Source organism: Myotis daubentonii, chromosome 2 (genome assembly GCF_963259705.1).
Source record: "Myotis daubentonii chromosome 2, mMyoDau2.1, whole genome shotgun sequence".
Classification (NCBI taxonomy): domain Eukaryota; kingdom Metazoa; phylum Chordata; class Mammalia; order Chiroptera; family Vespertilionidae; genus Myotis; species Myotis daubentonii.
Genome location: NC_081841.1, coordinates 43,966,163 through 44,110,341, shown reverse-complemented (window position 1 = coordinate 44,110,341; position 144,179 = coordinate 43,966,163).

Below are 144,179 nucleotides of genomic sequence, written 5' to 3'. Positions count from 1 at the left end.
AATCAGCTTGTTCTGTAGATTCTGTTATTTATTTATTTATTTATTTATTTATTTATTTATTTATTTATTTATGCTAATCTTCACCCGAAGATATTTTTCCATTGATTTTTAAAGAGAGTGGAAGGGAGTGGAAGAGAAAGAGAGACACACAGATCGGCTGCCTCCTGCACGTGCCTGGACCAGGACCAGAGAACCTGCAACGGAGGTACGTGCCTTTGACCGGAACCAAATTGGGACCCTTCAGTCTTTGGGCTGATGCTCTATCCATTGAGCCAAACCAGCTAGGGCTATTTATTTTTTTATAATTTGCTGTTTTCTGTATATATATTGTTGAGAAAACACAAGCCTTTACATCTTAGAATCACGTCAGGGAGTGAGATGCCCTCCTTGTGAAAGCATCTGAGAAGGGAGTCCAACCGAGTGAATCACATGGCCCTGTTTCCAGTCATTTCTCTTTCCATGGCTCACGATGCGTGAAGAGGATGGGGCAGAGATGTTGCCTGCACTACTTAAATGGTTCCTCCTGGACTTTTCCTTCTCTGTGTTTTTCCTTTGTTTCCTGTACAACTGACTTCAAGTTTAGTCTGACTGTGATGTGACTGGCTGGATTGGCGAGAACCACAAGCCCGGGCTCCCAGCTCCAGCGCTGCCACTCTGTGCTCCGTGATCTTGGCAAGTCAGTCAGCTTTTCTCAGGGTCCTCCCCCTCACTTGTAAACCTTGGGGTAACAATGTTGATCTCATGGAGCTGGGAAAGGCGGCAGTGAGGCTCTGTGTCTGGAAGCACACTGTGAATGTAAATTGCTTGTCAGGAATCGGTTATTATGGCTGGTTGTGATCTTCTTGGATTTGTGTCTTTAACACCCTGTGCTGGCTAACAGACCACTTGTTAGACAGTCTTTTGTCCCTGACCCAAGAATGTTATGACCGTCATACACATGCTGGCTTTTAAGTCCACGTAAAGGTTTCTTTCTAAAGTAAAAGTTCACCTTTTGAGCTTCTTGTACTGGTTGGGGACCCTGTTAGGAGCAGGGTTTAAAGGCCTCTTTTTTTAAAAAAATATATATTTTATTGATTTCTTTACAGAGAGGAAGGGAGAGGGAGAGAGAGTTAGAAACATCGATGAGGGAGAAACATTGATTAGCTGCCTCCAGCACACCTCCCACTGGGGATGTGCCCACAACCAAGGTACACGCCCTTGACTGGAATTGAACCTGGGGCCCTTCAGTCCGCAGGCTAACACCCTATACACTGAGCCAAACTGGTTAGGGCTTAAAGACCTCTTTAAAAATTTCCTGGAGTAGAGACCTCCCCTGGGTTCCCCCACCTGAGGAAGAGGGGCTTTGAGGGAGGTCCAAGCAAAGGGATTCCCAGGGACACAGCTGGGCTGCCAGGCTCCAGAGTTGGGCTTTGGGAAGGGAGGTGGGGCCCACAGTTTCTGCTTCCAACACCTGCAAGTGACTTGGAGGGACCCTGGCTCTGCATTGCCTAAGGCCTAGGGCAGTGGTCGGCAAACCGCGGCTCGGGAGCCACATGCGGCTCTTTGGCCCCTTGTGTGTGGCTCTTCCACAAAATACCACGTGCGGGTGCGCACGTACAGCGCAAAGTTGACTTAAAACTTTAAGTAAAGTTTATTAAATTAATTTTAGGGAACGTTGTGGAGTGAAAGAAGATGTAGTGTCGAGGATTGAGAAAGGTATGTTGAGATGGTTTGGACATACAGAGAGGATGAACGAAAGGAGATAGACGAAATAAGAATACAAGACGAGTGTGGATGGGAGAGTTGGAAGGGGTCGACCTCAGCGAACGTACCTCAATCAGACTGAGGACGTTTTTAGCAAAGGCCAGCTTAGGAGTACCCTAATTAAGTTAATAACAATGTACCCACCTATATAGTTTAAGTTTAAAAAATTTGGCTCTCAAAAGAAATTTCAATTGTTGTACTGTTGATAGTTGGCTCTGTTGACTAATGAGTTTGCCGACCACTGGGCTAGGGGCATGGGAGGGGGTGTCTTGCTAATGAGCACACCAGGATTGCCCCAGGCAAGCCAAGGCAGGGGGTCACTCTCCCTGGGGGTGTGGGTTGGGGAAGGCCTTGGTCTTGGTGCTTTCTTCATTGACATCCTTTTTCTGTATATTTTTCCAAGCAGTGGGAACCTTTAGGATCTAAGATCAAAGGGTAGACCCAGTGGATGGGGCCATGGAAGTCTCTGGAATTTTTGATCCATATGCACGAGGGTTAGCATTTCACATAAAGCTTATGGCAAGTACTTAGAGTAATCAGCAATGAGCATTTGTCTGGCCTTGACTTTGTCTCCCTCAGGGGCCCAGCTGGAGAGAGAGGCTGGCTGTGGTAGGCTGGGTATCAGAGGGATTTCCATTCCATTTATCACAAGCTATACTGGGGACCCAAAATGAATCAAAATTTATATAAACTAACATTTATTGGGGATGCTTACAGTGCAAGTTTGCTAAGCGTTTTCATGGGTTATCTCACACCCATTCCTCCGGGGAGGTTATTATTGTACCCATTTTTCAGATGCGGAAGCTGAGGCTTCGAGGATCAGTTGCCCAGCTCACACAGTCAGTAAGTGGTAGATGTGGATTTGACTTTGGGGTCTAGCTCTAAAACAAGCTCTTTACCGTGACACTGGCAATCACAGGCCCCACGCCAGGGAGCTTACTGCCCCTGTGGACAGTGAGCCCGTAAGCTCACGCTGCTGTGAAAAGCACAGTCATGGAGACTTACCACTTGAGAATAGGAGCACAGAACAGGGCGCACGTCCCCTGGCAAGGAGCAGCTGAGAAACCTTCAGAGATGTGAGAGTTTAACCTCCTCACCCTCCCTGTATTGTTCAGCTTCTGCGCAGCTTCCCAAGAAGCTGGCTTTCCCGCACTTTCTTCTTTAGCCTGACAGCATCATTAGGCTTCTCTGTGACTCCTCTCACCTCTCCTTAAAGGTGGGAACTAATGCTCAGAACCTGGTGTGTGTATTTTTTTTTTTTTCCCTGTGGCTGGGTTCCTGGAAATTCACTGAGGCTAAGGTAACTCAAAAAAACCCCAAAAAACAAAAAACAAAAAAACAAAACAAACAAACAAAAAAAACCACGCAAGGGGAAACATTGCTTAAGATTTTCAGGCATTCCCTGTGAAAATATTTTCATACATTTTACTAGGTATGTTTTCCCAACTAATTTCCTCTGAAACTGAGAGTTGGAATTATGACTTAAATGCTTGACCATTCTCCCAGGCTTACATAAATGATGCATCAAAACAACTCGCTGCAGAAATGGGCCAACTTACAACATTTTTCTTACAGCAAACATTTACATAGTTTCGTGATTTTTTTCTTTTTTCTTTTGTTAATCCTCACCCAAGGATATTTTCCCATTGATTTTTAGAGAGAGTGGAAGGGATGGGGAGAGTCAGAGAGAGAAACACCGATGTGAGAGAGATACATCCCCCGGGAATCAAGTGTGCAAGCAAGACTTATAAGCCCTTTTTTTTAAAAAATATATTTTATCGATTTTTTACAGAGAGGAAGGGAGAGAGATAGAGAGAGTTAGAAACATCGATGAGAGAGAAACATCGATCAGCGGCCTCCTGCACATCTCCCATTGGGGATGTGCCTGCAACCCAGGTACATGCCCTTGACCGGAATCGAACCTGGGACCCTTCAGTCCGCAGGCCAACGCTCTATCCACTGAGCCAAACCGGTTTCGGCAAGACTTATAAGCCCTTGACTGGAATCGAACCCGTGACTCTTTGTCCATGGGCCGATACTCAATCCACTGAGCCAAACCGGGGATGAGTCAGATCTGTGGAAGACAACTGGTACTTTGAATTGAAGCATGTTACTTAAGGTACTTGTTAAAATTGAGATGCCTGCACTCTACCCAGAACCTATTAAGTAAGAATGTTTTTTTGGTGGGAGAGTGGAGCGCAAGAATCCATATTTTAAACAAGATTTCAGGTGATTTTAAAAAATGCTAATTAAAGTTTGAGAGCCATTGCTTTTAATGAATTAATCCAGTCGTTCGATATTTAATAAACCCTATGATCTGCCATTCATTGCACAGGTCATAAAGACCTGAATTTTCCATTTCAAGGACTTAGGTTTCAGCTGGTGCCTTGTAGGGCAGGTTCAAGAAGTCAAGCTACTTAACCACTGTAGGAATTCTGGAATCTCAGGACTGGCCCTGGAGGTCCGTGGCTCCACCACGAGGACCTGGTAAATAGGCTCTTGGAAGACAGGCTGGAGAGACGCTGCTCTGACGGCCAGTCTGTGAAATGGTGTGAGAGCACTCGGATAGCAGGGTCCACGTCAAGCCTTGAATTCTAAAAGGAATGAGCAGGGTCGCCACAGAGCTCATTGAGTAGCCCGGTCTGCTCCACCGGGCCCTGGGCTGGCGTTGGCCAGGAGACGTACTTGGTGCTGCCCAGCAAGTGTCTCATAGTTCGGTGCCAGATGCCATGGGAACTTAAAAACACCTGAAAGAGCCAGGCTCCCCGGTGTGGCCCTTTTGGCTAGGTGAGAGCCTTACCCACATGGCCAGAGAGAAGCAGCTGCCGCCCCGGTGATGGGAGGCCATGGAGGGCCTTGGATTTGCACATGTCCACAGGCATCGGTTCAGTTCAATGAACTGATAAAATTGATTTTCTCGCTGCATTGACTGGTTGTCAAGCTGAATCGCTGAGGTGATTGACTGGTTCAGCATCTCAAAGTTAGAGCCAGAAACTCCAACGACTCGATCACATTCTAAAACATGAAGTTTAGAAATGTGTTTTTTCCCCCCCTTTATCAGGTTTCAACCCAGCGAAGAAAACTGTGAGTTTGCCGAGAAATAGGTAAAAATTTCTTATTCAGTGGCATTGGCAAAAAGTTGATATAGAACATTTGTGGTTTGGGATAATAGTGCACTTGGCTGAACTTTACCCTGATGTGACTTTGAGAATAGGATGAGTGATAATTAAAGAAATTAGATATATCCGACTTTGCATTCCACGTAGGTTAGCAGATTTTTTTCCTTTTGCTGAAACCACCTTCACATTTTGGGTCATCATGCTATTAATTGAAGGCTGGATCCAAACTGTGAAGGGTCCACAATGCTAAGCAAGAGGAGAGCTTTTCCATAAAGCACCATTTTTGCTTGAATTGCTAGACACCACTTGCAATTTTGAAGTCTGTGTAGAAAACAAATACACTCTGCTTTCAAGCAGGACATGCATGATGAGAACTCGCAAATGATATTAGCATCACTCATATAGCATTAGTGAAATCCCTGTCATTAGGAAATGTTATTTTATATAAAAAGAGTTGATAATAGGATACAAAGATGCTAATATAATTAGGTGATGAGCTGATAATGGGAATTTTTTTCATATCAGTGGTTTTCATTCGTCACCAGCAAAACTGATCTCCCTAATATGATATGATATTATAATAAAGCCCAGGCAGAGAGTCAGCAGTGGAATTTATGATGCAAAAGAAAAGTCAATAGCATTATAAATCTTAGAAACTGATTATATTTCAGCTGTCAATGCTCTCGGCTAGAATATCTCCTTTAATTCCCGTGTCTTAGTCCTATTTACTTTACTGATCCTGAGCAAGGAAATGAAATAGATTTAAATCTTTATCTTAAGGATAACTTTAATGAGTGACAGTCAATTCCACATGGCCTGGTGGCTGCAGATCTGTCACCTTCGCCTGGCTAAACTCCCATCCAATTAAATGTACATTTAAATGCAAGTAGTCGGCAGGGTGTAGTCAGAAGAATTTAATTCTGTGAGATATAAACTGAATTTTCTCTGATATAACGGTCTTAAGTAATAAATGGCTGCCTGAAGGTGTGCAGCAACATTTGAGTATCATCCATGAATTGCTGACAGGCTTCTATGACGGATTAGAGAAGGTAGGCCCTTCTTTTCAATGAAAGTAGAGTCTGGCCAATGGGGAGTTTGGCCAAAGCATCCCTCTGGATGGGAAAAGGGGCAAAAAGCAATGAGATTCATTGGAACCACTTGGTCATCCGATGACAATCTCTTGAGTTTAAATAAAAATAAACAATTCTTGTCAAAGTAGTGACTCGATGGATGCTGTGACTGTCAGTGTATGAGAGACATTCTCACAGGGACGGGGCAGTCCTGGCCAGCTGTTTCTTTGGTGGCACTCACACCCTGTGAGATGCACCACCAGGAATGTTAAGTGATGGCTCTCCCTTCTAGCTTGTAAGTTAAGAAAGGGTTAGCATCTAAGAGTTTTTTCTCAATAGTATTCCAAAAGCTGTGATAAGATGTGAAAGTCTTAGGGCAAGTCTGTTTTCAATGGCTAATGTATTGCCTGGAAATCCATTGTTCAGCATTGCTAACATGGATCAGCAGCATGATGATGATGGATATGGGTAGCTGGGCGAATTTGTAGGTATAATCCAAGAACTGGGAGAAAAATCATTACTGAGAAGGCCTTATCCAATGGGGTCCTAATATATCACAAGATCAACTACAGTGCAGAGAAGTAGGCAGACCCTTCTAGCAGCCTTAAAAAAAAGTTTTATCTGGGGACATGAGGAGAGCTTGTTTCACTCATTTCACACAGAGCAATGCCACCCAGAGAGAGACCCGGTCCATTGAACTTCCACAAACATGTTCACCCTCAGAGTTTCCAACGTGCACAGCTCTTGTTGGCTTCAGAACATGGGAGAGAAACCTCAGGCTTTATGTGTGCTGGGCCATTCACTTCTTCATAAGATAGTCACTTGAACCGTTCAGGGCCAGAGAGCTCCCTTCCTTCCTTCCAATAAAATATTTGAATTGAACAAAGTTTCCACTTTAAAATTTGCATTGAGTCCTTTGCTGGACTAACCTTGGACTTGGTTGGGCTAAGCGTGGCTGGAAGCCGCACTGTGCAGCTTTGCACTCCAGGTTGGGAAGAGTTGCTTGGAATGGGCAGGAGGAGGAACAGCCACAAGGAGGCCGCCAGAATTCTTTCTGTGGACTTCCTGCCTCTCATTTAGTTCATCGGCCCTGTTGCCCTAACCACAGTGTCTGGGTTCAGTTCCTTTGGTTCCCAGTTATAAGCTTTGCTTCAGCCTGCAGCCCCTCCTGCTTTCCTGGACTTGGGACCCAGTGTGCCCACTGTGCACTCAGAGGCCACCTTTAGCTCAGTACGGGAGCCCACTCCTGGCTCTTGGTTAGTTTGTCCCAAGAAATGTGGCAAGTGGGCCAGCACTAACAACGTGATTAATATGTAGGAGTCAGTTTCTGACTTGTAAGATTTTTTTTTTAAAAAAGGGTATTTGATTATAACAAGGCTACTTTTTCAGTTTTCCTTCTCTTCTATCAACAGGTCGCCCCTTAAATTGTCATTAATAAATTTTGTGCGTAAACAAATGTTAAAATCCATCTTTCCAGTGAGTTTCTAATTATGGACACTTCCCAGCCAGAGCACATGTCAGGCATTGCAGCAATGCATCCATTCAAATACAATATACTAGTAAGATGAGGTGAGGAAAAGGATGAGGGTGGAGCAGGGAGCCGGAGAAGAACAGAGATGCAGCTACAGCACTGCCTCCTGGCATTACAGTAACTACAGTAACTACAGCTAACTAACTTTTTCTGAGTCCTAAGCATCTGTCACACATTTTTAAATGCAATTTTTGAAGCTACTCTGTGAAGTTTCTGTAGCCAAGTTAGAGGTAGAGAAGTTGAGGCTTAGTGATTTTCTCAAGGTTATACAACCAATAAGTATAGGGATTTAAATTCAGACCTGTGTGACTACAAAGCTTTTTTTTTTTTTTAATATTTAAAAGTTTATCTAAGCCAAGGTGACGACATATGCCAGGAGCAAGATCTCCAGAGAGTTTTGTAGCTTCTTTTATGAATTTGAAATTAAAGAGAAAAAGTAAGGAAGTTCACATGAAGGTGAACAAAAGCAAGGCAGGGATTAGATTACAGGATGTGTTAACAAGCTTACTAGTATAGTGCTCTCTTGAAGGTGGTGATAGCTTATTTCAAAGGTGTTTTAATGTAGATTCGCAGAAACAATGGACAGGGCTTGCTTGAGGAAAAGATAGGCCTTTACTAAAGGGTGTGACTCTCCACCATGACCTGCCCAGTTAGGAATTTATGATCAGATCACCGTGATGTTACTTTTCACAGAACCTCCCGCCCCTTTTTTGTCCACAGTTACCCCTTTTGGTCATACATCAATCCAAAGAATGCTTTGATGACCAACATTTGATCATACAGTGTGGTCTCAGTGCTTGGAAAGTGATGACAAAGCTTAAATTCTTTTCTTAAAAATATGTTTTAATTGATTTTTTAAGAGAGAGAAGAAGGGAGAGGGATAGACAGATAGAAACAGTAATGAGAGAGAAAGATCATCAGTTGGCTGCCTCCTGCACGTCTCCTACTGGGGATCGTGCCCACAACCCAGGCATGTGCCTTGACCGTGAATTGAACCAGTGACCTTTTGGTTCATGGGTGAATGCTCAACCATTGAGTTGGCTTGGGCCAAAGCTTAAATTCTTAATCATTTTGTAAGATTGCTTATACGGTTTATAAGTTGATTAAAAAAATACCTGATGACTAAAAGTTATCCTTCAATAAATTTGTACTTTAGCAATTACATATTGAAAAACACTTGAAAAATAACAGCACTCCCATTGAGAAGTGAAGGCTAGCCCTGTGAGTTGCTTGACCAACAGGATGTCAAAATGACACTGGTGGCTTCCAAGGCAAGGTCATTAGAAGCCTTGCTGCTTCCATCTGGCTCTTTGAATTCTCCTTTTGTGAGTCTACCTTTTGCAGCCTAACCACCAAACTGTAAGATGCCCCGACGATGTGGAGATTCACGTGTGGGTTTTTTTTTGATTGACAGCCTCAGCTGAGCTCCCAGCCAACGACAGGCAGTGGGCCTATAAATGAGCTATCTTGGATGTTTCAGCCCAATTAAATCCCCTGATGACAGCAGCCATCCTGGCACCCCAGCGGACACCATGTGGAGTGGAACCACCCAGTCAACCCAGAAAATGATGTGAGAGAATCATTTTTGTTTTAAGCCTCTATGTTTTGGGGTGGTTTGTTCCACAGTAGGTAACTGGAACACAGATCCTTTATGATAACATGCTCTATATATTGTGCACAGGTGAATGCTTGTGCTCACACTGATTCAAGGATCCCTGGCAATAACTGTAGCTCCATGAGGTCTGAGGCCAACTATTTGAGGCCGGAGAAGAGGTTCATGGAAGTTTCCTATAGTGACACATCCCACACATAGTGGTTATCTCCAAATCCATCCTGGTCCCAGACAGTATTCTCCACTGTCTCATAGGAGAAGAAAAATTCCCATGAGGCACTCTGGAAAGCTGAGTTAAAATGCACACACATATGCTATTTAGATGATCTCAAATGAACACTCTGTATCTGGGTGACATTTGAAAGAAGCAGCCATTTGGATTTCTCTCTTCCAAAGACAAGATTCAGGCTAAATGATGCATCAGTAAGTGCCTTCTGCAGGCATTCCTAATAGCCCCAGTTTATAGGCCTATAATTTTAACACGGGGTTTTAGAATGCAATAAACAAAGAACAAAGTGCAACCATTTTATGATATTATTAAAATAGTGCATATAATTGTTGTCTAGTAATCAGAATATTTTAAAAGATACTTGATTACACTGAGAGCTATGTTTTAAATGTTTCTCTTCTCTCAACATTGGCTGAAAGTTTTATACTTATCCTTTTAAAAACATGATCTAAACCTTTAAGATTTCATTATGTTCTTTTGGTTATAATGATAGTGCCTATATTTTGTAGGTCACCTCTGTGCCATACATCATGGTGAATCCTTACGCACCTTGGCAAGGTAATTATTACCATCCCCTTTATAAAAGGGGAAACTGAGGCTTAGAGAGCTTAATAAATTACTTGGACAAGGTTACTCAGTTAATAAATGCAGAGTCGGGATTTGAACCACAGCCTCTCTGATTCCAAAGGCATATACCCATGCTGATGACTGCATCTCCTATTGCCCTTCTAAAAAGCTTATGATTCAAAAGGCAATTTGTAATAAAAAGCCAGACTTGAATTGAGGTTTTAAAAGCACTGTCTGCCCTTTCAGGTATAAAGCATTTTGTTAGAAGCAATAACAGCATAATTATAGCAAATGTCTCCACCTTCACTGTCATCACTGCACACGGGTCTAGGTTACAAGTTCGAAAATTCACTGATTATTGGTGCATAATTGGCTTTATGTAGATGATAAATGTATTACGGATTGATTATAATGACTTGGTCATATTTGAAATGTCAAAGTAGAAAATTGAATTGTCATATTATCGCATGTTCTCATTCAAGCACCAGATAAATATTACAAATGATGATTTTTCCACTGAGTACTATATAAAGAATTTATGGAATATTAATAATTCTGTTCTCCACAGCCTTCATGCTTGGTGGATGACCCCAAATTGAAATCATGTTTGACTTCTCAGGGGAGCTATGGGGGAAAAAAAAGAGGAACAAATGTAATAATCTGAACAATAAAGATTTACTAAAAAAAAAAAAAAAAAGAAAAGAAATCATGTTTGACTTCTGAGGAATAAACCTTACGAATGATCTGCTTTAGCCCACTTCCCTGCTGCCTACAGTTTTATAGTGTAACTGTTCCTAAGGATAATGCTTGTCTCCATTGGAGAGAATTGGGCATTTAGGAGCTGCTTGACAATGCTTTTTTTTACCTCATCTTTTTCTACCCACCACGCTCTGTGCCAGCCAGGGGATCCTCTGCGTGTGAAATCAGGTCTTCACAGAGAGTGAAGTAGTTGCTCTGAGACAGTCTAGGGCGCTAAGTCCCCAAGGCTAAACACGGTGGAGACCCTGACGGCCTTTGAAAATGCTGCTGTAAGGAAACTGCAGAAGCCCAGCGTTGGCTGCGAGCCTCCCCATGACCTAACAGGTCTGACCTTCTTGCTTTCAATGGGCACCGGGCTCTCTCTCCACAGACCAGTCAAGGAGAAGAGTCTGGGAGGAAATCCCTTGAGATCAGAGGCTGAGGTAACAAAGATCAGTTGGTGGGACTCCAACCTCTGTCCCGGACCCTAGAGATGATTGAAGGGATCTTCCCATTCCCCAGTGCACCAAGCATTGTCTATAGACTGAATAAATGAGATGGTTTAATTACTTTCTAGGTTTGTATAGAAATTGCTGTGCTTAATAAAATGCATGTTATTTTAAGATAATACTGCATTTATGGTACCTTTTAACAATATGCATTTTCTCAACAGATACTGAAAATATAGCAATAGGGCAAAGGATCTAAATAGACACCTTTCAAAAGAGGACATTCAGAAAGCCAAGAGACATATGAAAACATGCTCAAAGTCACTAATCATCCGAGAGATGCAAATCAAAACAACAATGAAGTACCATCTCACACCTGTCAGAATGGCTGTCATCAACAAATCAATAAACAACAAGTGTTGGAGAGGATGTGGAGAAAAAGGAACCCTCCTGCACCGCTGGTGGGAATGCAGACTGGTGTAGCCACTATGGAAGACAGTATGGAGCTTCCTCAAAAAACTAAAAATGGAACTCCCATTTGACCCTGTGATCCCACTTCTAGGAATATATCCCAAGAAACCAGAAACACCAATCAGAAAGGATATATGCACCCATATGTTCATAGCAGCACAATTCACCATAGCTAAGATCTGGAAACAGCCTAAGTGCCCATCAGTAGATGAATGGATTAGAAAACTGTGGTACATCTACACGATGGAATGCTTTGCTGCTGTAAAAAAGAAGGAACTCTTACCATTTGCAACAGCATGGATGGAACTGGAGAGCATTATGCTAAGTGAAATAAGCCAGTCAATGAAGGAAAAATACCACATGATCTCACTCATTCATGGATAATAAAGACCATTATAAACTTATGAACAAAAATAGATACAGAGGCAGAGCAGCCTCAAACAGACTGTCAAACTGCAGGGGGAAGGCCGGGGAGGGTAGGGGGGCAGAAGCGGGGCGGGGGGAGGGTAAGAGATCAACTGAAGGACTTATATGCATGCATATAAGCATAACCAATGGACATAAGACACTGGGGGGTAGGGGAGGCCAGGGGATTGTCAAGGATGGGGGAAAAAAGGAGACATATGTAATACCCTTTGTAATACTTTAAGCAATAAAACTAAAAAAAAAAAAGAAAATATAACAATAGAAGATGCATTGATTCCCTCCCGCCCCCCCAAATTATCTGGAGTCATTGACAGGGCCAAGGGACCATTCAATCATAGTTGTTCTGGAAAAATAGAAGAACAGCCAGGAGAAGGCAGTTCCTGCTCACCAAACCCTGCTAGCTGAGGAGGCAGCTGAGGAAAACTTACAATCTAGTGTTTTTATGATTCTTTTGGTCAGACTGGATATAGATGCTCCCTAAATGTTCCAGATCTGATCCAGGACTCAGCATAATCATTCTCTCAGATACTGTCATCTTTAGGTCACCATGGTGTAAACCTAAATGTTTTTCAAATCTCTACTTCAATGTATGCTCTATAGATAGTAGGTGTAAATGTTCATTAGTGCCGATGAAGGAATTGCTTTTCTCTAACTACCTGTCATCAAATCATTGTTGTTAATCATGTTCCTATTTAGGGTGGGCTTCCTGCAGTGACTGGAGTATCCGTGGGTTAGAAAGACAGGGAAATCAATGCTTCATAAATGTTATTGAAAATGTGTCTTTTCTGCTCCTCCTTGTTATTCAGAAAAGGATCAAAATGTATTCTAATTTAAATTAGCCACCTGGCTGTTAGAAGTGGCTTCTTACAGGGCTTGATTTAAATCTGTTATCTATTTTTCTTTCTTGAACATTTGAAGTGGAAATGCCATAAGGGGATACTCTTTAACTTGTAAATATGGAGTAAACATGAACTCCAGAAAATGTGTTTTGTGAGCTGCCATATTCTCTCTTTCTTTGTGTTTCTTCAGTAATTACTACCAAGGCTTAACTAGCGCCGTAGTTAAGCCGCATTATGGATAGCCCAGCTTTGGTTGGTTAACCTAAGAGACCAAAAAAAATGATAGTCCTGCTCTTGTGAGAAAGGTCAAACAGCTGTCTTTGTGACCACACTTGCTCGGAGCTGGTGGCAACCCCTGCCAGGTTCCAAGTGCCCCCTCGGTCAACCTGTCTCGTACACAGTTTCATGCAGGGTGCGCAGACCTGCACCCCCAGACATTAGTGAGCTTCAGAGTATCCCAGTGAGCCTGTTAAAATGCATTTGAGCCCCACTCGCCTCGACTGTAATTCATTGGATCAGGGGTGTCACACAGGAACCTACGTTTCAGCCAGCCACCCTGGCTGCTTTTAAAAAAATCTCATCTGAGAATATGTTTTATTGATTTTTTTTTTTAGAGAGAGGAAGGGAGAGCAACAGAGGGAGAGGGAGGGGAGAGAGGAGAGAAAGAGAAAGAGAGAGAGAGAGGAAGAGAGAGAGAGAGAGAGAGAGAGAGAGAGAGAGAGAGAGAGAGAAAAGAAAAGAAACATCAATTGGTTTCCTCCCATATGCGCCCCAACTTGGGATTGAACTCATAACCTAGTTATATGAATTGAACTAGCAACCTTTCCGTGCCCGGAATGACACTCCAACCAACTGAGCCACCCAGCCAGGGCCACCCTGAGTGATTTTGATGCCTGCGTTCTGGTATAAATAGCTGAAGGTGCTTTGGAACATAATTAGGATTTGGAGAGAGGGAAGGCATTCAGGAGTCGGGGGCTGGCTTGAGTGGAAGTACAGAGAAGAGCATGAGCTGGAGGTAACAGCATGGAGTTAGAAGTTGGGTGCCGAGGCCTGATAGGCCTGGCTCGGAATTCCCTGCTCCACCACTGACCGCCTGTCAGACTTGGACGGGTTATTTCACATCTGATACCCAGTCTCCTCCTCTCTAAAACGGGTCATAACGGCATCTACCTGCAAGGCTCGGTGTGAGGACTGCAGGAGGAAGTGCAGCTAATGTGCCCACCATGTCTTAGGGTCTTATAAACATTAGCATTTATCATGCATACATAAGAGAGGTTGTCTTTAAATGTTCCTTTTCTTCCATTGTCACAGAATTTACATTTTGAGATTTTCTTCTTATTCTTTTTGTTCCGGTAGTTGCTGAGTCACATGGAGAAGTAGGAAGTATCCAGAGTCTGATGAGAAGCATCAGAATTCCTTTTTGTGTGTGTGTTTTAAAAGTTTATAATCATTTAAGTTCTGATTGTATCCATCACACCAATAAGTTCAATAAAACATTTTTTAAAATGCCTCCCCTTCTTTTCCAGAGATTGCAAATTCCTTGAAGAAAGAGTCCAAGTCTCCTAAAAATCCAGACAATCCCTGCTATACAATTTGAGAAATGTAGGGCCTCCCCGTGTGTCTCAATTTCCTCATTAATAAGCCGAGAGGATTCTGAGAGCTTTTCGGTGTGGAGCACTGTGGTGCTTCAGAGCAGCGTGTGGGTGCAGTGGGTGCAATGTGTGTAGTGTGGCAGCTCTCAGACAGAATTGCCTGTGCGTGAGCCCCTCCTCTGCTACTAATTGTGTAACAGTGGCTTGTCTATGTCATCTTTTCTTTCATTCATTTTTTATTTTTAAATTTATCTTTAGTGTTGAAAGTATTATAGATGTTTCCCTCCCCCCCCCCCCCCTCGCCGTTGGCCCTCTCCAACCCCCCACCTCCCAGGCCCTACCAGGCCTTCACTGCACTATTGTCTGTGTCCATGGGTTATGCCGTTTTGGTCACCTTTTCTACCTCAGTGTCTTCATCTTTAAAATGGGCACAACTGTGATTATCAGCCTGAATGCAATGGATTGTTATGAGCATATAAGCAATTGACACATGTGAAGTGTTTGAAATAGAGCCTGGTGCACCTGTGTGCTCAGCAAATGTCAGCTGTGATTATATTGATGTACCATCAATGTGGAAGCAAAATATTCCTTTTAGAGAAAATCTTGTTTACTGGGAGAATTTAGGTTAGCCTCTAGTCCTCGCCAAATTTGTCCCTTATCTTTCAATATTTCTCAGGCTAAATCTTATTTTTCTGAGTGAGGTTCTTATTGCTGCCCTCCCATACATCCATTGTACTTATTGAGAACTCAACACATACCAGCAGAGAGCTCTCAGAGCCCATCTTCACCGCCACCCCACAGGCGTGCACTCTCTCCGCTTGCAGGCCGCACATCTGGTAAGTGGTGGTGGCTGCTCCAAAGCACATACTCTTGACCTCTATGTTTTACTCTCTCATAACCCTGCATACTCTGTTTGTTACTCTGTATTATTGTTCATTTCACCCCAACCCTACCCAACCTCAATGCCTTCCCTTTGTGTGTGTGTTTTGAAAGTTTATAATCATTTAAGTTCTGACTGTATCCATCATACCAATAAGTTCAATAAAAAATTTTAAAAAATGTTTCTCCTTCTTTTCCAGCTCTATTCTTTCTGTGATCCTTGCTCATCTATCTTGGCTTTGATCCCCTCAAGGTAGCACTTATTTCCTTGACTGGACCTCCTAATATTTTCTAATTGTCTCACCCATGTGTGTGTATTTCTAAGAGATTGCAAATTCCTTGAAGAAAGAGTCCATGACATCCCCTAACAGTATAGCTTAGTCAGACACAGAAAGGTAATTATTTGTTAAACTGAATGCAATAGGCATGTGTATTAATTTGCTAGGGTTGCCACAACCAAATGTTACAGACTGATGGCTTAGACAGCAGAAATTTATTTTCTCATGTTCTCAAGTCCAAGATCAAGGTGTCGGCAGGTTTAGTTTCTTCTGAGGCCTCTCTTCTTGGCTTGCAGATGGCTGCCTTCTCGCTTTAATCTCACATGATTGTTTCCTCTGTGTGCACGCATCCCTGGTGTCTCTCTGTGTGTTCAAATTTCCTCTTCTTATAGGGGGACCAGTCATAGTAGATTAGGGCACATCCTAATGGCCTCATTTAAACTCCAAATACAGTCACATCCTGAGGTACCAGGGTTAGAGCTTGAACATAAGAATTTTAGGGGGGGACACAATTCAGTCCACAACAACATATGTCTTTAAAATAACACATAGTTGTAGTGAATGTGAAAATAATAATTAAAAATTTAGAATTTCTATAAATATATGTTCTCATATCATGTATGATATATATCAGATGAGATACACATCTCAACATATGAGACATACATTGAGAATATATCATATACTACTGACCCAGTGCACGGATTCGTGCACATTGAAAGGAAATTAATTAGAAGGTGACCAGCAGGCAGGACTGGGCGAGAGGGGCTGGACACACCCTGGAGCCAACCTCTCATGGTCCCTCCTTGGCTGGCTTGAAGGGCATTTGCAGAGTGAGCAGGGTCCCTCAGGCAGGTGAGGTCCCTTGGCCTGCCCTGAGGGGATTGGACTAAAACCAGCTCTGCGACATCCCCTGAGAGGTCATGGAGTGCGAGAGGGCACTCTGCAAATTTGCTGTCATACAGGGTGTGGAATGCAAATGCAAGTGTGCAGTAAACCAGATTCAGGACCGACAGTGCCCCAGCAACAACATAACCCACGGCTGAAGGTGGAACCGTGTGGCCCTGGGAAGAATTGGGCTCTCTCCTCTCTTGTTTCAGGGTGCGTCACCCGAGAACTGCTGCTGCCAAGTCACTGCTACTCCACAGCTCCTGCGTTGAGCGTCTGCCCCCTGGTGGTCAATGCGCATCATAGGTACCGGCTGGATGGACTGTCGGTCACTTAGCCTTTTATATATACAGATAATATATTGAGATATCCTCAGTGTACCTCTCATAAAGGGAGATTTAATGAAAATTAATATCAGAATTTACCAGGCTTAATTATAATAATTTTCAGGTGCCCAACAGGTAAGCTAATGATAGCTATGTGGCCTGCCTAATCACAGCCCGTCTGGGAATTTAAAATTACATTTATTTTACACGATTAGCACATATATCGTAGATCATTAAGGCCTAACCACCCACCCCCAGCTACTCCCTCCCTCAGGTGTCACATTGGCAGGTGTGAATCAAATTAGTAATTTGTGATGGAGACTGAATGTAATCAATTACACAATTTTGAGCTGTTCAAATTTAATTCCATTAAATTCTATCATGAGTATTGAATATAAGATGGAGAGAAGCATGAATGAAGGCCTTCCACTGAGAAATGCTGTTACGAGAGAGATTGTAGGAATATGGACTTTTTGATTCCTCAGACCTGAGTCCCAGCTCTGTCACTTCATAGTTGTATGACTTTGGGTGAGTTTCTTACCTTGATGAAGGCTCAGTTTCCTCCCCTGGGTAGTGAGAATAAGAATGATCACTGCATGTGTGTGTTGTGAGAATGAATTGAGACGATGGGAGGAAAAAGCAATCCTCTGTCATGCGAACAGCATGCGAGCAAGGACCTTGTCTCATTTCTTCGTTGCCAGATGCCTGGTAGTTTGAACAAGGCTGGAGAATGGAGGTGCTACATTTTACTAAGTAAATATTTATTGATTTATTATTTAACTTATTGAATGAATCAACAGCTAAACACATTAATAAGACAAAAGCAAGAATTCCCACAGAGCGATAATGATAATTTCCATGGACAGAGGCAGTGGTTCTCACATCTGGCTGCACATTAGAATCGCCTGGGGAGCTTTTGAAAAACGCTGATGCCAGGACCCCACACCCACAGAACCGAATGCATTGGTTTGCATTAGGCCCCCAACAGTGGAATTCTTTTTCCATAACACGTATCATCTAAAATACTATTTAATTAGTGAGTATGCTACATAATCTTCTCATATGATAGATATAATATACTAAATGTGATAATATAATGTTTTGTATTTATTGGTTATAGTCTACCTTCTCCCTCTAGTATGTAAGCTTCAGAGTGCAGATATTTTTATGATTTTTGTTTCTTTTTTTTTTTTATTGCTTAAAGTATTACAAAGGGTATTACATATGTATCCATTTTATCCCCCCGCCCTAGACAGTCCCCTAGCCTCCCCTATCACCCAGTGTCTTATGTCCATTGGTTATGCTTATATGCATGCATACAAGTCCTTTAGTTGATCTCTTACCCCCCTACCTCCTGCCCCCCAACCCTCCCCGGCCTTCCCGCTGCAGCTCGACAATCTGTTTGAGGCAGCTCTGCCTCTGTATCTATTATTGTTCAAAAGTTTATAATGGTCTCTATTGTCCACGAATGAGTGAGATCATGTGGTATTTTTCCTTTATTGACTGGCTTATTTCACTTAGCATAATGATTTTTGTTTCTTGATGTATCCTCAGTGCCTAGAACATAATTGATATATTAGATATTCAGTAATAAGCAAATAAATAAATGACAAACAAATAAATGAAAAAAGAATGACCAAGGTACACTATTCAAATAATTTGGAGGTAGATGAGGCTAAATTGTTTTTTTTTTAATTAGGTAACATTTTATTGCTCAAAAAGAGATGTACTTTGAAGCAAATAATATAATAATAATGGTGGAAAAAATTTTAATAAAAAAAGATGTACGGTCAATCGTTGGTGGTAGGAGGTGGGTTGGAGGAGGTATAACTGGAGCTGGTGGGCGCTGGAGAAGGGAGGCCACACCTCCTGGGACCTTGGCGGGGTTGGACAATGGAAGCCTGGAGAAGTCAGGGGAAGTTCCAGAGCAGGGAACATGTGCTTTCTGGGTGAAGCCTGAGCAAACAGAAAGCCTCTTAGACTGAGGATCCCCTGAACCAAGTGGGTCCCCAGTAGATTAAAAATGACAGAGTGGTTTACTTAAGCAGAGAAGAGTTGACAGCCCACAGTCATCAAGTTTCCTTGTCCCTGAAGTGGGAGAATAAAGAAATTCTTCTGTATCCTGAAGAGGGGTGAAGAAGTGGTTGAGAGTGGCCAGGAGATTGGAGAGGCCTAGACATCTAGACAAGACGGGTGCAGGTGACCAGCATGGCCCTCGTGCCCAGGGAGCAGGGTGCAGCCTGTATGGTCCAGAGCAGTGAGGTTAGTGCCCAGAGAACATACACATCCGGCAAGATATCTAGTAGTAGACACAGCATATGACCAAGGAAGATGGAGATGGGGAAAAGATGCTGTCTACCAAGACACAGGAAACTCTACTGAAGACCCCATGACTGAAATAATCTCTGGGCAAAAAAGAGTTAATAAAGGGCGAGAACTCTGAATTGATTGTTTTCCTGGAAGTGACTAGACAAAGTTTTCTGCTTCAGGTGAAATGGAGGTTTGAGAGCTAAGGTAGTTTGAGTTATAGAGAAACATGTTTTTAGAAGTTCTATCTTTGCACATCTAAGTTTGTGACTGCAAAATGTATACCCATACGTAACTATCTTAATATTTTTATCATTATGTATTGGACCAGTGATTCCCAAAGTGGGCGCTACCGCCCCCTGGTGGGCGCTGCAGCGATCCAGGGGGGCGGTGATGGCCACAGGTGCATTTGTTTTAACTTTTTTTGTATTACCTTTCTATTCTGAGTTCAATAAATAGTTTCATAATTTCAAACTTCAATGTTTCTAATTTACACCTTTCTTTACTATATTTTACGAAAAAGGTAGAAACATTAATACATATATCTTTCTGTTTAATTGCTATTAAAATTAAAAAAATTAATTTCCAGGGGGCGCTGAGTAATATTTTTTCTGGAAAGGGGGCGGTAGGCCAAATAAGTTTGGGAACCACTGCATTGGACTCATGTTTGTGTTTATATACAAAGGAAATGAAATTACTCTCTCAAGGGGATAGCTGGTCCCCGTGTTCACTGCAGCTTTATTCACAACAGTCAAGACATAGAAACAACCTAAGTATCTGTAGATGGATGATGGTCTGAAAAGACTGTGATACACACACACACACACACACACACACAGGAATATTATTCAGCCATAAAAAGAAGGAAATAACAGCCATTTGGGACAATATGGATGGATCGAGGGCATTATTGCAAATGAAATAAGTCAGAGAAAGACAAATACTTTATGATCTTTCTTATATGTGGAATCTAAAATCATAGAGACAGAGCATAGACTAGTGTAGTGATGGCGAACCTAGGACATGCGTGTCAGAGGTGACACGGAACTCATTTTTTTGGTTGATTTTTTGTTAAGTGGCATTTAAATATATAAAATAAATACCAAAAATATAAGTCTTTGTTTTACTATGGTTGCAAATATCAAAAAATTTCTATATGTGACACAGCACCAGAGTTAAGTTAGGGTTTTTCAAAATGCTGACACGCCAAGCTCAAAAGGTTCGCCATCACTGAACTAGTGGTTGTCAGGGGTGGCAGGGAATCCAGTGAGGTTACGGGAAATGGGTGAAGATGACCAAAAGGTACAAACTTCCAGTTATAAGATCAATAAGTTCTGGGGATCTAATGTACAGCATGGTGACTGTAGTTAACAATACTGTATTGTATACTTGAAAGTTGATGAGAGAGTAGATCTGAAAAGTTCTTATCACACACACAAATGGCAGCTATATAGGTGACAGATGTGTTAACTAACCGTATTGTGGTCATCAATTTGCAATATATACATATATCAGATCATCACGTTGTACACCTTAAACTTACAGAATGTTATATGTCAATTATATCTCAATAACGTTGGAACAAAGAAATGCTCATCCGAAGACCTACTGTGTCAGGAGCTCAGAAGCAGGCCCCAGCTACCTGCATTTTCACAGGACTTTCTGGGGATGATTCTGTGTGTGTGAACCACTGCCTAAGACCCCAGGTATCTTCATGGACACCAAGGCAGGGGCCTGGGCACTGGCAGGGAAAGGGTCATGGAGGTGTGGAGGGGTGAACCTAACTCCACAGGGCCCCTCCTAAGATTGGGGAAGCATAGAAGGCGAGCCACTCCTTTGTCCCTCACCTGTTGCCGCCCTGACAGATTCTTACATCATCAGAGCATTTTCGCTGAAAGTAGAGCCCATCTGAGGAGTAAATGTAGAGCTATACTATCCCGCCATGGAGAAAACCACCCTGACGCTTTGATGTATAAAGCGAGACCGACATTCTCTGAGGACCAGCGGGTCGCTGGGTGTTCTTGTTAAGGCAGCGCCCGTGGAAGAGTCTGCAGGGAAAGTCCCACCACCCGAGGATGGATACGCCGCGGTGCTCTTGACAGGCAGGCAGACAGGGGAGTGAATGTTTTAGTATATTATAAATCATTTGGAGGAAATTATGTTTTATTTATGTGCACTTCTGAATGCATTTGAATTTTTATTACAGATATTTTTCAAAGATGCAAGCAATTGGAGGCAATCCGAGGGGAACATGCACCTCAAAAGAATGTCGCGGGCGCGACCTGATTGGCCCAGGGAGTGAAAAGTATTCACGTTTTAAAGAGCAGCCAGAAGTTGGCTTTCAAAGGGACCGAATCTGAATGAAACTTTTAAGTCATGACTGTGAAGCACCTGGTTTTAAAAGGAAGATGTAGTATAAAGGAATCACAGGGCCACCTAAGTGATGTGGAGAGATGCAGTTTGAGAAAACAGAAGGAAGGATTAGGCATGAATCTCACGTAAATGGGCTGATGAATTGTGTGAACGGGCTACTTTTCCAGAATTCCCCTTCTCTGGTGTAACTGAGTTCACAGTGGTAGCCATCTATCCACCCTGGAACTCAGCGCAGCGGCAGTACCTCTTCCAGATGCCCTCCTCCCCAGTGCTGGCCATTAGGGCTACTGTTTCCCCAGATGATCAACTGTGTGGCTCTTGGCACCAGTCAATGACATGGGCCAAAGTGAACGTATTGTGTATGTGAAGAGGAGGTGCATTTCATTTAGAGAGATGACTGGTGTTCCACTCCTACTTGAACGGCAAAGGACTTTAATGCTGTTGGCACTAAAATGAAAATGGACATTGTAATTGAGAATTTTTTATTCTGTGATTTTGCTTTCATAAACAAAGGTATTGGCTCAGTTTTTGCAAGCATATTGAATTTAGGGACATCATTTTCTTTTTTCATGTTAGTATGACGTTAATCTCGGGGGAAAATATGTTCTCAATAAATGAGAAATGCATTTCTTCTCCAATATACCATGGAAACAGGACATAGGAAAATACTTCAGGATAAAAAGAAGCATGAAGATACTGAATGATGGTACCTTTCTTGTATCTGATCTCATAGCTCTCCCTGTTATGGGATAATGACACTAAAACACTGGTCCTGGAAGGAGACCATGCCTCTGGAATGGGAAAGCAAGAGTCAGATATGAACAGTTTCGTGGATGAAGCTGTAAATCTAAAGGTTTACGAAAGCATTTGGAGCAGTGGTTCTCAACCTTCCTAATGCTGCGACCCTTTAATACAGTTCCTCATGTTGTGGTGACCCCCAACCATAAAATTATTTTCATTGCTACTTCATAACTGTAATTTTGCTACTGTTATGCATGGTAATGTAAATATCTGATATGCTATATGTGTTTTCCGATGGTCGCGACCCACAGGTTGAGAACCGCTGATTTGGAGTAACACTGTTGGCTCTCATTTATTGAGGATTACCATGTAGCGCCTTGCCTCTCACTTGGTGTTTGTTTACTCACTGGTTCATTACCGAGTTACTAATGCATGGCAGGCGCTAGTGTGAGCTACGATGGCTAACAATTCACACAACTAGTTAAAGAAGTGCCTACTTACTATAGTTCACAGCTGAGCAAACTAAAGCTCAGAGACTTGAAGTTAGAGGTTCTCAACTCTGCTACATTGGAATCATCCGGGGGGCTCTGCGTTTGAAAATACTAATGTCTGGTCTCAGTTTTAGATTAATTAAACCAGAATTGCTAAATATGGGACTGGGGACTGGTATTTTCTTTTAAAAATATATTTTAAATATATTGATTTCAGAGAGGAAGGGAGAAGGAGAGATAAAAACATCAGTGATGAGAGAGAATCATTGATTGGTTGCCTCTTGCACACCCCACACTGGGGATCACACTGAGGATCTGAGCCTGCAATTCAGGCATGTGCCCTGACCGGGAATCGAACCGTGACCTCCTGGTTCATAGGTCAATGCTCAACCACTAAGCCACGCCAACCGGGCAAGACCTGTATTTTCTTTAAAAGTTTCTTTGGTTCTGATATGCAGTTGGGGTTTGGGAACACTGCTGCACGCTCACACGGGACTGGCTGGGGACAGGAGTCTAAGCCACGAAGCCAGGGACCTACAGGACATTATGGATGGCCAGACTCCGCATCTGTGCCGTGGTGTCAGATGTTAGAAAGCCAGTTGTTATCAGCAGGAGTGTGCTCCGAGGGGCACATCGTTTCTCAGCACAATCTCTGCTTTAGGCCTGTCAGTTTCTTGAAAAGTCCTGTCAAGGTTCCCAGTCTGAAGACAAATATGTGATCCTCTGAAGGCTTTCCACTTAATAGACTCCTACCCACCATGTCGCATGTGTGCTTTGTAATTTCACTTAGGAGGTTTGTTCTATATATTCCAGCGGTGGGAGCAGCAGAGATAGCGGAGAGAGAGATAGAGCGCGCCGCCGAAGGCTCCGCCGGTCCTCTCAGAGGAGAGCAAGTTATCGCTTTGTTTTCAAATAATGCAGTTGGTAATAAGTTTTTGGATGTGTGTGAGCTGTAAATCGTTCTGAAAATTGAACTGAAGATACAATATCGTAAATCTCTTCCTTGGTGGTGGAATATTTATGGGGAGAGCAATATAATCAGTTATGTGGGTATGCTATGTCTGACATCTGACTGAACGGGACCCTGTCCTGAGGATCTATCGCCTATTAGAAAATTCCTCTAGGTGAGCGTGTGTGAGTGTGTGAGTGTGTGTGTGTGTGTGTGTGTGAGTGTGTGTGAGTGTGTGAGTGTGTGTGTGTGTGTGTGTGTGTGTGTGTGTGTGCTGGAGGACTATTTTAAATGGGAATAATCAGATGATCCCGTAATGAAATCCAATCTGGAATGTGAGAGAGAGCAGGTAGGGATGTTTGGGCAGCAGGTGCAGGGAAGGGCAAGGAGATGCAGGCTGCACTTCAGCCTTCTCCTGGGCAGCCTTCTCTCCTGGTAGCTATAGAATTTGGTTCCCCACATCAGTGCTTGTGTATTCTAGGAACTCACAATCCTACCGAAACTGCATATTTTATTAGATTTGTTTTGAAACTCATTATCATCAGTATAAACACCTCTGTGTGGAAAGTAATAAAATAAAACCACACGCAGTAGTGAAATCTTGGCAAGCTGTGAGAAGTGAAGAATCAAGGCCCAGTATACAACATTATTGGATTTTTCTTTTGAATAATATGACAATTACTTAAAAGAAAAAAATGCTATAATCACTATTTAATGATTTTCAGACCTTCTTGGGGATGTGTAGTGAGACTTTTCTCAAACAAAATCTGATTTGCAGCCCTGTTGTATAAAACAGACCAAATGTTGAGGTGGGGAAGTAATTTAAATCTTCAGCTACTTGACCTCTAGTATCATCTCCCTCCAGGGCTCCCAATGTACCTCTGTCATGCTAGGGTTGTGCCAATCACAGTTTTGTAACCATTGACCCAATCCAACTCTCTCTGTTCATAGCTGAGGAAACCAAGTCCAGGAACCTTAATTCTTAGTTCCACTAGTCAAGACTGACAGATGCGGACCACCACTCCTGCACTCATGGCAGACATAACTAATCAATTATGACCACTACTCCTGCACTCATGGCAGACATAATTAATCAATTATGACTACTACTCCTGCACTCATGGCAGACATAACTAATCAGTTACAACCCTCTCTCTCTCTCTCTCTCTCTCTCTCTCTCTGCTGGGCTCAGGGCTGGTTTCACAGGCAACTACTATTTTTTTGGAGTTGCACACAGGTTTCACCTTTTAGTCTATTCCTGAACGAAATCTTACTTCTTATACCCTCCAGCTACTGTCTGGGATCCTAGAATCTTCACTTGAACTGAGCCAAAAGGCCGAGGAGTGTTTGAGATCCTAGCATCTTGATGCCTTTACGTACCACTTGTCACAGTCCCTGTCTCCCTCACCTGGCCAATCCATTCATTCTGCAGACTCTGCTGTAGGTAATTGGGTACATTAGCGAACTATACAGACGAAATTTCCTGCACTTGTGCTGCTCATATTCTTGTGTGGGGAGAGGAGTATTAAATCGTCAACATAACGTAATTAAATTACATAGTCTTTTAGAACATGAAGAATGCTATGGAAAAAACCTAGAGCAGGATCTAGAGTGAGAGTTAGGCTTTTTCTCCTGAAGGGGCTCAGCTGGACAGTTTGGCTTGATTGGCTTTCGCCCCCTTGGTCCTGCCTCCTCTCCTTGTTTAGCTCGTCTAATGCTCCTCCCCGCCTGGTGGAGACAGTTGTGGGGGCAAGGACACCCACCACAGAGGCCCCAAGGAGAGGCAGGGCAAAGCAGGTCAGGGTTGAGGGCTGCTGCAGGAGCTCAGAGAGTAGCTTCCGACATGATATATGGGTTTGGGGAAGGAAGGAGAAGTAAAGCTGAAAACATACTACAGACATACTTTATTCTTGTCACACTTTCTCTGAGGGTGAGTTCCAGCAAAATCTGTTTAAAAATTCAAAATCTAACAAATCTTCATTCTTTTCCATCTCCCACACTAAAATGAGCTTCCTACCCGAGGCGATGCAAATTAGAATTAATTAAAATTAAATAAAATTAAAAGTTCATGTCCTCAGTCTCTCTAGCCTCCTTTCCAGTGCTCCTGTGGTAGCAGGTACCTGATTGGGCAGCGCCCATACAGAACCTGTCCGTCCTCACAGAAAGTCCTGCTGGACAGCTCTGCTCTGGACTGTGAGCCCGGATGCACCCAGCACTGAGTGGGCAACTGAACACAAGTACCTCGAAGGCCAGAGGTTAACTAGAGGTGGGCTTAGAACCAGGACTGAGATGCAGGATGATAAGGAGGTAGGGACCTGGAAATGAGTGAGTTATCAGAGATTAAAGAGCCAAGAAAGGAAATCAGGTCGACAGGGTGGGCTGACGAGGGTGAGCACAGTAGAAATGAGCTGGGGTAGTGCCCAGCTGGCTGGAATCCAGGGGTGCCCTACAAGATCTGTGGGGAATATTCAAGAGAACGAACACCGATGTCCTTGTTACTCTTCTGCTTCCAACAGCTTAGTTAGTGCCCTTTGCAATAATTAGCGCATAGAGGACACTCAGCGCATGTTTGTTGGGCTGATTTGAGTAGACAGTCCCTCTAGGAAAAGAAGACACCCATGGGATTATGCTTTCTGTAGTTTCAACCAAATTTTGATTTTCATAGCTTTCAAGAATAATTTGATTTTCTTTTTTATTAGTTTCAAGTGTTTCTCTGCTGTAGCAGGTGGTAAAAAATAGATTCTCTTCCCATTTAACCGAGCTAAATAGCTGGTCGCATGGCTGGGTCTTCATCAGACACAGAATTGTTTGCTGTAACCTCAGGCAGGAGACAGCCTCTCCGTGACACAGCAATGCTCAGTGGGTAGTATTTGCAGCAAAGGCTTAGTCACAGCAGAGCAGCACTCACCTTGTAGTCATTAATAGGAAACCATGGAAGAGTCCACTGCAGCTGTGACTTCTACTGGCGAATCATTGGGTTTGAAACATAATGGACTCAAAAAGCACCAAAAAGTGTAGTGAGAAATCACTGTAATGGCTTTCATGAAAGTGACCGCTAATTTAGGGCCCAATTAAAACTAGAAACCCAATTATTGCTGAATAACATAATTGCAAGAAAGTAACTTGAATTGCACACATGTCAGTAATTAAGGAGGAAGCTGTAATAATGGAATCCGTCAGAACCATTACAAGGAGCGGCCGAAGAGCCTGAGGGTCTGCCTTGTTTCTCCTCCAGGATGGGTCAGAGCTAGACGGCTAGGCGTTGGGAGCTGGCAGTCAACTCTGAACCTGGTAAGCATGGCGTATTTTATAGCCTGGCTCACGAGGTCCTGGTAAGGTAAATGCAGAATTTATGAGCAGGGTAAGGTTAATATCTGAGTCCACATCCTGGGAACGTCAAATACATTGTTAACCCTGAAAAATGAAATATCAGGAAGTGCTACTCATTAAATATTTGAGATGCTACAGAAAGTAGTTGGCAGTATAAATGTCAAATGCTGCACCTTTATAGTTCAGACTCAGATTTTGACCTTGTGGCTAATCTCACTGCATTGATTCTACTGGAGCGGCCTGGCTGCTGGGGGGGATGGGTTGGGGGAGGGGCACAGACTGGGCACACTGTGTGTCAGCTATGAAGAGCTCTGTGCTGGATGAGGCAGGACAGGACGTAGGTCCCTGTTCTGCAAAGGTCGGCCGCGTTTCTCTCTATCTGCATGGCCTGCAGCGGGCGCTAGCAGCATCTCTGACAGGAGCCCTGGAAGGTTTTTCATTTTACTGCAGAGACCAGGAGGTGCGGTGAACTTTCAAGGACATACGCTAGGGCCGCAAGTCTCAAACTGTGTCCATCAGAACGACCTGGAGGGTTTGTTAAAACACAGATGCTGGGCCCCACCTCAGAGTTTCTGAAACTCGAGCTTTATGCATTATTGTTATTGTTACTACTATTATTAACCTTGACTATGAGAGCACACACATTGCTCCTGTAGTTCTCTATAGAAAGAATGGCCCACTCCTGCCTCTTTTCTGTCTCCCTTTGACTTTGATAGACATTTAATCTTACTTTTTGGTAAGACTGGGTTTGAACTAGAATTCACTTCTAGCAAATGAAGAGAAGCATTTGGTAAAGACCCAGTTTAAGAAGTTTCATTAGTCTGGTCATATGTAGAACTCCCCAACAGAGAACAATCAAATTAATCAGAGCTATCCTTGCTCAAACCTTCAAATGGGAGCAGGGTTCCCCATGCGGATTTCTCTGGACTTTCATGCCAGGCAAGAGCCCCTCCAGTGAGCAGAGAGAAAACAGTTGATGTTAATATCCCAAATGAACTCTAAGCTGAGGTTGTCAAGAAAATGTATCAACAATGCAAATTATTTTGATTGTTCAACCCACAAAGAGTACCTGCTTGGGAGTCCCACCCCCAAATGTGGTCACTTCTAGGTGGGAGAGCTGGGAGGGGGGGAGAAAGGCCTGTGAGCAGGGATGAGAAGGCGGGAACATGACTTCCTAAATAGCTTTGTGTTCAAAAGCAATACCTGCTAAAGGAATAGAATTTTCTGATGTTTTATAGTTTATTCCCAGTTTTCCCCACACTTCTTAATACCAATTGCTCTTTAGTGATTGACACATCCCCCAGGTACCATGGCCGGGTCTTCATCAGACACACCTGCTACGGCAGAGAAACACTTGAAACTAATACAAACTAACGCCTCTTTATTGATTGACACTTCCTCCAGTTTAAAAAATATCTACAAAATGCTTTTAAGTGATGACTAATACGTTTTTTGTTAATCAAACAACAACACATGATTGTCGATCAGAAGGCCTGATGAATGTGAGTTGATACAATTCCAGCCACATACAAAAAGCTTTTTACTGATGTTGTTGGTGTGTGCAGATGTATTGTTTAATTTTTGCTAGAACTTCAGAAATAGAAAAATGCGTAAGGGCCCCATTTGTACCTTCCCAAATTGCCAGGAGTCTAGGAAACCCTAGAACTATAGTAGGTTATTTTATTACCTTTCTAGATAGGAAGTAACCATCCCCACATACTAGAAACGGTCAAGTGTGCCATTTTGGGTGCTACCAAGTTATGTGATGAACTTCTGCTGAATGCTGGTCAAGACAAGCCAAAGATAACTGAATTACGAGCACTTAAAACTAATCTGTGCTAACCTGTCAGGAGAAATTTATGATTTCATTTCTAGAAATAGGGTAAAGAAATGAAATAAAGTCCAATTCCAGGGTGTAAATTAGGGAAATCAACCTCTTCCAGTTTAGTCCTGAATAAACTGCTTTCTATCTGACATGCTCACGAGCATGGTCTCCCTTTTAATTCACATTGTGAAATAATTTTCCCTGGTGGAAGTCAGAAACATGCAATGTAATATATTAGTTTTACTCAATGATTCTTGAGAGGTGATACCTCAATTAACAAATCCTCAGGGAAAGAGGCAGTGTTGAAAAAAATATGCTCTGATCTCATCTTCATAAATCAAGCCCGGCAGAGCTGCCTGCCACTAGGCATCGGCAAGACAGAAGCTCCTCTGAGCAGGGTGGCTCTCAGCCCTGCCCAGATGTGGGCAAGAAGGGCCATCCTTGGGCAGGTTTATAAAATATTTCAATGTTCTTTGTTTCTCCACCTTCCATTTTCTGTTACCTCTTAATGGCGGCCCCAATTTAAGGGATCCCACATCCTGTTTGTTCCTTTCTCCTTCATCAGAAACTGATTTTGTAAAAATCATGTCTGTCAATGAATACATGGAACGTTAATTTAATGTGAGTGAATTTTAATGGGTGTGGCAAATCAACCAGGCCTTTGATTCACGCTTGGGAACCCAGGGACTCGGAACTGCTTGCCATGGTACCTGCGGCCCTAGCTCAGTACCTGGCAGGCACGTAGCAGACTCTTGTTGGATAGACAGTGAAAAAGCTGGTTCCATCTCCCTTGAAGAAATTCAAGTTGAAGGAGTAGAAGCGGGGAAGGGGTGGGTGGGTGGGTGGGTGAATTGAAATCCCAGTAGGTCCCCTCAGAGGGTAAACCAGGCAGTTCTTCTGAGTGTCTGATGGATTTCTTCTCCTTCTTCCCACACCCCAGCCTTTTTTTTTTGTCTCTGGGGAAAGGAAGGAGGGAAAGGAGGGGCTATGGCTTCTGGGTGCTGGTGCTCCCTTCATAGTTACTTTGCTCTGGTGAGGACCAGCTCCATCATTTGCTGGATCCAAGGTAAAATGAAAACGAGGCACTTCTTGTTCAGATTTCTGAAGAATTTCATGAAAATCAAAACAACAACGAAGTATGTCACCCTCACTAGGAGGGCTATAGTAAAAAAGATGGACAATAACAAGTGTTGGTAAGGATGTGGAGTGATTGGAGCCCTCGTACAATAAGGTCTCAGTTAGTATTGTTGATAGGTTCCTGGAAACTGCGACTTTAAGCAAAACGATGTACAGTGGGGCCTTGACTTACGAGTTAAATTCATTCCCCGACAAGGCTCGTAACTCAAATTACTTGTATGTCAAATCAATTTTGAACGAGTGAGACACGTGATGCTGGGCTGATGTTGTGGTGTTCTCTGTGCCAACTAGCGGTGGGGTATCTGAAGCTGGCTCGTAACCCGAATTTTAGAACGCAACTCAAAGCAAAAAATCGTCCAAGAGACGGCTCATATCTTGAAAAACTCATTAGTCGGGACACTCGTAAGTCAAGGCCCCACTGTATAGCAAAACCAATTTTACTCTAGGCTAATTAATTTAAACAGGCGTTAAGTTCCTCTGATATATTTCTGGTCACAAAAACATCACCAAACTTCTAAAGACCAAACCACTTTTAATGTTAAACATTGAAATGAATGTGAGCTATACAAACATTAAGACTAATAAAAACAAGTAAGATAATGATTTCCAATCTGCTTATTCCGGTTCAGGGATGCTGGTGGCCATAGCCTATTCTGACAGCTCAGGGCACCAAGTGGGACCCAATCCTGGACATCAGAAGATAGCTGAGCGGACAGGAGATCTCGGCTCTGGTCCTGAATTTGCCAATAATTGGCTGTGTCAACTTGAGCAAGTTGCTTAACCTCTCTGAGCCTCAATGTGTTCACCTGTGAAATGTGGTAATTAGAGTCTTAAAGCTAGTGGTCAATAAACATATAAATATTTGTTAAATTTGTAGCACCTGGATTAGAACAACCCTGATCTACCTGACTCTTAAATCAGACCACTCTGCTTCGGTCATTTACTAGGATGGTGTCTTTGGTTAAACATCTTTCAGTTTTCTCATGTGGGGTTGTTGTGGAAAGTGAGATAAATAGCATTTACAAAGGGCCTGTCTCAGGGTAGACCCCCATTAAATACTAACTATATATTAGTTTTTGTATTATCAGAATCTAAAGTTCTGATGAGAATGTGTCATTAGAATACATCCTACTTAGACCTGGATGTTTTTGAATAATTGCAAGAATCCTTTTGTCTGGTATTGAAGATCATGTAGAATGTCAGTGTTGGGTGGAAGAATATATTTTACTCCAGCTTTCTTATTTAGATTGCTTCAGCAAGGAGGCTTTTGAAAAACCAGTCTGCATCTACCCAACACATAGCTCTTGTGTCCTTAGGATAGAGCCATCAGCTTCAAAGATAAAAACTAAAACACAGGGAAAACACCTGCCAACAGCATGCATCAATATGGTTCTCACGGTTGAGCAAACTAAGCTTTGCTCTCTGAGAAAGAGCAGGGACAGAAGTTCAGAGGCTGAGGTCTGCTGCACAGGCTGCATTGGACCAGTCCGTGGGGGCACATCACAGCTCTGAGTCCCCAAGGTCTGTGTGGGGTATTTTCTGTTGTTCTTTGGTCCCAGCACTTCATCAGATTTGCATGTTGGAGATATAATTAGCTATAGACTGATTGCAAAGAATCAGCCATCATTTAAAAATACAAATTAACATAAAATGGCAAGCATTAAAAGTTAATGTTAACTTGATGCTCATTGATTTTTGCATCTAGATGAGCCTTATTAAGTTACTTAGTCCATCTAAACATCAGGATTCTTCCATAATCTTAAATTGTGATAACAGTTTCTCATATGCTAAACTCTGATGAAGATTTTGAAAAATGCAGGCCCAGGCTGCTATAGATGTTCAATTTCCAGTTTCTTTTCTTTCAAATTTTATTTATTTATTTATTTATTTATTTATTTATTTATTTATTTATTTATTTTCTTAATCCTGACCCGAAGGTATTTTTCCATTGTATTTTTAAAAATTTAAATTCTTTATTGTTTAAAGTATTACATATGTTTCCTTTTCCCCCCATTGACTTCTCCCAGCCGTTCCCACCCTCCAGCACATGCCCTCACCCCTCTAGTGTCTGTGTCCATGGGTTATGCTTATATGCATACATACCAGTCTTACCTCCCTGCTGCTCCCACCTTCCCTATGAAGTTTGATGATCTGTCCAATGCTTTTTCTGTCTCTATTTTGTTCATCAGTTTATGTTGTTCATTATATTCCACAAATGAGTGAGATCATGTGCTATTTATCTTTCTCCTACTGGCTTATTTCGCTTAGCATAATACTCTCCATGTCCATCCATTGTGTTGTGAATGGTAAGAGTTCTTTCTTGTTTACAGCAGCGTAGTATTCCATTGCGTAGATGTACCACAATTTTTTAATCCACTCATCTGCTGATAGGCACTTAGGCTGTTTCTAAATTTTAGCTATTGTAAATGGTGCTGCTATGAACATAGGGGTACATATGTCCTTTCTGATTGGTGTTTCTGATATCTTGGGATATATTTCTAGAAGTGGGATTACTGGGTCAAATGGGAGTTCTATTTTTATTTTTTTGAGGAAACTCCATACTATTTTCCACAGTGGCTGCACCAGTCTTCATTCCCACCAGCAGTGCACGAGGGTTCCTTTTTCTTCATATCCTCTCCAGTACTTGTTATTTGTTCATTTGTTGATGATAGCCATTCTGACAGGTGTGAGATGGTACCTTATTGTTGTTTTGATTTGCTTCTCTTGGATGATTAGTGACTTTGAGCATGTTTTTATATGTTTTTTGGCCTTCTGTATGTCCACTTTTTTTTAAAGATTTTTTCCCTTTATTGACTAAGGTATTACAAATGTGTCCTTATCCTCTGATTGTCCCCCCCATCCCTCCACTCATGCCATCACCCCCCAGTGTCTGTATCCATTGGTTATGCTTATATGCATGCATACAAGTCCTTTGGTTGATCTCTCCCCCTTAGCCCCACCCTCCCCTGCCTTCCCTCTGTGGTTTGAGCATCTGATCGATGCTTCTCTGTCTCTAGATCTATTTTTGTTCATTGGTTTATGTTGTTCATTATAATCCACAAATGAGTGAGATCATGTGATATTTATCTTTCTCCGACTGATTTACTTTACTTAGCATAATGCTATGTACATATCATGTCATCTGTAAATAATGACAGTTTTACTTCTTCTTTTCCAATTTGGATGCCTTTTATTTCTTTTTCTTGTCTTATCGCTATGGCTAGCATTTTCAGTACTATGTTGAACAGGAGTGGTGAAAGTGGGCATCCCTGTCTTATTCCTGTTCTTAGGGGAAATGGTTTTAGTTTTTGCCCATTGAGTATGATGTTGGCTGTAGGTTTGTTGTATAAGGCTTTTATTATGTTGAAGTATGATCCCTCTAATCCCACTTTGCTGAGAGTTTTTATAAAGAAAGGGTGTTGGATTTTGTCAAATGCTTTTTCTGCATCAATTGATATGATTACGTGAGTTTTGTCTCTCAAGTTGTTTATGTGATGTATCACGTTTATTGATTTGAGGATATTGTACCATTCTTGCATCCCTGGAATAAATCCCACTTGGTCATGATGCATGATTTTTCTAATGTAATGTTGGATCCGAATTACTAGAATTTTTTTTGAGGATTTTAACATCTATATTCATCAGGGATATTGGCCTGTAATTCTCTTTCTTTGTGGTGTCTTTATCTGGTTTTTGGATTAGGGTAATACTGGCTTCATAGAAAGAGCTTGGAAGTATGCCTTCCTCTTGAATTTTTTGGAATAGTCTGAGGAGGATAGGTTTTAGTTCTTCTTTGAATGTTTGCTAAAACTCCCCTGTGAAGCCATCGGACCTGGGCTTTTGTTTGCTGGAAGTTTTTTGATTACTGCTTCAATTTAATTTGTAGTTATTGGTCTATTCAGTTTTTTATTCTTTCTGATTGAATTTTTGGTGCTTGTATTTTTCTAAGAATATGTCCATTTCATCTAGGTTGTCCATTTTGTTGAAATAGAGTTGTTCATAGCATTTTTTCATAATCCTTTGTATTTCTGTGGGATCGGTTGTTACTTCACCTCTTCCATTTCTGATTTTGTTTGTTTATTAAATTTTGTTTATTAAATCTACCTTGCTTCTTGGTGAGCCTGGCTAGAGGTTCATCAATCTTGTTTATCCTTTCAAAGAACCAGCTCTTGGTTTTGTTGGTCTTTTGTATTGTTTTTTCTTCCTCTATGTCATTTATTTCCACTCTGATCTTTATTATTTCCTTCCTTCTGCTTACACTGGGCTTTTGTTGTTGCTCTCTTTCTAACTCTTTGAGTTGTACAGTTAGATAATTTATTAACATATTTTCTTGTGTTTTTTTGAGGTAGACCTGTAGAGCTATGAATTTCCCTCTCAGGACTGCTTTCACTGTGTTCCATAGATTTTGGATTGTTGTGTTTTCATTGTTGTTTGTTGCCAGGATGATTTTTATTTCTTCTTTGATCTCTTTGGTAACCCAATCATTGTTTAATAGCATACTATTTAGCCTCCAAGTGTTTGATATTTTTGTTTTTATTGTAGTTGATTTCTAATTTTATGCTATTGTGATCTGAGAAGATGCTTGATATAATTTCTATCTTCTTAAATTTCAAGAGACTTTGCCTGTGTTCCAATATATGGTCTATCTTTGAAAATGTCCTGTGTACACTTGAGAAGAATGTATATTCTGTAGCTTTACGGAGAAATGTTCTGAAGAAGTCAATGAATTCCATCTGACCCTAGTGAGTCATTTAGGATTGCTGTTTCTTTGCTGATTTTTTGTTTAGAGGATTTATCTAGTGGTGTCAATGGGGTATTCAAGTTCCCTACTATGATTGTATTGCTGTCGATCTCTCCCTTGATATCTTCCAGGAGTTTTTTTTTTTTTATATATTTGGGTCCTTCTGTATTGGTTGCATTTATGTTTATCAGAGTTATATCCTCTTGTTGAGTTGCTCCCTTTAGTATTCCATTGATTTTTAAAGAGAGTGGAAGGGAGGTGGGATAGAGAGAGAGACATCAATGTCAGAGAGACACATTCATTGGTTGCTTCCCGCATGTGCCCTGGCTAGGGCTGGGGATCGAGCCTGCAACTGAGGTACGTGCCCTTGACCAGAATCGAACCTAGGACCCTTCAGTCTGCAGGCTGATGCTCTATCCACTGGGCCCAACCAGCCAGAAAAATTTTTGGCTTCTTACATGACCTGGCACCACTATACACTTTTGCATATTCAAGTTAAGAATCTAAAGAGCTTTCTAATGTAGATTGTGTTGTGATGGTCAATGTCCTGTGTTTTTTTTCACTGTCAGCACAACCAAGAACTTGGGCAGGTGGCTGGAGTGCAGATGGGAAAGGAATGTATGGAAATGTAGCATGTCTTTATGATCTGGGCTTAAGTAAGCAAATCAAGCCAATTGGCTTAGAATTATGATGGTTGGCTTTCTAATGCATATTCAGAGAGGGCTGAAAAAAATGTAGGAAATGTAATTGTACCATAAAACTGTCACAAGAAAATATATACTGAATATCAAGTAGGGTAAACTTCTAGAGAGTTAATCTATGAAAGTTTAAAAAATTGTTTTTTAAAGAATGTTATAGTTGAATAAATAACAGGAAGAAATAGGTGGTACTAGGGAACAGTTTTTGGAATGAGAAAAAATTGCACAAACATATTTAATAGGTGAAGCATATTTGATATATCATTGGTTAGCAATTTCCCCATGGAATATGTAGGAATATTTGGGCAAAATAATTTTAAAAGTGAGATTATTTTAACATTTTATAATCCAGAGGTTTAAGAAAAATGTATCAACAATATTTAGATAACTACCAATATTGTGCTGCTATATGCACTAACATCAATGGATGTTTTGTTCCTTTGTATAGAAAACCCAATATTTCTATAAACCAGATAGAAAATGACTGAAAATATCTAATGGTCTTCTATTAGAGCTTGCTCCTCAAACTTTAATGCGTATATGAGCCACCTCTTGGGGTCTTCTTAAAATGTGGATTTTTCCATTTTAAAATTTGATTTGTTTTTTTACCTACCTATCATTAATTCATATCCAAACTCTCCCCCAGTACTATGTACTAGTATCTCTGCTCAAACATTCAAACACATTGAGTAGTCTATCAATTTCAACTTTTCTTGGAAACCTTTCTTTTTGAGTCTTTGTTTTTCATTTTTTATTGAAGCAAAATTCACATAACATAAAATTAATCCTGAATCATTTTAAAGTGTACAATTCAGTGGCATATTTAGCACATTCACAATGTTGTGCAACCATCATCTCCATTTAGTTTTAAGGCTTTTATGTCATCAAGGAAATCCCATGTCCATCAAACTGTCCCCATTCCTCCCTCTCCCCAAGACCCTAGCAATCAACAGTCTGCTCCCTGTCTTTGTGGATTTACCTATTCTCCATTTTCAAATACATGGAGCCATGCAACATGTGACTTTCATGTCTGGCCTCTCTCACTAAACTACAGATTTTGATTCAGAAGATTTGGGGGGCAGAACCCGAGGTTCTGCATTTACAACCTGCTCCCAGCTGATGCCAATGCGGCTGGCATAAGGATGACGCTTGGATGGGTCTGGCTCCCAGGTGGAGAGGCTGCTGTGTGAGTGAGGAGCAGGGCGGGCCAGAGCACCGACTGCCTGACATCAGCAGCATAGCCAGCGTATGGAAGCACTGATGGAACTGAATGGTAGTGAGCATCTGCAGCAGATCTTTCCCACAGAGTGCATAAGACTTCAGAACATGTGTGCTGCAATCTATGCTTTATTTTGTTAAACTATTTTTACCATCTATATCAGGGAGTTCAAATCTAGCCCACTACCTGTTTTTGTACAAACTGCAAGCAAAACATAGTTTTTATTTTTTTAAATGGTGGAAGAATAATATTTTGAGGCAAGTGAATGTTATAAAAAATCCAAATTTCAGTGTCCATTAAATTAAGTTTTACTGGTATACAGCCATTTTTATTTGCATACGAATTGTCAATGGCTGTTTTCATGTTACAACAGCAGAGATGACAGAGACTATATGGCCCCCAAGCCAAACATATTTACTGTCTGGCCTTTTATACAGAAAGTTTGCCAACTCCTGATCTACGTGATCACTTCTCGTTGTAAGTACAGAATATAGACCACCTATTAAGGCCTTGTGAAGAGAAAGGCATGTGAGACTAGGCATACAAACCAGCAGTGAAACCTTATCAGGAAAAATTAGCTCGCACAGATGAGTGGTACAAAGCACAGCTTTTAAAGAAGTTCTAATTTCCTGGTCAAAACAAAAAGCTAAGTATCAGACTTTTCTGCTTCTGATCAAGCATTAGAACCCCCCTTTCTTTATTTGAAAAAAAAAAAGCCATTCTTGGCCATCTCTTTTTGAGCCTCTTCACATTTCCATGGCTGTAAAGCTGTATGTGAAAATGTCAAGTGCTTTTTAAGAATGGATTTTACACTTGCCATTTTCAAGTGCAGTGGATTTACACTTCAAAAGTCAGATACAGCTTCATAATTGAATTGCACCTGATCTTTTCAAGTGCTGGGCAAGGACAAATTCAGAACTGGAATGTGTTTTCAGAGTTGCATCTATCCTGAATTCAAGTCCTCAAAATGAATAGCACAGGGCTTATGCAGCTGAAATGCAGGCAAGGAGGAAATACTTTTCAGTTTCAGACCAAGTTGTGGATGGAGGCTCACCATGTTAATTCTCTTGGATTATTTTTTCATATTTGAAAACAATGGGCTGGATGACCTAGGATTTGTGACATACCCACATTTGACTGGGAGAGCCACTAGGGCAAGCTCTAAGAAATGACAGAATAAGCTTTAGGGATTTTCTCAAGTTTTTATACCTTAAAGATAAATAGACTAGAGGCTGCCATTACTAAAAGCCCACAGCTTCCCCTAAGAAAGAGTCAGTAGAAGTTGTTGATTACTCAGGATCTCAGCGCTCAAAGACAGGCATACACACACATCTAAACTTTCACAAACCTGTAGTCTTTGTAGCTCTTTTGAACACATGGGATGTATCTAAACCCTGGTGTTCTAGGAAATAATTTTTTTAATGGAATAAATTAGGAAACCAAGTAAATGTTTTTCTTTGACTCACTAAAAAGCAGCCAGGCAAATATTTTGACAAAATATATGCTCTTTGCTTCAAGGAAATGAATTGATTTGAGTCTTTGGGTTTTAATTTGCTTCTTATATATTAAAGGAGAAAAAATTATACAGATAAAGTTACAGGTACAGTGTGAAAATAATATATGTAAATGTGCCCAGATGACATGCGTTTTATCAGGACAGTTGTGCATCTTTATAAAATCTGAATGTGCGGGGAGAAACTAAGATGGCGGCATAGGGAAACACCGAAATTGCTGCCTCCTACAACAACTTCAAAACACAATAAAAGGACAGAACGGACATCATCCAGAACTTACAGGAGGGCTGGCGGAGTGGAAATTCTATAGCTAGAAGGAAAGAGAAAAGCACATTGAGGGTCAGGAGCTGCGGAAGTAAAGTGCAAAGGTACGGAGGCTCAAGAGTGCGCGGAAAGGGGCTGGTACCTGAGGACGCGGCTGTCTTTTTGAATTGGGAGGGAGTCACAAGCTCCCGACTGCTCTGAACTCTGGTTCCGGGAAGTCTCTGGGGACCCAGGACTCATACAGGGAGAAACTGGACTGGCTGGCAGCGGGCAGAACTCGGAACTCGAGGGCGGCTTTCCCTCAGAGGTGCTTGCAGCAATTAAATTATCAGGACACTGAGACTCACATGGCCCCTTAGGGCAGGGCTGAGAATCTGCCATAGTTCCTTGTTCTGCCCTTTGATTCCCTGAGACCCCGCCCCACCCAGGCAGTGGCAGAGGCTTTTGCATATGAATGCCCTGGCCCTTTGCAACCTGAAAATTACCTAACAAACTGCAGCTGGGTCACAGACCCAGAACTTCTAAGAGAAGGCCCAAGGCCCCACAGCAGCTTGCATTGCTTCACAGCTGGGCCTCATCAGGGCACCTCCAAACTCCATAAAAGGAAGGGTAATCTGCAGTTCTCTTCATAGCTCCTGCTGGGTAACCTCCAAGAGCCAGTGTACCCAGTGGTCAGAGGGGGACCATCTGGATTACAACTCCTCAGATCCATAAGGGACACACCCAGGGGGCAGACTCAGTGAGCACCAAAGCCCCACTGAAGCAAGTCTTGCCCCAGAAGGGTGTCTTCAGCACAGAAGTTCTCCCACTGCAGACACAGCTGATTCTCACTGCCAATTGGCCTGGAGGTCAATTCCTCCCAGTGATCCTACAATAATCAAGGCATAACTATAACAAGACTGTGCACAAAGCCCACAAGGGGGTGCACCAAGAGTGTCCACCTCAGGTAATGGGGGAGGCTGAGCCACTGGGCCCTACAGGACACCTAGCACACAAAACCACTCTACCAACACAGGGAAGCATAAAAAATGCGGAGACAAAGAAACAGGTCACAAATGACAGAAATGGAGGAAAGCAAACGACTGGATATAGAGTTCAAAACCACGTTTATAAGGTTATTCAAGAATTTTATGGAAACCGCTGATAAATTTAGTGAGACCCTCAAGAAATCTAGTGAGACCCTCGAGGATATGAAAAAGGACCAACTAGAAATTAAGGATACACTGACTGAAATAAAGAATAATATACAGAGATCCAACAGCAGACAAGAGGATCCCAAGAATCAAGTCAAAGATTTGAAATACGAAGAAACAAAAAATACCCAACTGAAAAAGAAAAAAGAAAAAAGATTCCAAAAATATGAAGATAGTGTAAGGAGCCTCTGGGACAACTTCAAACGTACCAACATCAGAATTATAGGGATACCAGAAGAAGAGAGAGGGCAAGATATTGAAAACCTATTTGAAGAAATAATGACAGAAAACTTCCCCTACCTGGTGAAAGAAATAGACTTACGAGTCCAGGAAACGCAGAGAACCCCAAACAAAAGGAACCCAAAGAGGACCACACCAAGACACATCATAATTAAAATGCCAAGAGCAAAAGACAAAGAGAATCTTAAAAGCAGCAAGAGAAAACCAATCAGTTACCTACAAGGGAGTACCCATACGACTGTCAGCTGATTTCTCAACAGAAACCATGCAGGCCAGAAGAGAGTGGCAAGAAATATTCAAAGTGATGAATAGCAAGAACCTACAACCAAGATTACTTTATCCAGCAAAGCTATCATTCATAATAGAAGGTCAGATAAAGAGCTTCACAGATAAGAAAAAGCTAAAGGAGTTCATCACCACCAAGCCAGCATTATATGAAATGTTGAAAGGTATTCTTTAAGAAGAGGAAGAAGAAAAAGGAACTCTTACCATTTGCCACAGCATGGATGGAACTGGAGAGCGGATAAATACCACATGATCTCACTCATTTGTGGAATACAATGAACAACATAAACTGATGAACAAGGACTGATCCAGAGACGGAGAGTCATTGATTGGACTGTCGGACCTTGGAGGGAAGGTAGGGGAGGGTGAGGGTAAGGGGGAAAGATCAACCAAGGGACTTATATGCAAGCATATAGGCCTAACCAATGGACACGGACAACAGGGTGGGGGGGTGAGGGCATCAGCGGGGGGGGGGGGGGTAGGGGGTAACGTGGGGATAAGGACACATATGTAATATCTTAATCAATAAAAAATATATTTAAAAAAAAATCTGAATGTGCTATGCAGTGACTCCTTCTGTGAAACCTGATGAATGGTGTTGGAAATTCAGAAGTAGAGGGAGAAAGAAGCCCCAAGAACACAATCTCACCAAAAATGGAGAGTTGAAGTTCCACTAACACATGGTCTTCTCTTCTTTTCCTCTGAACACTCCCTACACAATGTTGACCAAACGGCATGGTCTGAGGGCACAGTTCTCTGCAGGACCACGCTTATGTCTGACCCCAACGGCAAGTTTGGGGCTTCTCCAAACCACCCTCTAATTCCATAATTCCCCAGAAGGGCTCACAGGATTTCACTGAGGCCAGCTGTGCTTGTGGTTATGGTTCTTACAAGGAAAGAGTACATGTTAAAATCAGCCAGAGGAGGAGCTGCATCAAGGAAATGCACTGATTTGCAGAGTCTGGGAGAGATCCAGACATGAAGGTCTGTTGTCTCAGGACACACTGCTCTCCTGGTGTCAATACTTGACAACACACATGAGTACTGTCCACCAGGGAAGCTCTCCTGAGCTTTGTTTTCAAAGTTGTCATTGGGACATTATTCATAGGCATGTTTGATTAGTTGCCTATGCAGTTGAACTCAGTCACCAGGTTGACTGAGACCAGAGATCCAATGTTCCCACTCTAAATCACATGGGTGATCTTTTTGGCATGGCCAACCCGCAACCTTAGACTATCGGGTGTGGCCAGCCCTAGTCCTGAACAAAAATATGCCTATCCAATATGTCAGAGATGACCTCCCTGAGGCCCAGGGCAAAGCCAGACCTCTCTTTGAGTCAAGCATATATTCTACTATATACTTTCCTTTCAAAATAAAAAATATATATTTTTGGAGCCAGTCATCTCAAAGGATCATCAGTCTGTGGGTTATTTCTTTCCTATACTTCCGTAAGCACTTGGCTTTACACTTGAGGTTAGTGAATCAATGGAGAAGAATTAAGGTTCTTGTGTCTCTCACTAAGTCTCATTTATATCTCAAATACAAGGATTTTTGTTTTGTTTATTTATTTAAGAATAGTAAGACCTTTTATTCTAGATAGACAACTTCAAAGACAAATCGCTATAAAAAATGTAGAGATCATCCACTGTTCTAAATCCATCAGGATTAGGTGTTCACAAATTGAACTTTTATCCTTTTCATTACTTACATCTTCCGGAGACTAGCTTTATTGTTTTTGAAATGATAAAACATACTTATTGTAAAAACTTCAAATGATAAAGTAAAAAAGAAAAAAGGAAAACTCATTAGATAGTTTACTACCAAGAAATAAACAATGCATTAATCAATTTATATGCTTCTTATCAGTTTTCACAAACTATAACTGTTCTTTTTACTGTCTTTAGCCTGTCTTCTCTATTGGACCATGAACTTTGTGGTGTCTGGCACAGTCTCCAAAAATTGCTTAATGAATGGTGAACATTCATCTAATCAGAGTATTCATATATTTCTATATATAAAAGGCTAAGTGACTGACTGTATGTCCGTCTGACCATCCGACTGACCGATTGGCAGGTACATATGGCGTGCACTGGCAATTTAAAAATCAACATTGACTTGTGCATGCGTGATACATATAAAGCTCTCGCTGGTGCCAATTGCACGTATGTGTTTCCATCTGTCATTGTCGACGATGAATTTGGTTGACACTTCTATTATAGAGTAAGGGTGAGTGGCGATATTAAAATATTTCTTATAATTAATTTCCTTTCAATGTGCACAAATCCGTGCACTGGGCCACTAATATATATATATATATATATATATATATATATATATATATACACACACACACACACACAGATAGCTATAGAATGTAAGATTTTTGGAGTCAATTTTTTTGTATGTTTTGCTTCACTTATATATTCCAATTGTCCAGAACAGGGTTCAGCAAACTAATAGCCAGCAGCCAAATTTGTCTAGTAGCCTAGTTGTAAATAACATTTTATTGGAACAGAGCCACACCCATTTGTTTACATGTTGCCCATGGTCCAATGACACAGTTGAGCAGTTGTGGCAGGAACTATACACCGCAAAGTAAAAAATATTTACTATGTAGATCTTTTAGGACAAGTTTGACAACTCTGCTATAGAATAATGGCTGTTACTTAGAGTTTGACAAATATTTGTTGCATGAAAACATTTAATGTGAATTTTATAGATGATATAAGATGTTTCTTATTAAATAATATTTAAATATCATATTTGTTTAAATAGTTGTGATAATTTTTATTTGCATATCATAATATATAGTTGCCTTTTATTGGACATTTAGGATGTTTCCTTTTTTATTTTTATTCTGTTGTAAATAGCAAAACAGCAAACATGAATCTTCTTCTAGGTGTGCAACTATATCAGGGTAAATTTATAGAAGGGGATTTCTGGGGTAAAGGATAATCACATTTTTACATTTTTGATATATTTTGGCAGATTGTTCTCCAGTAAGGTAGTACCAACTTACACTCTTCACCACAGTGCATTTCCCTTGATAGTAAGACCAGCATTTTAGTCAGGAAAGACATACACATGGAAAAAAAGTCAGATGGCAATCAGATGACTTCAAGCTTCTTCTGGTTATAAAACTGCCTTGTCCTGCACAGTGATGGGAGATATAAATGGTTTTCACTTGCCAAATTAAGAGCACAGTGGTGTCCCTGATTACATTTACATTTATCACTAATTCCCTGAGCTCCAGAACACAGGGGAAAAAAATCATTATGATAATGAAGGCAGCTATTTTTAAACAAATGTATGCACGTACATTTTGGAAATAGAAATGTTAATTAGAGAGTAAAACATGCTTCATATCACTCATTTGTTCAAGGTCCAAGTTCATATTCACAACAACACAACACATTTCTTTTTTTAAACAGGGGCCATTTCACTTTTAGAAAAGAATGAGGTGGCAGCCCAATTTCTGGGCAGGCGAAGGGTGCGTACTGACAGTGATGTATTTGGAAATTACTCTGATTCAAGAGTTCACAAAGGTGGGAGCCTGGGCGCCTGCTGCAGGCCTGCCTTCCTCCGGGAAGAGCTTGCACATCCCTCGTTTGCTGGTGTCTGAAGGCCTAGCTAGCCACAGGGTGGGAGGGGAGGGTGGTGCAGCCATGCTGTCCTCACCAGCAGGTTTGAAAAGCCCACTGCAGTTCCATGAGCTGTGCCCCAGGAGGGCAGGAGGGTTAAGTTCCTAGACTCCAATGCTAAGCTTCTTTGGTTTGAAATCTGCTGTCAGGAAGATTACAAACCTTCGCTCTGATGCCATGCACAAGTGAGCAGTTCCGGGAGTCAGATTTCAGACCTCTTAGTCACAGCTGAAGCTAGTTACGCAGAAAGAAGAAAAGCAGGCCTGGGTGCTGAACGGAGGAAATGGATAAGTTCATCGTGCAGCAAAGGGTGCCCTTTCCCCGCTGTCTAATGACTGAGGCTACCGCTGCATTTAGCAAAAGGGCGTGTAAGGGAACTCAGGTAGCTGGGAAGCAGGCGGGCTGACGGCCGAGAAGGCAAAGGGAAGGAAGCATGAGGCCTCACTGCGTGGCCTCAGTGCACGGCGCTTGGGCACCCAGCTCTTGGATCCTTCACTCGCTGGGTCGACTTGGCACACAATGAAACGGAGGCTGGGAATTAGCTGGTGAATAAGGCGATGAAGTAATACAAGCCAGGCTCTCCAGGGGCGGACATCTGTTTTGGGCTGTTGCCAGAGCTCAGAAGCCCCAGTAGATGCCAGTGCTCCGCTTTTGTGAAGTGAATGCCTGAGATAGGTTGTAAGAGAGCCGATGCCTCCCTGGGAAACTGCAAATAATGCACAGGCAACACTGTCTGCCCTTGTTGGGCTTTCCTACGGACGTTTCCTTGTCTCACTAGCAAATATTTCCACCAACTCCTGTATCAAGGGAGGGGGAAAAGAATGGCCAAAAAAATAAAACTGACTATGCCTCTGTCGATAATCTCAGGGGACAGTGCTCACTACCTGTAAACACTGTGCTTTGAGGATCGGGCACCACAGAATATCTTCATTTCGGTTTCACTGGTGGTTGTGCAGCGGGACACACGGAATAATGTTAGGCATCATCCGGAAGTTTTGTCAATGGAAATAGAAACTGTCCTCAAACATATCTGAGATGTGTGCAGCCGTACACAGACCCCAAGTTAGTGGGAAAATTGCCATCTTTGTTTCCAACCTCCTCCCAGTTTCTTTTACAAATTACAATCGACAACTAGAACTGAACAGAAAAGAAAATCCATAAGATTGCTGATTAGACCACTCAGGAATAGGGAATATTTATTTGTTAAATGACTTCCAAAGGTTACTTGCTGAAAGACAGCGGCTAAACTGGACCCCCTAAATCAGGATTATTGACTGTAACTCTTGGGTTCAGTCCATTAGAAACAAGTCAGGTTTACAAATGAGCGGATTATCATTTTGGTTACAGAGTAGATGGGGGTAGATGCGAATATCAGGTCCTGGGCCATCATTCAGTTGCTTTGTTGTTAATTCCTCAGATAGTTGACCATGGTGGTTATATGTGAAAGTGGGGGAGAATCAAGTTAATTACCTTGGGTGCTTTATTGTGATTGATTCCTTGGTAACATCTGCCTTTTTCAGTTTCTGTTTTTTCCAGACTGGAATTGTGGTGGCTCAATTCTTTGAGTAGAATATTTTTACCTCAATGAATGCAATTATTCAGTAGAGAAGGTTCAAAATGACTTTCAAAGGAGAATTTTGTTTCTGGCCTCAAGTGCTCCTTTAGCCCACCACCAAATGGAGGTGAAATCGCCTTTCTGTGCTTGTCTGGTTTTTCAATTTTCACCTACGGATGTTACCTCTATCCCCAGCTCTACTGTCTGCTCGAGTACAAGGATCCGGCCGCACCGACAGCATCAAATAGCTGCATTTAGTTATTTTTGAGGAATGCAGCCTGAACGTACTGCTGTAAACAGTAGTGTGCCTCCCTCCCATCCACGGAGAGCATGTTCCAAGACCCCCAGTGGATGCCTGAAACTGCAGATAGTACTGGATCCTATGTACTAGTATACTATGTTTTTTCTCTACATACAACCTATGATAAAGTTTAATGTATAAATTAGGCACAATAAGAGGTTAACAATAATAATAAAATAGAACACTTATAACAATATATTGTGATGTTATGGTGGTATCTCGCTCTCTCTCTGAAAATATCTTATTGTACTGTTCTCACTCTTCTTGTGATGATGTGAGATGACGCAGTGCCTTCTCATGGAGATGAAGTGAGGTGAATTGGCGTAGACATTGGGATGTAGCGTTAGTCTACTACACGAATTACTTGAACACAAGCACTGCGATACTGTGAGTTGCTCTGATAACCCCGAGGACTCCTAAGTGATTTATGGGTGGGTAGCATATGCAGTGTGAATACACCGGCAAAGGGATGATTCATCCATTCCTGGGTGGGACAGAGAGGGACAGCATGAATGTCATCATGCTACTCAGAACAGGGCACAATTTAAAACGCATGAATTCTTTACTTCTGGACCATGGGTTATTGAAACCATGGAAAGTGAAACTGTGAATAAGGGGGAACTACTGTACATTATCTCTCAAAAGCTCAGTCGGGATCAACAGTCTTTACAGAGGGCTGTGTGAAGGCTTTGCAGTTTAAACAGTCTTCTGGGTAACCCCCAAATATCCTCGGATGAAACCAGGCCTGCATAAACCTGTGCACCTGAACTGATTTGTATTGGTTTTTTGCAGGTTTGGTTTTTACTTATTTGATCTTGGATTTGTATTATCACCAGGGTGACCAACTATCCTAATTTGTCCCAGACAGTCCTGGTTTTAGGACTGAGTGAGCCATGTCCCAGGAATTTTACCCGATTCTAGACAAACCTGAACAACTGGTCACCCTACCAGCCAGTCACACATCCCCATGCAGCTCACCTGTGCCTCTAATGTAAGACTGTGAAGGTCTTTATATGAATGCTCAGGAAGTATTTCTCTTTGGTCTCAGTTTATCCTGAGCAACTTTGTCTTTAACCAAATCTTAAGGTCACTGTGAATTGTAGGGTTTACTTTCTTCTGTATTGGCAAAAACAGAGCCAAATTTATGACCCTACTAAAGGGATTTATTTTTATATTAGCTACATGCCTGGCTCCATTTTATGTCCTTTCCCGGGGTTTCTTTATTTTTTATTTCTTTAGCCTTTCTCTGCCACTTCTCATATGTTAACTTGTATTTACATATTCATGAAAACTGCCTTTGATGCTTTTTGCTAAAGAGGATTCATAAATAAACATTGCTAAGTTTCACCACAAAACTAACATTGTAGGTCAGATTTTCCAAGGAGCAGGCTCTGATAAGGAAATTCAGATGCAGGAAGTGTAGTAGGAAGTGCTCTCGGGATCCATACAGTGGACAGAGAAGCTGGGCTTCATCATGGTTATAATAAGCCTTCAGCTGGCCCCAGGGGGATCTGGAGCTGAGATGGCCCTTCGTGTTTCTTGAGTTTGGGCTGGTCCTTACGTTCCCTCCACCATCCATGAGCTGTGGAATGTGGGCTGCCCCAGGAAAAGGTATGACCTTGGGTGAGGGGCTCTCCGGCTGAGGGTCAATCGCAGGGAGGTCGGACAGGGAGGGCTGTCAGGCAGCAGCAGGCCCGTGGCTCAGACCGAGAGTCTGCCAGGCATCACCATATCCTCTACAAGTAGCGTTTCTACCTCTCCACAGCTACCCCCTTGACGGCATGGCTGTGGAGTAGCAGAAGGAGCAGGAAAGTCTCAACTCTTTATCTGTAAAATAAAGATAATACCTTCATTGCAGAATTTTTATGAAGATTAATCATATATATGAATATAGAGAGTCTCCCCCCAAAATATATACACACTTTAACCAGCTGCAAGCTCAATTTTGAAAATGGGATGTATTTTAATAAGGACTTCCTTTATAATTATTCAAGGTGAGTATGTATACATTTTTGGGGGACACCTTATATATAAAGGACTTAACACAGAGGGTGATATGCGGTAGATAATAAATGGTAACCAGTGCCATTTATGTCTCTCTTTCTAACAGGGCCTAATGAATCAATGTATGCTGAATAGATCATTTTACTCAATGATTTGACTGTGCACCAAGGTAGTTATAGCAAAAGTTTAGGTTAGGAAAAGAAAACAAAAACAATTTGGAGCATGTACATCCTAACACTAATAGTTATAAAGTAACAGGCTTCGCTAATATATAGCAAGAGAAAAATGACATAAAATTTTCTAGGTAGATTATGTCAAAGTGCCTATTATAGGATGATTTGTGAGTCTCCTGAGTCTTCAGATGAGGAATTAGAGGAAGCCAGAGAAGCAGGTACCAACGTGGCCAGGCAGCTATGATACTTTCCAGTTGTAATTGGATTCCTTCCATTTTGAGTATTCCTATGACCCACTTTCTTTTGGTCAGGCATTGTGCAAGCAAGAGACAAAAACCAGAAAAGCAGAAGATGAGAACAGGGATGGTTACACAAAATAAACAATTTAAAGCAGGTGAGGCAGTCTTAAAGCTAAAAAATTTGAAAACAAGGTAAGTGATGAATCTTTAAGTAAAATTCTTTTTAAGCCAAGTATAAAAAGCTTAAAGGGAAATGAAACCTATGAGGTTAAAAACCAATAGAATAATGCTGAGTTAAAAATAACGAGAAAGGAAATTTAAAACAAGAGAAATTAAAACCAGAGCACAGAAACATTTAAAATTCTTTTAAATAAATACAGCTATAATATTGCATAAATGTATGACCAGAAGAGTTATTTTATAAATCTCACATCAGAGACATAGAAATTAAGACCAAAAATAATCTATTTAAATTTATGACCATAAAGAAGCCATTTAAATATGTTCACCTTATTATTTTCAAATTGAATGTCCAGTCCTTTAAGGAGTCATTTGGTATGCTGAATGTGAATTTACCTAGAAAATGTGAATGAACAGTAACTGAATGACAGGAGAATTCCATTATGTTCAATTCCCTGAAAAGACATTTGGGAATTGACAGGGCAGTTAGAAAATCTAATTCATCTCTATCACTGTTACTCCCCCCTTCCCCAGTTTCTCTCCCCTGCACCCAATTCAAAAAAGATATTATATGCTTATTATCATTATTATTGGGGTACTTATTAAAGGCACTTATTCTTAGATTTCTCTCTAGTCTACTAAATCAGAATTGCTGAAGTCTGGGCCTGGGAAATGCATTTTTACAGATGTGACAGGTAATGCTGATGTTTACTGTTTGAGGACCACCATTCCAAATAACAGGACTAATAATGCCAGACTGGGGAGGTGAGAACTCCTGGTGACACACTGGGTCACACAGAGCAGCAAAAAATAAAGAGGCAGTGAAAAGTCTTTAACACTTATATTTGAAAAAGCAGCTGTCTCCAAGCTGAAATTAGCACAGTAAAGAGAAAATCATATAAGGGAGGCTTATCAAATATATAGACAACTCAATAGAAAGAAGGGTTAACATGATAGATGATAGCACTACAACTCAAAAGGGTCTTGACAGGCTGTGAAATAGGATTGAAATCAAGACGTTGAAACCTAATAGGGATAAATGTAAAATCCTATATTTTGGTTGACAACAAAAATTCACCACACAAAGCCAAGATAGACGAGAGCAACTTGTTAAGAATTCATGAATAAGGACCCAGGAGATTTTGTTGACTGTCACCATGATAGAAGCGCCTGGAGTGAAGAGCCTGCTAACAAAGCTAAGACAATGTGAGGATGCAATAGTGGAGAGAAGCGGAGTGGGGAGAAGCAGTCCTGAGCTTCTCCAGGCTGGTTAGGGTGTGCTCCTTCCTGGATGAGACATTTTGAAGTGAATATTGATGAACCTGAGCTCAGCCAGAGGAATCAGCCAGGATGAAAGCATCTCATAATTATGCCAAATGAAGGATGACTGAGGTTTAACTCAGAAAAGTCAGGTTTTCCACATATTTGAAGGCACCTACCATTTATAATAGGGAACAAGCAAAGAACAGATGAGACAGCGAGACCTTTGGGAAGCTAAAGTTAGAAGGATCAAGTAGAACCAAGTTGAGCAGGGAGTTCTAAGAGAATGAGGACTAAAAAAATGAGATGTGATTTAGTAGAAAGTCCATTCAGTTGAATGGTAGATGAAGAAGACAAATGATTGGAGATTAGAGAATAGGTGAGTGGTGAATACATGGCGGCCACGTTTGCAGACAAGAAGTTCTGGAATGTTTGCAGAGAAGAAAGGGGAAGAATGGATGAGTTTCTAGAAAAGGCACCAGACTGAATTTTAATTTTGTTTTAAGGACAGAGAAGTCCTGTGGGTATTCGATGGAGTGATCAGATCTAGGTTTACAGGTTTAAATCTATTACCCAGTGTAGTATTAACATACTGTTCCTTTTGACGCTCAGAAGTAGTCTGATGTGGATCATAAATCTCATGGCATTGCAGTGTTAGAAGGCTGAGGGAGGTGAGTCAGTGGCGAGAGCATGAGATGGTAGACTTGGTAGTGAACATGCACAATGAAGGAGAAAGCCTGTCCAGGGAGCTGGGCTGGGAATGTGGGCAGATAGGGGAGCTGTGGCAGGTGCTGTGGATCCAAGGACTAGAGGCCAAGTCCAGAACTCCGCTGGAACCAGCAGGCCTCTGGCAGATCTCTGGCTGTGATGAAGACTTCGGCATTTTAATAGAGGATTCTCTGAAAGAGAAGCTTCAGGGCTCCAGTGGATGTGGGAGGGGAATGTAGTCTGGGGCTTCTCTAACGGGACCACTTGAAGGCCAGCTTCAAAGTCCCCTGGTTTTCAAAGGCGTGCTGCCACAGCTCTCCTCTCTGCTGCACTTGCTCTCTCCCAAGTGGAAAGGGAAAGATCCTGCTTCCTTAGCAAAAGGCAGAAACCTATTAAACCAGAGTGAGATGTGTAAGTCTGAACCTTGAACCCATGATAAATATACCATCAGCGAGGGCTGCAGACATTGGACTTTCCTGTGAGTGCACATTTACCAGGACCCATGGATTTGCATGTCCTGCGGAATCCCCACTGACAACAGGCAGACTTGATACCCTGGGTTTTCAAAGTGCAAGGCAACCCTGGCCTGCTCTTTTATTAGCCTCGTTGGGGTTATATTTCTTTCTCCAACATGAAGGATAGATGCGGATATTACAGCCTCATTTGTGGTTAAGACATAGGCATTGCAGTCAGAGAAACCCATGGAAGCCTATTTCCATTACTTACCAGGTGTTGTTCTCTTTGGGCAAATGACTCCATGTATCTGACCTCAGTTTTCTCATATGTGGAATGGGAATAATGGCAGTACCTATTTTCTAAATTTGTTGTGGGGATTAAATGAGCTGATGAATATAAAGTGATAGCATGTTCAGCCTGTTACATGGTTAGTATCAATAAATAGTGCCTGTTGGTATTTTTATTCCTGTCATATTACCTTGGGGTGAGATGTTTGAGGAAAGCTCCAGTATAGTCAGGGAGTGCTTCAGCTTGGGTCTATTCATTACACATTTACTGAGCACTTCCTATGTACGCAAAGGACGCTGCTGTTTGAGAAAGTCACTTGTCAATGAGAAGCTGTGCCCTGTCCTTGTCTAGGGGCACTGTCTGTGCGCTTTGAGTGGCCCACAGTCGGCTCCCTGGTGACACGGCTATGGATATTTAGGATAATATTTAATAATAATAATAATAATAATAATGGCAAACAACAACAACAAGAACAACAATAATACATACCACCTTAAAGTTGCATAGTGCAGAGCACCAGGCAAGGCCACTGGAGACCCCCCTGAGTGTTATAACTCACATGGACAGTGTTTTACCTTTAACCGATGTCTTCAAACAAAGTGTGTGTGTGGTTATTTTCCTCATCACAGTAGCCACAAGGCTATGGATGCAGCAGATGTTATTTTCTCCATTCTTTTTTTTTGGTCGAACTCACCAGGTTTATGTAACTGCTTTTGAAAAAGAATGTGCATTGAGAAGCTTTTCGAAGAATCGGCAAAATTACACTATGTGATATAATATTCTGTGATTTTTTTTTAGAGAGTTATGAGTTCAAATTTGGTATACATTTTAATTTATGCTGCATGTCAGTATTGCAGGTTAGTTAAAAGTCATTAAGCCCCTTCTTCTTTGAATTAGTAATATTTACCATTTCCCCCCTTTTCTTAGGTTTAGAAGTGATGCATTGGGCCACCAATCAGCACTGACTGCTTTAGAAATGACTGCCTTTTCTTTCTTTCCTCCTTTCCACATTTATTTGGATTTTATTGTGTGCCGCTCAGCATTGACATATACAGGCTAATGTGCTTTTAAAATACACTTTAATTAAAAATATTTCTGCGTATAGCCATGCGCCTTTCCAGCTAGCCTGATTTCTTTTTCTCCATGGGTTTAGTTTGTGGGTCTGGAGCCAATTTACATAACTGATTAAAGCAAGCCTAGATGGTTTGTGACCCATTTTTGTTAGTAGTTTTTCTCGACCTTATCTGCTAACATGGCAATTAAGATAGTTTGCACTAGCCTGGCTAATGATTTTCAGATCTAATCTCAGGGAACTGTAGGCATGAGGTTTTCAGAAATGCTTAGAATCACTGAATCTGAGTTCTTTCATCTGGGAAAACATTTTACTGAAACGTGATGAAAGATGTATCTTGTAATTCTTGGACTATGGCCTTTTAAGGCCAAAACTTTAGCCTATGTAATTCTTAACAGCAAAATATGACTAACTTGATAATAGAGGTTTCTAGGCCATCATTGACATTCTCTTATTAATGGAAATGCTGGTAGTGATGCCAGTAGAAAATAGATGAAAAAGGACTCATAACTATAACAGCATAGTAATTAACATGTCACTTGCAGTCCTTTGGCATTATAGTTTGAGGTAATAATGAAAATGTCATTTCAAGTTATTCTATCATTTATTAAGAAGAAGTAAATGAAGTTCTCAAAACACAGGTCAAGATTAATAGGTGTCCTTTGAGCCATTAGCTGCAGGGTCATATTAACTTCAGTTTGGTACAGAAGCCACCTTATCACTGTCTTCCTGTTGCTGCCACACACTGTTACCCATGTCGGTTGTGCATTTTGCATGGTAGTGTGGCCCAGTAAACTGAGCATGGGCTTTGGGGGTCAGTCACACTAGGGGTGAAATCTAGGGTGGTTTACTTATAATTTGTGTGATACACCTAACTGTTATGCGTCTGCTTTCTAAAATGCAGAAATAAAGTAACAACATCTTTCTCAGTGTGGTTGTGAAGATTAGGTATGATAATACCTGACATCAAACATTGGTAACATTTATTGGGTGCTTCCTCCTTGCTTTATAAAAATAAATCTAGTAACCTAATCCCCAGACCTTATTCAAGTATTGTCACTCTCCAATACCAGCACCCTCAGATAGTCAGACACCTTTCCAAGTGTTGAAGACATAGCAACGAACCAAATAGGTGATGTTCCTATTCTATCAAAGCTTCATATATTCCATTTCCAGTGCTATTCGTGTGTGTGTGTGTGTGTGTGTGCGCGTGCATGTGTGTGTGTGTAGATCCAAGTTTTACTCTGATATTGTTATGGACTGAATGTTTGTGGTGCCCCCCCACACCCATCCTAATTCATGCATTAAAGTCCTAATTCCCTCTCCCCCAATGTGATAGTATTTGGAGATGATATTTTTGAGAGGGGATTAGGTCATGAGGGAAGGGCAATGGTCTTATGGGATTAGTATCTTTATAAGAAGATACATCAGAAAGCTTGCTTTTCCTCCCTGTCTCTGCCATGTGAAGACACAGCAAGAAGGTGGCCATTTACAAGCCAGAAAAGAGTGCTGTCTCCACAACCCTGTTATGCTAGCACTTAGAACATGAGCTGTGAGAAAACAAATCTCTGTTTTTTAAGCCACTCAATCTATGGTATTTTTTTATAACAGTCCAAGCAGACTAAGATGGATATCATATCCCATCTGCTTGAAAAACTTCTTCAATATTGCTTACAGAATAGGTATGCAGGCAATGGCTTCTCTGTTTTTATTTATCTGAGAAAGTCTTTATTGCTCCTTCATTTTTTGAAAGATACTTTTGCTTGGTATAGAATTCTGGTTGGCAGTGTTTGTCTTCCAGTACTTTAAACAAGTCCCTTTCTTGCCTTCTGGTTTGTATAGGTTCTGATGAGAAGTCTGCTGTAAGTTCCTCTTTGTTCCTTTATATGTAATGTCTTTTTTCTCAGGCTACCTTCAATACTTTTGTGTTTTCTTTTCTTTTCAACAATTTGAATATGATATATTTAGGAGTAGTACATAAGGAAAATTGAAACCTTATCTTCCTTTTAAGTGGCAGGAGTGTCCCACCAAGAAGTTCTCCTGCTGTTTGACAAGTGTTGGTCCTTTGCCTACTGTGCTCTTCCAACCTCTGGTCCTCAATCAAATCCTATTAAGATACTAAGAACTAGCTCAAGTCCTATCCCCATGAGGCCTTCATAGGAGACAAATACCATGCTGTACTTTCTGAACTTCCAAAGTCTCTATTCTTTGACCTTGACACATTTTAGACAAAATCCATTTTCTCTATGAAATGATTTCAAAATGCTTCACCACTTACAACCTTCCTTTAAACATCCTCTCTTTGCTTCTAAAAATCAACCCATCAATTAAGCAGGCTTTTTTGTTGTTGTTGGTTTTTTTGTGCATTGTCAAGTAAATACCTTCAAGTCTTTCCTCTATTAGTGTGATCAATTTCTTCAACTCACATGATTAACCTAATTAGATTGCTTTCCTTTTTTTAATGAGTGACTCTAAAGGTGAGGGAATGAAGGCAGGTACTCAGAAGGATCCCATGCTTGATTTTATGCTCTGCTGTTGCTATGTTGACATTCTTAATAACATTTGAACAAAGGGATCCACCCTTTCATTTCACACTGGGTGGCCCTGGAAATTATGTAGCTGGGTCCTGGGTTTGGGATTAACATCTCAGTTGGGAATTTGGATAGCCAGAACATAGTGTAAGAGTATTAGGTATCTTGGGCATATAGGAAAGAGAATACAAGGAGGCAAAGCCTATCTTGAGGCAGCCATTTCAAAATATTGTTCTTCAGGCCATTTCATTTATATGTTATATATGAAAAGGCATTATCAGTCAAATTTCAGAAAAGTGTCAAGAAAAGTTAAATAGGTTTCCTTTGGATAGAATGTCTTAATCTTTAATTTGGGGAGCAATATGGTGACTAACCCAAATGGGATATCATCTGCAGCATTTCTGAAACTCATTTAACTGTGGCTACTGGTTTGCAGGAATAAGGGTTCTTTCTTTGGATCACAGTTTTGGAACACAATTTGACAAATGGAGACAATTGTTCTAGGCTCCAGGGCAAGGAGACATGCTCTTACCAGTAGCTTTGGGAACTAGACTTGTGGATTGTTTAGATCAGCGGTTCTCAACCTGTGGGTCGTGACCCCTTTGGGGGGCGAACGACCCTTTCACAGGGGTTGCCTAAGACCATTGGAAAACACATATGTAATTACATATTGTTTTTGTGATTAATCACTATGCTTTAATTATGTTCAATTTGTAACAATGAAATTGGGGGTCACCACAACATGAGGAACTGTATTAAAGGGTCGCAGCATTAGGAAGGTTGAGAACCACTGGTTTAGATGAAGGAATAGAAAGGGTCATTGTTCTCTACTTATAGATCAAGGGCATTTGAGTCTGGGATTGGCTTTATCACCATTTCTACCCCCAGAAACCTCCTGGGTTCATGTCTTTCCTTACTTCCCCCTTTACTATTGCCCTTCAACTTACATCTTAGTCAATTTTTATCCTGATGAAAGTTGACTGTTAAATCATATGTATATATCTGCAATGTGCATGTTTCCATTGGAAACTCTGGAGGGATATTCTTTAAGGAACAACAAAAACAACAACAACAACAACAACAACAAAGGAGATCTTTTGGTCCCTGTGCTGGAGATGCACAAAACCATCTATAGCTAAATGAATGAAAGCAGTGATAAGAGACTGGGTCCTTTTCTCTTTGGGGATCCCTGTGCACAGCATGCTCTGCATATTCCATTAAACCAGCCCTGGCTGGGAGCTGTAGAAATAGCACCGCAAGTGATCCCATATTATCCTCTAATGTAGCCATCAGCCTTACTCTATAAATCAGCTGGAAAATGAGCTTGCGTTTAAAAAGCTTGTGTCTAACACACAGGAGACCACCAGAAAGTGTGTTAGTGAAGAGAGGGAGGAGTAACTGGGAAACACACACTAGGAGCTGTTTGGAAGTTGGCACAAGCTAGTGGGTAGATTGCCAGTGAGTTTTTATTATGTGCCTGTTGCTAGCAGAGCATATTTAATATCTGATAATGGCATGGTTTTGAGCTATGGTTCTCAATTCTGGCTCAATCACATATGAACATTAAAAAAAGATAAAATTTCACTACCTTTCTGAGAGTCTGATTCAGTTGGTATGAGGTGAGCCCAAGAATCTGAATTTTCAACTTATTTTCCACAGTGATTCTGATGCTCAAGAACTACTGAATGTTGAAAAACACTGATATAGGCAATAGAGTAAACTTTGAGCAAAAAGCATTAAAAACACACCTCAAAGTCACAGTGTCTGACCTTAAAAAAAAGCAGATGTTAATGTAATCTGAAGAAAATCTTTGCCATCCAATTTTTCTAACAGATCCTCTCCTTCTCAATGAATATTTTTTGGGAATAAAAGAACTTATCTCCTAGTTTCTGAGATCAAGATCTGTGCTAATATCCTTTTAATTATATTTTTACTAGAGGCCTGGTGCATGAATTCGTGCACCAGTGGGGTCCCTCAACCTGGCCTGTGGGGATCAGGCCGAAACCAGCTCTCCTACATCCCCTGAGGGGTCCCAGATTATGAGCGGGCACAGGCCAGGCTGAGGGACCCCACTGGTGCACAATCGGGGCCAAGGAGGGATGAGGGAGGTTGACCAGCCAGGGAGGAGCCAAGGGAGGGCTCCAGGGTGTGTCCAGCTCATCTTGCCCAGTCCCGATCCGCTGGACCCCAGCAGCAAGCTAACCTACAGGTCCAAGAATCTTCCCCTTGGTGGTCAGTGCACGTCATAGCCACTCGTAGACTGGTCAAATGTCTGCCCCATGGTGGTCAGTGCATGTCATAGCAAGCCGTTGAGCGACCTTAGCATATCATTAGCATATTACGCTTTGATTGGTTTAATGGCTGACTGGCCGACCGGACACTTAGCATATTAGGCTTTTATTATATAGGATTTTATAACCATTATAGCTTTTAGAAACTGTTTTTCTAGGAAAATAGTTATATATCAGACACTACTATAAATGCTCTGTGATTCTCCATTGTAATTAAAAGACTGTAGGTATGTGTGTCTATGATTTTTAAAAATGGTGCCCTTCATGGAATGTCTTCAGCAACTACTATGAATTTTTTCTCACCATTGAGTTTTTACAATTCAGTTTTGCATTATACCAAGCAAATTTTCCAATGTTTGTTATGGAAACAATTTTACAGTGAACACACATATGCCCCCTGCCTAGATTCTATCATTAATATTTTACTTGATTTATTTTAACATGTATCTGTTTGGTTATTTGTCCTCTTCTTTTCCCTTAATCCATCTTAAATTTTGACACATTTCAAAGTAAACTGCAGACATCAATACATGTTTGCAATATTTATTTATAGTGTTTTGCTATACTAAGAAATATACATCTCTTAAGTACATATATATGTATTAAGTCTTGACAACTATAAACTTCTATACAATGCAGACCCCTATCAAGATATAGGACATTACTACCATCTTACACTGTTTCCTCATTCTCTTTCCGAGGCAATTCCCACCTTTTGCTTATTCCAAAATTATATATACTTGGAATCATATAGTATATACTGTTTTTCTTTCAACCAGCATAATGTTTTGGACTCATCCATACTATTGCATGTATTAATAATTAGTTCCTTTTTATTATAGAGTTGTGTTCCATTGTATGAATATACTACATTTTGTTTATGCATTTTTCTATTGGTGAATATCTGAGCCATTTCCAGTTTTTGGCTAATGTGAATAAAACTGCTATATATACTCTTGTTCAAGTTTTTCTGTAGACATGTGCTTTGTTTCTCTTGGGTGAAAACCTAGGAGTGGAATTACTGTTTCATAGAATATGAGAGTTCTGTTTACTTCATATCCTTGCCAACACTTGATTTTATCAATTTAAATTTTTTTTTTAACAATTTGGGTGTGTAGAGTACTTTATTATGAATTTAATTTGCATTTCTTTGATGACTAATGATGCACACTTTTCCATGTACTTGAGAATTCAAATATCTTCTTTTTTGAAGTGTCTGTTCAAATCAATTGCCTATCTTTTATTAGGTCCTCTTTTTATTATTGAGTCTTAGGAATTATTTTTATATCCTGCATATTAGTACTTTGTCAAATATATATTTTGCAAACATTTTCTCCCAGTCTGTGGCTTATCTATAATTTTTAAAACTTACATATTAAATAAGAAAATAAAAAAGAAAGTTCAGATTCCATTAAAAGGCAAAAACATGCTGATTGATGGCTGGTGGGATGTGAAGCTGACATTTGCAAGAAGAGGTGATCAGGGAAGTGGGGAGTAGAGAATTATAACTTGGAACTGGAGCTATAATTTTAGGTTCCTATGTTTCATTTGTCGTATATATCTGATTTAAATTTATCAACATCTCTGTGAAGTAGGTCAGATTCCTAAAATCAAAGTTCTGAGAGTTTTAACAAGTGGTGCAATCAATTAGCTGTAGGCTATGTATTGTGGCCCTCAAGACAGTATGTCTGACTCTTCTGGCTCACCAATTTTTTCTCTAGTGAAGAAAACAGATATTTAAATAATTTAAAAGTTGCTTATGCTTTGTGGCAAGATTTATTTTGATAAAACAGTGACGCTAGCATTTTACCACCTGATGAAAAAAGGGGAGTAAAATTAAAAAAATTAATGTGTCGCCCTAACCGGTTTGGCTCAGTGGATAGAGCGTCAGCCTGCGGACTCAAGGGTCCCAGGTTCGATTCCAGTCAAGGGCATGTACCTTGGTTGTGGGCACATCCTCAGTTAGGGGGTATGCAGGAGGCAGCTGATCGATGTTTCTCTCTCATTGATGTTTTTAACTGTCTATCCCTCTCCCTTCCTCTCTGTAAAAAATCAATAAAATATATTAAAAAAAATTTATGTATCAAGTTTTGTTTTGAATGGAGTTTTTCCTCCAGATACTTAATATAAAATTATGTATTATAACTTTTAAATCCATACATTTGGCTTCTAAACTGTGGACTTAAAAGTAAACTCATATGTATTTAAATCAATATTATTAGTATAAATTAGTATATATCCAACCACAAAAACATATTAAATTTTTATGAATTTAATATCAAGATAATAAAAAAGCTACTTGTGAGTTTTCTTTCATCCCCCAAATCTTCCAGAAAAGTAATCTTTGATTTCAGGAAGAGCCCCATGATCATTTACACTGTGGCTGTGTGCCCTGGAGGTACATGTGCCCTCCTAGGAAAGCCTCAAGATGGATAAGGATTCAGGATTATGTTCATTACATTGGATTTTTTATTCAACAAAATTCACTGAGCTTTTATTACCAAACCCTTATGCTGTGTACGAATGGCATAATCATGAATGTTTTATCATGGGCCTACTTACTACATTTCAGTCTGTATACTACACCCTTTTCAATGTATTATCTCATTTTATCCTTCTGCAAACTTTATTCATGATCTCATTATTACTCCCCCATTTAGATAGGAGGAAATTGTCAGGGAGGAGATGCAGTAGCTTGTTCAGGGTCACACAGTTTGCAGGTGGAAGAGTGAGGATTCCAACCCAGGCAGCCTGCCTCTAAGCCCACACTTGGGATTGTTAGTGGACAGATAAACACTCAACTCATCTCACTGTACCAAACGTTACGGTGATATTTGTTAATTTAGGAGAAGAAATAGTGAGGAACACGAGTGTTGGACAGAAAAAACACTTCATTTAATAATTTGCAATCATTGTTTGAAACAGCCTTCTTTTGCAAAACCTCAAATTTTCCCTCTATTCCATATGCTAAGAATTCTAGAGGGTCAGACAGTCTGCGTCTGGTTGGCTGTGCTGTGGTTGGAGGGCTGTGTGCTCTGCAGGGCTGGTGTCCGTGGTGTCCCAGTTCTTATGACGTAGGGAGAGGGATAGAAACCTCCTAAACAGAGTTGTTCTTTTAATGGCCAGGTCTTCCTTCCATTTACATCTAACAGAAGATGCTCTGTGAGAAATATTTTTAACTTAATAGTCAATATTTATTTGTTTAAATAATTTACAGCCCCATTTAAAAGGGCATTGCTAAGTGGAGGTGGATATCTACTTCAGGTTAACATCAATATTTATTCTTCTAACTGTTCTTGCTTAAAGTTTCAGATATATTGATTAGAATGAGGTGGTGCTACTCTATTCATCTTAATATTTTAAAAACTTCTGCTTGAAAACCTGCAATAATCCCCTGGTGAATACTGCAATAGACGGACGCATCTCTGACTTTCTAGACTCCTGCGTTATCCTGCCTTCCCCCAATCCTCACCGCCACCATTCTCCCAAATAAACTTTATTGTAATTGGACCATTTCCTCACTCTCCTATAATACACCCACGCTTTCCTGCCTCCTGGCTCATGTTGCTCCCTCACCTGGCCATTAAAAGAACAACTCTGTTTAGGAGGTTTCTATCCCCCTCCCTACGTCATAAATCTCAGTTTATTTAGAATAGCAATTCCTGCTCTACCTCTATTAGCAATTCCAGTTCTACGTCTTCTTTGACCCTTTCCCTGGCAAATGGTGGTTGAGAAGGCAAAATGTGGATTTAGATACACTTATGTTCAAAACCTGGTTTGCCTGCTGACTGGCAATTTATTTTACCTTTCTTAGTTTATGTCTCACGTGCAAAGTGAGAATAACAGTAGTGTAGTTGATAGGTTTTTACCATCTTACCATCTTTTACCATCTTACCTAGTACTGGTGTTCCCACGTATGTGTAATTCCCTCCCTGTGAGTGTGGGGATAGCCTGTGACTTGCTCCTAATTAATAGGATACAACAACGGTTATAGGATATACATGATTACATATATATGATGATGTTGCATATGACTGGAACACCTGTCTTGCTAGGAAACCCTCTTCCTTGCTGGCTTTGAAGAACAAGCTGCCACGTGGAGAGCAGCCATATGGAGAGGGCCCTGTGGCACTTAGGCTGGCTGACAGCCAGCAAGAAATTGAAGCCCTCAGTCCAGCAGCCTGCAAGGAACCGAATGCTGGCAGCAATCATGTGATCTTGGAAACTGACCTTTCCCCTGTCAAGCCTCAGGTGAGAACCCACACCTCGATTGCAGAGGACCTCGCTAAGACTCCTGACCCATAAACCATGAGAAAATATGTGTTGTCAGTTAGGCTGTTAAGTGTGTGGTAATAATGTTATATACAACAATAGGTAACTAATACAGGTAATGTCTACCTGTGACATAAAAAGAAATGGTTGGTCTCTGTCCTTGTTTGATGGCCTATAGCATGGAAAACTCATGGAATCTCCAACGTGCTAAGTATCTTTTTTGTATGGTAATGAAAGACTGTTGGAAGGCTCCTAGATGGCCTCAGGGTGAGGGCTGGTTGTCAGGAGGACCAACCATATGATTAGAGCAGGGGTGGGGAACCTTTGTTCTGCCAATGGCCATTTGGATATTCATAACATCACTCACTTAATATAGTTCATTTAATATAAATTTATGTTGCTACGAAAAAAGCTCCTAGATTTATTGAATTTTGAGTCCCGCCTGCCTTGGCAGGGCCAGACCAAATGATTTTGTGGGCCTTCCCTGCAGGTCTGGCTGTTCTTACCCCACCCCTGGATTAGAGAGTTGGAACTTTCAGCCCCACCCCTGCATCTCTGGGGAGCCAATGGGGCTTGGAGGTTGAGATAATCACCCATGATCAGTGATTTAATCAGTCATCCTATATAATAAAAGCCTAATATGCTAAGTGTCCAGTCATCAGTCAACCATTCAACCAATCAAAGTATAATATGCTAATGATATGCTAAGGCCGCTCAACTGCTGCTATGACCATGCAGGGGGCAGACAGTTGACTGGTTGACCAGTTGCTATGATGTGCACTGACAACCAAGGGGCAGATGCTCTGACTGCTACATTAGCTTGCTGCTGGGGTCTGGCTGGTCGGGACTGAGCGAGAAGGGCCGGACATGCCCTGGAGCCCTCCCATGGCCCCTCTCCAGCTGGCCAACCTTCTGCGTCTTTCCCCGGCCCTGATTGTGCACCGGTGGGGTCCCTCGGCCAGGCCTGTGCCCTCTTGCAATCCAGGACCCCTCAGGGGATGCTGGATATCTGGTTTTGGCTTGATCCCACAGGCCAGGCCAAGGGACCCCACTGGTACATGAACTCATGCATTGGGCCTCTAGTGTCTAAATAAGAAGCCTCCATAAAAACCCTAAAGGACAGGCTTCAGAGAGCTTCTGGTTGGTGAACATACCCTCCTGCTAGGAGGATGGTGCATTTCAACTCCAAAGGTACCCTCTGGACCTTACCCTATGTATTTTCTTTTATCTGGCTGTTCATCTTATCCTTTATTGTATCCTTTACAACAAACTGGGACATGGCCCTTATGAGCCATTAAAAATATAGAACTCAAGGAGTTGGTTGCAGGAACCCCAGTTTATAGCCAGTTGGTCAGAAGTACAGGTGATAATTTGGGACTTGCCACTGACATCCAAAGTGGAGGCAGTCTTGTGGGACTGAGCCCTTAACTTGTGGGGTGTGGTGCTAACTCCTGGGAGTGTCAGAACTGTATTGAAGTCCAGGACCCCCAGCTGGTGCCCGAGAATGGATCAGTGTGGGAAAACCCCCACACATTTGGTGAGCAGAAGTGTGAGTGTTGTGTGTAGAGAGAAGGAAACCAGAGAGTTTTTCCTTACACTATGTCATATTATTGTAAAACTTAAATGAATTAAAGCATGCAAGGCTTAGTACAGCCTTGGTGCACAATAGATTCTCAAAACTCAAAAGCTTCGTCCTTTGTCTTCCACGCTTTGCCTTCCAGTTCTTACTGATTCATCAATGAAATCCCTGTAGAACTTACCAGCGTTGGAAGAGACAGTTGAGTTAATTTAGTCTCACCTTGCAGCTGGTACTTACATTTCTCTACAAATTTCCTGTTTGTCTGGCCTCTGCTTAAATAGCTCCAGTGAGAGGCAGCTCACTTGGAGGTTTCCCCTTTTACAAAAGGCATGGCCCCAGTATCATTTTTTAATCAGGACTTAGATTCTCTGAGGCCTGCAAAATCAGCAGACCTGCATCCTGCTCATTTGAAACCTAAATCCTTCTCAAATGTATCTGTTGGGGCTTTATTACCAAAGAGGACATTCAATAGCCAATGAACACATAAAAAGGTGCTCAGCATCACCGGCCATTAGGAAATTTCAAATGAAAGCCACAATACCTCATCAGTTTAACTACAGTCAAAAGAATACCTAATGTTGACAAGTATATAGGGCATGCAAACTGGTAGTCTTTGCCAAAGCTAAACATACACCTACTTAGCAATTTTACGCCTTGGTTTATGCCTAACATAAGTGTGTGCTCATGTCCGCCAAAATAAATGTATAAGAATGTTTATAACATTTTTATTCATATTAGTCAAAAACTGGAAAAAAGTTTTAGTTGTCCACCAAAGGAAAATAGATAACTAACCTATGGTGTAATTACACAATGGAATACTATACTGCAATGAAAAATAACAACTGCTACATGTACCATGAAAGAATCTTGCAGATGTAAAGTTGAGTGAAAAAAGCCAGACATCAAAGAGTAGACTACTCTATGACTTCATTTCTATGAAGTTCAAAAACAGGCAAAACTAATCTATGGTGGCAGGAGTCAGAATAATGGTTACCTTTGGGACAGTTTTAATTGGGGGAACACTCTGGAGTGTTGAAAATTTTAATATTTGGTCTGTGTGGTAGTTATATGGGTATATACTCTGTAAGTGAAAAATTTACTCCTGAGCTTTATACCATTAAAACTTGTGCACTTTATAGTAAGTTTATACCAATTAAAAAGTTTTTGAAAAGTGTCTGTTGAATACTAAGCATTTGGATTTTTTTATCCACCAATATAAGGGATAGCAGATTAAAGGGGCTAGGTAACTCTGCAAATACATGAATTAATTTTCAGTATGCAGATCTTTAACGTTTACATTATAGTCTCTGTATGTCCCTGATACATATACATATTATCTTTATTACACTGGTAACAAGTTAGGGACCATGTGCAAAATATCTGTATAGCCCATAGCATGTAGCAAAGAGCAGGACCCATATATATTCCCAGTGAAGATGTCCTGGGAGAGAGACTAAGGAAAGACATAGTGTGCTGGGCTTGCCAACATTCTGTGGTTCAACAATGTCGTGGTATATAGGAGTCTTCATCTCTCTCTGAAAGTACTTTTTTTTGGGGAGGGGGGCATGATTTTCCCTTAAAATTGATTTAATAAGAATCAAGGTTCTATTTATTTAATCCCCCCAAATCCCTGCCTGACCAGTATTCTGTTCATTTACATGTCACCTGAGAGATAGGTAATAGGTAAACTCAAATTCCTTTTTGGGCAACTTGGAACATTTCAGAAACCCCCTTAGAAAGAAATGAAGGTCCCAGCCTGTTTGGCTTAGTGGATAGAGCATCAGCCTATGGACTGAAAAGTCCCAGATTTGATTCAGTCAAGGGCATGTATCTGGCTGGGTTGCAGGCTCAGTCCCCGGCACTGGTCGGGGTGCATGTGGGAGGCAACAAATTGGTGTGTTTCTCTCACATTGATGTTTCTCTCTGTCTCTCCCCCTCCCTTCCACTCTCTCTAAAAAATCAACGGAAAAATATCCTTGGGTGAGGATTAACCAAAATAAATAAATAAACAAACAAAATAGAAAGAAAGAAAGAAAGAAAAATGAAGGTAGAGCAAAACAAAACACAGCACAACAAGGAAAAGCTGGAGTCTGTTTTCAAGTTAGGAGACCATATCAGTCTGTTCCTATACCCTGTGGGCCCTTTGTTTGTATTGTGTCCCAACCTTAAACCCTGAAGCAGACTGTCACCTACAAAGCCAGGGATGAGGGTGACTGACTGAGGGAAGCTGCCAGTCCCACTCTGCTCCCTTAGCAAACATCGGAACTGGGGTTTGAAACGTTTATCCTCCATGAGAATCTTTTTGTTTAACAAGGAAAAGAAAACAGTATCTGTTCTTGTTGATACTAGTATGTGCAAAGTCACCAGGGACTCCTTTAGGATAAAATGAGCCCCTGAGGATCTATTTCCATGCAATATTCAAGTACCACAACAGGAGTACCTAATGGAAAAAGGGACTTTCTCTTTTCTCAGCTGAGCAGTAGGTAGGAAGCAGGGCAGACCCCCTCCCGCCTCCGAAGGGATGGAATTCCTTTTCTTGCTGATGCTCTTGGCTTTCTGACTTCCTGATTTACTGCCAGCTTCGAAACAAACACCTCTGGTGCCTGATGTCACTGTTCCATTAGCATGTTTTGCACATTTTATTGCTAAGCAACAATTAGCAGTGTGAATCCTGCCTTCTGTGGTTTCAATTTGGGAATCACACACGGCCCTTTGCTTTTATCTTTGCAACGCAGCAAGCGTTCTCTGTTCAGCTAAAGCTGTGTTTAGGAGAACGTGAGAGAAAAGATTGAGGAGCGAGCAGCAGGTATTTGGTCATTCCATGGTACAGTTCTGAAATGTATATTTATGGAAAAAACCTTCCCTAATTAGATACCCAATATTTTTAAAGTAATACTAAAGATAGAAGATGTACTCACAACAATTCAATGGGGCCTTAAGGGAAAACTGATAATGGTGGAATAATTATGAAAACCCTGAATGAAAGCAAACTAAAGGTCCACAAGAAAAAATCTTTTGTGAATAAAAAATTTCTCATGATAATAATGAAAGAAAACGCTTTCCTTCCAATCTCAATACCATGCAGAATTCTTTTTCATTCAGTTAATAGGATATTATGACAACTTAATGGGAACAATAGATCTAGAAGAAGTAAGTAAAAGAGTAGAACAACAACAACAACAAATCTGTTAAATTAAATATAAGCTTGTTCTTCTTTACCCATAAAAGAAAAATGACCATGTTTCAGCTTAATTATCATTCTTATCAAAAGTGCAGTTTCTTGTGAAGTACTATTAGTAGAAAGATAAAATTATCAACATTTAGGAATCTGGTAAGTATAAAAGCAAGCCTATTTTTCCACAGGTATAAGAATAATGTTAAAAAAATTGACTGGGGCTTTGGCTCAGTAGCTCAGGTGGTTAGAGTGTTGTCTCAATATGCCAAGGTTGTGGGTTCCATCCCTGTTCAGGGCACATGCAAGAATCAATCAATGTTTTTCTCTCTCTCCGTCTCTCTGTCTTTCTCTCTCTCTCCCTCCTTCTTCTCTCTGTCTCTAGAATAAAGAAAAAATGACTGGACCTGGCTGGTGTGGCTCAATTAGTTCAGTGTTGTCCCGTGTACCAAAAAGTTGCTGATCAGGGCATATGCCTTGGTTGTGGGCTCGATCCCCAGTAGGGGGCATGCAGGAGGTGGTGATGGATGTTTCACTCCCACATCAATGTCTCTCCCTCTCACTTCCTCTCTCTCTCAAAATCAGTAAAAATCTTAAACAAAAAATTCGACTGGGTAATTATATTTACCCTCTTTATTGAAGAAGAGAGGAAACTGTTTAAAACATTTAGGAAAAATAGAATATAAATGATTTATTCTTTTCATAATGAGAGATCTACTTTCTAGTCTCTTCTTGGAATCTTGAAAAAAAAAATCAGGGAGGATCATAATAGAGAAGAGCCATACTGCAGAAGGAGAGGATATTAGATTTTTGATTCTCTCTTGAAGCTCCTTGAAAAACACAAAGACTATTGTTTTAAGTGGAACAAAGATTGCTAGGGGATTGAAATTCTGGAGTTAAGAGGAATTGGTCATGGAGAGCCAAATTCCCTCACAATGTAAGATACTCTTTGACTAAAAATTTTTTGACTTCAAAGATGATTAATTCTCAAGGATTTGGTTCTACTTTGAACAACAATTGCTTAAATCTTTGGCTCCATTGAATAAAATCTTTAACTTCACTTTCATTTAGTTTGACAAACATTATTAAACTTATGATGTAGACCTCATGCATTTATCCAGTTAAATAAAATATTTTTGTCCTCAAAGAACAAAATTTAATGGGTAAGACAGAAAAGTAAACGAGTCATGCATCATGCGTAAATCAAGGATAGAGGATGGTACTGGTTTTATGATGGTACAAGTGAAACTTCCCTAACTCATTTTGAGGGCAGAAGGTCAAGGAAGGATTCCTGGAGGTTATGGCATTTGAACTGCTTGGTTTTCATATGAAATTGCAAATAATGATTCTATAACCTGTTACCTGGAGCTGTTCACATGGACTACTCTGGAGAAGGGGAGTTGGAGGGAGAGAAAGGGTTGAACAGGAATATATATATATATATATATATATATATATATATATATATATATCTCCTATATTTTAAAAATATGTGATTGTGAGAATATATTCATTAATAATAAAAAATACACAGAGGTTTTTAAAAAGAGAGAGAATTTCTTTTCTCTTAATCATTCTTTGGCTCCATAGAAGCATATTTTTTTTCATAAGCTATTAAGAAAATAGGGTCCCCCATTCTAAATTTATATTATTGAATTTTAGAGGTTAAATCCAGACTTTATATTAAATCTTGCTAAATTTAATCTTGTTGTTTTCTGTCATTATTTCCACTATTGGAATAATTTTAAAGACAGATTTTGTCATCTGAAATGTTCTCTCTCTCTCCCAGTTTAGTGATATCTTCAGAAATAATCAACACCCTTTGCTTTTTCACTGAAATGGTTACTGGAAATGTTGACAGAACCATGTGGCATGCTGCTGTAGTCCTCTCTCCAATTTTAACAATTATTAATTATTCCTTTCTGGGTTCTATTACTTATTCAGTTTTGATTCTACATAGCTGTACTCTTATCCAGCCTATAGTTCATTTTCTTGATCATAGATATTGTGAATGATGTTGTTTATTGCTTTGATGATAAACATCTGCTTATCCATCATCTGTTAATATTGAGCACAATGGGAGTATTTGTGGTGGTGGAAGCAGAGGTAATGTAAGTAAACAGTGTACCAATGTATGACAAAGTTCTGAGGGGAACATTTCCTATTCTCCTGAAGTTTCAAAAAATCATGCAATCAGTCACATACCTAATATACTTAGTGATACTGCTCAATGGAATTTTGCTTTGTAAAGGACAATTAGAAAATTGCTGAAAACATTTCTTTCAAGGGGTAGTAGTAGGACTATGGACAGCTTTTACTTTATGTAGTGTAGATTTCTGACATTTTTGAATTTTATACTTGAATTATGTTTATCCATTCATCACTCACTTATTCAAAAATATAATGAAAGATTGTATGTGCTAGGCACTCCTGTATCCTGAATGAGTGAAGTCAGATACGATCCATTCCCTCATGAACTTGTTGTCTAGTGGCCAGACAATACAGGCCGGTGGTTAAGAGCAAGAGTTCTAGAGATAGAATTCCAGCCTGTCCTGTATTAGATGCATAATCATGGTCAGGTTCCTTGACCTCTTTATGCCCCAGTCGCTTCATTTATAAAATGGGGATAATAATTGCACCTCCAAACCTTATGCTTAAATGGGGAAAAAATAAAGGTGAAACATTTAACATAGTATGTGGAACATAATAATTTATTGTGTATTAGTATTAGTGACAGAGACAGACATAAATTATATGTTCATACAAATAAACACAAAATGGTCATTGTGATACTTCATGGAGAGGTACATGGTATTGTAAGAGGGATGGGTACTCTTATGCGGATAAGATGGGAAATCTGATATGGCCATGGAGATGCTCCTGAAGAAGTGATGAGTAAGCTGAGATATGAGTTATTTATCAGGAAAAACAAAAACGAAAGATGTCAAGATCCTGTCACAAATATCCCTGGAAAAGATAGGCAGGGAGCATGTCAGGATAACAGACTGTTTTACTGATTGCTCTTTGCTAATATCTGCTGGTTGTCTGAGCTCTCATGCGGAGTGGTCTTTGGTGGGTACTGGGAGGTGCATGGGAAGCAGAGCATAGCTGGGAGAAGCATCAGAAGGAATAAAGAGGCCCAGCGCCCCCGTCTGTTGGTTGTAGTAGGACAGATTCATTTCCTTTGGGGCAGGTTGGATTCCCATCATGAGGTGATGCAGAGGCTGCAGCTTGATGCCCTCGAGGGCCCTTGTCCTAATTCCCATACCAAGATATTAGATGAAAGCACGGGAGCTGCAACTTTTAGGCCATAATGGTTATTGGGGGGAAAACTTCTCATGTAACTCTTGCCAAAATGTACTCCAAGGTCACTGATGAATTGGATTTAACAAGACTATTGTTTAAAGGTTTCATAAATCACAGTCACATTTAAACACATTCCTTTATTCTAGGCATTTTCAAAACTTTTAATTCAAATGGACTTTATGAATCTTCTAAAGGAGGCTCTTTAGTTTTACTAGTAAATCTTCAGTCCTCTTGGTCTGGGAATGCCGTGGGTATCTGTCAGGGCTGGTTATGAGAAGCACACCTCGGGAAATATCCCCATGTGTTGTTAGGGCTGGCTCTCAGTGGCCTGTGGTCGAAGAAGAGCTTTGGAAGGAATTGACAGAAAGTGTGGGTTGGGGTAGACGAGAACACTTTGAAACAAAGAAGGCCATTAGAGGGAGATGGTAGAATGCTGTGAGGGCAGGGAGGAGTTCAGGGAGAAAAAGTTGGAACCAAGAAAAAAAAGCCACCACAGTGAACACAGTGAACTTTTGCCCCAGCTCCCAGATGCCATCAGTTATAAGTGGATTGTATTGGGACCCACAGGCCACACAGTGCTGGAGTCCATGTGGGCCCCGTATCTTGTTTCTACCAGGTCTTGGTAATTGTATGCGAGATGAAGCTCACATCTAGGGGAACAGTGACAGAGAAAGCTAAGCCTGTTCCTTTTCTATCACCTCTTCCAGATTTTCAAAACTATCAAGTCAAGAGTTTTTCTGAGACTTTGTGTCCACCGGTTAAAGATACCCATAATTTTGAAAGCCAGAGCCTTCCGGCCTCTTACTTAATGTTTATGGGTCCTCAGGTATTACTGATACTGATTCCTTCAATTGCAACTCCTGGGTCTGGAATCCTGGCCTTATTTCAGAGTGCCTTGAAGCTGCTTTGTAATAACCTCATGTGTTTTGGACTTCTATTTTTTTTGTTTTGTACTTTTCTACTTCTATGTTCTGATTATAAAAGTAACAAATGTTCATTGCTTGAAGGCTCATAAAAATATAACACAGAGAGAAAAAAATACCCATAATCTTACCAATCAGAGACAACCTGTGTTATTCTGGCATATAGCCATCTGGTATTTTTTCTCGGATTTTATTTTTTCGTAAGTCAAGATTATTTGCGATTCAATTTTGTTTCCTGCTTCTCCCCCACTTAATTTTACTCCATGTACCCCCACCCCCCCATGCCATTAAGAACTCTTCATGAACAGAATTTTTAGTGGCTACCTAATATGCAAAGGTTGAGGCATTGTAATTTACTTAGTTGTTCAATTTCCTCTTAACCATATTTGTTCCTTTGCCAATCTGAATGTCTTTCTTTTGGGTGAAGACGAGGCTGTCAAGGACTTGCTTTCTCTTCTTTCTTAGTCATATATTACTATTATACAGTCTTCCTCAAGAAGTGGGCTTATTCTTTTCATTTTTATTGATTTATCGAACACAGTTAACCTTTGTGTTGTCTTAGCATTTTCTCCTAAGCTTCAGCTCACTGTGCTATTTAACTTTCCTGTCCTAATCTTACAGACACTACTCACTTGGCCTTCTTTCTGTCTTTGGTACATGCGTCAATCTGTCGGAAGTTTCCCTGTACAGACACTTGGATGGTTCCAGTTGGTGCTGAGATGAGAAACATACTGCCTTGGACAGTTCTCCCTAAGAAACTTTCAGTCGCTTGCCATGTAACATACTCTCTCATCCATGAAGAAAATGGACCCTTAGACAAATCATTATGAAGTTTGAATGTACAGAGATTGGGTTGTTTTGTTCCCTCAAGAAAATGTACATACATTTCAACAAGAAGAGGTTGTATTTGTCTGCTTGGGCTACACTCACAAAATATCACAGACAGAGGGGCCCTGGCTGAGTATGTCAGTTGGTTAGAGTGTCATTTAGATACACAAAGGTTGCAGGTTCAAATCCTAGTCAGGGCACACATACAAGAATCAACCACAGGGGGGTGAGGGCATGAGTGGGGGTGGGTGGGGGAGGCAATGGGGGGGATAAGGACACATATGCAATACCTTATCAATGAAGAAATTTTTTAAAAAAAGAATCAATCAATGTATGCATAAATAAGTAGAACAACAAGTCAATGTTTGTCTCTCTCTTTTGAAAATTAATAAATAAAAATTAAACACACACATACACACACACACACACACAGACTGGGAGGCTTAAACAATACAAATCTATTTTCTAATAGTTGAGGAGGCTAGAAGTCCAAGATCAGGTGCTGGGAAATTTGATTTTTGATGAGTTTTCTGTTCCTGGCTTGCAGACAGCCACCTTCTCTCTGTATCTTCACATGGCCTTTCCTCTGTGCATGCACGGAGAGAAGATGCACTCTGACATCTCTTCCTCTTGTTATTATAACACCAGTCTTATGTGGTTAGAGGCCCACCCTAGGACTTCATTTAATCTTAATGATCACTTTAAAGGCACTGTCTCCAAATACGGCCTCTTAGAAAATGAACGCTGTAACATGAATTTTGTGGGGGGAACCGCACAATTTAGTCCATATCAAGAGATACCACAGTATTATGATAGCCTGCAGCTTTTGTATTTTCTCTATGTCATAAGAAGTTTTACTTGCTTGCTGCTTGGAATGAATAGGTAGATAGATGGATGGATAGATAGATACATAGGTAGATAGATAAAAGAATAATCTTACCTCTCATTGCCCCCAATTAAAAGGATGATATTGGCACTGGATGTTGGCACTGCCAATTATGTCACGAATAAAAGACCCAACCTTAACCATAATCCTAGAAGTCTAGAGAGCTCGACCACTGGCAAACCTCTTTTTCATCACTCTTTCTGAGAATAGGAATATTAAATGCTTGAACAGAATAAATATTTCCAGGGAAACCATCACTAGAGAGAGAGGACTGAGAAATCAATGTGGGATTTCTTGTAATCTAATGAGCACATATTTTCGAAGGCCTACTATGCGACAGAGGCACTGTTCTAGTCACTTAGGGTACAGAGGAGAATAAACAAAATCTTTGGCTTCTGTGGGCCAATGTTCTAGCGAGGTAATGGACAATAAACAGATAAACAAATAAACATATAACATGTAGGTGGATAAGTGCTATAAATATAAAATGAGGAAAGTGGCTGGAGAGTTATTGGAAAGTCCTCTCCTCGGAAATGTCATTTGACAAGGGACCTGAATGAAGTGAGAGTGACCCCTGCAGGTATCTGGGGAAAGTATTGAAGAGGGATGGACCTGATAAAGTGTTTCTGATGTTTGTCTCTTAGCAGTCTTCACCCATTGCACATAAATAGAATCTATTATTCAATGTAGGATGTTCTTATATCTTTGAACAAGAACTTCCCCTAAACAAGATGGTCCTCCGATCCTGTGATTTAGGTGTTTGCAAAGCACCAGCATCTTCAAGTACTTATGACAAATTAATTATTATTATTTATTACACAGAGTGAGCCCCAAAGAAAGTTTGTGTTTTTCCTTATACTTTAAACAAGTATTTCGCCAAGTTTGAATTGTGAAACCCCTATCTACTGATACGCTTCCTCCTAAAATGTGTCCTGTGATAAAATGGATTGGATTATATTCTCCTTTTTGTTCATCACAGTGCACATTTTTAAAGGAAAGGCTCTGAGAAGGCTTTTAGTAAAATGTTTAATTTTGCTCAATGTTTTTCAAACTCATTGACTATGGGACTCTACACAGGTAGATTCTTTAATTAGAGTTTAGAACGTCTGCACTAAAGTGATATAAAACCCAGTACTGTTCAGGTGAAATACAAATGTAACATTACTTATAATGCTTTATTTCTAATTGGCAGCAAACTAGTGATTGTAGCTTTTTCTAAACTGTTCCTCCAAGCTAACACCAGTTGTATCATAATCACAACCCTTGTTGGAGGGACCCATTTGTCTGAGGATAAATATAGTCAAGCCTCTCCTGGTGATTTTATTCGCATCCCACCTGACATTCTGTTCCCACTTAAACTCCCCAGGTAGCTTTGATAAGCTTTATCTCTTGCTGTCCTGGATCCTCACCCTATTCTTATTCACCTTTTTCTACCATTGGCTGGAGTCTCTTCAACTAGATCTGCAGGGCACTCCAACAATATGATTCAGGCTTTCATTCTCTTTGCTCCATTCTTGGGAGATGCTGATACCAGCAGAAGCTGCGGAAATAGAGCAGCATTGATTCTGTTTGATGCCTGGACTCGATTTTCAGCCCTGCCACATAAGCATACTTTACACACAGCGGAGCACTGGGTGACTTCCCAGAGGGACAGCAAATCCCCTGGAAATGGTGTGTGTGTGTACAAACTTCAAGATTCTTCTGCTGCCATTTTATAGAGTAGCTGTGAGGATTATTGGAGTCCCTTAGCCAGTCCCTCAAATGGTGCTTTTAACATTTCCTCCTCTAAATCAGATTATGAGATTTCCCATTGTTGAAGTTGAAAAATCCCTTTAACTGATGAAAACCTTCCCTTTTTTGTAGAGTTTTTTTTACAGTGTATCCTTTTCTCTCCTATTCAGAACTGCTCTCTATTATTTCATGCTGATCCTTTATTGTATCATGAGCTCTTTTTTAATGTTTTTATATTTTTAATTGATTTCATTGGGGTGACATTGGTTAATAAAATTATATAGCTTCCAAGTGTACAATTCTATAACACACTATCTGTGTATTGTATTGTGAGTGTACCATGAGATCTTGAGTAAACAATTTGATATGATTTATCACAGATGTTGAGGTGGGCTTTAGTGTAAAAGAGGGCTGTGGCCAAAATTGTAAAGGTGGTTAAGTATTTGTTTTTTCCTTCCCTTCCTTTCCTTTTTTCCCCTGTTTCTCTTTTGAAGCTCCAGGTTCTTCCCCCTACACCCAGGACCTTCACTGTGGGCCCCAACCTCCCTTCAGTAGCAGTAGCTGAGGTATCTCCACCAGTCTGGGTCTTTCCCCATCTCAACAACCCTAAATGTTAAGACATTCAGATTGTAAAGAGCATTGATGTCTTTTTCTTCTTCTTTTTCACAATGGATCCTTTTATAAGAGTTAGGGACACATTCCAGCAGATCTTGTGAGCCACAAAGATCTGCAAACTAATGGCTTAAGTCAAGCCATTTACATGTCATTGTCTCCCATGTAAGAGATCCTGGGAGTGGGTGGCCGGTCCAGGACCTGGAGAGTGGTCCCACTGTGTCAGAGACCCAGATTCTCTCCCGTTATGCTGTGCGCTGCTCCCAATCTTAGAAAAGCACGCTCCCTCCTGGATGTACAATACAACATTTCCACTGGTATCTCAGCCAGAACCTAGTCCCAGGCCACATCCCAGGCCGGGAGGCTGTTTAAGGCCTCTGCTGTTGTAATGAGCCAGTAATGAACCCACCTACAACACTGGGGCAGGAACAAGGGGTAAGACTGGACATGGAAGCAACTGGTAGTCTCTGCCACAGTTTCATTTTCCTAATTATAAAAATAATATACATATATAGTATAATCACACAGAAAACATGGAAAAGTATTCCTTCCTAGAGATAAAATCACTTAACATTTTGGTCTAGTTTTTCAGTCTCTCTTTATCCCATTCCCATAATTTCAATTTTTATAGACTTGAAAGAAAAGTTGGAATATATATATATATATATATATATATATATATATATATATATTTAAAATACATATAATCAAACTGGGCTACTAATATGTAGAGGTTTTTTTTTCTCACAATTAAAATTAAATTGTATTTTCTCTAATGTTCTCTTTCTATCTATTCACCTTACTACCCATCCATCAATTCATCTTACTTTTTAAAGCATTTTAAAGTTGCAGATGTTAGTGACTCAAGACATAAGTACTTAAACATGCATAACAAACTGGAGTTCACTTTTTTTTAAGGTAAAATTAAATACAGTGAAATGTACATATTATACATTCAATTAGTTTACCTAATAGTTTTAAACTTGCGGTTTTTGAGTGAAAATACCCATGCTGTGTGAGTAGTATATGAGGTATTTGCATGTTAATAATGTAGATAAAAATAATTATTTTAATGGTTTGTATATACATTTATCCAATTCTTTTATGTTAGATATTTTGGTTGTCTCTAAGTTTTTACTATTTTAAACAACCCTGTGTTATTTTATATCTATCTCTTTATCTCTCTATTTCTCTTCTTTTTATCTAGAGTTTTGAGATTATACAGAGAATTTCACACAAGAGGCAATCTTAATATTTTTACCAGCCTTCCTGTCTATTACTGGTTTCTAAAAATCTCCCTTTACTCTGCATTTTCATGCCTGAATTTTATTTATTTTGCTAAACAATTTATATTCTTTCTTCTATGTCTACTTTTAAAAATATGTTTTTATTCATTTCAAAGAGAGGAAGAAAGAGGGAGAGAGGGGTAGAAACATCAATGATGAGAGAGAAACATTGATTGGCTGCCTCCTGCAAACCCTCTACTGGGGATTGAGCTCACAACCCAGGCATGTGCCCTGACTGGGAATCAAACCATGACCTCCTGGTTCATGGATCAATGCTCAACCACTGAGAAACACCAGCCAGGCTTCCACGTTTATATTTTTATTTTTATTTGTTTTTATTTTTTAAAATATATTTTATTGATTTTTCACAGAGAGGAAGGGAGAGGGACAGAGCGTTAGAAACATAGATGAGAGAGAAACATCAATCAGCTGCCTTACGCACAGTCCCCACTGGGGATGTGCCCGCAACCAAGGTACATGCCCTTGACCGGAATCGAACCTGGGACCCTTGAGTCTGCAGGCCGACGCTCTATCCACCGAGCCAAACTGGCCAGGGCACGTCTATATTTTTATACATAAAACTTAAGCCACTGTCAGATTTGTCTTCACTTACCTTTATCCAAATTGAAAGCCTGACTGTGTACTTAGTTATTTTGTTAAATCAGATTGTCAGTGGATAATTCAAAGGTTACCATATTTGTATTTCTGTTTGCTAACAGGAATTTTATCTTAGATACCAGTTACTACAACAAGGGTACATGTTCTAAGGGCTTTCTGTCAATTTTATTTCCAAACATAAAAATGACTTTGAAAGATTCCTATTTTTGTTGTTGCTACATACTTGGTAATGAAATTGTGACTTTTCCTTTTATCTTAAAGCATTTGTTCTGGCAGCATCCAAAACCCTAAATTGTCTTCACATTTAAAAAGCGTTTCCTTCTTTTCAAAGCAGCCCATTTCTGGAACTCACACTATGTTTCCTTTATCATAGACTCACTGTTCTGCACTGACACACCAGTTGGGGCCAAGCGTATGTGGTGCAATAGCTCATTTTAGAGACAAGAAAACTCAATCCTAGAGATTTAGGGGCCTGGTTTGAATTTAGTTAAGATAACTCTTTCCGAAGGTTAAACATGGTTGTGAAGTACTCAGAAAGACTTACTTCTGTTTATCTGTTGGATTAATAATCCTCACACACAAAAAATACTATAATAATGTTTATTTGGTTTAATTTCTCAACCTTCCAGAAAAAGGGGATGTTTCCCAATATGTTATATAATCCAACATAGGAAAAAATTTGTATACCAGTTTTGTTTTGCTTGAGAATATGGAAGGGAGGGAAAAAGAGGATTTTTGTTTAACATATGTTAAAAAATCTAAAAAAATTTCTCAACTTTACTTTCAGACACTTATGGATGGGCTGTAATGGTGAGCACAGCCACAGTTCCTGCTTGCATGGGGCTTATTTACTAGTAAAGAGGTAAACATTATTTAAATCATCACACACTAAAAGCACAACTACACACTAACATACAAGCTCAGAGAGAGAGAAACCCACTGGATATTGGATGGAATTATCAGCAGAATTCTTTCCCAAAAAGTGATGGGTGAGCTGAGCGAGTAGCTAACAATCATATAATGTCAGAACTAGTAAGATAACCTGTCTGCCCAACATAAAATGAAAATATAGAGCCCTTATTCAAAAACTATCAAGAATTTCAACATGTGACAGCAGAGCATGACACCAACGAGTGTGGGCGGATGGCCCCCTCGGGCAGGTGGGAGGCAGCAAGCTCAGCGCCCTTCTTAGTGAGGGTCCCAGCATAACTGCCTACGTTGGGCGCCCACGAAGCTGGCCCTGTCTTGTATTTCCCTTGTGCCAACCATTGTCCTAGGTACTTTTACATTTACCAGCTAATGTAATCAATCCTCGCACTAACGCTGTGAAAACTAAAAAAAAAAAAAAGAAAAAGAAATTATTCTGCCACTTGTTAAAGATGGCAAGGCAGACTTTATTCAGGGACTGCTACAATGGCGTTTGCAGTAGGGGAGAGAGATTGCGCTCAGCTCCGAATTCAGCAGGGACAAGTGGAGATTTTAACAAGGGTCAGGGAGGGTGTCCGTGGGTGGAAAATCACCCAGAGGAAACATCAGGGCAAGGGGGGATTCTGGCTAAACCACCTGGACAGGATTTTTGCTGGGGGTGGGCCAGGGTGATAAGATACCGAGAATGACGATATTCAGTAAAATGACCCAGAGGATTCCTTCTAAAGCTGAGCTTAGCAGGCCAGGGGCAGAGCCCAGGTGAGGCCCGTCACAAAGAGGGCTCAGAGGAGCCAGACTCAAGTTTAGTCAAAGGTCACATAAAAGTATGAACATCCCCACTTTAAAAAAAATTGTGGGTCATATTTTCCTGATCGTCTCCTTTTTTTTTAAAAAAATTATATGCTGGCCATTGTGTATACATGGGAGAGGCTGAAATAGGTCACATTTGCCCAGAAGAGCAACGGCCCTTTCGTCGGTTCCACTGGGATGCGGACTGATGTCTTTGGTGGACTCCAGAGCTGAGATGGGCAGGGCTGGTGCACGCGCCCACCAGTTTCAGTTTACCAGTGGTTCCCAAAGTTTTGCTGTGGGCTCTGGTTCCTACCTCCAGGAGGCTTGAGACCTAAGCACCTAGGAGTTTGTGGGGCTTTCGCTTGCCGTCCGCTCTGGCCCGGCTTTCCGTGCCGCTGTGTGGAGGTCTGCCTGGCTGCAGGCCCGCAGCGTTCCCAGCCTGGGATCCTGTGAAAGCTGGTGGAGAAGAATGGACGGCTCATGCATCTTTTGGGTTCTTCCTGGTTCTGATCAAATGCCAGTTTACGGATGACTGTTAATATTCCAGTTTTTCCTCATTAACCTCCCCAAGCCCCTGACCTACAGCAGGTAGTGACTCTGCCTGCCCTGCTCCCAGAGATAAAAGCAGCCGCCCTCTCTCCACCTGGAAAGGACTCATCCCGCTCTGTCTTGTGACCACCTGCAGTCTAATTGGAAGAACTCTTTCCTTACTTCTTATCCTCATTTTTCATCACTCCGGCATTACTCTTTATGCTGTAGAAATGGATATTAGTTTACGGTCTTCCCTCCTCCTCTTTTCCCTCTCTGCCTAGTCTATCTGGACACTTGCTTCTGTGTTCTGATAGCATTCAGGGTGTTAACCAGTACCCTGACAGTACTACTGGCCTGTGTTCCCCGATGAATTATAAACTCCCCAATGGCAAGGAATGCTCCTAGTACAGTGCCTGACATATGCATAGTAGGTGCTTAATATTTGTTAAATGGAATAAGTTGCATATTCTTTAATCTTTCATCATTCACTCATTCTTTTATCATTCATTAATCAGTTCACTAATTCAGCACTCTAAAGTATCTACTGTTCCATGAATCGGGGAGAATACCAAGAAAAATGGTTCCTACCTAAAAGATAGGATTTCTGCTTTTAAGGGACTAGCAGCCTCGTGTGTGTGTGTGTGTGTGTGTGTGTGTGTGTGTGTGTGTGTGTGTGTGTCTGTGTATTATCTACTGACAAGCTCAGCAAAAACTCTTCTAATAGAAGGCTCCCCACTCCCGGCCTTAACTGCTACAATTCTGGGGCTCAGTTGGAGGTTAGAGTGTGGGTAGATGGCCCCATGGGGCAGGTGGGAAGCAGCAAGGTGGGGAAGTGGTCAGACTCCTGGGAGAGGAAGCTCTCGGGATCATGATAGGTCCCCATATTAACTTCCCATCCTTTGATTTTCTTCCTCCAGAAAAAAAAGCATTTTTAGTTTTTAGTAAATAAATTAAATTACAAATAACAACAGTTATAATTATAAAACAATTAAATAAAAAATGTGAAAAAAGCACTCCCTTCCAAAACCACTGCATGTAAATTTAAAATTCAATTCCAAATTCTTTCTGTGTATATTTTTCATATATCTGTCTATATTTATATCCATATATCTCTACCTATCTATCCATCTATCTATGTCTGTCTATCATCTATCAATCTATTATCTATCTATCTATCTATCTATCTATCTATCTATCTATCTATCATCTATCATCTATCTATCCATCTATCTATGTCTGTCTATTATCTATCTATCTATCTATCTATCTATCTATCTATCTATCTATCTATCTATCTATTATCTATCTATCTGCGACTGTGAGCACCCTCCACTCCTCTCACTGCCTTAGTCGTGGGGGCACAGGACCTGACAAGCACCCACCTTCTGATGCCAGCGGAGTGCTACCTTCTAACTGGTTTTCTCTTCATTGCAGATTTCTTTAAAATGCACCACTAATATCATTGATAAAACTTTGAGCCTCTGCAGAGAGGTTGGGGCAACGGTGTTTGAATGTTCAGAAGAGTATTTCATTTCACTTAAGAAATGGAACAGAGGTTTTTGGATGAGGTACGATTAGGCGTGATGAGTGCTGGTGGTGGCCGCTGAGGGCCAGGAGGAAGAGACTTCCCTAATTCTGATGCCTCAATTCTGAGATTTCAGTTAGCATGAAACTTCCTTTACAGAGTCTGAGGTGTGTAGCCATTAATTTCTGGATGCTGATACTGTTTCCCATTGTTCTTAGGGATTTCAGGTGCTGAGCTGTGAGCTACTAAATTAGTGTGATGCTGCCTTCCTTGGGTATCTTGGAAAATCCTCTCCATGTGACTGTGACACATTCTGGGAATCTATTTGACCAAATCTTTCCTACTAGGCTCAAGAAAACTGGACATATCCTCATTTTTATGAATGCAATAGTGAATTTTAAAAGTTATTCTTGCCAAATCAAAACTAATCAATATATGTTGCTTTAGTATCAACTCTATTTCTTTACTAAAAGCTCTATAGTGAAATATAAGCAACTCTTGATTTTCAACTGGAAAAGCAGTTTTGATATATATATGTCATCTGTACGCATTTAGCATGTATTGGACAAGATTTAAATCCTGATCTGCCCTTGCCATCTAAGGACCTATAATACTAAACCTAATGACCCATAATACTTATATTATAAAGATGATGCAGACATGTTCATTATAACCATTACATACACAAATTCAGAAAGTAACTTAATTCTGTGGTGAATTGTTAATAAGCTACATGAGGGTGGGGATTTTTTTGTTGTTGTTGCCCATTTTTGTTCCCTGCTGTATCCCCGGCCGGTCTGGCACAATGCTGGTACACAGAAGGACTCAATAAACATTTGTTGAATAAGTGAATGGAATATATACTGTCTCCAAAGTAATTTACAAAGAATCAAAACACTTATTTCAATAATGCTGTCATTGTTCAAACTATTTTATGGAAGGAACTTTTCTTTGGGAATTTCTTTTGAGACTACTTCCATTTTTTCACAGTCACACTTCAATTTTTGGATCAAATCAATACACTCTGAATGAGTTTACTTATGTTATTTATCAGGCATGGATCCAAATAACTTTCTCACTTTATTCTCAAAGGGTGAATTTACCATCCTTGAGGTTATTAAAAGAACGCCACCGGTTCTGAAAGCAATTCTCTGAGAGGCATACCAAAATGTTTGCATTAATAAAACTTCATTGGAAAAAGTGTCTAACTTCCTGAGATGAATACCTTGAAGGGAATAGAACTCATCTGATTTATTCTTGTGTGTTTGATAAAAAATCAATTCCCTTCCTCATATTTACATTATACTCCTGGAAAGAGCTTAAGTGCTTTGATTGACTAAAGAAAAAGGCATAGGAATTGTTTGTTCTTTACTACCACTCTTCTAAAGATTGTAAGCCGGCTGAGAATTGGAGCTATTTCTTTCTTTTTGGTCACATTTCCATTCACTTAACTCAGTTTAATTCACTTTCAGAAATCCCAGAATCTCTTATTTCTCTGTTTCATAAATTATTGGCTTAAATCCCAAATAACACATGATTATTTTAAAATAATTCACATTATATAGACTCATATAGAGTAAAATGATATAGTCTATCTGGAACAAAGAGAGCAGATTCAACATATAGCCACAACTCTAATCCCACCACAATGAAAACAAAGGGATTTTTCCCTCCAAGCATTTCTCTTTTGAAATATACCACACTAATGAAAGTGTGCTTAAAATAAAATGTAAAAGAATTAGTGAATTGTTACAAAATGAATGCCATGTAACCATGACCTAAATCAAGAAAGTGAGCCTTGCCAATACCTTAGAAGTTCCCTCGGGGACCCATTCTTCCCTTCCCTTTCCTTTTCCTTCTCACTAAATATAATTGATACCCTCCTACTTTTTGTGGTAATCACTTTCTTGCTTCTCCCTGTACTTTTCCATCTTAGTAGGCACCTACAAGCACCATGGATTAGTTTTGCCTAGGTTTGAATTTTACAGAATTATACATAAGGCATGTCTGATCCCTTTCAGTCAAAATCATGTTTGAGATTTACCCATGTCATTGATCTTTGTTGTTTAGAGATCCATTGTATGATTTTATCAACAATTTATCTATTCTACTGCCGATGAACATTGGGGTTGCTTCGGTTTTTAGTTATTATGGTTAGGGCTGGTTTGAACATGCTTGTACATGCCTCTTAGTGCACACATGCATGTATGCCTTTTGGAATATAGCCAGGAGTGGACTCATTGGGTCAGAGGAACACTCCCAAAAGTGTTGTAAGAGTTTTGGTTACTCTATCTCTTTGTCAACAGTGGGTGTTTTTAATCTTTAACATTTTTGTATTCTGGTGGGTGTATAGTCCTCCAACTTTGTTCTTACTTTTCAGAGTTATTTTGGTTATTCTAGGTCCTTTGCATTTCATATGAATTTTAAATCTGCTTTTCAATTTCTACAAAATATCCTGCTGGAATTTTTAATGGGAATACATTGAATCTGTAGATCAATTTGAGGGAGAATTAACGTCTATTATTATCATGTATTTTTCTTTTACATATGTTATAATCCTACTACATATACTATTATTTTTGTTTAATCAATTATGAAAAATATTTATGTTTGTATTGAGATACAATTCATATATCACAAAACTGACCATTTTAAGGTGTACAATTCAGTGGTTTTTGCATAATGTTGGATAACCATCATCACCATCTATTCTCATCACCCCAAAGGGAGTCCCTTAACTGTTAGGAATCACAAATTATCTTTGAAAGAGATAAAAATAATAAAAAATATTATATGTTTCTTAACATAGGAATTTTTTTCAGTGTTATTTGTGTAGATCCATATTTCCATCTGATATCATTCACCTTCTGCCTAAAGCACATCCTTTAGCGTATCTTAGAATGTGGGTGTGATCATGATGAATTTATTCAGCAATTTTATGTTTGTAAAAGCTTACTTTGTCTTACTTTTTGAAAGCTATTTTTAGTTGGTATAGAATTCTAGGTTAATAATTTTCTTTTCTTTTAGTACTCTGAAGCTGTTACTTCATTGTTTTCTTGCTTGCACTGTTTGCAATGAGAAATCTGCTGTCATCCTTTTCTTTGTTCATTTCTGTATATAACACGTCTTTTACAATCTGGCTGCTTTTACTTATTATTTTTAAAATATTTTTATTGATTTCAGAGAGGAAAGGAGAGGGAGAGAGAGATAGAAATATCAATGATGAGAGAGAATCATTGATTGGCTGCCTCCTGCACACCCTTACTGGGGATCGAGCCCACAACCTGGGCATGTGCCCTGCCTGGGAATTGAACCATGGCCTCCTGGTTCCTAGGTTAACACTTAACCATTGAACCACACTGGCTGGGCACTTATTTTTTATTTTTTAAATTTTTCAGTTACAGTGAACATTCAATATTTCTTAGTTTCAAATGTACAGAATAATGGTTAGACATTTATTACTGATGGGCCTAGTACTCACCTGGCACTGTACATAGTTATTACAATATTATTGACTACATTCCCTATGCTGTACTTTATTCTTTATGACTATTTCATGACTACCAATTTTTACATCTTAATCCCTTTACCTTTTTCACCTAGCCCACCAAAGCCCTCCCCTCCGGCAACCACTTGTTTGTTCTCTGTATCTATGAGTCTGTCTCTGTTTTGTTTGTTCACTTATTATTTTTTAGACTCCATGTATAAATGAGGTCATGTGGTATTTGGCTTTCCTCTAACTTATTTTATTTAGCATAATACGCTCTAGGTTCATCCATGTTGTTGAAAATGGCAGGATTTCATTCTTTTTTATGTCTAAGTAATATTTCATTCTATACATCTACATCTTCTACTACATCTTCTTTATTCAATTGTCTATCTATGGACACTTAGGATGCGTCCATATCTGGCTATTGTAAATAATGCTGCAGTGAGTATAGGGGTGCATGCATTCTTTTGAATTAGTGTTTTGGATTTCTTCAGCTATATACCCAGAAGTGGAATCTCTGGGTCATAAGGCAGTTCCATTTTTAATTTTTTGAGCAACTTTCATACTATTTTGCATAGTGACTGCACTGCCTGCATTCCCACCAATAGACCATGAGGGCTCCCTTTCTCCTTATCCTCACCAACACTTGTTATTTGTTAATTTATTGATAATAGCCATTCTGACAGGTGTGAGGTTATATTAAAATTTGATGAAAATTAACAATTTGATTATAATACACTTTGGCATAGTTTTCTTCCTGTTTCTTATGCTTGTGTTTCTTTGAGCTTCTTAGATCTATGGATTTTCATCAAATATAGAAAATATTTGATTATTATTTTTTCAAATGTTTTTTCTTCCCTTTTTCTCCCTTTCATTTTTTGGTTGGACCCTGGTTACATATTTATTAGTCTGCTCAAAATTGTTCCACAGAACACCAATGCTCTTTTCTTTTTGGAATTCTTTCTCTGTGTGTGTCATTTTTGAATGTTTTCATTAGGATGTATTCAAGTTAACTAACCTTTTATCCTATCTTTTTTTAAAATTAAATATTTATTGTTCAGATTATTACATTTGTTCCTCTTTTTCCCCCCCATAACTCCCCTCCTCCCAGTTCCCGCCCCACCCTCCGCCCTCACTCCCCACCCACTGTCCTCATCCATAGGTGCACGATTTTTGTCCAGTCTCCTCCCGCATCTCCCACACCCCTTTTCTCCCCAAGAATAGTCAGTCCATTCCCTTTCTATGTCCCTGATTCTATTATAATCACCAGTTCATTCTGTTCATCAGATTATTTATTCACTTGATTCTTAGATTCACTTGTTGATAGATGCATATTTGTTGTTCATAATTTGTATCTTTACCTTTTTCTTCCTCTTCCTCTTCTTAAAGGATACCTTTCAGCATTTCATATAATCCTGGTTTGGTGGTGATGAACTCCTTTAGCTTTTTCTTATCTGTGAAGCTCTTTATCTGACCTTCAATTCTGAATGATAGCTTTGCTGGATAAAGTAATCTTGGTTGTAGGTTGTTGCTATTCATCACTTTGAATATTTCTTGCCACTCCCTTCTGGCCTGCAAAGTTTCTGTTGAGAAATCAGCTGACAGTCGTATGGGTATTCCCTTGTAGGTAACTGAGTTTCTTTCTCTTGCTGCTTTTAAGATTCTCTCTTTGTCTTTTGCTCTTGGCATTTTAATTATGATGTGTCTTGGTGTGGTCCTCTTTGGATTCCTTTTGTTTGGGGTTCTCTGCACTTCCTGGACCTGTAAGTCTATTTCTTTCACAAGGTGGGGGAAGTTTTCTGTCATTATTTCTTCAAATAGGTTTTCAATATCTTGCTCTCTCTCATCTTCTGGCACCCCTATAATTCTGATGTTGGTACTCTTGAAGCTGTTCCAGAGGCTCCTTACACTATCTTCGTATTTTCGGATTCTTTTTTCATTTTGCTTTTCCGGTTGGGTGTTTTATGCTTCTTCGCATTTCAAATCTTTGACTTGATTCTTGCGCTCCTCTGGTCTGCTGTTGGGAGTCTGTATAGTATTCTTTATTTCAGTCGGTGTATGCTTAATTTCTAGTTGGTTCTTTATCACAACATCGAGGGTCTCATTAGATTTCTCAAGGATCTCATTAAGTTTATCGGCGGCTTCTAGACAGTTCTTGAGGGACCTTAAAAGTGTGGTTCTGAACTCTATATCTTCCATTGACAATTTTGTCCTGTTTCTTTGTCTCCACATTTTGTTATGCTTTCTTGGTGCACCCCCATGTGGTCTTTGGGCGCAGTCTTGTAGTTAAGCCTTGATTGTTATAGCTAGGGGGGATTTGACCTCCAGGCCAAGTGGCTGTGAGAATCAGCTGTATCTGCAGTGCGAGAACTTCTGTCCTCTAGGGAGGTGCTAATCTGGCGTTTGCCTGAGGCTATCAGGCAAATTCCTCTGTGCCGGTCGGGGCGGGTGGGTCGCATGGGATCAACAGGGTGGGCCGGAGAGAGCAGTTATGGCTGCTCTCAGTCCTGTCCCCAGGGGCTCTGCCTCTCTGAGTCCCCGCAACCACTGCAAACCTCAGAGAGAAAGCTGCACTCGCTCCAACCGAAGCCAGACAGTCCCGCTTCTCCCGTTTGAGTCAGGGTCCCTAAAGACTTGCCGGGATCTGGAGCTCAGAGTCTGCGACTTCCTCCCGATTGAAAACGCCAACCGCGCCCTCAGCCACCAGCCCGCTCTGCATGCACTCCGCACCTCAGTATTTGACTTCAGCACTGCGCCTCCTCTGAGGGTCGGTATGCGTTTCTCTTTCCTCCTAGTTGTAGGACTTCCACTCAGCCAGCGTTCCTGTGGTTCTGGGTGATGTCCGTTCCATCTTTTAGTTTCACTTTTGAAGTGGTTGTTCGAGGCAGCAAACTCTGGCGTTAACCTATGCCGCCATCTTGGTTCTCTCCAGTCCCTTTTATCCTATCTTATCTAATTTGCTATTGATCCCATCTAGTGTGTGTTCCTCTAAGACAGTGGTTCTCAACCTTCCTAATGCCGTGACCCTTTAATACAGTTCCTCATGTTGTGGTGACCCCCAATTTCATTGTTACAAATTGAACATAAGTAAAGCATAGTGATTAATCACAAAAACAATATGTAATTATATATGTGTTTTCCGATGGTCTTAGGCGACCCCTGTGAAAGGGTCATTCGACCCCCAAAGGGGTCGCGACCCACAGGTTGAGAACCACTGCTCTAAGACATTGTAGTTTTCATCTCTAAAATTCAGTCTGACTTTAAATATGTTTCATGTTTATATTTAATTTTTTGAACATAAGGAACTGTTATAGTAACTTTAATTTTCTTGTCTGCTATTATTGTCTTGTAATGCTGCATATATTTTGAACTATAACAAGATATTATTTTTCTTTTATGATAATTGTTTACAGAGTCAATATTCGTTTAAATTTACACATTTACTATTTTTCCTAGTTTTGCTATTTAACATTTTTTTGTAGTATGATTTAAATCCTAGAAGTATTTAATTTTGCTATTGGCTGACTTTATCAGTCTATTTCCTTTAGGTCCTGAGTCTTGCTTCTTAGGAAGGTCTTCCCAAACCAAGATTATAAGAATAGTGTTGGAGAGTTTTACCTGTATTTTTATAAGTTAATTTTTTAATATTTAGACTCTTCTTTAAAAATTTTATTTTATTGTTTAAAGTATTACAAATAGTAGTACATATGTCTCCTTTTTTTCCCCATTGACCTTCCCCCGGCCTCCCCTACACCCTGGCAGATGCCCTACCCACCCCCCCTCCAGTGTCTTATGTCCATTGGTTATGCTTATATGCGTGCATACAAGTCCTTTGGTTGATCTCTTACCCTACCCCCTACAACCCTCCCCAGCCTTCCTGCTATAGTTGGACAGTCTGTTCAATGATTCTCTGCCTCTGTATCTATTTTTGTTCATCAGTTTATAATGGTCTTTATTATCCATAAATGAATGAGATCATGTGGTATTTTTCTTTCTCTGACTGGCTTATTTCACTTAGCATAATGCTCTCCAGTTCCATCCATGCTGTTGCAAATGGTATCACTGTTTTCTAATCCACTCATCTGCTGATGGGCACTTAGGCTTTTTCCAGGTCTTAGCTATTAATTGTGCTGCTATGAACATAGGAGTGCATATATCCTTTCTGATTGGTGTTTCTGTTTTCTTGGGATATATTCCTAGAATTGGGATTACTAGGTCAAATGGGAGTTCCATTTTTAGTTTTTTGAGGAAACTCCATACCGTTTTCCACAGTGGCTGCACCAGTCTGCATTCCCACCAGCAGTGCAGGAGGGTTCCTTTTTCTCTGCATCCTCGCCAGCACTTGTCGTTTGTTGATTTGTTGATGATAGCCATTCTGATAGGTGTGAGGTGGTACCTCATTGTTGGATCAAGATTTGTTGTTCTATATTGGGTTAAAATAAGGATCTGACTTAAATTTTTTCTAGGTGATTAGTAAATTGACTCACCACTATTTATTGAATATCCTCTTCCTCTGATTTGAAATATAATCTCTTATATAATTGTCTTCTTATAAACACAGGTCTTCTATTTTCCTGCACCAATGCCCCAATTATATTAATTACTGTAATATGCAATAATTAACAGGGAACTACAGTGTGACAAAGCTATTGCCTTGTGTTCTATAATGATAGGTCGTTGCCATTGGAGAGAAATCTAATGCTTCTGGCTCGATTCATGAGAAACAGTCTTACAGAGATAAGCAGCAAGGCTCTCTGGACAACACTGTGACGTAGGTAAAAGAGGTGGTCCTTCTCCTTTCTTCTGAACAGGCTTTTCAGATCTTTTGAATTTCAGAGTCTTTGTGCAATCCCAGGGCTCTTCCCCGGGCCTGCTCTCTTGGGGCCAATATCTATTTTTCTAAACCTGCTTTTAACCCATCTCCTCCAAATTCTACTCTCATCTGGTCCATATTGGAAAGACTCTGAGAAAATAATTTATACCTTAGTATTGATGACTGAACTGACAGGTGTCATGTAGTCATGGCAAATGTGTGGCTTCATGTCCACGTGCAGCCTCCTGCAGCTGGAGCGAGCAGTCGCGGTGGACTTTGTTTTTGCTGATCCTGGGTTTGACCTGAGAACCTTTTTTAACACAGCACTCCAGCAGTCACTAACCATTGATCAGAATTGGTATGTGGGTTGGAATTAGTTTTCAATCCCTAAAATAACGTTTTCTTTTCCCAGGGGAAGCATGCATTGAAGAAATGGAGCCACAAGGGTAGCTGTATTAGCTCCCTAGGGCGGCTGCAACAAAGCACACAAGAGCTAGTGGCTCAAAGCAACAGAGTCATACTCTCTCCAACAGTTCTCCCGAGGAGTCCTCCCTTGCCTCATCTAGCTTCCGGTGTTTGCTGGCAAGCCTTACATTTCTTGCCTTTACGTACATCAAACTGATCACACGGACACCTTGTCCCCGTGTTTCTTCACAATGTTTTCCCTCTATGTGTGCCTCTATCCATGTCCAAATCTCTCTCTCTCTTTTTTTTTTTAATAAGGGCACATCGTATTAGAGCTTACTGTAATGACCTCATTTGAACTTGATTGTCTCTGTAAAGAACCTATTTCCAAATAAGGTCACATTCTGAAGTACTAATCCATATGTGACTTTTGGGGGACACAAGTCAATGTATAACAGTGGTACTCAAATAAAATTGTGAGTGGAAAACGCGGCATCTACATGTAAGAGCAGCCCTGCCAGGGTCAAGCAGTCCTGTATTAAAGACACAACAGTGCCTGATAGTGAAGGAGCATTGAAGACAGTTTTTTTTTAAAAAAAAAATATATATATTTTATTGTTTTTTTAGAGAGAGGAAGGGAGAGAGATAGAGTTAGAAACATCGATGAGAGAGAAACATTGATCAGCTGCCTCCTGCACACCCGCTATGGGGATGTGCCCGCAACCAAGGTACATGCCCTTGACCAGAATCAAACCTGGGACCCTTCAGTCTGCAGGCCAACACTCTATCCACTGAGGCAAACTGGCTAGGGCTGAAGACAGCTTTTATTATTTCTGTGGTTGAAGAGATTCTGGGCTGAGAGTCACAATTCAAAATTAAACCCTTTATAATTTCCAGAGGATTTAATAAGATTGTCTCATCTTTGTTCTTATTTAGATCTATTTTAAAGGGATTTGGAGGCATTGTATATCGCTGGCTAAAGTTTCCCACGCCGACACAACAATGCGTGTAAGATCTACCTCTGAGCACAGCTGCACATTTCTAGGAAAGGCGTTTGTTCATTTGTTTTTAGTGAACCTGGAAAGTTTTTGAGCTTATGAAAGAATCCAGTTCTGTTGTATTGACTTTTTGGAGTCACAAATTATAGGTCAACTGAAATTTATGAGCACAGACTCAACGTGCTTTGTGTGTGATTTGAGTTCATCTGTGGGAAATGAACAGAGGCAGGAAGTAAATTATGAGCTAAGGAGTAGTATTCAGTAGGCATTCGTGAGAATTCTTGGTCAGCACATTAGCTGATTCATGGTTAAACAAAAAATTTATTAGACTGAGCGTTATGAGGGATTAGCTTTTTATTGCTCATATGAAATAGGTATAATCCAATTTTATTATTGGTGCAGAACAAATGTACTAAGTCTTGAAAGGTGTGCTCATCCAGGGATGGATGAAAATTGTTCTTGAGGTCAAATTCCTTCAGTGCTATTTGGGAAAATGTTTCAGGCGACTAATCAGACACCCGCGTGATGCCACCAAGCTACTTGTTGTTTCTTTATTAGTTAAGAATAAATTCAATATTGTTTCTTTATTAAGGAAATCATGACAGAAGGGCATTGTCCTTTAAACACAACAATACGTGGATGTCTCTTATTTTGCAGCTATTTCTATGGGCAATTAACTTAAACAGTTGTTTGGTTTCTAGCAGGACGGGAGACTACATGGCATAGTGGGAGTGCAAGCTCTAGGAGTTACACAGTCTTAAATCCTACTTTCATGCCATCTCTGTGCTCTCGTGAGCAAAATTCTTAATCGGGGGAACCTCAGCTGTCTCATTTTTATCTTCTTATTTAATTTAATTTATTGTTTGAGATGATAATCTTTTTTACCGAGGTACAATTGACCTATAACATTAAATTAGTTTCATGTATACAATATAATGATTCCATGCTAGTATTTGTATATGTCGCAAAATGATTACCACATGCCTATCACCTGACATAGTTACAACATCTTTTCTTGTGATGAAAACTTTTACACTCTAATCTCTTAGCAACTTTCAAATATGCACTGCAGTAGTATTAACTATAGTCACTGCTCTGTACATGACTTGCCCATGACTTATTTATTGTATAACTGGAAGTTTACACCTTTTGACTCCCTTTATCCATTTTACCTGCGCCTACCCTGCCTCTGGCAACCACCAATCTGTTCTCTGTTCTATGAGCTTGTTTTTCTAAAATAATATATATATATATATATATATATATATATATATATATATATATATATATATATTAGTTTCAGGTGTACAACAAGTGATTATACATTTATATATAACTTATGAAGTGATCACCCTGATGAATCTAGTATCCATCTGACACCATACACAGTTATTATAATATTTATTGAGATGTCTCACTTTTTAAATGCAGGCAATGATACCTCTCTTGAAGAATTGTGAGGATTGCATCATATTATCATTGTAAAATGCCTGGCCCCAAATTAATTTTGTAATAAAATTAGTTTTCTATCCTTTCTCTCAAATCCCATTTTTTGGTTACATGATCATGTGACTTGATTTCCATCAGTTTAAACTAAAACCCAGCTCCAATTGGAGAAAAAGTTGGTTAGGCATTCTCATTTCTGCTCCATGAATCCATAGAAGAGGTCACTGTTACAGTTGTTTTGGTTAAGCGCTTTTAAAAAGTATATATATATATTGATTTCAGAGAGGAAAGGAGAGGAAGAGAGAGAAAGAAATATCAATGATGAGAGGGAATCATTCATCGGCTGCCTCCCGCATGCCCCACACTGGGGACTGAGTTTGCAACCCAGGCATGTGCCCTTACCGGGAATCTAACTGTGACCTCCTGTTTCATAGGTCAACGCTCAACCACTGAGCAACACTGGCCAGGCTGGGTTAAGCGCCTTACATAAAACCCCCGCTTTGTAGGCGAGACACCAGTGTAAAGTCTGTAAGGAGGAAGGACATAACCGTCTTCAAAGCACATCATCAGGTGCAGAGCTCTTGCTCCAGAGAACTGTAGCAGGTTTCTTAAGTGCTTTGGAATAGAGGAGCTCTAACATGATTTCCTTCTGTTTTTTACTTTAATCTGTGCATAGTTCAGAGGGCTCATTCATTGGCCATTTTGGCTACTCCTTCACTATTAGAGAAAAACTGTTTGGTAAACTTGGGACAGCTAGGATGATAGGAAAAAGGAGCCCACATGTCCCCGCTTTAGTTCTACAAAACTTGGTAGTTTCATTTGGACAATTAAATGGACAATGGGAAAGTTTGGCTTAAACCAGTGGTTCTCAACCTTCCTCATGCTGCGACCCTTTAATACAGTTCCTCATGTTGTGGTGACCCCCAATTTCATTGTTACAAATTGAACATAATTAAAGCATAGTGATTAATCACAAAAACAATATGTAATTATATATGTGTTTTCCGATGGTCTTAGGTGACCCCTGTGAAAGGGTCGTTCGACCCCCAAAGGAGTCGCAACCCACAGGTTGGCGACCCACAGGTTGAGAACCACTGGCTTAAACCCTTAGATTTCCTAGAGTTCATAGTCTTTATTGAAGCCATCCATTGGAGAAGGTCAATGAGGGAAAAAAGGGAAGACATCTGTGTTACTTAAAGATAAATTAAAAAATATTAAAAGCACCAAGTTTGGGTACATGTGGTGCTCCCCTGGGCAGGCTGGCTTCCCCGGGCTCGAAGAAAAACCACGGATGGAAGATGGTATAGCAAAGGTGGAAATCTATTGAAGAACAAGTACAGACTCCAACTTGGGGAGGGGGAAAGAGTCCCTCCAAGTTCCTTTTTCCCAGTTTATAAAGGCTGCAGTTTTTGTGCCTTGATCCCCTCTGATTGGCCACTATTCCCCTTAGACTTGGTTACTATAGTAACTCCTGAGCTCAAAGTTCAAAACTCACATGGGACCTGTGAGGACCTTCTCCCCTCCTCCCATACTGTTCTCCTATTTCCTTTGGACTTTCTTCCTCCTTCTTTATTTTGTAAATATAGACCTTTTGCTACTCCCAGTTCCCTTATCTTATGGAAATGTAACTGCTGCCTCTCCCAATTTCCTTGTCTTATGGAAATGTAACTTCTGCTGCTCCCTGCTTCCTTGTCTCATGGAAATGTACCCTTTGCAGCTCTGTAGCTCTGTGTTTTTTCCATGGACCCCCTTAATTTTAAAAATTCCCTAAACCTGCCTATTTCACCCCCCAAAATTCCTTATTTCACAGGTCTTAAAAACAAACTGCATGGATTGCAATTTTTGTTTTAATTATATCAAAATTAACAGGTTGCCTTATATATGGCTATCACGTAGTATTCTGTGATTTCTTTCCCCTGAAGAGTTATGTATGCATGTTCACTAATGTATCATGTTTGACTCACAAATATCTATCTTTGGTTTCAAAATGTGTGTGTAAGCATTGCTGGGTGGTGCTAAACCATCTGTAATTCTCTTCATTTCTCAATAAAGAAAAATGATCGGATGGTCAACAATTAATAGCTTAGAAACAAAGGATTTTTAAAACAAGCTGCTGCTTTTCAGAATCAGGAAAAAGAATACCAATCCGTGTGCTTGGGAAAGAATTTTGCTCCCCATAGCTCTTCTTAACAGCAATGGATGCCAGCAGGTTTATGACTTCATCTCTAGAGTTATCGCCCCAAGAACCAATATTTCAATTGTAGCCATCTCTGTGAGATATCTTTATAAGAATTCTCTTTTATTTTGTGCTTTGAAACATATACATACTGCCAACAGACCAACCCTTCTTATGACCAACACTGTCAATAATGTAGATAGCAGAAGCGTATATATCAGTAAAGATTTAAAAAAATTGAAATATGGAATGACAACAGTGAAATCTGCTGGAAATTATACCAATATTTCATGCTCAAGCATTTTCCAAAATCAATATATTGCTAAAAAATAAGAAACATTTGAGATAATCTAGAGATTCTTTTGGTTTAGTAGGGTGATTTTCCACCCCCAAACAATAACACAATGCTAAACCTTCTCTCAGTTGGCCTGATGATCTATGAAAGTCTTAACTTAGCCAAGTTGTACAAACGGGCAATATCTTCTCAAACTCATATTGTTTGAAAAGTGTGTTTTAAGAAAAAGTGTGGTGCAAGCTAATGCACAGGTATAAATGTGTAAAAATGATAAATGTGGCAGAGAGCTAGAGCTTTACTTTGTTCAACACTTGATACATAACTTCCAGTGATGTTATCTTTAGTAATTAACTTCTGATGTATCTTACAAAGGTCTGTAATCTGAATCTTATTTTGGGTGCTTCGGAGTTTTAGGTGATGGTTTTAGATACTTAGAATTACTGCTATTCTTCTGAGGTTTGTCTGAAGGGAGGCTGGGTTCCGAATTCCTAAAATCAGTAAGAACAATATTTAACCCTGGCTGGTGTGGCTCATTTGGTTGGAGCATCATTCCTTGCACAGAAAGGGCTCCATTTCAATTCCAGGTCAGGGCACATACCCAGGTTGCTGGGTAGATTTCCATATGGGAGGCAAAGTATCAATGTTTCTCTCTCATATTGATCTTTCTCTCTTTCTCTCTCCCTCTCCCCTTCTCTTTCTCTAAAAGAAAAGAAAAATAACATTATTTAGTGCTTATGAGATGCCACTTCTCAGTTTCAAAGCACTTAACGAATATCAATTAATTGCGTTGAATGAGTAGGTCCGCAGCTGCTGGAGGAAAAAAAAGGAGCACACAGTGATTGACTCATTATCATTTACAGCTGCTGAAAAATGTTCTTCAAAGAAATAATTACAGATTTTCATATATATATTTAAGAAAAAAAGGAGCAGGGAGAAGGCTACTGAGGATCTTTTTAAACAAATGACTCCTGTCTTTTTATTCTGTTTTGAGAACAGCAGCTTTATTGCAAGCAATTATTCTTCCCTAGACAAAAAGCAGCGCTGTAATACCCCCTCTCCAAGAAAACACGAGACTGTAAATCCTCTTTTTGAACATAATCTCCGTCTCACCACTTTTCAATTTGGGGCTGTTCAGAATTTTTGTTTATCAGTAGTAGGACTGATGCAGGATTTTGCTCGAGGCAGCCTTATATAATGTCTGGGCTTTGTCCTGCTTTAATTATGCATAGAAACAAAACAAGTAGACAATAATTGATAGTGCTTCTCGCATTGTTTTCAGCCCAGCTTTATCACCACAGGGGGCCAAAAGAAACCACTCAAACTGTCTCTCTGTCACCAGGAAGAAATACAGGCAGCCCTCGCCATAGAAATAGATTTCCTTTTTTTTTTTTCTCTTTTCTTTTTCACTCTTTTTTTTCTTTCCTTCTCTCTCTCTCTCTCTCTCTCTCTCTCTTTCTTTTTTCATAATGTGAATCTCCTGGTTGAGCAGATAAGCTGCTAATTCTATTAATTTTCTTATCAGAATCAGCAAGGTAAGCGACGCTTCCAATTTAGTGATTTATTATCCTGAGCAAGCTGTGCAGAGTATACCTTTCATATTCTCTAATTGGCGCTTGGAAGGGAAAGGACTTTCAAGGGAGCTGCACTCAGCTAACCGTTTCCATTTCAATTGACTATTGAGCAAACAAATGGAGTGGCCTTTCACTGGCTTAAATCATTTAAAATGATAAAGTAGCCATTCTGCATGTGAATATATGCCAGTGGATATCTGTGTGCAGCGATGCTGACCCCTAAGATATTAAAATATGAGCATAATAACATCCCTCTATAGGATTTTGCCATCAATAAAACATCCAAGTGCGATACGTTAATTGACATGCAAAAGGCCAAAATTGATCACACATATAATCTGACCCTTATTATTACACCATACCCTCAGCCCCTGGAAATAAACATCTTTCCTTTGTAGACAGAGTGCTGGATTCTTTTGCATATGAAAGGTGGCTGCATATGCAGTGAACTCTGGTAGCAGGCATTGAAATAGAAACCAGCATCAAGTCAGGAGTATCAGCAGTTGGAAAGGAATGAAAGTGCTGCGGTGTTGGGTGCCAGGAGTGAGTGGCACGAATTCAGGTGCAGAGATAGGTTTGGGTGGGAAAACGAGCTACTTCTTGTTGAATATCATTTGAAAAACCTGGGAAGGTGCCCCTGCCCCAAACATTACTCTCCGTGAAATAGAAACTCAACTTGGAGGCCTCCGTTTCCTTGTTTATAACCACATTTTTCCTTTAAAAAGTAAATTTTATGTAAGAATTGCTATCAACTAGCTTACTGATGGTAGATGACACTGTATATGTTATACCATGTAAATCTAAGAGCAAAGTATTCATTCCTCCATTTCATAGGGGATGCATAGAGAGGCTTGAGAAGTTCAGTACCATACATAATGCTTAGAGGCTTGTCTGACTTCACTTGGTTAGAAAGTGTTCAGCTGAGATTTGAATTCAGAACCATGAGATTCAAAGCTGTTCTCTAATCACCATTCTATTCTTCCTCTAGGCTCATATTTCTGGAAGAAATAACACCCAAGGCCCTTAAACCTGCAACATAAATCACACCTTGAAATACACCATAGCCAAACCCTTGAATTAGTTTTTGGTACTTAAGACTTGAAAGAAAACTCCCATGAAAAATTGAGTCACTGTTTCTCATGAAATATAGTTTTGACAGTTTGGAACTTCCCTCCTAATTCTTTGGGATCTTTCCTCCCTTCCATTTCCTGGGAAAAACTATTTTCCCGTGTAGAGTGCTGTCCATGGTGCCCATGGCTGGGAAAATGTACTGCAGGGGTGTGCACCATGATTTAGACATTTGTTTGGGCTTTTAATCTTTTCTCATCTACACGCACCACCAAAATAAAAACCAGTGAAGTATGTACCCTATAAATCTGCTTGTTCTCTCACTCCTTAGAAATATTTCAGAAAGAACTTGACACTTGTAATCAGAACTGGGCTTAGACGCTGCCTTCTTTTGATTCAGCGATCCTGCACCCCTTCCTTTTCCATTTTAAACAGGAGGAAAGTAGGAGACCAGCAGGGCAAGGGCCGAGGCAGGGCTGCTGTTGGAAGGATGTAAAATCTACTTATGCGAGATGAATTTTCAACTGACTTCAAGTGTATAGATTACGGAGTTAAGAGAAAAACAAGTTGAGAGGGCAGTTAGTAAGTGCTTGTAGATTATACAGGAATGGGGTGTGGGTGGGGGAGAAGCTACTGGGCTTTACAGGGGTGCAGCCTAAAGGCTGGCGTATGACAATTGTGACACCAGCCAGGTGTTCTTTGAGAGCAGATTCGCAAAAACCTTTAGAGATTGTTTGCAAACAGAAGGGGCTTGGCAATAATTAGTGAGATTTGGGGCTAAAGAAAGATTACGTGGGAACTTGTTAAAGAAAAAAGGAGGAAAGTAAATAAAAATAATCATGGGATAGTAACTCTCTGGGTTGCTGGGAGGTTCACAGTAAGTAAGGGTAAGACTTAATGACTCCATCTGGTAAGGGGAAATATGGGAAAGTGGACCAAGGGGGCGGGGCAACACAACAAAACTATGTGATAATTGTTACTATTTATGAAACACTGTGTGCTGTGGGCTTTCTCTGCCTAAATTATTTCATAAGATTGTTATTTCCATGTTAGGAATGAGGAAATTGTCTAGTTTTTCATTATATGCCCTAAATTGTTTTGCAAGGACATAACGAATATGATGAATTTTAGATTTTTTTTGTATGTCTACTATTAGTGGAATACTAGCTATAACGGCCTGGATATTTGGTTGAAAAAGAAAAAAGGAAGTGTGTGTGGAACAAAAAAGTTTGAGAACTGCTGATTCAGTGGTTTGAATAATACACTAAGCTTATACACACCCTGAATAATAATAGTATAACATCTGTCAAGTCACAGGACTTCTCTATCTTTGGTGTAAGATGGAATAAAATTTCCCCTTACAAAAATATTCTCAAAATAACTCAGAGCAGGTAAAAAAAAAAAAAGGCACCTATACGAGTAAGACAAATTCTTTTAAAATGACTATATCTATGTTTTCCAAGGATGGACAATGCTTTACAAATCTAGTTAGGACAAAACTGGATCTTCGTTTGCTTCCCAGTTTCCATCTGTATCTTCTGTGTACAAAGGTGACTTTGACTGCAAAGGGCAATGGGAATTGGATCTTGTATGAAAATGGGGCTAGGAAATATACGGTCTTTCAGGAAAAGGTCATTACATACCACACAGAAGCTCAACTTTTATTTTGATTAAAGGTTTTTTCTTCCCAGTGGGATTTACTGGCTAATGACTTGCCCGGTTTTGTGGCTTGGCAAGACTGACCTGATGTATGATGTCTACTGAAGGGGTTTGAAGCCTCAAGGTTTGTGTGCGTTTATGTAGAATTATTAATATTAATGACAGTTAACCATAAGTGGTAAGTAGGTGGGCCAGGTGGCCTTTCCTTCTCTCAGAAACTTTTTTATGTTCTTAGTTTCAAAAGGTAAAGGTGATAATGCGAAGGTACAAGTGACATTTTAAGTTAAACTATTGATCTTGGAGTGAAGTTTAAGGAACTTACTCAACAAAGGGACTACCTTTCATTGATATCAAATTGAAAACTCTAAATACCATCTGCTTGGGTCGTAGGAAAACTTTTTGTCTGTTTGTAGTCATGCTGACTTTGGGGCGCCTGTTGGCCTCGTTTTTAAGATTCTCAGCCATTAATCTTACTATGTATTAGTGGGTATCAATGGTAATTAGTCTTTTAAGTTGCATCCAGATGGAATGTATAAATTATTACAAGTTTCCTGCCAGGCACAAGTGGAGATGATTCATGGACCTACAGCACTTTTCTCTGCTTTTTGATAAGAAGCTATGAAACATATGACGCTGGAAAAATGAACTTTCATGCTTTGTCTTGATTTCAGCAATTGCTTGCTGCTGCTTCTGGTATATTTGGAAACAAAACAGGCTGAGTTCTGTTTACTATTTTCAGACTTATTTTGCATTCTTTAATTATCCCTCCTTCAGTTCTCTTTCCTATTCTCCTCCTTTAATATCTGTAGCAGGTCTTTCTAGAAGTGGCCTTGTCTGCAGAGAATGTAGTATTGACAAGAGTCTTCTTGCTTTGGCTGGTAATAGTGCAGCTGCGGTGTGTGTGTGTGTGGGGGGGGGGGAGGTGGCAACCAGATTCAATTTTTATCAAAGGGGATTTAGCCTTGAATATATGTGTCATCCAATTGCAATCCCAACCTTAGGCACATGAGATTTGGCATATAAATTAAAGAAAAGAAAATTGGCCATGAGGCGTATCCTGACTCATGTACCTTTTTCTTGTTGCACTTTCCTGGAAAAATAATTTCTCTACATAAATCCTGGTAGCCACCTACATTTTTCCTACATTCAAGCAGTGAGGCACTTCTAGAGAAAGCAAGATGAGAGATTGGTAGGACTATACATTTACAATTACTGTGTAATTCATGTATACGTTAGACAAAGTGCAACTTAAGCCAGCTTAAGCAAAAATGGAAATGTATTGGCTATTTAAGTGAAAAGCTAAAGGGGTGGTCAAGCAGGAGGCACTGCAGCATCTAGACGGTCAGACAATGTCATAGGCTCGCTTTTCTCTACAGCTTGATGACAAGGTGACATCTAGGAGCCTTACCTAACACTGTCTTTCTAGTTGTAATAGCAGTGAGAGGGAAAGACCATCCTTCCTGGTAATGATAGTGAACATTTTAGTCTGCACTCTGATTAGCCTAGCTTAGTGCACATGCTCATCTTTGGACCCAGAACTCAAGTCTACCCCTAGGGTCAAGGGCGAGGCTAAGTCCACTTAAACCTCTTGGGCGGAACTTGCTTACAGTGGAGTTGGGGGAGAGGTATATCCATCTAATGATCAAACTCAAAAGTATTCTCAAAACTGCTTGGCACGCTCACCACAATCTGGCCCTTCCACTCTTAAAAGTAAATATTTTAAACCATCTCTATTGTTATTAAACCTCTGATCTCCCCCCACATGATCTCAACATTTTCTCTGACTCTCAGTAACCAATGACCTTTCCTTCTATCTTACAAAGAAAGTTTATATCAACATGAAAAGCACCACCATCAGTTTTCTGCTACCTCACGCATGTGCAATTGAAAGGGCTTATATACACACACGGATCTCCCTCTGTTACCCTGGGATGGGGGCTATTCTTTCTATTTATGGCCAGTGCTATTATCTGTGCTTTTCCCTGCGCCATACAGACTACCTCCCATCTCACCCATGCACATTCTATTGCACTTTCCTACCTCTTAATAAAACTCTCCATCAATCCTTCATCCCTTCTCTAGCTACTACCCTAGAGCGTTTCTTCCTTCAAAGCCAACTTCCTATGAATAGTGATGACCCTTGTTATTTCCATTTCCTAACTTCCGACTTACTTCTCTATGCACTCTAGTTTAGCTTAGACAAAAACAACAAACCCTCTTATGTTCCTTTTGCTTAAAACTCTTCAATGTTGGTCCACTGCTCTTACAATAAAAATCCAAGTGTTCAAATGGCTTAGAAGGTCCTGGGCGTCTGGCTCCTCAGGAGACCTCCAGCCACGCCTTGCAGCGCTCTACGCATTTCACACGGCAACCATCTTCTTTCAGTTTTTCATAAATATTATATCACACTCCCAGCAGGAACTGGCTGGTACATCCAAACTATGTAATTGAGGAGCTTTTATGAGGGATTATTTGCAAAGCTATAAGCAGGGCTAAGGGAGACCAACAAGGGATGATGAAGCATCTCAGAGCTCTTACCAAGAAAGCAGGTCCCTGAGATGACAGAGGAAGGAATGATGACAGGTCCCTGATATGGCTTTAGCTGGAGCTATGGGATGAGGCTACCCAATAGGAGCTGTGCTCCTAGAGAGGTGATCACAGTGATCGCCAACCAGGGCCCAGCAGGGAGGGAAAATGAGAACAAATTTCTAATATATTGACTAAAAGTTAGCAGAATCCAGAGGGCAAAGGACCTGACTGATACAAAGAGGTCGACTTTTGGGGGTACAGAGCAGGGTAGAGAAGATGAGAGAGTAGGCTAGGGAGGGCAATCGACAACCTCCAGTTCCTACTCAACATGGCAGTTTTGCACATTCTGTTCCTCTGTCTAGATTCCCCTCTTCATGCTAATCCTCTTCAACTACTTAATTCTTTTTCATTTTCAAGCCTCAGCTCAAGTATTTGTTTCTTAGGGAGGCAATCGTTAACCAACTCAAGTCAAGCCCCTTATTTATGCTCTCATGGAATCTGGCTACTTTCCTTCTCAGCACTTATCTCAGATTGTAATTATCCTGCTATTAGTGGGATAATTCAATTAATGTCTGCCTCCTCCATGTGACAGCGACTTGTCTGCTCTGACTCCCGGTGCAGTCCTGGGGCCCTAGCATACAGTGCTTGGCATACAGCAGGAACTCAGTAAGCACCTGCTGAATGAATAAATAGACTGGCAATGTAATAAAAACACATGAAAACATTCATCACCTCTCATTTACAACTGCTCTGTGATTCCTTTCTTCGCTCATTGCCTTTGGTCTAGGCACACATCACTTTACTGGGCTGACAAACGCTTCAGCACTTTGGCCAGAAGGGCAAATTCTGCCTCATGGTAATGCAGCTGGAGATTCACAATTCTCCCAGGATGTTTTTAGGTCAAGACACAGTTTCTTCCCTTGTGAACCTTGTGCTTGGTCAGTCACCTTTCACTACATGCAAAACGTCTGATTGACACCAACATGCTTTTCTTTCTATGGCGGGAAAGGACCTAATGCCTTAAAAGACATGGACGGGCACAGTTAAATGTTCTGGCTCCTCTGCCCTCTCAGTTCAGCTCAGGTAACACACGTGTATAATATGCCAGACGGTGTTAAGTGCAGGAGATGCAAAGGTGAATAGGACAGATCCTATTTGTAAGAAGTTTCGAGTGTGGAGGGGGAGACAGACACATAATTAATTAATTATTACACAATCTGGTGAGTGCAGTGATTAGACATGGATTTTCCATGAAACGAATGAAGCTTGAGCTTCAGAAGTCTCACTTGCTGGGCGTGTTCCAAAGCCCAAGCCATGTGTTCACATGCTCGATGTTACTGTGAAATTCGCAAATATTGGCTATTTCTTTTTCGTTTGTTACTCCTCACTCGAGAATATTTTTCCATTGGTTTTTAGAGAGAGTGGAAGGGAGGGGGAGAGGCAGAGAGAGAGAAACATTGATGTGAGAGAGATACATTGATTGGTTACTTTTCAAACCCATCTTGACCAGTGATCGAGCCTGCCACTGAGGTATGTGCCCTTGACTGGAATTGAACCCAGGACCCTTCAGTCCACAGGCCAGCGCTCTATCCACTGAGCCAAACCAGCTAGGGCAATATTGGCTACTTCAACTGCATTCAGACAGAAGTGCCTTCTCTCTACTCCGACTTTCCCATTGTGCAAGCATTTTTGGGATTTGGGGAAGGGGAAAGCAAGTTGAGGCTACATTTTGCTTGGGCTTAGTAGGTTATATCTATGTGTTTTTCAGTCACGTCCATGTATAGTTAAGCTATTGCTAATCATCTGGGAATAGAATGTCAACTCTCCTGACGTTGTGACATGAGGGCCAGAGTTTTAAGATGGTATGCATGTGGTCCTCAATTCTGGCACAAAATGAATGAGGGTGGAAAAACATCAAGATCTGAAATAAATGGAGCCAAAAGCTAGCCTGTGGACAGTTCTAGTCATTCAATGTGTAAACCTATAAGCAAAGGTTTTGATTTTCATTGATATCTAGGAAGAGCTGTCATATACAATTATAAACACACCATTTGTTGTTTTTTGGATGGGAATCGTGTGAAACAGAATTTATCAGAAATTCCCTGACTGTAGCAAAAAAGGGAGTTCCTCTCTGTATAATGTAGCAGGTTTTATAAAGTCTGACTATAAACAATAAAAAAATTTGATCAATTGTGGCCACAAAAAGACTGAATTATATCTTCCCTTTCTCTATGAAAAATGATATTAAATATCATTGTTATACCAGTGATAAATGGTATGCAATCAACAAGTTATAAAACGCATAGTAAAGGTATTCTAAAGGTACCAGACAGTTTATTGACTAAATGCAATGTTGTTATTCCCCACCCCCCTCCTTTTTGGGGGATAGATTGTATTTATTGATTTTTTAAAAATTTTGAGGTTTGACGTGATTTTTTCATAAATAATATTCACGTTTGCATCTTATTTTGTGTTTGTAATTTTGTATTCTTGTGCTTAGAAAAGGCCGTGGAAATTGTGTTAGTTTCAGGCCCCACCAACATGGAGCTGCCTGGTGGTGATAGAGGTAGGTGTTAACTGATGAGGGCATTTGCAGCTTTGGATGAAAGTAGTGGGTGGAGGCAGTGATCAAAGGCTTCCCCAAGAAGGGAACTCTTTCTCTGAGGTCTAGAGGGTGACTAAGAGCTTTTCAGACAAACTCTGCAAATTGCAGAGGGGCTTGCCCAAGTCATGGTGTTTCTTGTACTCACAATAGGGCACATTTGGGTTACCTGCTTCCGTCAAGATGTTTGCTCTCATTTGTATGCATGGTTGTCTTTATTTTATAACTGCTTATGGAGAGAGGAAGTTTGGAATGGAATCTATAGGGTCCTGTGGATAGATTTGAGTCCCCTATAAAGAAAGGAGGTCAAGGGCCAAGAACTGGTGGAACCTTAAAGGTATTTGGGACTCCAGGCGCACACAGACTGTTTTAGAGCATAGGTGACCATTTCTTGCAAGAAACCCAGCTTCATTCTGAGTCCAGCCCTTTGGCATGGACAATGGTGTAAGCTTGATGGGCAATGGCCAGGAAATTCCTCTGAGTAGCTGCGCAGGCTTCAGGGGTGGGTGAGAGGGAACCAAGCCAATGAGAAAGAATAGAGCCCTCTAGCCCTGTGGTGACTAGTTTATGGCCTCCTCTTATATTTATCATTAAATGTTTATTGAGTGTCTACTATGTGCCAGATCCTAGCCCAGACTCTGGGCTATGACAAGAAATAACCAATGGAACTTCGTCAGGGAAGGAAGTTGTGTTAACACACAGATAGGGGACACTAAGACAGTGGATTTTAGGGCCCAAATTGCCGGGGTCCAACCCCAGCAGGTCCAGGGGTCCCCAAAGGCGTGGACGGAGTCGGCGAAGAAGGAATGACACGGGGACAGCGTTCAGTTGATCAGCAGCCTAGCCAGGATCTCCAGCCAAGTTCTGGTCTCGATCTCCAGAGAGGTTCTGCTTAGGATCTCCAGCCAGGTTCTGTCCAGGTACTCCAGACAGGTTCAGTCACCAGGTTCTAGTCAGGTTCTCTTGCCAATTTCTGTAGTCAGGTTCAGTCCAGGATCTTTTGCCATGTTCTCTCGCTAGGCTCCATCTCCAGGCTCTGAGGCCAGCCTCTGTCCAGGATCCCCTGCCATGCTCTCTCGCCAGGCTTTGCCTCCAAGCTCCGAGGCTAGTCCCTGTCCAGGATCCTCCGGCATGCTCTCGCCAGCGAAGTTCTTCTGTCTCTAGAGAACGTTCTGTGTAGGTTCTGTGCCTAGGCTCTGTCTCTCTTGGTCCTGTCTTCCAAGCCCTGTGTCCTTAGTTCTGTGTTCTGAGTTCTGTCTCGTTACAACTGTATTTATACCAGTTGATTCAATCCTATCAATCTCTATTACAAAGGTTAGGGCGTTTCTTATCTCCATTCCAGGGAGAAAAGATTATGTAGTTTAAGCATGATTGTTCGTAGTTAAAGGGATTAATTACCCGCCTGGCACTTAGTTGAGGGGTTTTATTCCCTCCCTAACTTCAGGGGAAAATCCCTACCTGGGGATTCAACCTTTCTCGGAGAGGTGACCTTGTTTAAAACACAGCGCCAAGAAGGTGAGCAAACATATTAAGAACCGTATGCCATATATGCCAGGTCCCTTGAAACAGCAAGGATGGACCGGCTCCTGGCACCAAATGTTATAATTAAACTTAATGCAGATATTGCATTATGCTCTATTACACAACTAGTGAACCGGTGCACCGATTCTCACACTTTGAAATTAATTAGAAGGTGGCCGGTGGGGCGGGACTGGATGAGAAGGGCCGGACACACCTTGGATCCAACCTCCCACGGTCCCTCCCTGGCATCTGCCGGGTGAGCGGGGTCCCTCTGGCAGGTGGGGGTCCCTTGGGCTGGCCTGTGGGGATCAGGCCGAAACTGCTCTCCTATATCCCCTGAGGGGTCCTGCAGTGCAAGAGGGCACTCTGCAAAGTTGCTGTTGTACAGGGTGTGGAACGCAAAGGCAAGTGTGCAGTAAACCAGATTCGGGGCTGACAGTGCCCCAGCAACAACATAACCCATGGACAAAGGTGGACTCACACAGCCCCGTGAGGAATAGGGCTCTCTCCTCTCTGGTTTCAGGGTGTGTCACCTGAGAATCGCCACTGTCAAGTCACTGCAGCTTGGCAGCTCCTGCATTAAGCGTCTGCCCCTTGGTCTGTGTGCATCATAGCAACCGGTCGGACGGGCGGAGAGACATTTAGCATATTAGCTTTTATATATATAGATAGATGGTGCTTATATTCATACAAAAGTGAAGTTTGCCTTGCAAACTCTGAAGAGTGGAGCTTGGTGCATGAACCCCCAGTGTGAGCTTTACAGTGAAGGGAAGAGAAACCCTTGGAAGGTTTTCAAACAAGGAAATGACAGAGCCAAGTTTGTGTTGCAACAGATCACTCTGACTTTTTTAAAAAAACATATTTTTATTGATTTCAGAGAGGAAGGGAGAGGGAGAAAGAGATAGAAACATTAATGATGAGAAAGAATCATTGATCAGCTGCCTTCTGGATGCCTCCCACTGGGGAATCGAGCCCGCAAACTGGGCATGTGCCTTGATGGGGAATCAAACCGTGACCTCCTGGTTCATAGGTTGACACTCAATCATGAGCCACAGTGGCCCGGCAGAACACTCTGACTTCTTTGTGGGCTTGAAGCCAGGAGGCAGGGTGTCTAGTTAGGAGACTAATGCAACACTCCAGAATGGGAACGGCGAGGGCCTGAGGCAGAGCTGGGTAAACTGGAAAGCAAGAGAGGGCCTGATCCAAATACTATTTGGGAAATAAAATCAGCAGGAGCAAGAAAAATTGAGAAATATTCCCAGATTTTTAGAGTAGATGGCGAGGCCACTAACTAAGATAGACTGTAAAGGTGGGAAGAACTCATTAGGGATACAAGGCTGAATTCGGCATTGAATGTGCGCAATTTGAGATGCCCTTTGGTGTCTGAAGGAAATGACTGTTAGGAGGTTGACTATTTGCTAAGGGACGTGCCGTGGAGTAGAAATAAACATTGGCACTTAATGGAATATAGGTGATAGAGCAGCAGGCATGGATGGGGTTGTCGAAGAGGAGTGGGGAAGTTGAGAAGGGCAGTGCCCCAAAGATGGGACACGAGGGAATAGGTACTAACACTTAGCGTGTGGACAGAAGTATGTGGGCCGGGCCTTCGAAGGACATCGGAGAGGGGCCCAGAGAAGTACAAGAAGCTTCTCTGTTATTCCCTGGGGAGTGAGCAAACTGGAGTTGCTGAACCTCATTTATTCATTCAAGAAATAGTTGTTAAATATCCCTTGGATATGTTGCAGCATTTCCCACTAATTACTTGGTGACCGGCATCAGCTGCCCAGATGGTTGTACTGTTGGAAACACATGATTAGCTCCTCGGTGGGAAGAAATGGGTCTAAATAAGGTCCCAGGGCCCGTGGCAGGAAGGCCCCAGACATGGAGCATGAAGTCAGCAAAGCTGTTGTGGAGCCCGGCCAGATGGGGACGGGGAGGAGGGGCATGTGCGGCGAACAGGCCGGCCCGAGGGCCGCCACGTGTTGGGCACCGGAGGCGTGCTGCGAGCGGCTGTCGCTGCACCGAGCTGTCTGGCGCGCTGCTGGCGAGCATGCCTGCGGGGGAAGAGCGGAGTCCTCCTTAAGCCACGAGGCTGTGACTCGCCTGTTTCCTCCCCCAGCGCAGCCTTCACAATCTGCTCAGTGCGGTCTCTGCTTGGAGGAGGCGGAGGAGCGACGAGTCACCGTCTGTGAGGCTATGGCAAGGAAACAAGGAGTGATGTCCTCTTTTTGCAAAATGATGAAGAAGTTAAAATAACTCCCCATCATGTTAGAAGGACTTTAATTCATATACTAGGCAAGAGGGCATCTCACTGCTGGCAATAACCATTCATTGAACCCATCAGATCTGTCCAGCAATTCCAAGGTTGATAAAATTCTGAAACAGAAAATGTAAAAGGTTCTAAGAAAAATTATAACGGCCTTAGATATAGGACTGAAATCATTAAGTACGGTCTCAAAGGGATATAGAATATCAGAGAAAAGTTTTGGCCCTTTTTTTTCTGTCTTTTAAAGAAGTAAGTTTTAAGGCAAAGATGGCTGTACATAAAACCAAACCAAGGGAACAGTTGTTGACTCTAATTGTAAACATCCTTCCACTTTTGTTCCCTGCACTGGACTCCTTTTACAAACTTCACAGAGCAGGGGCCATGTGTTAACTGCTTTAATTTCATCCATGTGATCCTTAAGTATGTGTGATTGGCATCATTACCCCTGCGAAGGCGGAAGCAGACGCTCAGAGAGGTCCTGTACAAGGCTCTCTTCAGAGCTGCTGAGTGACAGAACTGGACCTGAAGCCAGAGAGAGGGGCTCAGTTCTGTCTCCAGACTTTTCTACTATAGCTGTATTTTTTATCCTCACCCGAGGATATTTTTTTCCATTGATTTTTTTTTTTTTGAGAGAATAGAGGGAAGGGAGGAAGGGGAGAGGGGGAGGGAGAGAGAAACATCTATGTGAGAGAGACACATGGATTGGTTGTCTCCCGTTCGAACCCAGACGGGGGCCAGGAATCGAGCCTACAACCGAGGTATGTGCCCTTGACCGGGAATTGAACCTGCAACCCTTCGTTCTGAGGACCGACATTCTAACCCCTGAGCAAAGCCTGCTAGGGCTGCAGCTGTATTTTAGATGCTCCCCACTTTCCACACCAGATACTACTATGTATGTTTTTGGATTTTGGGGCCCTGCCTCCTAATCAATTTCACATCTGAGTCAAGGCTGGGCTTATGGGGATGTTGAAAGTCATGTGGGCTGAGTGCCCCGGTGGTCTCACCTGCTGTCTCTGGCAGGGACACAGTGGAAGGGAAGGAGGGTTTACCGTCTCCCCCCTCTTGTTTCCAAGCTCCACCCAAGCTCCACCGTGGGAAGTGTGAGTGGGGGGTGAGGTCAGGGGAGCAGGCCCGCCCTGTCAGACTCAGGCACTGACTCCTCGCCAGGGCCCCACAGGAAGTCAGGCACGGGGGCATTTACTCCTTCGGGTAAAGGAGGTCAAGACCCGTTTTTAACCTTCATGTTGAATCAGGAGAGGCAAAAGCAGAATCTATAAGAAGGCATGTAAATTCATTCCAGCAATTTAAGCAGACCTGTTCCCATTGGAAAATAGAGTTTTACTGACAGCTTGCATTGTGTTGCTAATTAATTCCATCACCTGCTTTCCCTAATAGTGACAGAATTAGGTGGCAGGATGATGGCATTGAGAGATTTCTCTGAGTTGATCTTTGATTTTTATGTTTTCTTGTCTCTGCACCCCCTTTTTTGGGCCTCATTGTTACAGGAAGACAAATTGTGAGAGGAGTCTAAGCTTGCCTTCAGTTCCTTCAAGCTTGCTTTCAGTGAAGGTATATCATGAAAATTCAAATAATTTATGACTTGAGTGTGTATAGCTATTCGTTTACTTCATTACAAAAACCTAAGTGTCAGTTCTGATGATTGCCAACTGTCCAGCTTAGAAAGTCATCACCCCACGAGCATCTTCAGGACACCCAGTAATTGTTTTCTGGGTTCAACTTGCTGCAGAGATTCCCTGTTGCCATATGGAAGTGACCTCACTGAAAGTTGCTTGACCTGGTTCAGCCATGATGCATTCTGGGAGAATAAAGGTATCTTTATTTCACTTTTTTTTTGTTGCCCTGGTAACCCTTCAGTGTCTTAGAAAAACGTGGTCTGGTAAAATTTCTCCTTTTGTTTCTCTTTGCAAGAGTGAAATTATAATGTGGTTTTGCAGATCCGATGGCGAGAGATTGGCTGGCTTCCATTCTCATTTAAAAATCACGATTGGTGCCTCTGCTGGAAGGGTTTTCAATGCACCATCTCTCATCTGCGCTTCTGAAAGATTTAGTGACCAGATGTCCAGGATCAGTGAGGAAGATCTTGCCTGCCAGAGTCAATATTTTTTCCCTATCATCCTGCTGGCCCAGGGATTTGAATATCCCCATCAAGAGCAGTTAGCTGTGGGTGTCTCAAGGAGAAGTTTTGCCAACTAAATACTAGGTTACTAGACTAACCCAGTTCTAATATATGCAAAACTCCTTTGATAGTTTCATAAATTCTTTTTATCAACTTAAAAAATTACCTTTTCTGTTCTTCTACTCAAGGTCTGTTTATACCTCTTATTATCTTTGATTTTATTTTTTCCCACCCACAGAGATATTTCTACCATAATTCCATTTTTCCATATTTCTACCATAATTCCATTTCCCTATGCGTCTGATGTAACTTTGCCAAGTGAGTGCCCTTGCTCCTTAATGTGTGGTCCTCAGACCTCCAGCATCATCATCATCTGTGAGCCTATTAGAGATGCAGGGGGGTCAGGGGAGATGTTGGTCCAAAGGTACACAATTTCAGTTATGCAAGGCGAATTATCTCTGTAGATCTAATGTGCAGCCATGTGACTATACTTAACAACTTTGTGTTGTATACACACACACAAGAAATTAGTAACTATGTGAGGTGATGGATATGTTAATTAGCTTGATTGTGGTGATTATTTCACAATGAATATGTACATCAAAACATCAAGTTGTGCTGTCCTAACTGGTGTGGCTCAGTGGATAGAGCGTTGGCCTGTGGACTGAAGGGTCCTGGGTTTGATTCCAGTCCAGGGCACATGCTCAGATTGTGGGCTTGATCCCCAGTAGGGGGCATGCAGGAGGCAGCCAATCAATGATTCTCTCTTATCATTGATGTTTCTAACTCTCCCTCTCCCCTCTCTGAAATCAATAAAAATATATTAAAAAAATACATCAAGTTGTGCATCATAACATATATAATTTTCATTTATCAATTATACCCCAATAAAGCTACAGAAAAAGAAGAGATGCAGAATCTCAGCCTTCACTCTAGATCTATAGATTTAGCATGTGTGTTTTCACATGATCTGCACATGACATGTATATATGTTACAGCATGAGAAGCTCTGCTCCTGTGCGGTCTTGAAAACTCAGTTTCTCCCAGCAACCTGAACACAGAGGGGACACTTAGCGAATATTTCCCACTTTGTTGATGTCCTGGGGTAACGGAGTGCCAGAGGGAAAACATGGCTCAGCTGGGTTGGAACCATGTTCCCATGGCCAGCGGCCCATCCAGGCTCTGGATGAGTGGGTTACCTGCAGGTTTTCATGGTCGGCACTGATCTGTTACTTCCTTCTCTCATATTTGTGCAGCAAGTCAGTGAAGCCACCGCCATAGGAAGCTGCGTTTCAAATGAGAAAAAAAGTGTCACTTTGGAGCAGGAGTCCACAGAAAGGTGGGGAGACAAACAGATGTCTCAATTTCATCTACACGCACTAAGTGACACATTTCACGAGGCAGCCAGATGCTCCATTTCATCTGTGTAACAGTTATTCCCCAAGTGGGTGAGCAAGACCCACAACTCGGGACTTGTGCGTGCCTCCATGTGACAGCCTTGTCATAGGCAGCTCAGGGTTCATAATGGGTTTTGTTGAAGTTAACCTAACAGTTTCAACAGTTATAGGTCCCAATTTTCACAAACTACGGGCATTCAACTGAAATTTGCCATGGCAGCGCATCTCCAAGTTTAATATGAAGTTTAAGGGCATATGACTCTCCTGGGGACTGGGTTCAAGTGTTGACTCTGGTCCAGAGATCTGGGATGGGGCCTGCATGTCTGACGGGCTCTTGAGTGATGCTGATGTGTTTTGAGCAACGAGGGATGGAGGTAAGCCCTGCCCTGTTCTTCCCCAGACAGAAATTTGAAGCTGGGGAACAATTAGCATTTTCAAATGCAATGCCAACTGGGGCCACTTTTCCATTTTGGAATCAGCTGAGGAGTTGTACGAAGACTCAGGAGAGTAATGGTAGTGGTGCATTTTCTCTTTCAAAATTAAACTTCGTATCTCTTGCTACCATAGATGTATCCAGAACAGAAAAACAAAGTACATCAGCCTTCAGTCCCTTTTGCCTCCAATCCATCGGAGCACACGGTCGTCAACGTAATCTTCCCAAAACACCGCTCTTACCCTGCCACTTCTGTGCCCGAGAATTTACAGCCCTTGTCTATTCCCTATTGGGTTAAGCCAAAACTCATCTGCCAGGCTTTCCAGGACTCTCATAACTTGGCTGCACTCTGTTTATGCAACCGCTTCTTCCATTCCTCAGCCAGACTCTGCTGTCAGACAGGCCAGTCTCTGCATCCCTCCGCTTACACCTCCTGATCACATTGCACCTGGCTCACCTGAATTTTCCTGTTTCCACAAGAACTCAAGGGCTGACCATCCAGTGACACTGTCTCTAACCTTTTCAGATCACAGTGATCGTATCTTTCTTAGAATTCCTATGGCCAATCAATTCAGCACTTAATTTAAATTGAGATTGAGTGGTGTCCCTCCCCCAAATTTATATCCATCTGGACCCTTGGATGGGACCTTATTTATTATTTACAAAAGAACATATCTTTGTAGATAGAATTAGTTACAGCTGGGTTGGAGGGGTGGCAAAGCTAACTCTAGCAACTGGTCCTTAAAAAAAGAGGGGAAGAAACAAAGAAACATACACAGGGAAGTAGGCCATGTGAAGAGGGAGAGAGAGAATCAAATGAATGGCTTGCCTTTACATTTCCTTGGTAGTGTCTTTCAAAGAGCAAAATTTTAATTTTGGTGAAGTCCAATTTGCCATTTTTTCTTTTATGATTTATTTTTTGTGTATTCTATCTTAGAAATCTTTACTTATCCCAAGATTATGAAGATTTTCTCCTAAAATATTTAGTTTTATCTTTTCTGTTTATAACTGTGGTCCATTTTGAGTTTATCTATGTGTATGGCAAAAGATAAGAGTTGATGCTATTTATGTATATATAATATATTCTCTCTCTCTCTCTTTCTCTCTCTCTCTCTCTGCCTCTTTCGCTCTCTCTCTCTTTCTCTCTCTCATTTATATTCAGTAGTTCCAGCTACATTTGCTGAAAAGGCTATATTTCTTTTATTAAATTTCTTTGGCACCCTGTAGACAATCATCTGACTCTACATGTGTGGGTCTGTTTCTAGAATCTCTAGTTTGTTCCACTGATCTATTTGTCTGTTCTCACACAGTGCAACATTCTCTTTAATTACCATATCTACACTAATAAAAGAGAAACATGCAAATTGGTGTCACTCTGCTACCCTTCCCGTTGGCTAATCAAGGTGATATGCAAATTAACTGCCAGCCAAGATGGCGGCGGGCAGCCAGGCAGCTTGAAGAGAACATGAGGCTTGCTTGCTTCAGTGACCGAGGAAGCGAATGTTCCCCGCCTGCTGCTGCCGGCCTCTGAGTTTGCAGTTTGAAACATTGTTACAAATATAGAAGCTAAACAAACCCCAGAAACCTGCTTTCAGCCAGCCGGGATCTCAGAGCTGGAGTTGAAACAGTGTTTTGATTATAGAACCCAAACAAACCAGATACCTGCTTTCAGCATCCGAGGCCTAAGAGCTGGAGCCAAGCCTCAGAGCTAAAGCTGGCCCAGAATAAAAACAAAAAAAGAAAAACAGGAGCGGTTGGGAGCTTCAGTCACCCGCCAGCCTGAAAACGGCCCTCAGCCCCTCACCCAGACTGGCCAGGCACCCCAGTGGGGACCCCCACCCTGAAGGGGGTGTGACCAGCTGCAAACAGCCATCATCCCCTCATCCAGGCTTGCCAGGCACCCCAGTGGGGACCCCCACCCTGATCCAGGACACCCTTCAGGGCAAACCAGCCGGCCCCCACCCGTGCACTAGGCCTCTATCCTATATAGTAAAAGGGTAATATGCCTCTCAGCACCGGGATCAGTGGAGCCGCGAGGCCTCCCAGCACCGGGATCAGCATGACAGAGGGCAGCACCCAAACCCCCTGATCGCCTTGCGGCTCTGTGTGTGACAGGGGGCAGGGCCACAACCTCCCTATCCACCCTGCTCTGTTCATGACAAGGGAAGGCACTCCAACCCCCTGATCAGCCCTGCTCTGTGCCTGATAGGGGGGAGCTCCCCAACCCCCTGATCGCCCTTGTGCTCTGTGTGTGACAGGGTGTGGCGCCCCAACCCCCTGATTGGCCCTGCTCTGTGTGTGACAGGGTGCAGCGCCCCAACCCCCCCCCCCATGGGCCCTGCTCTGTGTGTGACGGGGTAGAGCCATAACTTCCCCATCAGCCCTGCCCTGAGTGTGACAGGGTGCGGTGCCCCAACCCCCTGATCCGCCCTGCTCTGTGTGTGACGGGGGAGCTCCTCAACCCCCTGATCGGCCCTGCTCTGTGCATGACAGGGGGGAGCTCCCCAACCCCCTGATTGACCCTGCTCTGTGAATGACAGGGGGCAGCGCCCCAACCCCCTGATTGGCCCTGCTCTGTGTGTGACAGGGGGCGGTGCCCCAACCCCCCAATCGGCCCTTCCCTGAGCGTGACTGAGGGTGGCATTGCAACCTCCTGATCCGCCCTGCTCTGTGCATGACAGGGGGCGGTGCCCCAACTCCCCAATCAGCCCTGCTCTGAGCCCGACCAGGGGCTGCACCTAGGGATTGGGCCTGCCCTCTGTCACCCGGGAGCGGGCCTAAACCAGCAGGTCGTTATCTCCCGAGGGGCCCCAGACTGCGAGTGGGCACAGGCTGGGCTGAGGGACACCCCCCGCCAGTGCACAAATTTTTGTGCACCAGGCCTCTAGTATATATATAAAAGCCTAATATGCTAAAGTGTTCGAATGATTGGTCAACCGCTCGACCAGTCACTATGACACACAGTGACCACCAGGGGGCAGATGCTGGGGTCCGGCCAATCGGGACTGGGCAAGACAGGTTGCACACTCCCTGCAGCCCTCCCGTGATCCCTTCCTGGCCTCCAAAATATTTCTTCTAATTAATTTCCTTTCAATGTGCACGAATTCGTGCACCAGGCCTCTAGTAATTTTATAATGTCTGTAAATCCTTATTTTTCAAGATAATTTTGACTATATACTGTTTTGTGACTTTCCATATAAATATTTAAATCAGCCTGTTAATTTCTATAATAAAGCCTTCTGGGATTTTTTGGGATTGCATTGAATATATAGATGAATTTGCATAGAATTAACATCTTAACAATATGTCTTCAGTTCCACAGAACATCTCTATACTAACTTATACTTCTAAAAATTTTTTTTCAAAATGTTTTGTAGTTTTCAGTGTAAAGATATTGCACATTTAAATCTATTCTTAAACACTGTATGTTTTTTATGCTACTGCTAATAGTATTGCTTATTAAATTTTAATTTTCAATTACCTGTTGCTCTTATAGAAATACAATTGATTTGTGTATATTGATATTCTGTCTTGAGACCTTCCTAAATTTACTTGTTAGTTCTAAGGGTATATAAATTCCTCAGAATTTTCTATGTATGCAAACAAATGGTCTGAGCATACATACAGCTTTCTATTTTTATTTGCAAGCTTTATGATTTTTATTTCCTTTGCTTGCTTTATTTCTCAATCTAGAACCTTCTAATCTAGGAATAGAAGTGGTTAGAGCAGGTATTCTTTTTTTTTTTAAATCATGTATGAGCATTTATTCCAATACCACAAGTAGTATGGGAGAACAGCAGGTCATCCACAAAAATATGCTCTTCAGCCCCCCATAAGCCAGCTACTTATATAGGGTAGGACAAATATTACAGGGGGAAGTAGGGATTACAGGAATGGTGAAGTAGGCAATTCGGGCTGGAGTGGGACTCCATTGTTTGGGCAGTAAGGCTGTTAATCTTTCCATGATAATAGGCAGTTCTTGAATGAGAATGGACCATATTCCAAGGTTGACTCCCAGGTCCAAGGTTGACTCTTGGGTCCTGGGGGTGTACAACTCCCAGCCAGGTTAGAATGTCCTTTCTTTAATCAACACAAGGCAATCATGGTTTCCCATAGCCACAACTAGTCCCCAGTACAGGCAGTCTTTGTGTTACTATGTCGTTTTGTGGTTAAGTTGCCCTCTCCCATTTACAGTATTTATAAAAAAAGAAAGTTCCGTCATTTCAACGTATGTACATATATGCTTTATGTTTTTTTTTTATTATTTATTTACCACAAGTAAAGGTCAGGAATTGTTATCTTTCTTTTAAATTTTTTTACTGTTTCACATCATTACTGCTGTGTATGTGCTCCATGTGAATGATGTAGGTGCTTATGTAGGTGGGTTCCGACTTACAGCAAAAATCGAGTTACATCGCGCTGTAGGAACGGATCTCTGACGTAACCTGAGGACCTACTGTATTCTATTTCTGGCCCTAATGTTTCCTTACTGCTATTTCTAGCATCTCATGTCTATGAGATTAGTTTCAGGTGAAAAGTCTCATACTATTGGGCTGCATTTGCTTCTGCCTTAAAAGTGGTTTCCACGGATGGGATACACCAAAATGCAGGATCTTGGATATGTTTTCTATCAACTGAAAATTGCCAGAAAGATTAAAACAACACATTCCTTTAAATTCCTCACAACCATGAATATGCCACAACAGCAAATAATGCATTGCTGCCTGATGCTCTAGACCTGCCTCCCCAATCTGGCTCAGATCTTGATTTACCAGTATCTTGTATAGTCCTGGAAGTGGCATTCAGGGCTTTTACCATGCTACAGGCCACCTGGGTCACTTCTACTTTAAGGGAGCCCACCATTACCAGCACAACAAAAATGGTTAAAGCAAGTATATTCAGCAGGGCTCCACAGTTGGAGATAGTCATCGCAGTCCAGTGCAAGGGCCATGAGAAGGTCTCTTTTAGTTTGGACCCTGTGATGTTTTTGGGGCAGTAGCTGTCCTAAGGAACAAGGCCTTCCAATGCTGTTGGCAGGAATCCTATCTAATAATAGACAAACATGGTAATTAACCATACCTCCAACACGCTTCCCATTGGCTAATCAGGGTGATATGCAAATTAACTGCCAACCAAGATGGCAGCCAGCAGCCAGACAGCTGAAGCGAACAGGAGGCTTGCTTGCTCCAGTGATGGAGGAAGCCAAGGTTCCCCGCCTGCTGCTGCCGGCCTCTGAGCTGCACTCTAAGCAATAATGTTGCAATTATAGAAGCTAAACAAACCCAGAAACCTGCTTTCAGCCAGTCGGGCCTCAGAGCTGGAGCCAAGCCTCAGAGCTAAAGCTGGCTCTCAGTTCCAGTTACAGCCATAGAAGGTAAATAAATCCCAGAATAAAAAAAAAAAGAAAAAAAGGAGAGGTTGGGAGCTTCAGTCACCTGCCAGCCTGAAAACGGCCCTCAGCCCCTCATCCAGACTGGCCAGGCACCCCAGTGGGCACCCCCACCCTGAAGGGGGTGTGACCAGCTGCAAACAGCCATCATCCCCTCATCCAGGCTTGCCAGGCACCCAAGTGGGGACCCCCACCCTGATCCAGGACACCCTTCAGGGCAAACCAGCCAGCCCCCACCCATGCACTAGGCCTCTATCCTATATAGTAAAAGGGTAATATGCCTCACACCCCGGGATCAGCGGAGCCTCGAGGCCTCACTGCCCCTGTGTCAAGTGGAGCCAAAAGGCCTGCCAGCACTGGGATCAGCGGAGCCACAAGTCCTCCTGGCCCCTCGATTAGCGTGACAGGGGGCAGCGCCCAAACCCCCTGATCACCCTGCGGCTTTGTATGTGACAGAGGGCGGGGCCACAACCCCCGATCAGCCCTGCTCTGTGTGTGACAGGTTGCGGCGCTCCAACCTCCCCATTGGCCCTGCCCTGAGTGTGACGGGGGGAGTGCCCCAACCCCCTGATTGGCCCTGCTCTGTGGGTAACAGGGGGCGGTGCCCCAACCCCCTGATTTGCCCTGCTGTGTGTGACAGGGGGTTGTGCCCCAACTCCCCTATCGGCCCTGCTCTGTGCGTGACAGGGGGTGGCGCCACAAACTGCCCATCGACCCTGCCTTGAGTGTGACAGTGGGCGGCGCCCCAACCCCTCAATCGGCCCTACCCTGAGTGTGACCGGGAGTGGCATCGCAACCTCCTGATCCGCCCTGCTCTGTGCATGACAGGGGGTGGCGCCCCAACTCCCCAATCAGCCCTGGTCTGAGCCTGACCAGGGGCTGCACCTAGGGATTGGGCCTGCCCTCTGTCACCCGGGAGCTGGCCTAAGCCAGTAGGTTCTTATCTCCCGAGGGGTCCCAGACTGTGAGACGGCACAAGTGGGGCTGAGGGACACCCTCGGCCTGACAGTGCACAAATTTTTGTGCACCGGGCCTCTAGTCTATATATAAAAGCCTAAGCAACTATTGGACCATTTGAGCACTGACCACTAGGGACAGACGCTCAATGCATAGGCATGGAAACATGGAACAGACTGATGAATCTCAGAGGGAAGGGGGAGTGGGGAGGGCAGGAAGAGATTAACCAAAATCTTATATGCATACTAGATTCCTGGTGTATGGATTCATGCACTGGTGGGGTCCCTTGTCCTGGCCTGAGCCCTCTCGCAATCTGGGACGCATCTGGGGATTTTGGACTGCCAGCTTTGGCCCAATCCCCACAGGCCAGGCTGAGGGACCCCACTGGTGCATGAATCCTTGAACTGGGCCTCTAGGATATGAGTAAACAGTTACCCCACATATCAGAAACCAACCAGTCGGTACCTTAGTATGTCCATTACTATAAGGGATGGTGTAATTATCAGAACAATTCATATTGTAGTTATTAGTTACTGAAAGGCAATAACTAGCACACCCAGTAATAGTCAGACATTCGCCACAGGGAACTACTGCAGTAACCTTCAAAGAAAACATCCCTGCATCCTTTTTACAGACAGTGGGTCCCAATATATAAAGGTTCCTATATGTGACTTTCTCCCCAAAATGAATGGAATAATTCTATATACTATAGTATTAGCAAGAGCAGATATTCTTTTTTTTTTTGTCCCTGATTCTATTATAATCACCAGTTCATTCTGTTCATCAGATTATTTATTCACTTGATTCTTAGATTCACTTTTTTTTTAAATTAAATCTTTATTGTTCAGATTATTACATTTGTTCCTCTTTTTTCCCCCCCAAAACTCCCCTCCTCCCAGTTCCCGCCCCACCCTACGCCCTCACTCCCCACCCACTGTCCTCATCCATAGGTGCACGATTTTTGTCCAGTCTCTTCCCACATCTCCCACACCCCTTTCCCCCACAAGAATAGTCCGTCCATTCCCTTTCTATGTCCCTGATTCTATTATAATCACCAGTTCATTCTGTTCATCAGATTATTTATTCACTTGATTCTTAGATTCACTTGTTGATAGATGCATATTTGTTGTTCATAATTTGTATCTTTACCTTTTTCTTCCTCTTCTTCTTCTTAAAGGATACCTTTCAGCATTTCATATAATCCTGGATTGGTGGTGATGAACTCCTTTAGCTTTTCCTTATCTGTGAAGCTCTTTATCTGACCTTCAATTCTGAATGATAGCTTTGCTGGATAAAGTAATCTTGGTTGTAGGTTCTTGGTATTCATCACTTTGAATATTTCTTGCCACTCCCTTCTGGCCTGCAAAGTTTCTGTTGAGAAATCAGCTGACAGTCGTATGGGTATTCCCTTGTAGGTAACTGAGTTTCTTTCTCTTGCTGCTTTTAAGATTCTCTCTTTATCTTTTGCTCTTGGCATTTTAATTATGATGTGTCTTGGTGTGGTCCTCTTTGGATTCCTTTTGTTTGGGGTTCTCCGCGCTTCTTGGACCTGTAAGTCCATTTCTTTCACCAGGTGGGGGAAGTTTTCTGTCATTATTTCTTCAAATAGATTTTCAATATCTTGCTCTCTCTCATCTTCTGGCACCCCTATAATTCTGATGTTGGTACGCTTGAAGCTGTCCCAGAGGCTCCTTCCACTATCCTTGCATTTTTGGATTCTTTTTTCATTTTGCTTTTCCGGTTGGATGTTTTTTGCTTCCTTGCATTTCAAATCATTGACTTGATTCTTGCGCTCCTCTGGTCTGCTGTCGGGCGTCTGTATAATATTCGTTATTTCAGTCCGTGTATGCTTAATTTCTAGTTGGTTCCCCAATATAAGATCGAGGGTCTTATTAGTTTTCGTGTAGATCTCATTAAGTTTATCGGCAGCTTCTAGACAGTTCTTGAGAGACCTTAAAAGTGTGGTTCTGAACTCTATATCTTCCATTGACAATGTTGTCCTGTTTCTTTGTCTCCGCATTTTGTTATGCTTCCTTGGTGCACCCCCTAGTGGTCTTTGTTCGCAGTCTTATAGTTAACTCTTGATTGTTGTAGCTAATCCCAGGGAGGGTTTGACCTCCAGGCCAAGTGGCTATGAGAATCAGTTGTGTCAGCAGTGAGAAAACTTCTGTCCTCTAGGGAGGTGCTAATCTAGCATTTGCCTGAGGCTATCCGGCAAATGCCTCTGTGCAGGGCTTGGGCGGGGCGGGTCGCACAGGATCAACAGGGTGGGCCGGAGAGAGCAGTTATGGCAGCTCTCAGTCCTGTCCCCAGGGGCTCTGCCTCTCTGAGTCCCAGCACCCGCTGCAAAGCTGGGAGAGAAAGCTGCACTCGCTTTGACCGAAGCCAGACAGTCCCGCTTCTCCCGTTTGAGTCTGGGTCCCTAAAGACTCGCCTGGATCTGGAGCTCAGAGTCTGCGACTCCCTCCCGATTAAAAACGCCAACCGCGCCCTCCGCCGCCAGCCCGCATCGCGCACTCCGCACCGCGCACTCCGCACCTCAGAATTTGACTTCAGCACTGCGCCTCCTCTGAGTGTCCGTGTGCGTTTCTTTTTCCTCCTAGTTGTAGGACTTCCACTCAGCCAGCCTTCCTGTGGTTCTGGGTGATGTCCCTTCCGTTTTTTGGTTTCACTTTTGAAGTAGTTGTTCAAAGCAGCAAACTCCGGCGTTAACCTATGCCGCCATCTTGGTTCTCCAGATTCACTTGTTGATAGATGTATATTTGTTGTTCATAATTTGTATCTTTACCTTTTTCTTCCTCTTCCTCTTCTTAAAGGATACCTTTCAGCATTTCATATAATCCTGGATTGGTGGTGATGAACTCCTTTAGCTTTTCCTTATCTGTGAAGCTCTTTATCTGACCTTCAATTCTGAATGATAGCTTTGCTGGATAAAGTAATCTTGGTTGTAGGTTCTTGGTATTCATCACTTTGAATATTTCTTGCCACTCCCTTCTGGCCTGCAAAGTTTCTGTTGAGAAATCAGCTGACAGTCGTATGGGTATTCCCTTGTAGGTAACTGAGTTTCTTTCTCTTGCTGTTTTTAAGATTCTCTCTTTATCTTTTGATCTTGGCATTTTAATTATGATGTGTCTTGGTGTGGTCCTCTTTGGATTCCTTTTGTTTGGGGTTCTCCGCGCTTCTTGGACCTGTAAGTCCATTTCTTTCACCAGGTGGGGGAAGTTTTCTGTCATTATTTCTTCAAATAGGTTTTCAATATCTTGCTCTCTCTCATCTTCTGGCACCCCTATAATTCTGATGTTGGTACGCTTGAAGCTGTCCCAGAGGCTCCTTCCACTATCCTCGCATTTTTGGATTCTTTTTTCATTTTGCTTTTCCGGTTGGATGTTTTTTGCTTCCTTGCATTTCAAATCATTGACTTGATTCTTGCGCTCCTCTGGTCTGCTGTCGGGTGTCTGTATAATATTCGTTATTTCAGTCCGTGTATGCTTAATTTCTAGTTGGTTCCCCAATATAAGATCGAGGGTCTTATTAGTTTTCGTGTAGATCTCATTAAGTTTATCGGCAGCTTCTAGACAGTTCTTGAGAGACCTTAAAAGTGTGGTTCTGAACTCTATATCTTCCATTGACAATGTTGTCCTGTTTCTTTGTCTCCGCATTTTGTTATGCTTCCTTGGTGCACCCCAAGAGCAGATATTCTTGCTTTGTTTTAGTTTTAAAGGAAAATAATTCATATTTTATTATGAGATCTGAATGTGTGTTAATTTTTAACAAATAATTTTCAACATCTATTGAGATTATTTCACTTTTAAATTCTAGCAATGTAATGAATTGTATTGATTGATGAATTAACCTTTCATTATTGGGAATCAGCTCTACTGGCCATGTTTTATTTTATTTTTTCTATATTGATAGATTTGATTTGTAATTATAATGTTGAGGAATTTTGTACATGTGATCTGAGGTATGTTGGTTTTCTTTTCTTTTTTAATAGAATTTATTTATTTTTTAGATAAATTGTATTTAAAAAAATTTTTTTTCTCATTGATTTTAGAGAGAGAGAGGAAGGGGAAAACTGAGAGAGAGAAAGAATCATCAATTTGTTGTTCTGCCCATCCATGCATTCACTGGTTGATTTTTGCATGTGTCCAGACTGGGGATCAAGCCTGCACCTTGGTGTATAGGGCTGATACCCTGAGCTACTCGGCCTTGGCTGTAGGTTTTTTTGCATTAATTTTGTCAGGTTTGGCATCAGCATATTGAGCTCCTAAAATGAATTGAGTGTTCACGCTTATATTTTCTGTAAGAGTTGGCTTAAGTTAAGTATTATTCCTTCCTTAAATGCTTCAGAGAGTTCATGAAGCCACATGGGTCTTGACTTCTCTTTGTGAGAAGGTTTTAAATGACGACTTCAGTTTTCAAAAAATAATTAGCGAGCTGTTCAGATTTTGAATTTGTTCTTGGTTGATTTTAGAAATTGTGTTCCTCAAAAATTTGTACATTTCATTTAAATTGTCAAATTTATTGGCATAGTATTGTTCATAATATTATCCTTAATGTTCACAGGATGGTTTAGCAAAGTCCCTGATTTCATTCCTTATATTGATCATTTATTTTCACTCACACTCTCTTTCCCATCTTGCTAGAGGTTCATCATTTCCATTAAATCTACTATAGGTAAAGTGATCGAAAATTTTTGGAGAGATCTAGAAATTCTAAAAAAGAACTATATATTTTTTTGTCTATTTCACCCAACCTGTATAGTCAACAACCAGGAGATTGAAATATAGTGATTGTAAATGGTGTGGTCCTTTTCCCACCATACTACAACTTTCCTTGTTAGGACAGAAGATAGACCACACAAGATAGGCCCTTTCCCTGAGAAATAGTATTAGTGCCTGTATCTGTTGATTTCCCTACAAAATTTGTAATTGCTGGTTGTAATTTTCAAGTTGGCATATTTATGAATACTGAATATTACATTAGAAATTGTATTTATTCATCTATATTACATTGCTATAAATTTCAAATTTTTGCATGTGCAGCATATTACAAATAAGATGTAAGTTATTCACATTCCACTTAATATATATTGCATTGGTATTAAATTAGCCAATAGCACAATGGATTTCTTTTGGTAATTTACCCATAAGATCAATAACAGAAAAGGGAGGAACCTCTTGGTCCAATTTAACAGTATGGCCATGATTTAACAATAACCTTGACAGGGCTCCCAGGATAAATAATTACCATTTCCATCCCTGTTTAAGAGAGCTTGTTAGGTACAAAATATATGAGTAGTTAAACATCATGAATTACTTATTGTTGGAGACCTTCTTAGGGTGAAAAGATAATTTCTTATGCCCAAAGATGGAGGAGGGAGAAAGAGGTGTTCAATCCTGAAATGCTGCTAATTACACATGGAGAACTAAACGTTTCAGCTAAGACAGTGGGAAAGTAGTGACCACAAATAATTATATTTCTCAAACAAGAAAGGGTTAATGAAATGAGTCCTTGTAAAACTAGAAGGACATTATTAGAGAAGTGAGTCTTGAAAGCCAAGACAAAGGGTAATGATATAATGAAGTATAAGTGGCTGTATGGAATGTACAGAAGTCCTGTGGGTCATAAAAATGCATTAGTGGCTGAACTGATCTGGAAGACAGGGGAGGAGCTCACAGGATCTCCCTGTTTTTAGATTGACAGGCACAAGTACCCCATTTGCTCACTCTTTTCAGAATGTATGAAAATCCTATGTCACTTCTACTTTAGTGATTTTTGATGAGATTGAAAAAGTTTCTAGTTCATACAGCAGTTACTGTTGTTTTCCACGCATTGCAATACTTTTTAAGACATTCTTGTTTTTATTTCTTTCCTACCAGTCTCCTTCACTAGTTTCTCTGTCACTGGACACTTAAAATACATAACTGTTCTCAGGTTTTTTTCTTCTTCCCTTTTTCTTGATCATACTCTCTTGGACAACTTCATGCATTCATTTGGCATTGAATGACAATCTATCATGGTGACTTAAAAATATATATATATTCTAGAGGCCTGGTGCATGAAATTCGTGCTTGGAGGGGGGGTCCCCTCAACCCAGCCTGAACCCTCTCCAATCTGGGACCACTCGGACATCCCTCTCACAATCCTGGACCGCTGGCAATCCTCACCTGCCTGCTTGTCTGCCTGATCGTCCCTAACTGCCCCCTGCTGCTGGCCAGGTCACCCCCAACTGCCCCCTCCCTGCCAGCCTGGTTGCCCCCAACAGCCCCCCCCCAGCCTAGTTGCCCCTCACTGCCTCCCTGACAGCCTAATCGCCCCCAACTGCCCCCCTGCCAGCCTGGTCGCCCCACACAGCCTGCTGTTCAGTTGTTTGTTCATCCCTCACTAACCTCCCTGCCGGCCTGGTCGCCCCATGCATCCTGCTTGTTCAGTCATTTGGTCATCCCTCACTAACCCCGCTGCCGGCCTGGTCATAGGCAGCCATCTTGTGAGGGCATGAGGGTTAATTTGCATATTACCTCTTTATTATTAGGATATTTTTTTATTAATTTTACAGAGAAAGGAAGGGAGAGGGAGGGAAAGACACATGGATGTGAGAGAGATATATCAATTGGTTGTCTCCCTCATGTGCCCCGACTGGGGATTGAACCCACAACCTGGGCATGTAATGTGACCGGGAATCAAACTGGCAACAGGATGATGCTCAACCAACTGAGCTGCATTAGCCAGGCATATCTTGGTGACTTTCAAAACCACAGTTCCAGAGCTGATCTTTCTTGTTAATAAAGACCAATTTCCAACTGCCTGCTGGCCACATAGAAGTCGTCTGCTTCTTATAATGTAGATTTTCTGTGTTTACCCTTGGATTCTTCATTTTGTGTTTTCTATTCTGCTTTTGAGCACCATTATCCTATTCTGCCTTTCACCTTGGAAAACATTTCAAAATAATTTCCCCACATTCATTCTCTTTTACACCCCATATTGTTGATCCTGTTTACTGTGTCTCAGTGATTATGACACTTCATCCCTTCAATTCCCATGGCCACATTCCTCATTTAGATCTCATTCATCTATATCGCATTCATCTTAAGCTTCCTTATTGATCTTTTATTAATTAGTTAATTAATTCAGTAAATCTTTATTGAATGCTATTATGTATCAAGTACTATTCTAGGCACTTAGAATATAGCTGTGAACAAAACAGCAAAAATACCTGTCCCACATTAAAGACCTTATGTTCAGTGGGGCAGGGGAGGCAATAAAAAAGACAAGGAAATTCATAATATGTTAGGAAGTGATGAGCAAGATAGAGAAGAAAATAAAGTAGGGAAAGGTGGAAAAGGATTTTCAGATAAGAAGGGTTGCTTTTTATTTACTTACACTAGGGGCCCGGTGCACGAAATTCGTGCACTGGGTGTGTGTGGGGGGGAGTGTCCCTCAGCCCAGCCTGCCCCCTCTCACATACTGGGAGCCCTCAGGCGTTGACCCCCATCACCCTCCAATCACAGGATCGGCCCCTTGCCCAGGCCTGACGCCTCTGACAGAGGTATCAGGCCTGGGCAGGGGACCCTCATTTCCCCCCATCACTAGTTCTGCCCCCAGCCCAGGCCTGATGCCTCTGGCCCAGGCATCAGGCCTTGGCAGGGGACCCCCAGACCCTTCCGATTGCTGGCTCTGTCCCTTGCCCAGGCCTGATGCCTCAGCCAGAGGCGTAGACCCCCATCACCCTGCGATCACCTGATCGGCCCCTTGCCCAGGCCTGACGCCTCCACCAGAGGTGTCAGGCTTGGACAGGGGACCCCCATCTCCCCCCGATCACTGGCTCTGGCCCCCGCCCAGGCCTGAGGCCTCTGGCCCAGGAATCATGCCTGGGCAGGGGACCCCCATCTCCCTCTGATCGCTTGCTCCACCCCCTGCCCAAGCCTGACGCCTCTGACCCAGGCTTCAGGCCTGGGCAAGGGGACAATCATATCCCTCCAATCCCCGGCTCCGCCCCCCACCCAGGCCTGATGCCTCGGCCAGAGGAGTTGACCCTCATCACCCTCCGATCACCAATCACCGGATCGGCCCCTTGACCAGGCCTGAGGCCTCCGGCAGAGGTGTCAGGCCTGGGCAGGGGACCCCCCAGCTCCCCACGGTTGCAGGCTCCGCCCCTGCCCAGGCCTAACGCCTCTGGCTGAGGCGTCCGGCCCAGGCAGCGGGGACCCGCAGCTGCAGCGGCCCCGCGATAGTGGGCTCCGCTTTAGGCCCAGGCAAGGGACCCCTAGCTTCCGGGACTGCCAGCTTCGACCGTGCCCAGCTCCCATCGCTGGCTCCACCCCTACTTCCTGCTATCGCTGGCCAGGGCGGCAAAGGCGCCTGATTCTCCGATCATGGCTGGGGGGCAGGGCAAAGGCGGCCCCAGGGCCGCCTTTGCCCTGCCCCCCAGCTCTTAGCTCCCCCCTGGGTTTCCAATCACTGTCAGTGGCAGGGGGCTTCTTCCTGCTTTCCCTTTTGCCTCCCTGCATTGTGCCTACATATGCAAATTAACCACCATCTTCTTGGCAGTTAACTGCCAATCATAGTTGGCAGTTAATTTGCATATAGCCCTGATTAGCCAATGAAAAGGGTATCGTCGTACGCCAATTACCATTTTTCTCTTTTATTAGTGTTGATGAAGATGGTATATGCTTCCACTTGTTTGTATTTTCCTCCATTTCTTTTTCAACAGTTTTATAGTTTTCTGAGTACAGCTCTTTTGCCTCCTTGGTTAAGTTTATTTCTAGGTTCCTTATTTTTGGTGGTAATAGTAAATGGGATTGTTTTCTTAGTTCATTATTGGTGTATAAAAACGCCACTGATTTTTGAGTATTATTTTGTATCTTGCTACTTTTTAGTGGATCTAAATTTAAAAAATATCATTCTGGATGCTCTGTGGACAATAGACTGTGATGTACAAGGGTGGGGGGAAGGGACTAGTTAGATAATATTTCAATAATTAAGGCAAAATAAGATGGTGTAATGGACCAGAGTAATAGCAATATACACTGAAGAAGGGTTAATATGTGATATATTTTATTTTATTTTTTTAATATATTTTATTGATTTTTTACAGAGAGAAAGGGAGAGAGACAGAGAGTTAGAAACATCGATCAGCTGCCTCCTGCACATCTCCTACTGGGGATGTGCCCGCAACCCAGGTACATGCCCTTGACCGGAATCGAACCTGGGACCTTTCAGTCTGCAGGCCGATGCTCTATCCACTGAGCCAAACCGGTTTCAGCATAATATGTGGTATATTTTAAAGGCAGAGCTGATTTGATTTCTTGACAGAGCCTATGTGTAGAGTATAAGAGAAAGAGAGAAATAAAAAAAATGACTTCAAGGTTTATGGCCTAAACAACTGGAGGAGAATTGACTTTTACTGAGATGTGGAAATGGGTGTCTGTGAGAAAGGAAGCATATCCGGGCTGGAGTATGGGTTATGAATTGTAAGTTTGGCTTTGAACATATTAAATTTGAGATGCCTATAGATATCCAAATGCATATGTTGAGTGGGAGCTGGATATATGATTCTGGGATTGGAGAGAAATCAGGATTAGAGATGTAACTTTGGAAGTGTCAGTCATGAGACTGGGTGATACCATCTGAGGAATGAATATAGATGGAGAAGAAAGGATTTCAATGACCAAGCCTTGAGGAAGCTCCAAAATACATGGGTGGGTTAAAGTAGTTTTATAGTCATTCATATGGAAAATAATACAATAATTAATAAATAAACTGTGTTCAAGAATAAACTATGTTTCTTATACTCACAACTGTAAACCTACTTTTGCCCAGGTCTGTATAGAGCTCAGATTGCAGAGGAGGAAGTAGCAAATGAGGTAAAGGAGGGGTGAGGGGTGAAGAACAAGAGAGACTGGTGTCCTGGGAGCAAAGAGAAGACAGTGTTCTAAGGAGGGAGTAATCAACAATGTCCAAGATAAGCTAGCCATTTCAGTGAGTGGCTGCTGAACACCACATTTTGGGGTAGGAAGGTGGGGAACATTTGTGGCCAAGAGCTGTTTTGATGGAGTGATAGGCATGAACATTTTAATGTGTAGGTTCAAGAGAGAACAAAAGTTGAAGAGTCTGAGACAGCAAGTTTAGATGATTATTTCAAGGAGTTTATCTGAGCTGTTCCCAGTGGGGATGTGTAACCTTTTGGGCAAGACAGCTCCCATTTGGCCCAGGCCAGGGCTCTGAAGAATGGAGCAGCTGTGAACTATCAGCAGTCAGCATAACAATTGGAGATGAGTCCACCAACTTGGCAAGGAAAAAAAAAAAAGGATTGAGGAGGTGAACCAGCAACATTCACTATAGGGGTCAACAGATTTTATTTTAAGATAGGAGATATTATAGTGTATTTCTTAGAGCTGGGAAGGACCAAGTTGAGAAGGAAAAATTAGTAGTTTATGAGAGAGAGTGTGCGCACAATGAATCCCACCTCTGCAATCCAGCCTTTAACCTGTGATCATAAATTAATATCCAGCACTTTGACAAGATAATCTGAAAAATCATCCTAAAAATGCTGGAAAGGTAAAAATACATTGCTGAAGGGGGCCAAAGAGGTATAAACTGCCAGTTATAAAATAAATAAGTCATGGGGATGTAATATGCAGCATGGTGACTATCTACACTAATAAAAGAGGAAAATGGTAATTGGCGTACGACGATACCCTTTTCATTGGCTAATCAGGGCTATATGCAAATTAACTGCCAACTAAGATTGGCAGTTAACTGCCAACAAGATGGCGGTTAATTTGCATATGTAGGCACAATGCAGGGAGGCGAAAGGGAAAGCAGGAAGAAGCCCCCTGCCACTGACAGTGATTGGAAACCCAGGGGGGAGCTAAGAGCTGGGGGGCAGGGCAAAGGCGGCCCTGGGGCCGCCTTTGCCCTGCCCCCCAGCCATGATCGGAGAATCAGGTGTCTTTTCCGCCCTGGCCAGTGATAGCAGGAAGTAGGGGTGGAGCCAGCGATGGGAGCTGGGCACGGTCGAAGCTGGCAGTCCCGGGAGCTAGGGGTCCCTTGCCTGGGCCAAAAGTGGAGCCCACGATCGCGGGGCCACTGCCACTGCAGGTCCCCGCTGCCCGGGCCGGACGCCTAAGCCAGAGGCATCAGACCTGGGCAAGGGGCCGATCCTGCAATTGGAGGGTGATGGGGGTTAATGCCTAAGGGCTCCCAGTATGTGAGAGGGGGCAGGCTGGGCTGAGGGACACTCCCCCCCCCCACCCAGTGCACGAATTTCGTGCACCGGGCCCCTAGTAGTTAATAATACTGTATTGAATATTTAAAAGTTGCTAAGAAAGTACATCTTAAAAGTTCTCATTATAAGAAAAAAATGTTGTAACTATGTATGGTGACAGGTGTTAACTAGACTTATTGTGGTGATCATTTCACAGTATATACAAATATCAAATAATTATGTTATATCTCAATTGTACCTCAATAAAAAAATAGCAAAAATAGAAAGATCCTGTTAAACATGAAATTTCAGAAGCCAAACAAACATGCCATTTACGAATCTTTTTTTTCTTGAACAACTTAATTTACCTTTCTGTGTCTCAGTTTTTTTACCCGTGAAAGGAAATTTATTAGTAATAATAGTTATCTGATAAGATTTTTATGATATTTTTATGAAATGATATGTGAAAAATGCTCAAATAATGTTTGGGTGCTCTCCTCTGTTATGGGTTCACTCAGCGAGATAGACCATTGACTCAGAATTTAAATTTAAGAGCCTTTATTAAGCTGGCCAGCTGACTACAGTTACAGCACCCTGCTGAAACAGAGGCTGAACTGCAGCCCAGACTACAGGAATTACAGCATTTTTATTTGCAAAAACCACAAAGTTACAAAACCTTAGTTCCCGACACAGTATAGTATCAGTACCTTCCTATCTATGTGTTTTAGGAACAGAGAGTACAGCATATTGAGAAGGGGCCATGAGACCATATCTCAAGGCCTGGCCTGATGTCAGTACCTTCCTATCTATGTGTTTTAGGAACAGACAGCACAGCATGACCCGTCTGGCCGAAGTGCCAGATATGCAGCCCAGCACATCCTCCTCCTCCTTCTCTCCCCCACCTCCATTCCCTCTTCTTTCCCCTTCTTGTCTCATCAGCTCAATTTTCATCATATGCCTCTTGCACTTTTTTCTTTAACATTATTGAGAGACTTGTCATTTTCTGTACACATCACATTACTTAAAGCTTCTCTGTATTTTCAGATGTGTGGTCTCCTAAAGTAATCACACTCCACCTCACCCTTATTCTCCCGAGTGCTTCTGGCCTTTATACTCAGATATCATCTTTTTAATCCTCCCCATGTTCTATCAGAATCATTCACTTCCTGCCCTGTGCTTTACTTTATTTCTTGTATTTAATATACTTCTGTAATTCATTCATTTATTCAACAAGTATTGAGTGTTTCAGACACATTGCCGTCGCTGTATTATGTATCAATATGCCATATTGTAATGTAATTACTTGTTTAAATATTCTATCTTATCCTATAGTGTAAAGTCCTGCACTTGGAGAAGCCATGTCTACCTGTATCCTCAACGCCTGCTCACTGTTGGTACTAGACACTTTGATGGGCACTTTCAGCTGAGCTCCCTTGAGATAGGTAGTAACCAACATAAATCCAGACTTTTCATTTGAATAGAATATTTGAAGTAAGTAATCTAAATTTTGCTTACTTCCCAATTCAGAAAACAATATATTTGAGTTTGAAAAGTGTCTAGTAGAGTCAGGGGAGTTGATTAGGCATAGTTGAGAAATATAAACTGGATTAAAAATATAGTTCAATAAATAGCTACGGAGACTGCTACCAATATTTCTTATAACCAGTAATAACAGATGAAACCAGATTGTTTCTAAATACTATGAGAGTATTTTTTCTTCCTATTGATGATTTCAGCAGAATTGTTGAGGATGGCAGGTGGGAGAATTGGCTGATAACAGGCTCAGGGACTCATAAACACCTGGTCCTTTCCTTTATTAGCTCCCTATCCCTGAGCCATTGTATAAGAATACAAGCAAAGGCTAATTAAACTGGCAAAGTGCTTTTTCTTTAAACCTCCTGTGGTTTTGGTGCTGAACCTCACAGAGAACTTATGACACAGCACCTAGATATAGCTAGGCTAGATTCCCTGGAGAATGCTCTCTGCCCTCACAAAGTGGCGTCAGAGGCCTAAAATCAACATAAGTCAAGAGAGTCTAAGAGAAGAATATTTTTCCACTTAAGTCTATTGCAGAGCGAAGATGGTCACCCATTCCAAGTCTTTCGGATTGAGGAGGGAGGTGGCAGAATAACAGAAAAGGCCCTCAGGGCCATTTTGCCAAGTGTAGTGAGAGAAAGCAAGAGGAGAAAGTGAAGAGTGGGGGAGAAATTTACTGAGAGAAGGGGTAGTAACAACAGTGGCCATTTATTGGGAGCTTACTCTGTCAAGTCCTGTTCTTAGCGATTTATGTATTAATTCTTTTAATCCTTGATTAATATTCTAATCTCTTTTTGATTAAATTTTCTGTTTAAAATTTTTTGACTAATCTTTTAATTCTGGTTGGTAAGTTCTATTATTAACCTTATTCTGCATATGAGGAAATTGAGGAACAGAACGGTTAAGTAACTTGCTCAAGGTCACACAACAGATTAGCATCAAAGAACCTGACCAGTCATAAAAGGCTTCCTCTTGGGGTGGGAGATGGAAAAGGGATGAAGAGGAGTATTGACACTTGTTCTGAAAAGACTCAGAAAGGTCAATGGTTCACGCTATTGAAAGTGGATCTGCACAGATGGAAGTGAGGCTGCAGGGGGGTGGGAATGATAGAATCTCTGCGATGCTCAAAGTCACTCTTTCCCTCCCACTCTGACCTCTTGTGCATGGAAGAATGAAACTTTGCTTCTTCATTCTCATTGCTTAGGATTTCCTACTCAGGAGTTTCCTGGTTCTCTTATAATAGAATACTTTTTCTGGGTTTGTCCCATCAGTCCTTCAGATATGCCTGAATCAATGTAGTTTAATTCAAGCTTCAGTGATAAAACTCTTTAAAAACATGCATTTTAGGCAAGAAGAGAATATTGGATGTCATAAGGACTTTTTGTTAAAGAACAGCACTAATGTTAGTTTTTCCGAGTATTATTAAAAGTAATTAAAATATATTTTCCTGGTTCAGTTCTATAACAAATAAAAGAATTCTTTATGCTCACTGAGTCCTCTATATAATTTTAGTCTAGTATTGATAAATCATTATAGCTTTTATTGTTCACATAGGTTTCTTTCCCTAAAGTAATCACACTCCATACTTATTTTTTTTTTTTGCTTCTCAAGCCCCTGATATAGTTACACCATATATGTGAAACTCAGTAAATAATCAATAATTGATTTGAATTTTAGAATTTCTCAAAATTTCTAGGCAATGAATTTCACATAGACAACTTTAAGAGAAGTACGTAGAAAGAAGTAAAGTCCAATATAACAAAAAAATGAATTATAACAGTTATGATGTGGATCAAATAAAGTATTTGCTTTCAGTTATCAGATACTTTAGCTAGAGCTCTGTTTGTAACCTATTTCTATAGCAGATGCTAGGAAATTTTCTCAACTATAAGATATTTTTTTGGAGCTGACATGAATTTTTTTGAAAAATATGTTTTCATTAACTTGAGAGAGAGAGGAAGGGAGAAAGAGAGAGAGAAACATTGATGTGAGAGAGAAACGTTGATCAGCAGCCTCCTACATGCCCTCTACTGGGGATCAAGCCCAAAACCCAGGCATGTGCCCTGCCCAGAAATCAAACCAGCAGCCTTTTGGTGCACGGGATGATGCTCAACCAATTGAGCCAGGAATTTTTAAAAATAAATTTTTCTGGAAATTTAGTCTCCAAGAAGATAAATTTATTCTGATAGAGGTATAGCTTTATAGAACATAACTCATAATAAAATGAAAAAAGAACATAGCTCAATTCAACAACTATTTTCTGAGCATTTCCTCTGTACAAGGACTATATTATGTGCTGGAAGTATAAGGAGAATAAACATCATCTCTGCAATAAGAAAGCTGGTGGGAAAGACACATATAAAGAGATGATCTCTGTCTAATAGAAGTATTTGGCACAATTTGAAAACAGAAGAGGGGAAGGAAGCCTACCTGGGGGGTTCAGGAAAGGTAAATAAGTAATTTGAGCTGAGTTCTAAAGGATGAGGAAGAGTCCATCAGGTAAGGAAGGAGGGCAGGATGTTTCAGGAGGAAAGAAAAAAAAGAAGCAAGCTGTGCTCCGGAATCCTGTCTGTTTAGAATTATTTACATTTGGTTTTACTAAAATCTAGCAGGCATGGGGCTAGAGGATGGATGAGGAGGCCAGAGAAATAAAGGGGGATCATATCTTCAAAAGTTTTATATCTCATTCTAAAGAGTTAGGTTTTAGGCATGTCCTATGGACATTGTTGCTAAGCGATGCTATGGTAAAAGGGTGTGCTACAAACATGATCAAAACGGGGGGTGGACTGTAGTGGAAATCAGTGCAATAGAGGGACCAGAACAGATCCATCAGATCCATGTATCATCTGTAGAAATTTAGGTTACAATAAAGGTAGTATTTCAATTCCATGGGGGAATGCATAGCCTACACAATAAATAGTGTTTGGAAAATTAGTTATTGATTCAGAAAAAAAAGGAAAAGTAAGCTATTACCTTAACCATCCATACAAATAAACTTCAGATGAGTTAAGCAGACAAATCTAAAAGAAATTATAAAAATATTTGGAGACCATATTGGAGCACATTTTTATAAGGAGGTGGAAAAGACCTCTTTAAACAAGACATAAATAGCAGAAGCCATAAAAGAAAAGGACTGACAGATATAGCCTCATAAAAATTAAAAATGATCTCTGTACATTGAAAGTCATGATAAAATTAAAAGACAAGTAACATACAGAGAAAATCATTTGTAGCATATTTAATGGGTGACTGATTATTGTGTAGAATGTATATACAGCTTCTATAAATCATTCAAAAATAGAAAAGCAGTGGAGGTTAGAAATAGATAATTTACAGGAGAAATATAAAAGGCCAATAAACACAAGAAAAGATGGTCATCAACATCAAATTAAGTAAATGTAAATAAAATATAAATAATAGGAAAATTTGGTTGGGATATTGAGAAGCAACCATTTTCCTACATGGTTGGTGGTAGAGTAAATTTTTGGAAGGCAGTTTGACCTTGCTCTATCTAAATAAATGATTCACTCTGGTGGACATTCATTCCAACCATCTGTCATTTCTGTTTGGGAATCAAAGCACTTCCAGGTAAGGTGGTTCCACCTACAGCTTCAGAGGAGTGACATATGACTTAAGCCAGTGAGGACAATCTGTCTCTCTCTGGCCACAGTGATTAATGATGCAGGAGTGGATATATGACCTAAGCCGTGGTCGGCAAACTGCGGCTCGCGAGCCACATGCGGCTCTTTGGCCCCTTGAGTGTGGCTCTTCCTAAGCCTTAGGAGTACCCTAATTAAGTTAATAACAATGTACCTACCTATATAGTTTAAGTTTAAAAAATTTGGCTCTCAAAAGAAATTTCAATTGTTGTACTGTTGATATTTGGCTCTGTTGACTAATGAGTTTGCCGACCACTGGCCTAAGCTAATCAAATCAAAGAGAAACTCAGGAGCTTTGCATAGCATTCAGGGCCAAAGTACTTCTTCTTGCTGGATGTAATGAAGAAACATTTCCCCAGAAGCTATTGGCAGCTGGCTGGGATTAGGGAGGTGAGTCATCCTCAGGAGGAAGTGAATATTAAGGAAAAAGAGAAAGAAGGGAAGAAATGGAATCCATTGAATCAAGCCTCTCCTAAAACAAGTTCTTTCCCTGGAGTTTGACTTAAACCAACCTATAAATTCCGTCTTCACATACACTGGTCTTAATTTTCTATCATTTGTAGTCCAAAGATTCCTAATTAATATATGTACATATGCTTTAACTGAGCAGTTTAATTCCTATGAATTAAATGTAAAGAAAGACTTAGGCACATGCACAAGAATGTTTATTTTAGTATTGTTTATAATAAATAAAAAATTGGAAACAACCTAAATATCAGAATCATTAAAGAAATTATCTCAGATGCACACATGCAACATGATACAGTCACTAAACAGAGCAAAGCAGACTTCTATTTACTTTTAATATACACATATTATAGTTTTTGTGTGCACATAAATAGATCTAAATAAACAGATAGGGGACTGAGTGTTTGCTAACCAAATATTGACAGTAGTAATTTCTAGGGAGGGAAATGAGAGTTGGGTGATTGTGAAGGGGGACTTTCATTTTTTACTCTGTATGTCTGTATTATATATTATTCAAATAATATAAATATATTTTAAATCTGCCTGGCCAGTGTTGCTCAGTGGTTGAATATCAACCTGTGAACCAGGAGGTTCAATTCTGGGTCAGGACACATGCCTAGGTTGTGGACTATATCCCTAGTGTGGGGTGTGCAGGAGGAAGCTGATCAATGATTCTCTCTCATCAATGATATTTCTAACTCTTTCTTTCTCCCCCTTCCTCTCTGAAATCAATAAAAATATATTTAAAAATATTTAAAATTATTTTCAATTTATTAATATTATTATTTTTTAATCCTCTCCTGAGAATATTTTTCCATTGATTTTTAGAGAGAGTAGAAGAAATGGAGGAGGGGGAGAGAGAGCAAGAGAGCAAGAGAGAGAAGCATTGATGTGAGAGACATATCAATTGGTTGCCTGACCAGGGCCAGAATCAAGCCTGAAACTGGGGTATGTGCCCCCGACCAGGAATCGAACCCTTGACACTTCAATCCTCTGGCCAATGCTCTAACCACTGAGAAAACTGGCCAGGGTTAATTTTTTATTTTTAATTACAATTGACATACATATATTCATTTCATGTGTACACCCCAGAGACCAGATATTACATAACTTAATAAGTGATGATCCCAATAAATCTTGCACCCATCCAGCACCATACCTAGTTATTAGAATTTTATTGACTATATTCCCTATGTTGTACTTTACATCCCCTGCCTATTCTGTAACAATCTGTAATTCTTAATCCCTACACCTTTTTGCCCATCCCCCCAACTCCCCTCCTATCTGGCAATCAATAAAATGTTCTCTGTATCCAGGAATCTGTTTCTGTTCTTATTCATTTTGTTTATAGATTCAATTGTTGATATGTTTTTATTGCTATTTTATTGTTCATATTTTTTTATCTTTTTCTTAAAGAAGACCCTTTAACATTTCAGATAATACTGTTTTGGTGGTGATGAACTCCTTTAGCTTTTTCTTGTGTGGGAAGCTCTTTATATGTCCATCAATTCTAAATGATAGCTTTGGACGAAGGAATCTTGGTTATAGGCCCTTGATTTTAATCAATTTGAATATTTCTTGCCACTCCCTTCTAACCTGCAAAGTTTCTTTTGAGAAGTCAGCTGATAGTCTTATGGGAGCTACCTTATAGGTAACTAACTGCTTTTCTCTTACTGTTTTTAAGATTCTCTGTTTGTCTTTAACCTTTTGCATTTTAATTATGATGTCTTGGTATGGGCCACTTTGGGTTCATCTTATTTGGGACTCTGAGCTTCCTGGACTTGTATATATGTTTTCTTCACCAAGTTAGGGAAGTTTTATTACTTTTAAAAATAGGTTTCCAATTTCTTGCTCTCTTCTTCTAGCACCCCCAATGATGGAAATGTTGGTGCCCTTGAAGTTTTCCCAGAGGTTTCTTAAAGTATCCTCATTTTTGGGGGGGATTATTTTTGCTGTTCTTTTCAAGTAATATTAACTTACTACCCAAGTAATATTATCCAACATTAACTTATTAGTTAGATGATTATAGCTATACTAGGGGCCCAGTGCACAAACTCATACACCTTAAAAGGAACTGTGTGCTGCGAGACTACAGTGGGCACAGGGGCAGGTCTCGGCTCATCCTCTGTGTCCCCACCTGGCTGCTCTCGCCACGGCCCCCAGACCCCTCTTTGCCAGCAGCCCCATTCTGGCCACTGCCACTCCCACGTGCTAACAGAGTGATTGGGGCCAGTGCCAGCAGTGGGTGTGAGCGGGGCTGATGCCATTGGCAGGTGCAAGTGGCGGCTGCTGCCCTGATTGCCCCTCAGGAGCAGGGGGAGGTGGAGAAGCCCTGAGGGGCAATTGGGGCCAGCAGCCACCGATCTCACCTGCTGACAGCACCAAGCGATCGGGGCTGGTGCTGGGTGCTGGCAGTTGGTGTGAGTGGGGCCAGTGCCGGCAGCAGGCACAAGCACCGGGCGGGACTACAGCATGCGGGAGCAAAGAATTTTCAGTAACCATCAAATGCTCACCCCAATGACAGCTACCAGCACTGTCTGGCTCCCCTGCTCACCTGCTCCACCATCCTGCCACAGCCAACACCCTCCATGTTCCGTGCTCTGCCACCTGCTGCTGACGCCCACCATGTTCCGCATGTGCCCCCTGTTGGTCAGCGCTCATCATAGTGACCGGTTGTTCAGTTGTTTGGTTGTTCTGCTATTTGGTCTATTTGCATATCAGGGTTTTATTTATATAGACTTTTCTTTAAAAATGGAATACTTTGCTGTATCTAAAAGATGTCATGACTTTTCTTATAGGTTGATGATTCTAAAACTTTATCTGCATAATGATTATCCATCTGTAATAATAAAATCATAATATGCTAATTAGACCGGATGTCCTTTTAGATGTCCTTCCAGATGACCTTCTGGATGGAGCCGTGGCAGTGGGGGCTGAGGCAGAGGCAGTGGTGGCCGCAGTGGTGGCCTCTGGTGGGTTGGGGCGAAGGCAGAGGTGGCCGCGGCTGTGGCAGGGGCCGAGGCAGAGGCAGACACAGCAGCAGCAGGGGCCAAGCCCCTTGTACGAATTTCATGCACTGGGTCTCTAGTGTTTTATAAAGGTAAAGTTTCTTGGGTTCTACCCTCAGTAAATTTGAATTGGTGGAGTGTAACCTGAGTAACACAGTTTGAAGTTTTCAGAGCACAACTAGAATTTGAGTGGGACATAGATAAGTTGGAAGACAAATTAGGAGGCCATTGTAGTAGTTCAGTGAAAGATGAGGGTTTTCACAAGGATAGTACTAGGAGATAATGAGATAATCCAGCTAAAATATTTAGAACATTATCTGGTACAGAATAAGCACTCAATAAATGTTAGTGTTCACCTAACATATGCAGAAAATTAAAATTTTCTATCTTGCTTACACCATTCACAAAATTAACTCAAAGTGGAACAAAGACTTAAACATAAGATCTGAAACTATAGAACTCCAAAAGAAAACATATGGAAAAACTCCTTGACACAGGTCTTGACAATGGTTTCCTGGACATGAGACTGAAAGCACAGGCAACAAAAGCAAAAACAAATGAGTGGACTACGTCCAACTAAACAGCTTCTGCAGAGCAAAATAAGTAATTAACAAAAGGTAAAGGCAACCTACTGTTACAGCAGAAATTCTGTAGGTGGGAAGTGACAAACTGCATGCACTCGGAGGATCAGAAAAAACTGTTTTATTCCGCACCGGTGCTGGCCCAGGAGAGTCACCTCCAAAGGCTGAGCCCCTTGTCCAGGTTCCACCCGTCTTTTATACTGGTACATAATAGAGCTCCCGGGTATTTTGGAGACTTTCCATACCTGTTGCAGTTTGGGCGGTTGGCTGATGCGAGAAGCAAGTGAGATTACAGAAGCCAAGGCGTGGTTATGGTGCTGCAAGCAAGAAGGGGGTTTATCTGCTAGATTTGCCTTCTCACTACAACCTGAAAGAAAATCATCAGGGAAAGGCAAATCAAAACCACAATGAGATTTCACCTCAACCTGCTAGTATGGCTATTTACCAAAAGGACAAGTGATAACAAATGCTGGTGAGAATGTGGAGAAGAGAGCACCCTTGTGCACTGTTGGTGGGAACGTAAATTGGTGCAGCCACTGTGGAAAACAGCATGGAAGTTCCTCAAGAAACTAAAAATGGAACTAGCACGTGATCCAGTAATTCAACTTCTAGTTATTATTCAAAGGAAATGGGAACAGGTATCAAAGAAATATCTTCCCCCCTCCTCCTTTATTTTGTGGTCTTATTCACAAGAGCCTAGATATGAAAACAACCTAAGTGTCTGTCTACGGATGAATAGATCAAGAAGACATGGTATATATAGTATATACAGTCGCAATAAAGTAAAAAAGTAAAAATTACACAAATAACATTCTTTGATCACAATATAGAGAAACTAGAAATTAATACCCCAAAACAAAAGCCTTTACCTCTTAGAAATTAAGACACTTTAAAAATTCACCTCAATTCAAAAACAAGATATAAATCAAAATTGTGGAACATTCAGAAAACGATAGTAAAATGTTTGTGTTATGGGGCACAGCTAGTTGGTACTTGAAGGAGATTCAACCTTAAATACATTGAAAAAAAAAATCAGAGTGAAACAAAATTGAATTAAGCACTTAACTCAATAATTTTGAAAAGGACAATAATATAAATGAAAAGAAAGTGCACAGAAAGATTAATAAAGATACAAGAATAAATTAATGAGTTAGAAAATAGAAAAGTAGCAGAACTAATAAATTAAATCAAAGCCCATTTAAAAAAATAAGCTATAAATTTGATAAACTTAAAGCTGATTGAACCAAGAAAAAAGGGAGAAAATACAAATATGAAAAATTAGCAGTGATTATAGGGCAAATAACCACAAGAAGAAATTTTTAAAACTCAAGAGATTACTTTGCTCAAATTTCTACAAACAAATTGGAAAATGTTTTAAAAAATGAGATTCCTAGAAGGGAGGATAGGTGGGGGAGGGTGGGTGGGTGGGAGGTAATCAACCAAGGACCTTGTATGCGTATATGCATGGCCCATGGACACAGACAATGGGGTGGTGAGGGCCTGGGGTGGGGGGGGGCGGGGGGGGCCTAGAAGGGGTCCATGGGGGGGGAGGGGATATATGTAATACTTTCAACAATAAAGAATTATTAAAAAATAAATAAAAATGGGATTCCTAGGAAAATATAATTTACTTATAACCCCAAAAAGGATTGGGACTCTAACCAGATCATGGAAGATAGAAAGTTGTCAAATACCTCTCCCTTGGAAAAATATCCAGGGAAGTCTACCAAAGCTGTTTAAATGTATCAGCTTATAGGAGAACAAGTATAACAAATTCCAATCTCCAATATAATAGATTTCTTGCAATCATAGATGATAATTTGATGACATCTTCCTGTATCTATGCGTGGGTGGTTCCCTTCCACACTGATTCTGGACTTGCCCCTGTGACTTGCTTTGGCCACTGGGAAAATAGTCAGTGTGATTCAGTTAGAGAGGTGCAAAGCATTTGTGCATTGGGGCTTAGCCTCTCTTGCTGTTCTTTGGACCCTGAGATGGCCATGTGAAGATGCCCAGGCAAGTCTCCTGGGTGATGCGAGACCCCTGGATGATGGAGCAGAGATTAGCTGTCTTGGCAGAACACCATTGATATGAGAGCCTGTTCCCCAGCTGACCTGGCAAAGCATGGCAGAGCCCAGCAGAGGTCACCTAAGACTAGCAGAAAACCACTCAGCTGAGCCCAGCTTAAGATACTGATTAATTATGAACAAAACAAATGGTCATTTTTAAGCCACTAAGTTTTGGAATAGTTTGTTATATAGCAAAGTCAACTCCTATACCAGCTTATCAGACTGATACCCGGAAAACAAAAGGGGTGCTTAATAATGTTTTGTTGAATAAAGGAATGAAAATATCATTCAAGGATGTATACATATAAAAATATATTGATATATTAGAATGGATGGTTTCATGGGTCAAGAGAGCATGGGAAGGGGAGGGGGAATTATAGGAATGAAAGTGTCCAGGATTTGGAAAGCTAGAGGGTTTATTCACAGAAAGAGGGAAGATTCATAGATTTGGAAGAAAGATAATTTGCATTATATATGTGCTGAGCTTGAAGTTAGTAGAAAACTGGAAGTGGAGAGGAATGTACAAAACAACTGCAGTATTGGTTAGAACTTGTGGTTTTTTATTCTGTGATTTAAAACAAATGAAACAGGAAGATAAGAATGTGGTAATTCATTTAGTTTCTTACCAATTGCAAAACTACATTGAACAGCAATGTGTTTAGTCCTGGGCTGCCCAGCTAGAAATATGGACAAAAGTTTGCAACCACTGAAAAAATCCAAAGACCATCCTAGAGATTGGGAAGGGCCCCTGGCTTGCAAATAGGTAATTTTGTTCCTACAGCACAGATAGTTGCTGCCGTCTAAATATCAAGCTGTGACCGCTGGGAAGGAGATTTAATAACCATTCAGATGCATAAATCTTGGAATGCTTTTAAAAATGCATATCTGGTTCTTTAGTTAAGGTCAGAGGAAAGGACCTTGGACTGGGTTTGAAGTGTTCATAGTTTTACAATCATGGGCTCACCAGCTGCTCAATGTTTGACTTAAGATGGGGATAATAACACCTGTTTTGACAACTCATAGCTTTGTTCTAATTTATGAGACAATGAAGTGAGTTATTTGTAAAATGGAAAGCCACACAGAGTAATGGGGATGTACTAAATGGTTCGATCCATTTTTCTGTATCTTCTTTTTTTTTTTTTTAAATATAGTTTATTGATTTTTTACAGAGGGGAAGGAAGAGAGACAGAGAGTCAGAAACATCGATGAGAGAGAAACATCGATCAGCTGCCTCCTGCACATCTCCCACTAGGGATGTGCCCGCAACCAAGGCACATGCCCTTGACCGGAATCGAACCTGGGACCCCTCAGTCAGCAGGCCGACGCTCTATCCACTGAGCCAAACCGGCCTCGGTCATTTTTCTGTATCTTATCTATAGTGGCATATCATATAGCTCCTTCTACTACACAGGGAATGAATGTTGGCTTTACTCTGCATTTAATGATCAGTTAAGCCATGCTGAGCTCTTTGGGACATAGCAGGTCTTTGAAAAAGCTTCTGTTTTTATTCACTGTAACTGTCAGATTCAGCCATATAATAACTAACCCTGTTACAGAATGTCTTCTAATTGGGCAAGGCGGCGGTTCTCAACCTGTGGGTCACGACCCCTTTGGGAGTCGAACGACCCTTTCACAGGGGTCACCTAAGACCATCGGAAAACACATATATAATTACATATTGTTTTTGTGATTAATCACTATGCTTTAATTATGTTCAATTTGTAACAATGAAAATACATCCTGCATATCAGATATTTACATTACGATTCATAACAGTAGCAACATTACAGTTATGAAGTAGCAACAAAAATAATTTTATGATTGGGTCACAACATGAGGAACTGTACTAAAGGGTTACGGCATTGGGAAGGTTGAGAACCATTGGGGTAAGGAGTTTCAATGATGTGAAGAAGGGGATCATGGACAGAGCAACTAGTGAACAAAATGAAATCTTTTACTCGGCCCCTGACTGGCTTTAGTTAACACGCTCATAACTGAAGTGTTAGTTCTAAGAAGGTCTCTTGTGATTAAAGGAATACTGAAAAATATTTGTTTCATAAAAGAGATGACACTGTAATAAATGGCTTCCCTGGTCTGCACTGCCTTTGAGGAGAAATGCTCTGTTAGGCAGAGCCTTGGGGGAGAGTCGCTGTTTGGTGGTGATATATAACAAGCTGGTTCTTTATTCATAACTATAAAACGCTCCAGATAGCGATTTTTTAAAAAGTGTAAAATTAGTTGGTTTAACTCTTCAGGCACTACTGCTGGTGTTTTTACCCCTGAAAAAGTAGATCGTGCTGTCTACCCTCTCACCTAGAGTAGGAGTCCCTTTAGCACTGTCCCTGCTGGGGTTCATCTGGCCTCAGTTTACCAATCCCAGTAATGGGAGGCTCATCACTTTTGGAGGCAATTCCTTCAGTAATTGTTCAAATGGAGCACCCACATGTGATCCATCTACCTTTCTCCCTGGCTCAAATGTAGGGATAACAGAAGAGCAGATATTCTTTGTAGCTATTTCATTCCTCTCCCTGACCACTGCTCTTTCCTCATTATCTCCCTGATGATAATCACAAATCATGATTTTACTTTATTTTTACTTTCCCTAACTTTCACACCCTCTGCCAGCTCTCTCCTCAGATATCTTTCTCCAGGGTCTTCAAACTTTAGCCAGTGTATTTAGAATGTAAATTGAATAGATTTTGTGTGTGTGTTTTTTTTCTGAAGCAGTAATAAATGATAAATATTTACATATTTTTTCATTATTCAAATTGATTATACATATGATTTTAAGGATACCAGCTGGAGGAGATCTATTCCACCCTTATAAACCCTTAGGGAGTAGGGACTTTGTGTTCAATATGCTTCTCCATGGCTAGAGTCTCTAATTACTATCTTTGCAGTAGTTTCTTGAAATTTCTCTATTTAATAAAAGTTCCACTGTTGGAGTGTGCTGGGGAATCAGTTGAGTGCGAACCATGGCAGGAAACAGAGGACTTGGGGAGTGCTGGGGGCATTCTCTGAATCAGCGGCTCCAAGTCTCCTGGATTCCTTGGGCTAGTGAGAAAAACAGAGTTTTCAACTCTTTACTTTGCCAAATAATATATTCAAATTCTGTTCAAATGATCATTTGCATTAATCACTATTTCATAAAGAATAGAACATTTTTGAAGTAAAAAGTAGCATGGAACATAATTATTTTTTTAAAAAGGTCAATTTTTAAATTCCTCCCCTTCCCAGCTTTAACATGGTATAACTGACCAATAAAATTATAAGATAGTTAAAATGTACAATGTGATAACTTGATATACACATATATTATGAAAGTACTAGTATTCCTCCATCAAGGCTATTAATATATCCATCACCTCACATATTTACCCTTTTTTTTTTGGAGAAAATTTAAGTTCTACTCTCAACAAATTTCAATTATACAATACGATGTTATGAACTATAGTCACCTGGATCTCAGGTAGTATTTATCTTATAACTGAAAGTTTGTATCCTTTTAACAATCACTCCCTATTTCCCCTACCCTCAGCCACAGGCAACCACTTTTCTACTCTCTGTTTTTGTAAGACTTTGTGTTTTTTTTTAAAGGTTTCACTGATAAGTGATACCATACAGTATTTGTCTTCTGTCTTATTTCACTTAGCTTAATGCTCACTAGGTTCATCCATGTTGTTGCAAATGGCAGGATGTCCAGCTGAATAATATTCTAGTGTAGAATCGCATTTTCTTTATCCATTCGTCCATCAATGGGCACTTAGGTTGTTTCCATATCTAAGCTATTGCAAATAATGCTGCAGTGAACACGGGCATACAGATCTCTTTGAGATAATGATTTTGTTTCCTTTGGCTATATACCTAGAAGTGGGGTTGCTGGATCACATGGTAGTTCTATTTTTAATTTCTCAAGGATCCTCCATACTGTTTTCTATAGTGAACGTAATGGAAAGGCCAATTCTTTAAATAAATGCAGCTTTATAAAAATATCTTTTTTTGTTGTTGTTTTGTTCTCTTTCTGCTACAGTGAAATTTTTAGCAGAGACAAGTAGCTATAGGGTAATTGCTGCAGTGCTGACCTGGATGGCTGAGAGGCACAGTGGTGGCAGGAGAGCTGCTCAGGCAGAGATTCTGGGGCTCACAGGACATCACTGGAATAGGAGCGTGGCTATCAGCGGGCTGTCAAAACTAACAGGAGTTAATACATATTTGTGGATTTGATGAGCTGTACAATACTTTTGGCTAATTATGTTCTGATCAGATATGTCATCACAATGGCCCTGCTAAGGGCAGGTGGATGGAAATTGTTGAGCCCAGAGAAATATTTGTGACCTGGCAATTTAACTGGCAGGATAATTCTTTGTAAGGCTGTAATTTCTAACCAAACTTAATTCTCCTTTTCAAAATATTCTACTCCTGGTATTTTATTTTTCTGTTTATGAGGAAGCCCCCTAATAAATTATCATGTTTCAAGAATAATCCAGGTGACTTGATTGCACCAGTTAAGATTCTGGGTTGTAAACAAAAGAAACCAACTTGAACTAACTGAAGTAGATAAGAAAAAATTTTTGAGGACATTAGGTAGGGCTTAGGAATAATGGGAAGTTGAAAGAGCCAGGTTTGGGACAAGGATAGTAAAGCAGGGAGGCCAGGCAACTAGGACCATAGCCTAAGTCACATCCTGGACCTGTAGGTCGGAGATCTGCTGCCACCAACACCACAGCCTGGGCACCCAGCAGTGTG